We start from the raw sequence: 127643 nt of genomic DNA, 5'->3' as shown, positions 1-127643 counted from the left end.
TAACTCAATTGTAAAATGAATCACTGAAGAGCTCATTTATGAAACCTTACCACTAACATCTCTAGTTCTTCTTCTGTGCATGAAGCACTGCAAGTTTGGGGCTTTGGAAAATGCACAGAAGCCACAGCCAAGCACATCTATAGGTACTAGTACACTTTTTTACTAAAAACATTTTTGAAGATTTTGAAATATCCCTTTCTTTATTCTTCAGTGTTTTTAGGCCTCTTTTCATCTGCTTTCTTAGAGGCTGAGCTGTTTTGGTTTTCTTCCCCATTTCCCCTTTCCCACTTTCTTTGCAGTGAACTCCTCATTGCTCTAATCCTCCTCATCAAAAATCTGGTCACGCTCTGATGGGTGGTTTTATGGAAACAGATTTTGCCTAATCCTAGGCTAAATTGCACTTTTAAACTGGTCTAACTGAAATTGCATTTCTCAGACATGGTTTAAAATAGTCTCAGGCTTGCCCTAGTCTAGATTTAAAAAGTCTGATTTCCAGAAGGACGATTAGAGTTAATCTAGCTCTAAGTGAAGGCTTAAATGAAACCTGGCCAGAGGCAGGCTTAATTTCAGATTAATCGATGTTGGCCCCCAGGTTGACCTTGGCAATGGAGGAAAATGGATTACCTGGACTATTTCAATGATGATCAAAGAGCACCACCAAGGCCAGACAGAAGGGTGGTTATAGACAGGAGTAACCCACGGAAGGATTTTGATTAAATCAATTTCCGTGACCATTTCCGTATGTACAAAGAAATTGCAACTGACATTATTTGTTTGCTTGAGCCAAGGCTTTTAGCTGACTCTCTTCATGGGAGGTCCATCTCTCCTTCCCTACAAGTACTGATCACCTTGAGGTTTTTGGCATCTAGATTTTTGTGCTGTAAGTGAACCGACTGTTTGAAGAATAGTCCACAAAGTCTGCAATGCTATGTGTGAACTGAAAGACAGTTACATCAAGTTCCCTGATGCTGCTGCTCAAGACAACTACGTTCTATGAATATGGGAACTTCCCTGGAGTCATTGACTGTATAGATAAGATGTCATGTTCCCATCAAGTGTCCCTCTACAGCAGATGCTGAGGAGTACAGGAATCTTAAAAACTGGTTCTCAATAAATGTACAAAGTGTGTGCACTACCAATTTGCAGTTCTCCAACATTGTTGCACGTTTGAAAGGTGCAACTCATGACAAGGATTTTCCAAAACTCCTCTTCGTATGCTCAGCTTGAAGGCGCACAACATAGTGGAATCATACTTGGTGAAGGTGTGTATGCACAAACCAACTTCTTGTTCACCCCCCCATCTCCATGCAATAGGATCTGAGCAACAACGGTACAACCAAGCTCATATTCGCATAAGCGGTGTAGTGGAGCACATGTTTGTGTGTGGAAGAGTATTTCCAGTGTCTCAGAAACACATAGCGCTTTCAACCAAGATGCTGCATTCTCATAATTGCAACAGCAGTGCTACACTGAGGCAGACAATGACAGAAACGTACAAGACTGCAGAGATGCTTTTGCTACGCAGCACTTCTCACAACAAAGATAGCTCAAGTGGGGTAGCAGATAGTGGGGTGGCAGGTAGCCTAGTGGTTAGAGCGTTTGGCCAGTAACTGACAGTTTGCTGGATCGAATCCCCGAGATGACAAGGTAAAAATCTGTCGTTCTACCCCTGAACGAGGCTATATACAGGGGCTACCGGTACAGAGTCAATGTGCGGAGGCACCGTTTAGTCGAGGTAATTGAGGTAATATGTACATGTAGGTAGAGGTAAAGTGACTGTGCATGGATAATAAACAGAGAGTAGCAGCACTGTAGAAATGGGGGTGAGGGGGGGCAATGCAAATAGTCTGTGTAGCCATTTGATTAGCTGTTCAGGAGTCTTATGGATTGGGGGTAGAAGCTGTTAAGAAGCCTTTTGGACCTAGACTTGGAGCTCCGGTACTGCTTGCCATGCAGTAGCAGAGAGAACATTCTATGACTAGGGTGGCTGGAGTCTTTGGACATTTTTGGGCCTTCCTCTGGCACCGCCTGGTATAGAGGTCCTGGATGGCAGGAAGCTTGGCCCCAGTGATGTACTGGGCCGTACGCACTACTCTCTGTAGTGCCTTGTGGTCGGAGGCCGAGCAGTTGCCATACCAGGCGGGGATGCAACCAGTCAGGATGCTCTCGATGGTGCAGCTTAAGAACTTTTTGAGGATCTGAGGACCCATGCCAAATCTTTTCAATTTCATGAGGGGGGAAAAGGCGTTGTCATGCCCTCTTCACGACTGTCTTGGTGTGTCCTTGTTTCCATGATAGTTTTGTTGGTGATGTGGACATCAAGGAACTTGAAGCTCTCAACCTGCTCCACTACAGCCCGTCGATGTGAATGTGGGCATGCAAAGCCCCCCTTTTCCTGTAGTCCACAATCATCTCCTTTGTTTTGATCATGTTGAGGGAGAGGTTGTTATCCTGGCACCACACTGCCAGGTCTCTGACCTACCTATAGGTTGTCTCATTGTTGTCGGTGATCAGGCCTACCACTGTTGTGTCGTCGGCAAACTTAATGATGGTGTTGGAGTCGTGCTTGGCCATGCAGTCATGGGTGAACAGCAAGTACAGGAAGGGACTGAACACTTACCCCTGAGGGCGCCCCGCGTTGAGGATCAGCGTGGCAGATGTGTTGTTACCACCTGGGGGTGGCCCGTATGGAAGTTACAGGATCCAGTTGTAGAGGGAGGTGTTTAGTCCCAGGGTCCTTAGATTAGTGATGAGCTTTGAGGGCACTATGGTGTTGAACGCTGAGCTGTAGTCAATGAATAGCATTCTCACATAGGTGTTCGTTTTGCCCAGGTGTGAAAGGGCAGTGTGGAGTCAATAGAGATTGCATCATCTGTGGATCTGTTGGGGCGGAATGCAAATTGGAGTGGGTCTAGGGTTTCTGGGATAATGGTGTTGATGTGAGCCATGACTAGCCTTTCAAAGCACTTCGTGGCTACAGACATGAGTTCTAGGGGTCGGTTGCCATTTAGGCAGGTTACCTTGGTGTACTTGGGCACAGGGACTATGGTGGTCTGCTTGAAACATGTTGGTATTACAGACTCGGTCAGGGACAGGTTGAAAATGTCAGTGAAGACACTTGCCAGTTGGTCAGCGCATGCTCAGAGTACACGTCCTGATAATCCGCCTGGCCCTGCGGCCTTGTGAATGTTGAACTGTTTAAAGGTCTTACTCACATCGGCTACTGAGAGCGTGATCACACAGTCATCCGGAACAGCTGATCCTCTCATGTATGCTTCAGTGTTGCTTGCCTCGAAGCAAGCATAGAAGTTATTTAGCTCGTCTGGTAGGCTCGTGTCACTGGGCAGATCGCGGCTGTGCTTCCCTTTGTAGTGTTTAATAGTTTGCAAGCCCTGACACATCCGACAAGCTTCGGAGCCAGTATAGCATGATTCAATCTTAGTCTTGTATTGACGCTTTGCCTGTTTGATGGTTTGTCGAAGGGCATAGTGGGATTTCTTATAAGCGTCCGCGTTAGGATCCAGCTCCTTGAAGCGTCAGCTATTCATATCATGCTCCTCTTTTAAATACATTAGTTTGCGCTCATTAAATGCCATGGCCAGTTTCTCATGCATGCTCAGCCTCTGTTTTTGTCCTCTGGCCCAGGTTAGTGACATGTTCGCGTGCTGACCGTCATCCTGTTAAGACAAGTCCCCTCCAAGCTATGGTGATCATCTGCCTCTAGAAAATTATTACATTGCTGCATTAGAGAGCATTATGTCTTCAAGAGTTGCGTTCATTACATCATTTTTATTATGGGAGTGCAAGAGATGACTGACAACATCACATATTCCCTGCTGTCCGGGGATGGCATATGTTGAATGAATGTGTCCTACTAAATGAGGATTGGAACGGTCCCCAATCAGAATTGTCCAAATGGTCATCAACTGGGATACCTTCCAGGGGTTACTGGCTATCAATGATCCCGGTCAACAAGTCCCCCAGCTCATCTGTCTGATCTGTTTCACCTGTCTTTATGATTGTCTCCACCCCCCTCCAGGTGCCGCCCATCTTCCTCATTATCCCCTATGTATTTATACCTGTGTTCTCTGTTTGTCTGTTACCAGTTCGTTTTGTTTCGTCAAGCCTACCAGCAGTTTTTCCCCTCTGCTCCTGTCTCTAGATTGTTCCTGTTTCCTAGTTTCCCCAGTGTGGACCATTCTGCCTGCCCTGAGCCTGCCTGCACCTTTGCCCCACCTTTCTGGATTACTGACCTCTGCCTGCCCTGACCCTGAGCCTGCCTGCCGATGTAACGGTCGTCGTATGTAGTAGATCAAGGCGCAGCGGGTTGAGTGCTCATTTGAACTTTTATTGAACACTTAAATAACAAAACAAGAAAACGAACGAACGCACAGTATTGCAGGCTAAACACAGCAGTGCAAAAACAACTTCCCACAAACCACAGGTGAAAAAAGGGCTACCTAAGTATGACTCCCAATCAGCAACAACGATGTACAGTTGTTCCTGATTGAGAGCCATACCAGGCCAACAAAGAAATACACAACCTAGAAAATCCTAGAAATACAAAACCAGAACAATACCCAAAAACCCCGGAACACATAAAACAAACACCCCTCTTACATAAGTACATATCCCAACAAACCCCGAACCACATAAAACAAACATCCGCTGCCACGTCCTGACCAAACTACAATAACAAATAACCCCTTTACTGGTCAGGACGTGACAGTACCCCCCCAAGGTGCAGACCCCAGATGCACCTCACACAAAAAAACACAAAAATAACCCCAAAACAAAAATAATACCAAACTAAAGGGAGGGAAGGGAGGGTGGCCACCGTCACCGACGGTTCTTGTGCTACAACCCCCCCTCCCCAACCCACCTACTATGGAGGTGGCTCAGGCTCCCCCACCTAACCTGTCCACCCCCGCTAAATAAGTATTAAATGTTACCCTTCCCGAAGTCTCTGGGCTATGGAGCATCGCTGAAGATCTCGGGCTGATGTGTGTTGCTGGAGACCTCAGGCTGATGTGTGTCGCTGGAGACCTCAGGCTGAAGGGCGACTCTGGCTGCACCGATTCCGGACTGTAGGGCGTCTCTCTCGGCTCCGGACTGTGGGCCGTCTCTCTCGGCTCCGGACTGTGGGCCGTCTCTCTCGGCTCCGGACTGTGGGCCGTCTCTGCTGGCTCCGGACTGTGGGCCGTCTCTCTACGGGGCACTGTCGCCGGAAGCTCTGGACGGGGCACTGTCGCCGGACACTCTGGACGGGGCACTGTGGCCGGAAGCTCTGGACGAGGCACTGTGGCCGGAAGCTCTGGACGAGGCACTGTGGCCGGAAGCTCTGGACGAGGCACTGTGGCCGGAAGCTCTGGACGAGGCACTGTGGCCGGAAGCTCTGGACGAGGCACTGTCATCGGAAGCTCTGGACGAGGCACTGTCGTTGGAAGCTCTGGACGAGGCACTGTCGTCATAAGCTCTGGATGAGGCACTGTCGTCGGAAGCTCTGGATGGGGACTGTGCACTGAAGGCCTGATGCGTGGGGCTGGCTTAGGACACGCCAGACTAAGGACACGCACCACAGGGCTAGTGCAAGGAGCAGGAGCAGGACGAGCTGGACTGGGCTGACGCACTGGAGGCCTGGTGCGTGGGGCTGGTAGTGGAGGTACCAGACTGGTGACACGCACCCCAAGGCTAGTGCGAGGAGCGGGAACAGGACATCCTGGACTGGGCTGACGCACTGAAGGCCTGGTGCGTGGGACTGGTAGTGGAGGTACCAGACTGGAGACACGCACCTCAGGGCTAGTGCGAGGAGTGGGAACAGGATACACCGGGCCATGAGTAGGCACTGGAGGTCTGGAGCGTACCTCCTGCACAACCCGTCCTGGCTGGATGGTAATAGTAGCCCTGTACGAGCGGAGTGCTGGCACAGGGTGAACTGGGCTGTGCAGAGGCCTTATGGTTGCCGTGTGTAGAGCAGGCGTAGGGTAGCCTGGGCCTAGGAGGCGCACTGGTGGTCAGATGTGCTGCGCAGGCATCCTCCTTCCAGGCTGGGTGGCCACTCTAGCACGGCACTTGCAAGGGGCTGGGATCGCTCGCACCGGACTGTGCGTGCGCATAGGCGAGATCGTGCGCACTTCCGCATACTCCGGCGCTCTCCACTCCGTATGCTCCCCATAATAAGCACGGGGAGTTGGCTTAGGGCTCACCCTTGGCCCAGCCAAACTACCCGTGTGCCCCCCCCAAAAAATGTCTTGGGGGTGCTTCTCGTGCTTCCCAATCGGGCGCGTATAAAGCCTCATACCGGCGCCGCTCCGCCTTGGCTGCCTCTATCTCCTCCGGTGGGCGACGGTATTCACCAGCCTGGTGCCATGGTCCAGCCCCGTCCAGAATTTCCTCCCATGTCCATGATTCCTTGTAGTCCACATAGTTCCTCTGCTGCTCCTTCCCCCACTGCTTGGTCCGTTGGTGGTGGGAAGTTCTGTAACGGTCGTCGTATGTAGTAGACCAAGGCGCAGTGGGTTGAGTGCTCATTTTAACTTTTATTGAACACTTAAATAACAAAACAAGAAAACGAACGAACGCACAGTATTGCAGGCTAAACACAGCAGTGCAAAAACTACTTCCCACAAACCACAGGTGATAAAAGGGCTACCTAAGTATGACTCCCAATCAGCAACAACGATGTACAGCTGTTCCTGATTGAGAGCCATACCAGGCCAACAAAGAAATACACAACCTACAAAATCATAGAAATACAAAACCAGAACAATACCCAAAAACCCCGGAACACATAAAACAAACACCCCTCTTACATAAGTACATATCCCAACAAACCCCAAACCACATAAAACAAACATCCCCTGCCACGTCCTGACCAAACTACAATAACAAATAACCTCTTTACTGGTCAGGATGTGACAGCCGTCCTGTACCTTTGCCCCACCTATCTGAATTACTGACCCCTGCCTGCCCTTGACCCGTCTTTTGTCTGCCCCTTGTCGATTAATAAACGGTTGTTACTATGTGTCTGGGTCTTACCTGAAACGTGATACTGTCTGGTCCTACCAGTCTTGAAATGTTCCTTACGAGCAACAGCATGTCTTCTTTAAGTAGATTTTTTAGTTTTTTTCACAGGAACAGGAAGACAAGACAATACAGAAATTATATTAGTCATTATGTATGATATTGTTTGTTACATTTGCCACACAAATACATTTAGAGGCCACTGTGTGGTATTACACAAGAACATTTTCCCATTTTACATTAAGTTGTTGTCAAGTCCTTTAGTTTACTTTTTCAGTTGAGTTGAATTCATTACAAATGGTAGTCCAGGGATTCTTTTTCTTCTTTTCTGTTGTTGACTCATGCTTTTTGTTGTCGATAATTAGGTGGTTTGACACAATTCGCTTCAAGAGGTCACTGTAATTTTTGAATGTTTTCTTTCACCTCCATCCATTGTTTGGTTTATGTGACTTGCTCTAATTCCACACAATGCTTGCTGTTTTTTTAAGCATCCTCAGGTCCGTACCAGGCACACACTGTTAACCTCTATGGGCTAGGTGGGACGCTTGCGTCCCACCTACGTAACAGCCACTTGCAGCCTGTGGCGCGATTTTCAAAACCTTAAAAATCCTATTACTTCAATTTCTCAAACATATGACTATTTTACAGCTATTTAAAGACAAGACTCTCGTTAATCTAACCACACTGTCCGATTTCAAAAAGGCTTTACAACGAAAGCAAAACATTAGATTATGTCAGCAGAGTACCAAGCCAGAAATAATCAGACACCCATTTTTCAAGCCAGCATATAATGTCACCAAAACCCAGAAGACAGCTAAATGCAGCACTCACCTTTGATGATCTTCATCAGATGACAACCCTAGGACATTATGTTATACAATACATGCATGTTTTGTTCAATCAAGTTCATATTTATATCAAAAACCAGCTTTTTACATTAGCATGTGACGTTCAGAACTAGCATACCCCCGCAAACTTCCGGGAATTCGCTAACATTTTACTAAATTACTCACGATAAACGTTCACAAAAAGCATAACAATTATTTTAAGAATTATAGATACAGACCTCCTCTATGCACTCGATATGTCCGATTTTAAAATAGCTTTTTGGTGAAAGCACATTTTGCAATATTCTAAGTACATAGCCCAGGCATCACGGGCTCGCTATTTAGACACCCGGCAAGTTTAGCACTCACCATAATCATATTTACTATTATAAAAGTTTGATGACCTTTTGTTGTCTTCGTCAGAATGCACTCCCAGGGCTGCTACTTCAATAACAAATGTTGGTTTGGTCCAAAATAATCCATCGTTATATCCGAATAGCGGCGTTTTGTTCGTGCGTTCCAGACACTATCCGAAATGGTAAAGAAGTGTCGCGCGCATGGCGCAATTCGTGACAATAAAATTCTAAATATTCCATTACCGTACTTCGAAGCATGTCAACCGCTGTTTAAAATCAATTTTTACGCCATTTTTCTCGTAGAAAAGCGATAATATTCCGACAGGGAATCTCCTTTTCGGCAAACAGAGGAAAAAATCACAAAGGCGGGGCGGTCGGGTCACGCGCATAAGCCCAGAGTCCCTTGATCGGCCACTTGAGAAAGGCGATAATGTGTTTCAGCCTGGGGCTGGAATGACGACATTCTGTTTTTTCCCGGGCTCTGAGCGCCTATGGAAGACGTGGGAAGTGTCACGTTAGAGCAGAGATCCTTAGTAAAAGATAGAGATGGAAAAGAAGTTCAAGAAATGGTCAGACAGGCCACTTCCTGTAAAGGAATCTCTCAGGTTTTGACCTGCCATTTGAGTTCTGTTATACTCACAGACACCATTCAAACAGTTTTAGAAACTTTAGGGTGTTTTCTATCCATATGTAATAAGTATATGCATATTCTAGTTACTGGGTAGGAGTGGTAACCAGATTAAATCGGGTATGTTTTTTATCCAGCCGTGTCAATACTGCCCCCTAGCCCTAACAGGTTTTAATGTAATCAGGCTTCAAAGATGAACTGGTTAGTCCTTACTTACCTTAGTCTGGGACTCCCTTGTCTAGAACTAATTAATCTGAAATTAAGCAGTCTCAGAGTACCATTTTTTTAAATCTGGATTAATTTAAATAGAATTAGCCTAGTCCTGATTTAAACTCTGTCCACCCCGGAGTGTGTAAGAATGGCAGTAGTAGTAATTGCATTGTAATCCAGAATCGTGTTTTAGACATATGTTACTCACAGTTTGACACCACTAAATCAAATCAAATGTATTTATATAGCCCTCTTACATCAGCTAATATCTCAAAGTGCTGTACAGAAACCAAAACACTGCTATGCAGTCCAACAAAATGAACAATATATTCAGGGCATTAATACATTGTACATCAGTGTTTCCCAACTCCAGAACCCCCAAACAGTACACATTTTTTTATGTATCCCCAGACAAGCACACCTGATTCAACTTGTCAACTAATCATCAAGCTCTCAATGAGTTGAATCAGGTGAGTTTGTCTGGGGTGGGGCTACAACAAAATGTTTTGCTGTAATCCTTATTCTCCCCACCACCTTCAGTACGGATCTCTGTTGATCTGTAGCTTTGGCAACTGCCTGTCTCTGGCTGGAGGGGTTGACATTGGATCCCCTCTCATTTGTGACCTCACGAAGGCCTAAGAGAGAGAGAGAGAGAAACTCATTAGAACAAAGAGACTATAGGAAAGGTTTAACATTACAGTCATGATTTACAGTATGTTTAGCTTTGTCTGACATGTTATACAGCAGGTTTGACAAAGTACTATGTTTCTCTATATAATGAATGTTAATAAAGGCTTTATAAAAGGATCAATGAACATACTTATTCCGTTGGGTGCTTTCTCTTAGACAACTACAGCTCTTTGATCACAGAGAGAGAACAGTATGTTTGTGACTCCACTTCATTCTCTTTGTCATCCTAAAACAATCTGAAAATCACACACAGTGACTGTCTTCATCTGATTGAACAAAAAATAATAAGAATCCAGAACCTGGGGCTTTGACATTCTGTAACAGCTGGTATCATCATCATCCCCATACCATCATCAAGCTCCATCAAGTCTGAGTAATTTAATTGGTTCTTGGCTCTGTTGACAAGAGCAAATAGTCCTCATTCATCACACTCAAATGAAACAGTTATCATAGTCTTTGCAGCTGGGTCGTGCCATGTCATTTCAGCAAGACATGACACCCATCATCTCAGATTGTTCTGAAATCATTTCTGTAGTTAGAAACAGATACAATTAGTATTCCTGCTACATTATTATGTTGAAATATAATTTGATCTGAGAAATTAAGTTTATTGATTGCACCCCCCCCCCACCAATCCCAACCCAACAACGAGTATACGATATCAGTTCTCTATCTCTGACAAGTAGCCTAGTATAGAACTGCGGCTCAGAGTACTGTTCTCAGTGAATTTAGTGTTTTTTTCCCCCGTTCAGAGAAATTTGTGATTGACATTGTTAGGTTTATGTCCCATTCTACATCCTATTATAACCAGCTTCTGATCCCCCAATGTTAAAGGGATAGTTCACCCATACAAAATGACATTGTTTTTCTTACTCTGTAAGCAGTTTATGGACCAGGCATGACAGCAACCATGCTTTGGTTTAGTTAACCTGGTCCTTGTTTAAAATGCTAACTTTTTAGCATTTGTGGCACAAATCCAATGCAAGTCATTGGTACCGATATTAGCATTTTCACACTTCATATCCAAATAATCTATAAGTAGCATTATTGAGTTGCAATCAATTTCAGAAACTTTTGGATAATTCGAACATGAAGCGTGAAAATGCTAATATAGGCACCATTGACTTGCATGGTTGCTGTCATACCTGGTCCATAAACTGCTTACAGGGTAAGAAAAACAATGTCATTTTGTATGGGTGAACTATCCCTTTGTGGCTAACAAAAACAAAGCATGGGTTGCTGTCATACCTTGTCCATAGACTGCTTACAGGGTGAGGAAACAAATGTAATTTTGAAATTTGGGTGAACTATCCCTTTAACATTGAGGGGGATCTTTAAACTTGTTTTACCTAATGGCAGGAACAGCACCATCTAGTGGTCAGGATGTAGTATGGGACATTAACCTAACTTCAATGACTAATTTCTCTGAACAGGGGGGAAAGAAACATTAGCAATTTCACTGGGAATACATTACATAGGATGAAGAAACAATTCTCAGAACCGCAGCTCCATACTACTTGTCAGACACAGAGAACTGCGACCTGTATGCTCTTGTTGGCTGCCCTTCGCTTCATAATCGTCGCCAAACCCACTGGCTCCAGGTCATCTACAAGACCCTGCTAGGTAAAGTCCCCCCTTATCTCCGCTCACTGGTCACCATAGCAGCACCCACCTGTAGCACACGCTCCAGCAGGCATATCTCTCTGGTCACCCCCAAAGCCAATTCCTCCCTTGGCTGTCTCTCCTTCCAGTTCTCTGCTGCCAATGACTGGAACGAACTACAAAAATCTCTGAAACTGGAAACACTTATCTCCCTCACTAGCTTTAAGCACCAGCTGTCAGAGCAGCTCACAGATCACTGCACCTTTACATAGCCCATCTATAATTTAGCCCAAACAACTACCTCTTCCCCTACTGTATTTATTTATTTTGCTCCTTTGCACCCCATTATTTATTTCTACTTTGCACTTTCTTCTACTACAAATCTACCATTCCAGTGTTTTACTTGCTATATTGTATTTACTTTACCTCCCTTATCTCACCTCTTTTGCTCACATTGTATATAGACTTATTTTTCTACTGTATTATTGACTGTATGTTTGTTTTACTCCATGTGTAACTCTGTGTTGTTGTATGTGTCGAACTGCTTTGCTTTATCTTGGCCAGGTCGCAATTGTAAATGAGAACTTGTTCTCAACTTGCCTACCTGGTTAAATAAAGGTGAAATAAAAAATAAATAAAAAAAGAACTGTATAGCAACTAGCTAACGTTAGTTGCTAAATGACGTGTCCCAAGTCTCCTAACAGTGTACAAACTATAACAAATGAATACTGAATAACTTAGCTAAAAGACCAAATTGAAATAAGTACTTGATTACTTATTTCAAGCTATCCGGCGACAAACTGAATCTGGCACATCTATATTGTGTTTCTGTTTAGGTGATTCGTTTTTTTGTGTGTACATTGACAAAATGTTGAAATATATAACGTTACTGTTAATGACAATGGAAAACCATTATTCGACTAATAAGATATAAAACTCCATATGGTTCCACGTGTGTATCCTACATTTACAACAAACAAAAAAATATACAATACGACGAAAGTTATATTTCAAAAGCCCAGCTAGCTCAGTTGTGTCAGTCAGGTGATTGTCCAAACAAGGACACGGGCGTCAGTTTACATCCACAAAATACTCATGTACAGGTAAAACTAGACTTCTCCCATCTTTATTCTTCTGAAACAAATGTATCACGGCTGCAGTATGATTAATGTCAATATTGTTGCTATTGGTTGCACTAAGCTAGGCACCGACCACTGTTAGCTACTATTGCTAACTAGCGAAAACTTTAGTTACGTTAAGAGTGGGGGCATAATGACAATGTGACGCATAATGACAATATACAATACATGACCAAAAGTATGTGGACACCTGCTCGTCGAACATCTTAGTCCAAACATGGGCATTAATATGGAGTTGGTCCTCCTTTGCTGCTATAACAGCCCCCACTCTTCTGTGAAGGCTTTCCACTAGATATGGAACATTTCTGCGGGTACTTGCTTCCAGTATTCGTGAGTTTGGGGATTAGGCCTGGCTCGCAGTCAGCGTTCCAATTCATCCCAAAGGTGTTTGATGGGGTTGAGGTCAGGGCTCTGTGCAGGCCAGTCAAGTTCTTCCACACCGATCTCAACAAACCATTTCTGTATGGACCTCGCTTTGTCCACAGGGGCATTGTCATGCTGAAACAGGAAAGGGCCTTCCCAAATCTGTTCCCACAAAGTTGGAAGCACAGAATCGTCTAAAATGTCATTGTATGCTATAGCGTTAAGATTTCCCTTAACTGGAACTAAGGGGCCTAGCCCGAACCATGAAAAACAGCACCAGACCATTCCTCCACCAAACTTTACAGTTGGCACTATGCATTGGGGCAGTTAGCGTTCTTCTGGCATCAGCCAAACCCAGATTCATCCGTCGGACTGCCAGATGGTGAAGCGTGATTCATCACTCCAGAGAACGCGTTTCCACTGCTCCAGAGTCCAATGGCAGCGAGCTTTACACTACTCCAGGCGACGCTTGACATTGCACATGGTGATCTCAAGCTTGTGTGCGGTTGCTCGGCCATGGAAACCCATTTCATGAAGCTTCCGACAAACACGTCTTGTGCTGACGTTGCTTCCAGAGGCAGTTTGGAACTCGGTAGTGAGTGTTGCAACCGAGGACAGATGATTTTATGCGCTACACGCTTCAGCACTTGGTGGTCCCATTCTGTGAGCATGTGTGGCCTACCACTTCGCGGCTGAGCTGTTGTTGTTCATAGACATTTCCACTTTACAATAACAGCACTTACAGTTGACCAGGGCAGCTCTAGCAGGGCAGAAATTTGTTGGAAAGGTGGCATCCTATGACAGTGTCACGTTAAGTCACTGAACTCTTCTTTAAGGCCATTCTACTGTCAATGTTTCTCTATGGAGATTGCATGGCTGTGTGCTCGATTTTATACATCTGTCAGCAACGGGTTTGGCTGAAATAGCCAAATCCACTTAGGTGCCGTGTGGCTCAGTTGGTAGAGCATGGTGTTTGCAACGCCAGGGTTGTGGGTTTGATTCCCACGGGGGACCAGTACGGAGAAAAAATGTATGAAATGTATGCATTCACAACTGTAAGTCGCTCTGGGTAAGAGCGTCTGCTAAATGACTAAAATGTAAATGTAAAATGCACTCATTTGGTGTCCACATACTTTTGTATATAGTGTATTACCTAACGTTAGCTGAAGGGACCAATGGGGCTAACACGTTAATGCTTATTGTATTTACTAGCTAGCTAGGTATCTGTCAGCAATAATCTGAACCTTGCAAGCCTGGTAGTTAGCTAAATTATTCTATTTCCAATTGATACTAAATGGCCCCAGGCGTTAGCTATGAATATTATTTCTGTAGCCAGCAGATCCGACCCGGTTGCTTACAGCTGCTCTAGGGTCGGACAGGCTTCCAGTGTAGATTAACACACTGCAGAGCCGGCGCGAGATATGGCCTGGAAACGTACCTCACTTCAGGGATGAGAAATGCGTTGTACTCCGAATTGTCCCATTATCCAACTGTTACACCGAGAAGATTGAATGACTACTCGTTTACCAGTCATTCAATCTTCTCGGTGTAACAGTTGGGATAATGCAACAATTCGGAGTACAATTCATCCCTAGATTGAGTTATTTTTTCCAGGCCATAGCTTGCGCCGTCTCCACGGGGTCTTAATCTACACTGGAAGCCTTTCTGACCCTAGTGCAGTTGTTAGCAAGTGGGTCGGATCTGCTGCCTATAATTTCTATAGAAATTCAGAATGATAGCTTGCCTATTAAATCAGACTGTGATACTAGCTTTCTGGGTGCACAGTCTGAATTAATGCTCTGCAAAGACTTGGAAAGTTTCCTTACAAGCCAGAATGTTGAATAAAATAAAATGTCTAATTACTGTACTTGTTGACCCTGTTTGTCCTTATTAGGGTTGAAATTAAAGAAGAATTATCCAAAGAAAAGTATTATTAAACCGACTTTTCAAAACACTGGTACTGCCATTGAGGTTTCTACCACCAGGCACATGCGCAAAACCATGTAAACACCTGCAAGACTTTCATTTAGTATGCGTGCTGCACCTGCCATTGGTGATGAGCAATCAAACCATGATGGCCACACACAGAGACACTCGTGTTGAAGTCGCGTTAATAACACTTTCGTGTTGGTATTTTGTCTCATATTTCCATCCGAATAACGACAAAGTCAGCGGACAACATTCTTGCTAGTAAAAGGACTGTTTGGAATTTTTTGTTGTATACGTCCGAGAGGAAGGAAATTCCACACTGATTGGAAAGGGGCAAAATGATAGTCTGAGATGCTGGTATATCTGGTATACATGACACAGGATGTGATTGCATTCTTATTACTGTACATATACTCACTATTCTATTAATGTTAATTGGTTTATAACTTCTTTCAGCTGAGAAAATGAAGAAAAACAAGGGAAAGGTGAACACCACTGAGAAGGAGTTTGTGTTTCGGTTCAGGGCAGGGAGGAATGTCTGTGTCCTCAAAGTACCTCTGCAATTCCCTGTCCAAGAAAATGTCAATGACCTTCATGGACGACTTATGCTGCTGCACAAAATACCTTGCTTCGTTGAGAATGGTGAGATTTCCATTTAACTAAATATTCATCCACACATACCTTTTGGTACTAATAAATTAATGTATCTTGGTTTAGAACTGAAGAGCACACTGTCCACCTTTATTGAGAGTGAAACCATCCAGGACTATGACAGAGAAGCAGAGTTGGCCCTACAGAGACTGACAACAGGAGAGGTGGACGTCAACCAGCTTACAAACAAATGGGCAAAGGCCTACTCGGAGGTAAAAGCAGAACTCAAAACCAAAGACCATGTTTAGAAGCATATTTTCAGACAAACTTATTTGTCCCTAAAGCTTCTAACCCCGTCCCTGCTTCTGTCCTCTCGCTTCTTCTCCCTGATCCCTCGCTTCTGTCTGATAGTGTCGCACCTGCTGATTTAAAAAAAAAATAAATAATAATAATAATTATTCCCTCATGTTGTCCACCTCACATTACAGAAGTGGATGACACTGTTGGATGTATGAGACTACAGTGAAATCTGTATTCTTATGCTATTCTTTGTATGGAACAATCCAATTATCTGAAAGATGAGCTAGAGAAGTGTTTGCATACTGTGCCTCCTGATAATATGATTATCTCCCAGTGTCTGAGCTGTGGTCATAGATCATTATATTGATACAGAAAGTCAGTGAGTCACAGACAGTTGACAGCTCCTTAAGTTTCGGAAACAATGTATCAAATTAGATTGGAAAGATTTGCTAAAAGTTTTTGGGAGTTGCCAAGATGTAGTGTTTGTCTTTTGAGTTGCAGCTCATCAATTTTATACAAGCAAGACCTGCGTCATCTGTCTGACAGTCTGAAGGGGATTGTAAATCATTAAAACATCTGTGGTCTGATGAGAGAGATTACTAGACATGGTGGCTTTTACTTTAAATGGATGGAAGCGGAAACTGCCTTTGAAACAGAATATCTTCCCTATTTTTTTTAATTTTTTTTGTCTTTTAAAGTCAACAAGATCATCGGCTTCATGCACTTCAAAGTTCTGGACTTAAAATTATGCTGCCACTTGCTCAAGCACTTATAAAAATAAACAAGGCTGCCCCTCCAATAAAGCTTGGTTGCTCACTGCTGTGATGTGTACAGGGTAACCATTAACATTTTACTGCACTAGCACAGAAATACTCATGAACTCTGTCCAGTGTATTTGAAGGAACTGCGACGGTCTTTTTAATGTATATCATGTTTGTTGCGTAAAAGATCCCTGGACTTGTATTAATAGAGGAAGACTAAACTTTTCTATGCCCATTCTAAATATGGCACAAGTACAAGGTCCCTCTCGTAGCTTCCCCTCTATTACGTTCGTTAAGGAGAATCGCCTCTTGCTTTTCACACTGTCCACTCACAATTGTTGACCGGGTCTTTCGTACAGCACAGTCACTCACTTTTTCACTTCCTACACTTTCCTCTGATCTACTGAACAATGTTTTCCTGTGATTTTCCTTTACTCTCAAAAGGTTACTCCCACACGCCATTATCCTCTTTTCCTTGTTCCTATTTAGACCACGCTGGAACATGCTCATCCTGAGGAGCCCTGCTGGGATGAGGACTTTGCAGATGTTTACCACGAGCTCATCCATTCCCCGGCCTCTGACACCCTGCTCAACCTGGAACACAGCTACTTTGTCAGCGTCTCGGAGCTCATCAGTGAGAGAGACATGGAGCTGAAGAAGTTACAAGAGAGGTTGGTATGATCATAAAGATAAGTCCTCAATTGCAAAGGAGCCAATTAAGTCATCGTAGATTAAGTTAGTTTCATATAACAAATTCCTAATGCGTTTAGCATTGATCTGTTTTTTTCAACTGCCAGACAGGCAGCAGAGATGGACAAAGTCATGCAGGAGCTGGGAAAGACCATGACTGACCAGGATGTAAATGCATTTGCCTCTCAACACTTCGATGCCCAGCAGGTAAGACACAGAACCAGTCAGTTTGGCCGTTTGAGCTACAAGCATTGCAATGCTCTATGCACAGAGCTACACAGTCATGAATATTCACGATTGGGGATTCTTCTCTCTGGTCAGGTGCTGGAGAACAAGTGGGCCAATGAACTGAAACAGGTGACTCATATTCAGAAGCAGGAGTATCAGGAGTGGGTGATTAAACTACACCAGGACATGCAGAACCCCAATAACAGCACTATTAAGTAAGAGAGAGAGAGAGAGAGAGGGAGTGAGTGTGTGTGCGTATATGTGTGTTTGCGTGCTTGTGAATGCATATGTGCAGAAATGTATTCTCAAGTAGCTTTTTAGGGGGGTGCAATTCAGCAGGGGTTTTTTTTCCTGTTCCTTGAAATCCTACTAACACTTTCAAGGCTCACAGTGAAGCAACATTGGTTATATCAAGATAATGAGTAGTCGAGTCAGGTGGTTAAGTGCTTGGATGGGAAAGAAAGCCTGCAGACACAGTGGAATGACATCTGCACACACAGCAGCACTTTCAAATGCACGCTCAAGAGGCATTGAAAGAGCATCCTTGCTGAATTGATATATTGTTTTGTTATATACGGTTTACTCCTTTTTATGTGCAGTTTGTCAGTCCCAATGCACCTCATCCGGGGGTTGATTGATTGATTAAATCAATTTGACAATTTGAAAAATACATGCATAAGGGTGCTCCAGCTGGTGACACCTCCACATACAATTTAAGAACATCATCAAGGATAACACAATAAAGCTTAACAGCTTATTTTCATCGTGGTTCTTTTGAAGAGGGGAAGGGGGAATACAATAAGGTAAGGCGGCGATTGTAATGACAACAGACAATGACAGACACAACATCCGATAATTAATACAATTTCCGTTCCTAATAAACAACTATGGACAGATACATCTTCCTTGTCTCACCTACCCTTAATATATAAACAATCAATCCCTAACACACACACACACACACACACACACACACAAGACAGTCACAATATAATAAACAACAGGCACCAAAAAGGCGGACCATATGCTATCCCGGGCATTTCCCTCCCTGTTACCTACTTTAATCTTACCACTCACTTTTGAGACATGCTACTATTTAGCCATTTTTTTCAGTGAGAACTTGAAACTACCTATACAATTCTTCGGAAGATTATTCCAAAGAATGTCAGCCGAGTATAAACATTTTTTTCCCCCCCTCATACCACTTTTAAATCTAAAATGAACAACGTCAGATTTTTAAAATGTATTTTACCTTTATTTAACTAGGCAAGTCAGTTAAGAACAAATTCTTATTTTCAATGACGGCCTAGGAACAGTGGGTTAACTGCCTTGTTCAGGGGCAGAACGACAGATTTGTACCTTGTCAGCTCGGGGATTCGAACTTGCAACCTTTCGGTTACTAGCCCAACGTTCTAACTACCCTGCCGCCCCAATTTTCACTCCTTCTAGTTGAATAGTTATGGTTATCCCTTACTAAGTTAAAGTAGTTACATAAGTACCTGGGGACCATACTGTGGACAATCTTACGTACAAGACACAATTTTATCTGAGCGACTCTCCCCTCCACTTTAAGCCATCTAAGGCTTTCAAAGTGGGAGTAGTCAAGATGCATAAGTGCTGGAAGTTTTTCAGAGTAATCCTGACTAATTTGTTTTAATATTTTTTTTTTATATCTTGGGGGCATGATTGTACCAGGAAGAGCTTTCATAGTCAAAGTGGCACTGAACAAGAGCCCCTGCCAATGTCCCCATTGCATTCTTATCCAGATATTTGCAGGTTCTTGCCAGGAACCTAATTTTATGGTTCACTTTGGCGATAACATTTTGTGCCATGCTCTCCCGTCAGATGGTTATCTTTGTAGCCCTGTGTCCACTCATCTTCCAGCCTGGTCCCAGATCTGTTTGTGCTGTTTAGCCAACTTCTATGCTCATTGGCATGGGCAAGATGGCAGAAACAGGTCTGGGACAAGGCTAGTCATCTTGCCCTTTACAGTGTGAGGTTGTGTTTGTCAGTGAGGAGATCAAGGTGCAGCCCAGTCAGCTGACAGTGGAGTCTGAGCCTGGGGCCAGGCTGTACGAGGAGCAGCGACAGCTGGAGGAGAGCTTCACCATCCACTTAGGTACTATACTGTCTGTGTCCCCATGGAAACACTGATGCCTGGTCCAACAAGCCTATGATAAAAATGAACCCTGATGACAGCCACTGGATTTATACTTTACTTCCTGACATCGTAAAATATAAAGACGTCCCATACATGTTGAGTGTATATTTTTTTCTTTGTTTCTGATGTATTTTGACGGCGTCGTCCAGGTGCACAGCTGAAGACCATGCACAACCTGCGGCTGGTGCGGGCGGACGTGCTGGACTTCTGTAAGCACCGTCGGCATGGCAGCAGTGGGACCAAGCTGCGGCGGCTGCAGACTGCTCTGTCGCTCTACTCCTCGTCCCTGTGTGGCCTGGTGCTGCTGGTGGACAACCGGGTCAACTCCTATAGCGGCATCAAGAGAGGTGAGAGGTCAGGGGCCAAGGGTCAGTGGTCAACATTAAGAAGGGGACCACAGTGTTAGGCCCTGTTAGTGACATGAGAGGGTAAAACCCATTTATCATTACTGAATCAATTCAATCTTTCTTATTGCCATGACCACATGTGAAGATGTTTGGCTTGAGGACACCAGTGAGTTAGATGTTTGAGCATGAAGGTTTTGTCACAGTTAGAACATACGCCAACCCCTAACCCTTTATAACCATTGTATTGTGAGATTGTAAGAGTCCTCATCATGTGTTTGTGTTTGTTCCCCAGACTTTGCCACAGTATCTAAGGAGTGTACAGACTTCCACTTCCCTCGGCTGGAGGAGCAGCTGGAGGTGGTCCAGCAGGTGGCGCTTTACGCCCGGGCTCAGAGGAGCAGCAAGCACAAAGTCCAGCCGGGTGAGTCAGTCACACACACACCAACAGGGGTGAAAATGATTGGCACCCCTGTTTTCAATACCTTTCAATACATACACTTGCGAGGATAACGGCCTGAGCCTTTTTCTAACTGTTTTATGAGGAGAACACATTGGGAGGGATGTTAGACCATTCCTCCATACAGAATCTTTCCAGATCCATGATATCCTTCGTCTGCTCTTATGGACTTCCCTCTTCAATTCAAACCACTGGTTTTCAATGGGGTTCAAGTCTGGAAACTGAGATGTCGATAGTAAAATGTACATTTTTTTCGTGGTCAATTTCTTTTTGGATTTTGATGTGTGCTTGGGGATATTGTCTTCCTGGAAGATCCACTTACGGCCAAGTTTTAGCCTCCTGGCAGAGGCAAACAGGTTTTTTAGCTGAAATGTCCTGCTACTGGCTAAAGTTCATGATGGGGCTCCCAAGTGGTGCAGCGGTCTAAGGCACTGCATCTCAGTGCTAGAGGCGTCACTACAGAAACTGGTTCGATTCTAGGCTGTATCACAACCGGCCGTGATTGGGAGTCCCATAGGGCGGCGCACAATTGGCCAAGCATCGTTATGATTTGGCCGGGTTAGGCCGTCATTGTAAATAAGAATTTGTTCTTAACTGACTTGCCTAGTTAAATAAAGGTTGAATAATTTTTTTTTTTTTACCTTAAAGGTCCAATGCATCCGTTTTTATTTCAATCAAATCATTCCTGGGTAACAATTGAATTACCCTACTGTGATTATTTATTTTAATTTTAAATGAAAACAAACAAAAATAATTTCTTAGCAAATGGCAATTTCTCTAGCAAGAATTTTGCTAAAACTGGGAGTGGTCTGAGTGGGGAGGGTGAAAACTAAGAATTAGCTGTTATTGGCAGAGTGGTTTGGAATTCTCTTGCTTATTGGTCTATTAACTAATTTACAGCACTAAAAGGGCATTGTAAATTTCACAGTATTATTCCAAATAATACTGTGAAATACACTACATGATCAAAAGTTTGTGGACACCTTCTCGTTGAACATCTCATTCCAAAATCATGGGGATTAATATGGATTTGGTCCCCCCCTTGCTGCTATAACAGCCTCCACTCTTCTGGGAAGGCTTTACACTAGATGTTGGAACATTGCTGCGGGGACATGCTTCCATTCAGCCACGAGCATTTGTTGAGTTCGAACGATTAGGCCTGGCTCGCAGTCGGCGTTCCAATTCATCCCAAAGGTGTTCGATGGAGTTGAGGTCAGGGCTCTATGCAGGCCAGTCAAGTTCTTCCACACCGATCTCGACAAACCACTTCTATATGGACCTCGCTTTGCACGGGGAATTGCCATGCTGAAACATGAAAGGGCCTTCCCCAAACTGTTGCCACTAAGTTGGAAGCACAGAATTGTCTAGAATGTCATTGTATGCTGTAGCATTAAGATTTCCCTTCACTGGAACTAAAGGGCCTAGCCCGAACCATGAAAAACAGCCCCAGACCATTATTCCTCCTCCAAATTGGACAGTTGGCACAAAGCATTGGGGCATGTAGCGTTCTCCTGGCATTCACCAAACCCAGATTCCTCCCTTCAGACTGCCAGATGGTGAAGCGTGATTCATCACTCCAGAGAACGTGTTTCCCCTGCTCCGGAGTCCAATGGCTGCGACCTTACACCACTCAAATCAACACTTGGCATTGCGCATGGTGATCTTAGGCTTGTGTGTGGCTGCTCGGCCATGGAAACCCATTTCATGAAGCTCCCGATGAACAGTTATTGTGCTGACGTTGCGTCCAGAGGCAGTTTCGAACTCGGTAATGAGTTTTGCAACCAAGAACAGACGATTTTTACGTGCTTCAGCACTCGGCGGTCCCGTTCTGTCAGCTTGTGTGGACTACCACTTTGCGGCTGAGCCGTTGGTCCTCCTAGACATTTCCACTTCACAATAGCAGCACTTACAGTTGACCGGGGTAGCTCTAGCAGAGCAGAAATTTGACGAACTAACTTGTTGTAAAGGTGGCATCCTATGACGGTGCCACGTTGAAAGCCACTGAGCTCTTCAGTAAGGCCATTCTACTGCCAATGTTTGTCTATGGAGATTGCATGGCTGTGAGCTCGATTTTATACATCTGTCAGCAACGGGTGTGGCTGAAATGACAGAATCCACTAATTTGAAGGGGTGTCCACATACTTTTGTGTGTATATATATATATATATATTATAAGAAAATCACGTTCTTGACTGCACTGGTTCTTTAACAAGGGCCAATGACCAATGGAAGCAAAAATAACCCCGTAACGTCAAAGGTTATTTTCTGCATATGCATCCTTCTTTCGACGCCAAACCCACCACCGGTGTGCGTGGCCAAAGAGCTCTATTTTCATGTCATCTGACCATAGCACCGGTTCCAATCCAAGTGCCAATGCCCTTTAGCAAACTCCAGGTGTTTTCCATTTTGTTCAGATGACATGAAAATAGAATTCTTTGGTCAGGATGATTGAGTTATGATGTAACAATGGCATATATAAGGTCCAGTTAGAACAATGTTAAAGATCCTGGCCCAGTAAAGTCATGTTTGAGCAAGGGCACAGTAAAAGGCAAACTGGACATATGTGTTAGGGATTATCTCAGGGGGAAGGACAAGGCTCTTTTGACATCATTGCCAACGTGTGTTGTTGGAAACCTCTGTCAAGATCCGTATAACAATCCCCATTGAATGGCTATTTCAGTGGAGAGCCATCAGAGAGCTGAGTATGGAAACATTCTTCCTGACTTTCAGGCCTTATATGGATGGGCCTATGACCTCTGTTGCTATTGTCATTTACTTCCTGAAAGGTCATGTTTGCTCACCCGTTTTCCATACAGGAAATTCTGAACTCCTCTCTTGTTTTCTTTTTGACAGAGGTTCCTAGGAATGGAACTAATAGTGAAGATAAAAACAAAAATTTGGAAAGGAATCCCTCCAATATCTTACCAGGTAAAGTTGACTGAATACATGGTTTTGACTAATTCTTTAAGGGACGAATCCTGACTTTGTGCATTGTGAACATTTTACTTAAAGATGCACTATGCAGAAAATGCTCCGCCATTTCCTGGTTGCTAAAATTCTAATAGTTTGCCTTATTTCAGATTGTGACAAAACAAGCAAGTATAGTGTAGTGAATCATTGTACCATGATGGGGGTGGCAGGTAGCCTAGTGGTTAGAGTCGATCAAGTAACCGAAAGGTTACTAGATCGAATCCCCAAGCTGACAAGGTAAAAATCTGTCGTTCTGCCCCGGAACAAGACAGTTAACCCACTGTTCCTAGGCCGTCATTGTAAATAAGAATTTGTTCTTAACTCCTTGCCAAGTTTAGAAATACGCTTTCATAGGGCCTCCCGAGTGGCGCAGCGGTCTAAGGCACTGCAGTGCTTGAGGTGTCACTACAGATCCGGGTTCGATCCCGGGCTGTGTCGCAGCCGGCCCTGACCGGGAGACCCATGAGGCAACGCACAATTGGCCCAGCGGCGTCCGGGTTAGGAGAGGGCTTGGCCGGCCGAGATGTCCTTATCCCATCGCGCTCTGGAGACTCCTCTGGCGGGCCGGGCGCAGGCACATTGACACGGTCGCCAGGTGTACGGTGTTTCCTCCGACACATTGGTGCGGCTTGCTTCCGGGTTAAGCGAGCAGTGTGTCAAGAAGCAGTGCGGCTTGGCAGGGTCGTGTTTCGGAGAACACATGGCTCTCGACCTTTGCCTCTGCCGAGTCTGTACGGGAGTTGCAGCGATGGGACAAGACTGTAACTACCAATTTGGATATCACAAAAAGTGAGGAGGGAAAAGAAATACACAAAAGAACAAGTCATAGGCTGTCATTTCTAATATCTTACCGTAATTTCCGGACTATAAGCCGCTACTTTTTTTCCAGGCTTTGAACCTCGCGGCTTAAACAACGACGCGGCTAATATATGGATTTTTCCTGCTTTCAATATTTTTCTTTTTTTTTAAAACACATTCTGTGACGTGCTCAGTTTTTTTGGCGGCATGAAGATTTCATTAGACCAATGAAATTGCCGAACGGGTTAAGGTCAAACAACTGTTTTGTTTACTGTTTAGATTAAATCGAGCGCGCTCAAACTTCCCATCATTCTGATTACGGTAGTCATTTTGTCAACCTCATCATGGCAAAGACACAGAGAAATGCATATGATGCAGCTTTCAAGTTGAAGGCGATTGATCTGGCTGTTGGAAAAGGAAATAGAGCTGCTGCACGGGAGCTTGGTCTGGAGCAATGACTTTCTTGGTAGGCTACTGTTTACTGCAATTTTTTTATTTTTTGTTACAAGCCGTGTTTCGTTAAAGCCTATTTATTTTTGTTACAAGCCGTGTTTCGTTAAAGCCTATTTATTTTGGTTACAAGCCGTGTTTCGTTAAAGCCTGTGTACAGTTCATTTGTTTCAATGTACCGGTAGGCACCTGCAGCTTATAGATATGTGCGGCTTATTTATGTTCAAAATATATTTATTTTTTTAATTCAGTGGGTGCGGCTTATATTTAGGTGCGCTCAATAGTCCGGAAATTACGGTATCTTACTCCCTAAATTCTCTTCTGTCACGGTCTCAGGTGAATTCTACATCTCCCGCCACTCCAACCTGTCTGAGGTCCACATAGTGTTCCACCTGTGTGTGGATGACAACGTGCGCTCAGGCAACATCACGGCCCGGGACCCTGCCATCATGGGCCTTCGCAACATCCTCAAGGTCTGCTGCACTCACGACGTCACCACCATCACCATCCCTCTGCTACTGGTCCACGACATGTCAGAGGTGAGAGAGAGCCTCATTTTATGTGTGTAAAAGGAGAAGATCATTTACCTCGAGGTCCCAGAAGTCAGATGCATAATGCATGTACAGTGTAGTACATTATTTACAGGTGAGAGATGACAGTTATACATATGCTATGCATGCATAACTGGTGCGGTGTGACTTGAGTTTGTAAGTGCAGGTCACCAGCAGTTACCATTATGCTACATTTTGCATTGTTATGAACACCAATCAAAATAGTTTTTTGGGTTCCAGCATGTTGGTGATGTTTTATAGGAAAGGGTTGTGTGAAGAGCTTTGATAACTTATTAGTTAACTGTACAGTTATATATATATATTTTTTTTTTTTTGTGTGTAAACCCAGTGAACTGTACTGACCACTCCTAGTTCCTTGGTTAGATGATTAGTGGGGGGAAAGAGAAAAGGATGGAAAAATAGACTGAGAAAGAAGGAAAGGCGGAGTAATGATGGTCTTATTTCAGGCCTTAGGAACTGATTTGTCTTTAAGTTCTGCCATGCCCCTCCTGGCCTGCAGTTAAACAGTGCTGCATACCTGGGTTCAAATGCTATTTCAAATGTCTCAATTTCTTTCAGATACATTTCGAAGTAAGTATTCTGATATTTTTTTTAATCAAAAAGTCAGTTGAATATTGGAATCTATTTGTAAATACACTTAAAGTATTGGCATGTATTTTAAAATGCTCAAATACACTTCCATGCGTTTAACCCAGGTATTTGAAAATACATTCAAATAGTAGGTTTTTTTATAGGAAATTATTTGAAATTACTTTAAAATACTTCCAATATTAGTAGTTGATTTGGGCCACAAGATTTAAAAATACTCAAATACACAGAAAATAAGTATTTAAATAACAAATAATCAAATACACATGTATTTCAACCCAGGTCTGCAGTGCTGTGGGCTTCAGCCTGTTGTCTCCATTCCCAGTGTCATCCTGACATGTTCCTACCCTCCCCGATGGCACATTCACAAGCCTTTGATAATGTCTCTCATTTCTACTTCCTCCTCCACGCCTCTCTGCTTGTTTGTTCAGTGCAACCTCGGCAGTGTTCTGGCCTGTTCAGCTCTGGTTGTGAACTCTCCTTAGCATTTCCTCCATTCAGGAGTAGATGAGGGAAAAGCGGAGAGTCGTGAACAGTTTTTTTTCCTCAAACTGAGTATACAGCACTCTGTACACATAGAGGAGGGTAGCGATAGCATTGAAGGACAGCAGCACTCCTGAGTCCACATGGAGCAACCCAGAACCTGAGAACAGCCATTTCTCAACAAGCCCTCCTTATCGTGCCACAACATGCCTGATGAAACGTCTTCTCTCAAGTCAAAGCAAGAGTATTCTCACTTCCTAAGGTGCAGGAAGCAGTCTCTTTTTCAGTTGAAAGCATTTCTGTCGGGATTCTTCTTTTCCAGTGCTTTTTCCAACTGAAGAAATTGTACTTTTGCCCAGCTCAGTTTATATGTACAGTGGCATAATGACCAGCCATAGAAGGCAATGAGAAAATGTTTATTCTTTATAAAAATATGCGTTTTGACAACGTCAGGCAGGCAGACTAGAAGGGAACAGTGAGGGGATGACAGAGGATTAGTGTGTTCCACCATCCTGTGGCCTGACTGACTCCTCTTATTCTCTCACCTGCAGGAGATGACCATCCCATGGTGCCTGAAGCGGGCTGAGCTGGTCTTTAAATGTGTCAAAGGTGAGATAGTAAGATGCACCAGTGGCATTTTCCCCTCTTGTGTCTCCTCTGAGACCTCTCTGTCCTGACTTAAGATGTTTCCCTCCGCAGGTTTCATGATGGAGATGGCATCGTGGGATGGAGGGATCTCACGGACTGTCCAGTTTCTAGTTCCACAGGTATGAATAGGTCTGCTGGTAAACTGGCCAGAACCTTAATGACTCAGACCTAGCTTGCACTGTATTGCAGAATATATACAGTACCAGTTAAAAGTTTGGACACCTACTCATTCCAAGACATCAAAACTATGAAATAAGACATGGACTCATGTAGTAGCCAAAAAAGTGTTAAACAAATCCAAATATATTTTACGTAGCCACCCTTTGCCTTGATGACAGCTTTGCACACTTGTGGCATTCTCTCAACCAGCTTCATGAGGTAGTCACCTGGAATGCTTTTCAATAACAGGTGTGCCTTCTTAAAAGTTAATTTGTGGAATTTCTTTCCTTCTTAATACATTTGAGCCAATCAGTTGTGTTGTGACAAGGTAGGGGTGGTATACAGAAGATAGTCCTATTTAGTAAAAGACCAAGTGCATATTATGGCAAGAACAGCTCAAATAAGCAAAGAGAAACAGCAGTCCATCATTACTTTAAGACATGAAGGTCAGTCAATGAGGAAAATGTCAAGAACTTTGAAAGTTTCTTCAGGTGCAGTCGCAAAAACCATCAAGCACTATAATGAAACTGGCTCTCATGAGGACTGCCACAGGAAAGGAAGACCCAGAGTTACCTCTGCTGTAGAGGATAAGTTCATTAGAGTTAACTGCACCTCTGATTGCAGCCCAAATAAATGCTTCACAGAGTTCAAGTAACAGACGCATCTCAACATCAACTGTTCAGAGGAGACTGCATGAATCAGGCCATGGTCGAATTGCTGCAAAGAAACCACTACTAAAGGACACCAATAATAATAAGAAAGTTGCTTGGGCCAAGAAACATGAGCAATGAACATTAGACCGGTGCAAATCTGTCCTTTTGGTCTGACGAATCCAAATTTGATATTTTGGTTCCAACTGCTGTGTCTTTGTGAGACGCAGAGTAGGTGAACGGATAATCTCCACGTGTGGTTCCCACCGTGAAGCATGGAGGAGGAGGTGTGATTTATTTAGAATTCAAGGCACACTTAACCAGCATGGCTACCACATCATTCTGCAGCAATACACCATCCCATCTGGTTTGCACTTAGTGAGACTGTCATTTGTTGGCCTCCACAATCACCCGATCTCAACCCAATTGAGAGGGTTTGGGATGATGGAAAAGCCTTCCTCATGAAGCTGGATAAGTGAATGCCAAGGTGTCATCAAGGCAAAGGGTGGCTACTTTGAAGAATATCAAATATATTTTGATTTAACACTTTTTTTGGTTACTACATGATTCCATGTGTGTTATTTCATAGTTTTGATGTCTTCACTATTATTCTACAATGTAGAAAACAGTAAAAATAAAGAAAAACCCTTGAATGAGTAGGTGTCCTAACTTTTGACTGGTACTGTACTTTTAGTGATGTTATTGAGGTCTATAACTGTACTATTCGAGTTGAATGTACAAACCCAGACAGGTTAGATGTCTCTGTCCGGTCTGATGAAAAGAACATCAACGCAACCAGTCAGTATTTAGGGCTGATTACTCGGAGTTGATAAAGTGTTGCCCGCCAAATATGATTTAGTGAAGCCACAGAATGAACCCTACTTGAAGAGCAAACAAGTACTTGAGGAGAAAGTTATTGTCGTATGTTTCAGAGCAGGAATTTAGACCCACATTGGAGTTGGCGCTATTGCTTGACTCGGCCATTCAGCGTCCAACAATGGTACCCCTGTACAGTATGTCTCACAAAGGCACACCTGGTCGTGCATACTCTCCAAGTACACTCTGTAGTGTACACTGTGTACCTACATTCAATTTACCATTGCAAAAAAAGTATGTACTTTTAGGCTCAGTCAACAATGTCACTGTTTGATGAAGATGATTATGATGTATGTACAGTACCAGTCAAACGTTTGGGGACACCTACTCATTCAAGGGTTTTTCTTTATTTTCACTATTTTCTACAATGTACAATAATAGTGAAGACAAACTATGAAATAACACGTATGGAATCATGTAGTAACCAAAACATTGTTAAACTAATCAAAATACATTTTAGATTCTTCAAAGTAGCCACCATTTGCCTTGATGACAGCTTTGCACACTCTTGGCATTCTCTCAACCAACTTCACCTGGAATGCTTTTCCAACAGTCTTGAAAGAGTTCCCACATATGCTGAGAACTTGTTGGCTGCTTTTCCTTCACTCTGCGATCCAACTCATCCCAAACCATTTCAACTGGGTTGAGGTCAGGTGATTATGGAAGCCAGGTCATCCGATGCAGCACTCCATCACTCTCCTTCTTGGTCAAATAGCCCTTACACAGCCTGGAGGTGTGTTGGGTCATTGTCCTGTTGAAAAGCAAATGATAGTCCCACTAAGCGCAAACCAGATGGGATGGCGTATAACTGCAGAATGCTGTAGTAGCCATGCTGGTTAAGTGTGCCTTGAATTCTAAATAAATCACTGACAGTGTCACCAGCAAAGCACCATCACACCACCACCTCCATGCTTCACGGTGGGAACCACACATGCGGAGATCATCCGTTCACCTACTCTGCGTCTCACAAAGACACGGCGGTTAGAACCAAAAATATCAAATTTGGAGTCATCAGACAAGAGGACAAATTTCCACGGGTGAAATGTCCATTGCTTGTGTTTCTTGGCCCAAGCAAGTCTCTTCTTCTTATTGGTGTCCTTTAGTAGTGGTTTCTTTGTAGCAATTTGACCATATTTTGGGCTGCAATTTCTGAGGCTGGTCACTGTAATAAACTTATCCTCCGCAGCAGAGGTAACTCTGTCATTTCTCTTTCCTTATTTGAGCTGTTCTTGCCATAATATGGGCTTGGTCTTTTACCAAATAGGGCTATCTTCTGTATTCCACCCGTACCTTGGTCACAACAAAACTGATTGGCTCAAACACATTAAGAAGGAAAGAAATTCCACAAATTAACTTAATAAGGCACACCTGTTAATTGAAATGCATTCCAGGTGACTACCTCATGAAGCTGGTTGAGAGAGTGCCACAAGTGTGCAAAGCTGTAATCGAGGCAAAGGGTGGCTACTTTGAAGAATCTCAAATATAAAATATATTTTGATTTGTTTTACACTTTTTTTGGTTACTACATGATTCCTTCACTATTATTCTACAATGTATAAAATGTCATTAAGAAAAACCCTTAAATGAGTAGATGTGTCAACTTTTGACTGGTTGTGTGTGTGTGTATTTATACGTGTGTGTGTGTGTAGAATTATTTATATGACTTGTTTTGATGAGAGCTCTTATTTCTCTATAGAACCATTCCCTTTATTAATGTGGCTCTGTTACAGGTTAGTTATATAAGTCTATTGTTCTGAGGGAGGTTCCCTGTAGACTGGGTTGCCTATACTATGATTACATGTTGACAGGCTCAGGAGATAAAACCAGCATCAAGGGTTATAACAGCATTTACGTCTGCCAGCCTTACGCTCCGACAGCATTCAAAATAGAACTTCTAAAACATCATTTTCTACACCTCAAACGAGACACGTACTGTATGCTTAAAAATACAAGTGTTGTGAGTGGAGACATTAATACTTAAAATGCTTATTAGAAGGCCTGTTAGTGTTGTGACCTAACATGTTCCCTATGAGAGCCATAGCTGTCAGGGCACACATAATTACAGCATCTTGACTGGTCCCACAGGAAATGGGACACCGAGCTAAAGGTGGCGCTGAGCTAAAGGTCCCTGCTTAAGTTGTCGTTAACACTTGTACACAAACAAGCGACAACAACAAAAATGTTGTGAATTTGTATGTTAAGAATTTCCCCCAAGTTGATGTTGTATATGTAAGCCGTTTGTGTCCGTTTAGGTTACTCTGTTGGAAAGAGATCCGTTCCCTGCATGCCCACTGCTCACTAAGCATTGCTGTCTGTCTGTGTTTTATTGACAGAGTATATCGGAGGAGATGTTCTACCAGTTGAGCAACATGCTGCCTCAGATCTTCCGCGTCTCCTCCACCCTCACGCTCACCTCCAAACGCTGACGGAGACACCAATCACATTGGCTTGGCAACTGTCAACACTGAGTTCCAGCAAACATATTTAAATAGTTGCATTTCACAGGGGTTAGTGTGATGGATGACTTCAGAGCTTCCTGTCACAAGTGATTATCAACCCCTGCGTAATTAGCATCTTGAGGCAAGGCGACATCATCTCGGGGCGAGGCGACATCATCTTGCCAAAAAGATAGATTGTGTTGTTGTCCGACACGAGCATTATGCAGTTTTTGTGCATTGCAGTGAATTATAGTGAAGGCTCTGTCATTATTTCTCTCCACTCCAATAACAGCAGAGGGCACTGTTCTCAGAGACAAAGCCCCCAACTCTCTGATAGATGTTTAATCTACTTTGTGCCTAAACATGGACTTTATTATCTTTTATTATGAAACTGACAGTTGGCATTAAAGTTGCACCCTATTGAGCATACACAAGTTCAGCACTTAAACTTTTCAATGTGGCATTCCAATGAACTCATTCCAATTTACTCTGTGTTTGCACCTATATCGGCAGTAAAGGAGTATTGAAACTGTTTCAAGGAGAATGACAGGCTGTGTATATAGTCACAAACTTACATTACTGATCTAATGTGAATCTCATCTCTGTGAAATGTTTCTGATTTGACATAATTTTTTTTTAAATTACTGGGGCCTGAAGCACTGGAGTATAGCCTACACCATATTGCAGTTTCTGCACAATTTTATTTACTGTTTAGGAATAATCCACGATTGGCTAATCTCCCTGAAGCTAATATGACATAGTAATTGCATTCCATTTCTGCTTGGATTAAGCCATTTTAGATAGATTAAATAATTATTATTGTCAGGCACTCGGGCTCCCAAGTGGCGCAGTGGTCTAAGCTACTGAATCTCAGTGCTAGAGGCGTCACTGTAGTACCTGGCTCGAATCCAGGCTGCCTCACATCCGGCCGTGATTGGGAGTCCCATAGGGCGGCGCGCAATTGGCCCAGCATCGTCCGGGTTTGGCCGGGGTAGGCTGTCATTGTAAATAAGAATTTGTTCTTAACTGACTTGCCTAGATAAATTAAAAAAATAAAACATTTTCCTGCCCTGATTATCAGTGTCAGTATTTAGGTGATTAAACAGATCAAGTGCACTATTCAAAACAGTGTCTTTTTCAAGTGAAAAACAGATGGCTGTTGGCATTCTCCTCCGAGCTCTCAAGTCGGTGTTGTGTTAACTTGCCGCACTTTTTATACCGTACTGCAGTGGTGAGAACCCACAAAACGCTACGGAAATGTGTCACTGAATGCCTTGCATTCTTGCCATTGGTCTCGGTGGCCTTAAGTGTTGGGTTCCCTGGGGCAGAGGAACCATGGTGCCGACTCAGCAGCATCATGCACCGGCCGGGCCTAGTGTTTGTCCTCCTCCCTGGTGTTGTGTGCAGCCAGGCAGCCTGGACTTCAGAGCCTCACACATAGGCCCTCTGACGAGGACAGCAAATCCCTGGAACAATTGACCTCCTAGGGGGCTGATTGGTTCCTGGGTTCAGGTACACAACTAGCCCTATGTGGCACGTTCATGTCAGACTAATCTTGGTTTGACACGCTTTACTGACTTTATTGTCCCCATGGGGAAATGTTGTTGCAGCATCATGTACGTGTTTAAATACAGTAGACAACAAATAGACAATAAAAAATTAACAAGTTACATACAGTATATACCAATGAAAGAGACTAGCCTGCTGACCTTACTGGGTGGATAGGAACATTAGCCTGAGCTGTTTAGGAGGGATATCACACTTGGCACAAATTATTGTCTAGTTCTGTTTTTCCTGTGGGGGGTGCTCTGTTTACAGTACAGGGCCCTGGATTTAATCAAACCTGTAAATAATTGTTTCCACGGTAAGTCAAAGACATGAATGCTCTTGCACAGCAAGAAATAAATTAATTTGAGATGATTTTAGTTTCACACTGTTGATTGATGGGAAAGTGGGGCTTTTTCTCTGCCAAGGAGGGTTCAGAGATGAGTATTAACTTGTATCTTGCTGTTATCTGTTTTAGTAACACTTTAATAATAGCTTTGTTATTGTGTCAAATTGAGTATAGGGGTTATTGCTGCGACCCAAGTGGAATAAGGACCATTCGAAAAATGTGTTAATACAATATTATTACTATAGAAATACTACACCGGCATGGAGCTATGCTGAAGTTTTACACCTGTATAGCACAATACATCCTGTCCACATGATGCAGAAGAGACTCTTATTGGCTCCTGAGAAGCCAACAACAGTGTGCTGTTTTATGTTACCATGCCAATGTGGAGGATTGACACAAGCTTATGACTGTTATGCCTAGAAACCATAAGAAACTCAACAGATTATACAGTGAAAATTGATTTTAAAGGAACGTTCCCAACCTCACCAGTTTATAATTGAAGTCTAGGGAATGGCCTCCGGGGGGCTAGATGTCAATGCATTAAGCATGGAGGTGACCACAGGGCTATTAATCTCTGCCTACTTTGGCTTCATTAATGTTAAATAAAGACTAGGCTAGTCTATTATTAATATTGGTAGTAGCTAGTGTTATGTTGCCCAACTCCTTATACCACTGGGTAGGCAACATGATGGTCCTGACACCTGATTTCATTCGACGTGTCAACTGAAATTGTGTAACACTGAAGTATACTGATGGAGGTGAAGAAGACGGATATGGAGGTCCTGGGTTGGCGTAGTTACACATGATCTGCGGTTGGACGTACTGCCAAATTCTCTAGAACGGCGTTGGAGGCAGCTTATGGTAGAGAAATGAACATTCAATTCCCTGACAACAGCTCTGGTGGACATTCCTGCAGTAAGCATGGCAATTGCCGCTCCCTTAACTCGAGACATCTGTGGCATTGTGTTGTGTGACAAAACTGCACATTTTGAAGTGGCCTTTTATTGTCCACAGCACAAGGTGCACCTGTGTAATGATCATTCTGTTTAATCGGCTTCTTGATATGCCACACCTGTCAGGTGGATGGAATATCTTGGCATAGGAGAAATGCTCACGAACAGAGATGAATTTGTGCACAACATTTGAGAGAAATACGATTTTTGTGCCTACGGAACATTTCTGGGATTTTTTATTTCAGCTCATAAAAAATGGGAATAACACTGCATGTTGCGTTTATATTTTTGTTCAGTGTTGATGTAATGTAAACATAGCTTTGTAATATTGTAGTTTTGACATGTGTCCCATCTCTTTCTGTTTGAGTCAGTATTTAGAAATAAAAACAATTTCTTCAAATGCCCTATTGAGTTCACCATCAAAATAAAGCGATTCAACTGTTCGTGTTACATCGAGTATCTGATACATTGTATAATTGATAGCGGATACATTGTGTCAATCGTATTATTACAGGTGGGTGTAAAATAAAGGAGATCAAAAAATGTTCGGCTTCACTAGAGTTCAGCATGAAGTCTACCACTGAGCCTCCCCGCACTCCTCAGGAAAACAGTCGCCTCCATCCTCCCATAATCTCTCTCCTCTCTCTCCCCGCTCCTTAGAATCCTTCAACGTCACAGTAGTCCTTCCTACAAGTTGGGTAACGACGGAACATCGTGAAAAGTGTACAAGTTGCTGCATGGATTTACGGGAGTTGCGTCGACAAGGTACAGTATTTCGCAATTATATCTAAGAATTGGCCATTCTTATACCGGGTTTGTTGTGGTATGCAACATACTTTCCGTGTTTCAGTTATCGCAGCTCGCGATAACTGAACTACTAACATGTAAAACTTAGTAAATGTATGTTTATAACTTCCGCTTTATACAATGCGCCCACTGCAGTTTTATTGGTTTTGCTTTTGAAAAATATAATACTTTGCTTTGAAGTCCTCTTGCGGTTATGGTCTATCTATCGAACGTAAAGCAATGTGATGTTTCATTCAAAATGAGCGCATGTGTCTTCGACGTTGTGGTTTTTGAGGACCTTAAATTGTTTCTTACTGTCTTAGTTGCCATATACTTTGCTCTCTATAAATTGATATTGTGCCAAGTGCCATGGTGGCAACGAGTGTATACCGATTGCAATGGCAATCAGTGGCTTTCTTTCTCCTCGAAAGCATTTTATCTTTGCTCTAAACATTTGGCGCTGTTGGGGTGACCCCTGCTGTTTTGACACATGGATGTGGGGGAGGAACCGTTTGCAAGTATTTTGAGGTCATAGAGATAAACCTTTTTAAAATTAACTAATTGGCAAAGTGGAAAACGGTGTACTAACAGAGTAGTAGATCTTCTATTATAGTATGTTCCAATTAACATGAACCAGGAATAGAGAAAAAAAAAACGTTTCATATAGGGTTAGGTCTAATACAATAAAAAAATCATTCAACAGGGAAGTAAATTGTTTTCACATACAGTGCGACATGACAAAACTGTCCCAAACAACTTCCACCTCATAAATCTGGAGATGACTTCACATGTTATGCTTGCTTATGCAACAAATGTTTTCTTTTTTTTAGAGTAGACCACAACAGCTGACATTTCAATAACTTGACATTTTCATACTGTTGCCCTTATATTTTCAAAAGTAATTTAGGCCAATTTCATACATTCCTGGAGATCAAACATCATGATGTTTCGGGGTCCTGAATGGCGTAGCGGTCTAAGACATTGCAGCTCATTGCTAGAGACGTCACTACAGACCCTGGTTTGATTCCAGGCTGTATCATAACCGGCCGTGATTGGGAGTCCCATAGGGCGGCGCACAATTGGCCCAGCATCGTCCGGGTTTGGCCGGGTTAGGTTGTCATTGTAAATAAGAATTTGTTCTTAACTGACTTTCCTAGTTAAATAAAGGTTAAATTAAAAAATATATATATTTTGAAGATGGATCCTAGACATTCAATCTGCCAAGAGTTTCAATGTAGTGGTTGGAGTGACACCTTTTCTCTGTTTTAGATTTAAAAGAACTGCTCCCAATGCTAGACGAATGACTGTAGAGCCATTAGTCAAATGGTCTGTGTTTCTTTCTCTGTTTCTATTTAAACTTCCCTGGCTGGAGAACAAAATAACAGGAACTAGGTAATGCACATTTTCCATGAGACTCATTCTGTAAACAATTCTGGCAATTACAACTAAAAGTTTCCAATGTTTTTAAATAGCCTATATATGGTGCTTTGGTTTTACCAGGAACTGAATGGCCAAACCCAGGGTACTTACAAAGAGGATCAAAAGGTTAAACAGCTTCAACTCAGAGGGACTTTTATTGTCTCTGTGGCCATGACTCACGCTACCTCCGTACAAAGGCCACTTGAGTGTGTTATTCATGTATTTCAGCGAAATTCAGACTTCCTTTCAGTTCTATTGCCTGAGTCGATCTCTCCTCTTCCATCCATATCAGGTTCTGCTCTGTTCTCAGCTAGTTACTGTGCAGTCCAGTTAAAACGTCAGCAAATTAACATCTCACTTCCCAACCTATTCTTCCAGCCTAGGACTGATCATTACTTTAAATAGACTAGGGTTGTTTTATGATCCTGTTAATAATGTGTATTAGGCAAACATTAACATCCAATAACCACTTAGCCTGCTAAGTAATAAGCTGATTATCCCTTGGTAATAACACACTTATTTCTTTAAAAAAAATACATTTGAATATGAAGAAAAATCTTATTCAGAATATACAATTAGGGACTGTGGGCAGACAAACACAGTATGTACAGTATGTTGGGCCATGGTTTTTCACCAGAGCCTGTTGTCGCCAATTGAGAGGGCCTTGGGTTGATCTCCTTAGGCCACATCTACTCCATCCTGAAGAAATGTCCTTCACCCCGAATGCTCCTGCCTGACCAGCTGCACTGCTCCCTAATGCTGTAGCGAGCAGGATAATCACACACCAGCCGGCAAGCTACTTAAAGCTACTCAAGACCTTTAAACACACATTGATAGATAGGCCTAGGCCAATATCTCCTGCTACTCCTTGTTGTTAACCTCATTGTAGAAGCATGTATTAGTGAAGTGTTGTTCCTAAGAAATAAGTGTAGCATGACCACTGTCAGTGAAATTAGCTCAATGCCTTTCACTGAGCTGAAAAACTTGCGTTTCAGTGGGCTTAGAGGGTATTCACTCCTCTAAGCTCTTCCTCCTGTTTAAAGCATTGTATGCTATACTGGTATCATATGATGCCATGAACAATCAGTGGTATGCAATCTACACAATGGTTGTCTAGCTTCTGAGAACTGCGTAGGCGGCTTGCATTGAAATCTTTGAGAGCACTCTCTGCCTGTTCATGGAATTGGATTTCATAGATTTTTTTGTTGTTGAGACTTTTACTTGCTGTCCAGTCAGAAAATATGTATTATTAGGGCCACCAGTATCAGTTTTTTTAGCATTTCGTTGGCTAATATTACTGTTTATTGGAACATTTTCTTTCATTTGATCCATAAAATCTAGTTGCCTTTGTTGATTTTCTGTCCATATGAGACCTTATCTTTGACCACACTTGAATATTAACAATGGCTTTGGGTTGGAAGAAATCTGAGCCACTGGGCCTATTGACTGGGTCCAAGCAGCTAAGACCGTTTTTACATTGACAATAGCAAAGGGATATTTTCGAGAGGTTCTCGAGAGACAATACTGTTGTGTAAACTTGCGAAATGATCACGTCTCCAGCACTACCTGCGGAGGTCGTGCATGAGACTTGCCCAACAGTTGCCCCCTCCAAGCAAGGCAGTGTAAACAGAATTGTCTTGTTGAGCTCAACACTCCTACGGTATAAATGGTAATATCAGAGCAGTGTTTTTTGAAACAGCTGAAATGTATAGAAATGTCCTTATATTTGAGACTTGTTTTATTGAGTTTTTACCTGAAATTGCAGTAACAGAATGTTTCATTCAGAAATTGTCACACCTGACAGCTGCACTGAGCCATGTAAAACTATGGAAGCCATTCCTGCCACAATTTTTTTTTAATGTCGATACTGTCTAAACATTTTGAGATATGTAAGTCAACATTTTGAGATAGTAAATCATACAAATAGAATATATTTTTTCATTTGTAACATTCATGGAAGAACGACTGACCCCTGTCTGTAACGGGCGTCGTAAGGATTGGACCAAGGTGCAGCGGGAACCTGTATACTCATCATCTTTATTAAATCAAAAGAAGGAAAAAACAAACAAATCACGTATACAAAACATACGAACGACACTAAACAGTCCTGTCAGGTGCACAGACACAAAACAGGAAACAACTACCCACAAATCCCATAGAAAAAACACCCCTCTTAAATAAGACCTTCAATTAGAAGCAACGAGGAGCAGCTGCTTGAAATTGAAGGTCAACCCCATAAACTAAACATAGAAATAGAAAGACTAGAACTAACATAGCCTATCAAACCCCAAAACACTCTAAACAAACACTCCTCTTACATAGTAACATAGCCCAACAAACCCTGAACCACATAAAACAAACACTCCCTGCCACGTCCTGACCAAACTGCAATAACAAATAACCCCTTATACTGGTCAGGACGTGACACTGTCATTGAAGCCACGGAAGTACAAGGACGAACGCAGCCCTGTAGTCATTGTTAGCAGAAAACACGATCCCCCATTATCGTGAATGGAAAAATGGCAATCTTCGTGGTCAATAAAAACATTTTGGAAAACAATCATGGTACCAGTAATTGGTTCTAATACACCAGATGTATGTCCTTGAACAGATTATTTAAAAATTGCACACAGAAGAAGTTATAAGGATAATTTAGTTGCTAACGGCATTCTGCAGTACCCCGGTCGGCCTTCAACTTGATATACTCAATGAGAGGGGGCAGTACTGAGCTAGCCTGCAACGTCACTTACTGGAATAGCTCAAACTGCGCATGTTATGCCTCCATGAGACACCATCTAAACCAAATGAATTTGGCTTCAATGCGCTATTGATTCTTCACTTTGAAATCAATGGTGTCACGTGATTGATGGCTTTGTCCATTTATATATACAGTCATTGGTAACATTGTGTGGTGATTTTAGAGGTGGCACCGCGCAGATCCCGGGGGGGGGGGGGGGAATTGTTTTCCTGGGGCCCAGAGTCTTTCCTGATCTGGTAGGCTAACCTTACCAGGTAAAACTCTACGTATGACATAGTAATAAATCGGCTGTAAAAAACGGTTTTATACATTTGACATTTTAGTCATTTAGCAGAAACTTATCCAGAGTGTCTTACAGTTAGTGCGTTCATCTTAATATAGCTCAGAGAGACAACCACATATCACAGTCATAGCAAGTACATTTCTCCTCAAAGTAGCTATCAGCAAAGTCAGAGCTAGTAAGTGGGGAAAAAAGTCAAGTGCAAGTGTCAATTCACGAAAGGCTATTTTTATTTTAAATGTTTTTGGGGTGAGGAAGGGGTGCGAGGGGGGGGGGGGGGGGGGGTGAAATGATAGGAGAGACCATGTGAGGATATGATGGAGCCAAGTGACTTGGTGTATAGAGAGAAGAAGAGAGAGCATAGAACCGAGCCCTGGGGGACACCAGTAGTGAGAGTACGTGGTGCAGACACGATTCCTCTCCACATCACCTGGTAGGAGCGGCCTGCCAGGTAGGATGCAATCCAAGAGTGTGCAGAGCCTGAGAATCCCAGCCCAAAGAGGGTGGAGAGGAGGATCTGATGGTTCACGGTGTCAATGGCAGCGGATAGATATAGGAGAATGAGAACAGAGGAGAGAGAGTCAGCTTTGGCAGGGTGGCAGAGCCTTTATGACACAGAGAAGAGCAGTCTCGATTGAGTGACCCGTCTTGAAGCCTGACTGGTTAGGGTCAAGAAGATCGTTCTGACAGAGATAGCGAGAGTGAGAACAAACTGTTGCATTTTGTCTTTCTTTTTGGGGGGTGGGGGATAGATCAGCTATGAAACTAGCAGACAGATTAGTCTATCAAATAACATTACTTCATTTCTAATCCCCTTTTTATTTATTTTTTTGACCAACCCCTCACCTAGTTGGAGGACCTGGTTGAAAACATTAAAATACAATATAGCGTCTTCCTTTTGTACTGGACTCCAAGTGCATCGTCAAATCAACCAATCCCTCTCATTTGGTTGTCCTTCTGGAAGGTTCTCCCATCTCCACAGAGGAACTCTGGAGCTCTGTCAGAGAGATCATCGGGTTCTTGGTCACCTCCCTGACCAAGGCCCTACTCCCCCGATTGTTCTGTTTGGCCAGGCGACCAGCTCTAGGAGAAGTCTTGGTGGTTCCAAACATCTTCCATTTAAGAATGATGGAGGCCACTGTGTTCTTGGGGACCTTCAATGCCGCATACTTTTTTTGGTACCCTTGCCCAGATCTGTGCCTCAACACAATGGCTTGGTTTTTGCACTGACATGCATTGGACCTTATATAGACAGGTGTGTGCCTTTCCAAATCACCAATTGAACATACCACAGGTGGACTCCAATCAAGTTGTAGAAACATCTCAAGGATGATCAATGGAAAGAGGATGCACCTGAGCTCAATTTCGAGTCTCATAGCAAAGGGTCTGAATACTTATCCTCTCTGGGCTAGGCGGGACGAATTCGTCCCACCTACGTAACAGCCAGTTGAATCCTGTGGCGCGACTTTCAAAACCTTTGAAATGCTATTACTTCAATTTCTCAAACATATGACTATTTTACAGCTATTTAAAGACAAGACTCTCGTTAATCTAACCACATTGTCCGATTTCAAAAAGGCTTTACAACGAAAGCAAAACATTAGATTATGTCAGCAGAGTACCAAGCCAGAAATAATCAGACACCCATTTTTCAAGCTAGCATATAATGTCACAAAAACCCAGAAGACAGCTAAATGCAGCACTAACCTTTGATGATCTTCATCAGATGACAACCCTAGGACATTATGTTATACAATACATGCATGTTTTGTTCAATCAAGTTCATATTTATATCAAAAACCAGCTTTTTACATTAGCATGTGACGTTCAGAACTAGCATACCCCCCGCAAACTTCCGGCGAATTCACTGACAATTTACTAAATTACTCACGATAAACGTTCACAAAAAGCAATTATTTTAAGAATTATAGATACAGAACTCCTCTATGCACTCGATATGTCCGATTTTAAAATAGCTTTTTGGTGAAAGCACATTTTGCAATATTCTAAGTACATAGCCCAGGCATCACGGGCTAGCTATTTAGACACCCGGCAAGTTTAGCACTCACCAATATCAGGTTTACTATTATAAAAGTTTGATTACCTTTTGTTGTCTTCGTCAGAATGCACTCCCAGGACTGCTACTTCAATAACAAATGTTGGTTTGGTCCAAAATAATCCATCGTTATATCCAAATAGCGGCGTTTTGTTCGTGCGTCCCAGACACTATCTGAAATGGTAAATCAGGGTCGCGAGCATGGCGCAATTCGTGACAAAAAATCGAAATATTCCATTACCGTACTTCGAAGCATGTCAACCGCTGTTTAAAATCCATTTTTATGCCATTTTTCTCATAAAAAAGCGATAATATTCCGACCGGGAATGTCCATTTAGCTAAACAGAGGAAAGTAAACAAAGCTTTCGGTCGACGCGGGCACGAGCCTGAGTCTCACAGTACTGTAACCAACCACTACCCAAACGCGCTACTTTTTTTCAGCCAGAGCCTGCAAAGCCACGATTCAGCTTTTTACCGCCTTCTGAGACCCTATGGTAGCCGTAGGAAGTGTCACGGGACAGCTAAGATCCTCACTCTTCAATAAACAGAGACAAGAAGAACGACACCTTGTCAGACAGGCCACTTCCCGCATGAAACCTTCTCAGTTTTTTGCCTGCCAAATGAGTTCTGTTATACTCACAGACACCATTCAAACAGTTTTAGAAACTTTAGGGTGTTTCTATCCATATGTAATAAGTATATGCATATTCTAGTTACTGGGTAGGAGTGGTAACCAGATTAAATCGGGTACGTTTTTTATCCGGCGGTGTAAATACTGCCCCCTAGCCCTAACAGGTTATGTAAATAAGGTATTTCTGTTTTTTACTGCACCGTTATTTGTCTGTTTGTGGCCCGCCTTTTAATTTGCACAATTCTTACCATTCTCCTTCGACCGCTCTCATCAACGAGCTGTTTTTGCTCCTAAGACTGCCGCTGACTGGATGTTTTTTGTTTGTCCCACCATTCTCGGGAAACCCTAGACACTGCCGTGCGTGAAAAGCCCAGGAGGGCGGCCATTTCTGAGATAATGGATCCGGCGTTCCTGGCACCGACGATCATACCACGCCCAAATTTGCTTAGGTCACTTGTTTTGCCCATTCTAACGACCAATCGAATAGTAACTGCATGCTTCGATGCCTGTCTGCATGCTTTATATACCAAGTCACAGCCACGTGACTCACTGTAGGAGCGATCCATTTTCGTGAACGGGGTGTATGTTTAAGTTGTTTTCTCTGCATTTTTTCTTTTTTTGGACATCTATACTGAGGGATGCTGAAACGTAATACAGACAGCTTGTTTAGACCATTCCCTTGCTATGCCCTTAGGGTAGATATGCTTCATGGTGGACATTAATGATTACTGAATGTGCTCATCTGTGTTATAGCTAAGCTAAAGAGTGCACTGTACATATTGACTTAACTTTGGCATCCGAAGGATGGGCTGTGATGCGCATGGGTGTATGACCTCTGACTCCTTGTATGATGGCTAATCCTAATTGGTTGGAGACACTATCATTTTAATCTGATTGATCCTCTATGCTTTTTCTCTCCCAATCCAATTTACCTCCTCATCAAACCCTTCTCGACTTCCTCAATGGCAAGAATAAACCCCCTCCATGCCAATCTGAGTGGGAACATTGGCACCAGTTCAGTACTGCACTAGCTCTACCAACTGCTTACCTCTTCCATCTTTATTTGTATTTTTAATTACTTTGTAGTTTCAATTTAATTACATGTGTTAATCCAGTGTCGTCTTTTTAAGTAGATATTTTAAAGGGAAAAGATGGTAGCAGATTGGCAAATAAATAACACATCCATGACCATTATGTTTGAAGGCAATCTATAAAAATAGCTATATTTTATTGAGGGAACATTTGAATCGCTTTCAATTGGACTGGCAGACAAATCCAATTATTAAGGCCATGCTTGTTGTCCTTGTGCTTGTGTATGCTTAGTCTCTGCCTAGTCCCCAACAAAAAGAGAGCCTGTGACACGACTTCTGCTTTTGGACGTTAACAAGGCAACATTCCATCTGAATTATTCCTCCACATTTACTGGATTGGTTGAACAGTGCAGAAGAGAACCTCCCCCGACAGTTTTTTCTTCTTCTCGTCAAGACCCGTATGTAGGGGTTCTAGTTTCATGCATTTTTTTTTTACTCGTGCTATGTCAGGTTAGTGTATGCTTGGGTGTTAAAAATAACCACCCCCCATACGTAATTAATCTAACTTTTTAGTGGTTGGTAGCTAGACAAGATTTTCTTTATTACACAGTGGTAAATGCTATCGTTCTTCGCTAATGTTATAAACGTACATAAGCAGAGCCTTAAAGTAAAGATTCACCCATTGTTTATGTTATTGTTTTTGTGCATCTCTTGAGTGATGTTCAATCGATTCCCGGGGTCATTTCTGCCTAAATGACTACCGCCCGTACCACTCACGTCGGTAGCCATGAAGTGCTTTGAAAGGCTGGTCATGACTCACATCAACACCATCATCCCGGAAACCCTAGACCCACCCTAATTCGCATACCGCCCCAACAGATCCACAGATGACGCAATCTCAATCGCACTCCACACTGCCCTTTCCCACCTGGACAAAAGGAACACCTGTGTGAGAATGTTGTTCATTGACTACAGCTTAGTGTTTAACACCATAGTGCCCACAATGCTCATCACTAAGCTAAGGACCATGGGACTAAACACCTCCCTCTGCAACTGGATCCTGGACTTCCTGACAGGCAGCCCCCTGGTGGTAAGGGTAGGCAACAACACAGCTGCCACAATGAATACTCAACATTGGGGCCCCACAGGGGTGCATGCCTAGTCCCCTCTTGTACTACCTGTTCACCCATGACTGCGTGGCTAAGCATGACTCCAACACCATCATTAAATTTGATGAGACAGCCTATAGGGAGGTCAGAGACACTGCCAGGACAACATCCTCTCCCTCAATGTCAGCAAGACAAAGGAGCTGATTGTGGACTATGGGAAAAGGAGGGCCGAACAGGCCCCCATTAACATCGATGGGGCTGTAGTGGTGCAGGTTGAGAGTTTGAAGTTCCTTGGTATCCACATCACCAACAAACTATCATGGTCCAAACACACCAAGACAGTTGTGAAGAGGGCACGACAACAGCTTTTCCCCCTCAGGAGATTGAAAAGATTTGGCATGGGTCCCCAGATCCTCAAAAAGTTCTACATCTGCACCATCGAGAGCATCCTGACCGGTTGCATCACCGCCTGGTGTGGCAACTGCTCGGCATCCGACCATAAGGTGCTACAGAGGGTAGTGCGTAGGGCCCTTTACATCACTGGGGCCAAGCTTCCTGACATCCAGGACCTATATACTAGGCGGTGTCAGTAAATTGTCAGAGACTCCAGTCACCCAAGTCATTGACTGTTCTGTCTGCTGCTGCACGGCAAGGGGCACAGGAGCGCCAAGTCTAGTTCCAAAAGGCTCCTTATCAGCTTCTACCCCCAAGCCATAAGACTGCTGAACAATTAAACAATTAATCAAATGCCCCCCCCCCCTTTGTTTTTACACTGCTGCTACTCGCTGTTTATTATCTATGCATAGTCACTTTACCCCAATCTACATGTACAAATTACCTCAACTAACCTGTACCCCAGCACATTGAATCGGTACCAGTACCCCCTGTATATAGCCTTGTTATTATATTGTTACTTTTTATTACATTTTTTACTTCAGTTTATTTTGTAAATATTTTCTTAACTCTATTTCTTGAACTGCATTGTTGGTTATTAAGAGCTTGTAAGTAAGAATTTCCCGGTAAGGTCTACACTTGTTGTATTCGGTATATGTGACAAATCAAATTTGATTTGATTTCATGTTTTTGTGTGTATCTGAGCTATTGCCGTTCAAGCAGGCAGTAATTCGGCCGGCATGACGTAGCATTGTGATAAAGTCACTCTCAGTACACTGGAAGTTAATTGAAATACCACTTTTAGATAAGAAAACATGTCAGATTTCAATACTCTCGAATGAGCCATTGATCATATTTTTGCAATATTCGTACCTCGAGAAGTGTAATTTAACAGAGGGTCCGTGGCATTTCTCCTATTTGTCTGCCTCTTCAGTCTAGGGAGCATTGCATGGTGCCGTTGCATGAATGTTGCGCATGTCAGACTCCACTCTGCGAGGCACATCGATCTGCAGGTTGAACATGGTGAGATTGTAGACTCCTAAATATATAGTGCAATTTGTTTAGGCGATTTTACAGCTAACTAGCTACTTCACATGCTGATATTGACTTTGGTATTATTCTGTGTACTTACGTTTGCTAGCTAGCCAGCCAGCCCATGGAGAGAGCATTGCATTGTGGGTTTTGTAGTTGACTTGAGCTGCAACAGATTTCCACAATGATTTTCACATGTTGCTACCAAACTTTTTATAACGATAAAATGAAGCATTTGTTCACCAAAAATATTGTTCTCACATATTAGTGTTATTTATCACTGTAAATGATAAGAATTTGTGGTTTTGGGTGGATTTTTCCTTTCAGGCATATGTATCCATTGAAAAGCTCTTTGTCTCTCCCTTATTCCCCCAATGCTTTTGAGAGTAGGCTAACTAAGTTACTCACACAACAATGCTCACTTCCTGGTTGAAAGAGAAATCAACAACTTACCCAACTGTTCCTTGTGCCTCATTGCTGTCTGACACCCCCTCCCTAGACATAATTGAATTGAGCAACTTTACTCAGTTCCGCCTAATTTGGTAATGTGTTTTCGTGGGAACTTGGCGTCTGAGGAGAATGCTGCAGAGCCAACTCTCACGAAAGCAGGGAGTGGAGGGCACAAGGCCCATCGCCTCAGCTAATTCTCCTCTAATGAGAAGCACGTCTTCAGTCTGATGCTGTTCAAAATAAAACCCCACACCACACTAATGGCAGACATTTGTGCCAGACTGAGACTGGGCCCTGCAGCTTGGATAACACAGAGGCTTGTCCTCCAACATTTTCCCATGGTGATAAGGACTTGGCCAGATGTTTTGCAATACACCCAAAGCACCAGCCATTGAGTGAAGTGTGGTAGAGGGGGCTTTAATTGTACCAAGTATGGATGTCATTGCTGCTACGCTCTTAGAAAAAAAGGTGTTATCTAGAACCTAAAAGAAGAACCCTTTTTGGTTCTATGTAGAACCCGTTTGGTTCTAGATAGTATGAGAGAAACCACCATATTCTCTTTTATGTTGTGAGCTGAAAAGGATTAAAGGCCAATGTTTGAGGGAAGTGGGTGAGACCTTTGATGTCTGAGAACAACATATAATCTGAAATGATCAAGCCCATGATTTAAATCAATATAGGCGCATTCACACTGCACCTTATTCCAGTCTCCTTAGCCCTGGGCTAACGGAGATTTTAGCCGGGACTAAGCGAGTGTTCACACTTGCACATTCGAAAGTGGGATAGCACCAACCTTAGCCCAGGGCTATCTGGCCCTGCTCCGGAGCAGGATTAGCACAGACTTTTCGGGGTTAGCCTCAGAAACATGGTGCCAAAGTAGCCATCCTTCCATTTGAGGACAAAATTTCAAAATACTTTCAACCATGCAAAAACATTGGTTGCGATCTCTAACAAAAATGGTTGCTATGCTAACGTCTTCTCACTTAGCCAACTAAAGCTAGGGGGGAACGACTCCCAGATTTTTGGAGTCGACTTCAACTGTGGTTGAAGTCGAAGGAGTCGACTCTTGCTTGACTCCCAAAAGACGCTTAAATGCCTGCTTGTGCATGCATGTACACACACCACCTCATTATTGGGGCGGCAGTGTAGCCTAGTGGTTAGAGTGTTGGACTAGTAACCGAAAGGTTGCAAGTTCAAATCCCTGAGCTGACAGGGTACAAAATCTGTCATTCTGAACAAGGCAGTTAACCCACTTTTCCTAGGCCGTCATTGAAAATAAGAATTTGTTCTTAACTGACTTGCCTAGTAAAATAAAAATTAAAGACATAGTCCTAACAGGATGACTAATTTTGCATTCTTGGGAGGACTGGCATGAGCATGATGCTGCCCATTTGCTTATCAATTTATTTTGTTTGAATATAGGTGGAGATGTATAGGAACTAGGGTTGCAAAGGGTCGGAAACTTTTCCGGACATTTTCCATGGGAAGTTAAACCCAGAAATGTGGGGAATTCTGCTTAAATTCATCAAAAAAGTTAGCTTATAACAGTGAACCTTTTTTGTGGCATACACATACGGAAATTCTAGGTCTTTGGGCATATTTTGGTTAAACTATCCCCAATTCAATGGAATTGCAACCCTCTGCATGCACAGTGCATTCTTCCATCACAGGTGCAGTGCACTCTTCCATGTATAGCTGATTCTCAAGATCTTTCACACTAATTAGATGCTATTGAGCTCACATTACTACACTGTCTGAGCCAAGGACTACATGCTTTCTGGTAAGTTTTGATTACAATACTGGGTGGGGTGAATATATTTTAAATGACTTACATGATTTTTTGTTACATAGTAGCCTACAGCAAAGTGTGTTTAAATCATTTCTAACTTGTTAACAATTTCTGCTAGTTCGTTTTTGCTACCATGTGGGTTTTAGTTTGCCTGAGCCTGCTGAGGAGTGTTAATTCATACATGTTTCATTTTAAACATCTATCTTACAAAGGAGCTGTTTAATCTAACTGCTTAACTATTTATCTGTACATGGAATTGTATTTGGGTTTTTTTTACTCATTTTTTATAATCTTTACAGGAAAATGCCACAGGCACTATCTGATGTGTGGAGACATTTCACTGCAGCTAATGTAGAAGGAAAAGCTGCGTACATTTGCAAATACTGTGCCAAATCATATGTGAAGAATGCAACAAAGAAGCAGAATCATCTGGCCAAGTGCATAAAGTTCCCTCAGCGCTCACAACATGCAACCTCTGACTAAAGTCCCTCTACTTCTATTCGAGGTGAAAATTATGAATCAGACACCTTATCGATAGCAACAGCTCATGGTCCATTGACTCAATGGAGGAACGTAGTCAGAGAAATGCTGATGAATGTCTTGCTCGAGCTGTGTATGCAACTGGTTCACCTCTGATGCTCACAGGCATTGTGTATTGGAAGAGATTTCTGAATGTTCTTCGCCCAGCATACACCCCTCCAACCAGACATGCTTCATCTACTCATTTGCTGGATGCAGAGTTCAAGTGAAGATCAAGCAAATCATAGAGAAAGCAGACTGTGTTGCAATCATCTCTGATGGGTGGTCGAATGTTCTTGGGCAAGGAATAATTAACTATATCATCTCCACTCCTCAACCAGTATTCTACAAGAGCACAGACACAAGGGACAACAGACACACCGGTCTCTACATTGCAGATGAGCTGAAGGCAGTCATCAATGACCTTGGACCACAGAAGGTATTTTCACTGTTGTCAGACAATGCTTTGAACATGAAGGCTGCTTGGTCTAAAGTGGAGGAGTACTACATTCACATCACACCCATTGGCTGTGCTGCTCATGCATTGAATCTGCTCCTCAAGGACATCATGGCACTGAAAACAATTGATACACTCTACAAGAGAGCCAAGGAAATGGTTAGGTATGTGAAGGGTCATCAAGTTATAGAAGCAATCTACCTCACCAAGCAAAGTGAGAAGAATAAGAGCAACACCCATTAGGGTGGTGTTGACATCATGTTTGACAGTATCCGTGGAGGGGAAGGAGTCTCTCCAAGAAATGGCCATAGCACAGTCTGCCGATATGGACAGCCCCATCAAGAGGATCCTCCTGGATTATGTATTTTGGGAGAGAGTGGTAAGCAGCCTGAAACTCCTGAAAGCTATAGCAGTAGCCATTGCACGAATTGAGGGAGAAAATGCCATCTTTTCTGATGTTCAGACTCTGCTTGCTGCTTCCTGCCTGCCCACTTCACTCTGCTTGCAGACTCTGCTTGCTGCTTCCTGCCCTGCCCACTTCACTGTTGCTCCAAGCAGAGGAAACTGCAGTTCCAAAATACATCAAAAAGCATGAAGACTTCTGCCTGAAGCCCATACACGCCGCAGGGTACATGTTGGACCCCAAGTATGCTGGCAAGAGCATCCTGTCTGGTGCAGAGATCAACAAGGCCTATGGTGTCATCGTTACCATGTCTCGCCACCTTGGTCTGGATGGGGGCAAGGCTCTTGGCAGTCTGGTGAAGTACACTTCAATGCAAGAACTTTGAGATGGAGATGCAAAATGGCAGTTGTGCCAACATATCTCATCAGCCACCTGGTGGAAGGGACTTTGTGTATCCGAGGCTCTTTCCCCTGTTGCCTCCATCATCTTCCAAATCCAACCAACATCAGCCGCCTCAGAGCGCAACTGGTACTTGTTTAGGACCACACACACCAAAGCACGCAACAGGCTGACCAATACAAGGGTTGAAAAATTGGGCATCCGGGCAAATTTTTGGCTTTTTGAGCCTGACAACAAACCCTCCTCAACAAGGTTGGAAAGTGACAGTGAAGATGAGGCCTCAGAGTCTGATGTTCAAGAGGTGGACATTGAGAAGGTCCAGGGAGAAGACATGGAAGCCTGAGAGGAAGACAACCAAAGCTTTAGTTTCTAGACTATAATTTTACGGATGTATGTTGAAAAAGTTTTTGGGAGATGCGATGGATCATTGGGGATCATTCAATATTCCCTATCTTTTGTTGTTCAGTGAAATCATCCCATGTGAAGAGTCAATTTATTTAACCTCTCTGGGCTAGGTGGGACGCTTGCGTCCCACCTACTCAACAGCCAGTTGAATCCTGTGGCGCGTTATTCAAATCCTTAGATATGCTATTACTTCAATTTTTCAAAAATATGACTATTTTACACCATTTTAAAGATAACTCTCGTTAATCTAACCACACTGTCCGATTTCAAAAAGGCTTTACAACGAAAGCAAAACATTAGATTATGTCAGCAGAGTACCGAGCCATAAATAATCAGACACCCATTTTTCAAGCTAGCATATAATGTCACATAAACCCAAACCACAGCTAAATGTAGCACTAACCTTTGGTGATCTTCATCAGATGACAACCCTAGGACATTATGTTATACAATACATGCATGTTTTGTTCAATCAAGTTCATATTTATATCAAAAAACAGCTTTTTACATTAGCATGTGACTAGCATGTGACTAGCATTCCCACCGAACACTGCCGGTGAATTTACTAAATTACTCACGATAAACGTTCACAAAAAGCATAACAATTATTTTAAGAATTATAGATACAGAACTCCTCTATGCACTCGATATGTCTGATTTTAAAATAGCTTTTCGGTGAAAGCACATTTTGCAATATTCTCAGTAGATAGCCCGGCATCACAGGGCTAGCTATTTAGACACCCAGCAGGTTTAGCACTCATCAAAGTCAGATTTACTATAACAAAAATGTTCTTACCTTTGTTGTCTTCGTCAGAATGCACTCCCAGGACTTCTACTTCAATAACAAATGTTGGTTTGGTCCAAAATAATCCATCGTTATATCCAAACAGCGGCATTTTGTTCGTGCGTTCTAGACACTATCCTAAAGGCTAAAATCAGGGTTACGAGCATGGCGCAATTCGTGACAAAAGAATTCTAAATATTCCATTACCGTACTTCGAAGCATGTCAACCGCTGTTTAAAATCAATTTTTATGCCATTTTTCTCATAAAAAAGCGATAATATTCCGACCGGGAATCTGCGTTTAGATAAACAGACAAAGGAAAACAAAGCATTCGGTCGAAGCGGGCACGCGCCTAAGCCCATAGTACTCTGAGTGGCCACTTGCCAAAAGCGATAAAGTGTTTCAGCCAGAGCCTGCCTCGATATCGTTCAACGTTTTCCCGGGCTCTGAGACCCTATGGACGACGTAGGAAGTGTCACGTTATTGCACAGATCCTGAGTCTTCAATAAAAAGAGCCAAGATGAAACACTACTTCTCAGACAGGCCACTTCCTGCTTGAAATCTTCTCAGGTTTTGGCCTGCCATAGGAGTTCTGTTATACTCACAGACACCATTCAAACAGTTTTAGAAACTTTAGGGTGTTTTCTATCCAAAGCCAATAATTATATGCATATTCTAGTTACTGGGCAGAAGTAGTAACCAGATTAAATCGGGTATGTTTTTTATCCAGCCGTGTCAATACTGCCACCTATCCCCAACAGGTTTTAATTAAAGTTCAATTCATAAACAATCGTTTTTTTTATTTCTATTGGAAGGATTTAATCATTTGCAATTGTGTCTACTTATGATAAGGTAAAAGGTTTATGTTTCTGTCTCCATATATTCCCGTGAATTCCCACAGAAAGTTTCCACCTATGAATATTCCTCAAAATGTGCAACCTTAGTAGGAACTAGAGTATTTCAGTGATATTTCTGCTGTGCGGATCCCGTGGGATGATGCGGTGCACTCTCTACGCCGATAAGTCTATTCTTTGCCGTGTTATAGCTACTGAGGGTTATAGCTATAGCCTATTCAGACTGGACTATTAGGCCTATTACTAGAGACGTTGGTTATGTAATTATTACCCAAGCATGTGCGTTAATCCAGAGGACAATCCGCATGGGATTAGACAAACTGCCCCCTGTAATTCATTCTTTTTTTTCTTTCCATTTTGGTGAATTTACGAGGCATTGCAAGACAAAACATTGCGAGATTCAGATGACCAAGCTATAGCCTATGTGTACGGTTCTGACTCTGTCTGCTTGCCTGCCCCTCATCTTTCTCCCCCTCTTGGTCACCGGCTCTTTCCCTTCACTATGAAAGATGCGAGTGTGTGTTCAGTTCGGAATATAGCTTTTGATTACCAATGCCCGGTTCTGACTGTCTGTCTGGTGGCTGATTTGCCTACCTATGTCTGGCTGTGCCCCTCCCCTCTCTCCCTAGCTACCTCGCTCTTTCTTTGCTGTGAAAGATGTGAGAGTTTGTGTTCTCGGAAGAAGCCTACGGAACTACTCAGTCTCCTATGTTGCAAAAATACTAAATCTTATAATTCGAGAAGTCGATTCCGAGCTAAATCTAAGTTTGACACCCAGAAATAGAAGTCGACACCGGGAGTCGACGGGCAAGGAATCGAAGAATCGATTATTTTGGAGTTGACTCTCCATCATTAACCAAAGCTAGAAACTCTACCGCATTCCCTGTACAGGGGAAAGTTTGAATTTCAAAAGTGAAACATTTCCCCCAGATCAGACAGCAAGGTTTATACAAACCATCGCTGTTGGAAATCAAATGCTAGGCTAGAAGCAAGATCAAATAATGTGTCGATAATTATTGCTTACAACATTGGTCGTATCAGAGCTAGAATGTTGGTGGCATGTTGTTTGTCCGTTAGCCAAGGGCTTTAGAATACAAGTGTGAATCCTTAGCCAAGGGCTAAAGCTTAGTCCAGGGTTAACAAATGCTTGTGTGAACACAGGTTAAGATAGCCCACGGGCCAGTCTAGCTTGGGGCTAACATACCCCGGGGCTAAGAACAATGCAGTGTGAAAAGGCCTTATGTGTGACTGCTTTGATGCCCGTTTCAGCTGGACCATTGTCAGAAATGGTTTCCAACAGCAGGCTTATGGGTTCTGCCCTGAATCCGATGATGGGTCAGTAAATGTCTGGCTAGTGAATCACCAACATGCATGTGTCAGTCAAAATGTATCAACGACACATGCACACTAGGGATTAACATTGGTAACCAGGATCCCGGGAACACTCTTCATATTTCCCCCCAACATTAAAAGAACTGGGAAATTAAAAATAAATTCCCCAATGTCGGCACTAATACTGTTCCACAAAATACACATGTAATAGAACATTATCCAAGCAGGTTGTCGTATGGAAGCCTTTAGCCTAGAGTATTTAGTCACCACAACCGGACTGCACACGCGACCCGAATGTCATTAATAAACCCTACTGGAAACCCCTACAATATAGCCTATAAAATAAAGTGTTTCTCCTTGAGCTTTCATTGTGACTCTTCAGACAGTCAGGCATTTGATAGGCCAATGTACAATTCACTACATGGGTATCTCTGTCACAGACATGAAGTCTGTTAACAATTCAGAGAGGCATCAGGGAAAAGTATATGTTGTCCTGTCCTAAAGCCTAGGCTATTTTCCTATCCAGTCCCAATCCCACTGAAACCCAAAATCTTGACTCCTGTCTCACATAAAAATGTGTAACTTTATTCTGTAATCCATAGGTTGCATTATCGCCTATGCATGTCAAAATACCGCTATAACATTTCATCCGCTTCCCTGCGCTGTCCCATACTTGCTGCCCATATGAGGGCTTTGGTAGAAAATGTGTGATCAACAAATGGTATGAGAGTAGATATGGATTTTTTTATATCTCCTTACGAAACCTTGATATTTAAACTATTTCCACTCTTCATCTCGTTATTCATGAGCTGATCTGCTATCTGCATCAACTTGATTTAGCCAAATTTAGGAGATATTCTGTAATTCGTTGAAGGTTATCTAGCAAGTTTAGCAACTTGGGTCATTTCACTCTTGTTTGACTGCCATTACAAAGTTTGTATGATTCAACAACGCTATACTTGGGGTGCGCTCTGTGCGTCATGAGTGCGCTCTGTCGAGATGAAATGCGCTGAATTAATTGACGAACATTCGCAAATCACTACAATGTCATTGACGATCAAAGATAGTTACTCTTTCATTACTAAATATCAGTTTTGTTTGCTCTGAAGTCTTTACAAAGTGGCGCAGCCAAGCCAAAAAGGTGTCGTAGGGCCATCTTATTTGGGGATATCCCTGGCATAGTGACCATATCTTGGTTTTAAATGCTTTAAATGGGCACTTCAGATTTTTGGGGTATTTCCCAGGACTCTCTGGATAAATATAAATTATTCCTGATATTGAAACTTAGTATATTTTCAGGAAAATATTAATCCCTAATGTACACACCAGGATGTTTTGTTACTCTCACACACAGAAACTTGTATTACTACGATATAATTTATTATTATTTTTTATGAAAAAAATATATTTTACCTTTATTTAAGTAGGCAAGTCAGTTAAGAACAAATTCTTATTTACAATGACGGCCTACCCCGGCCAAACCCGGACGACGCTGGGCCAATTGTGCACCACCCTGTGGGACTCCCAATCACAGCCGGATGTGATACAGCCTGGATATAAATTATTAATACTCACCATTGAATGTGTCTGAAAAACCCCTTTGACTCACCATCACACAGTTGAGTGACAGGGGTAAAGAGTGGCATGTAAAGAGTGGCATGCAAAGGAATTATAATCATTTGGTTCTTGTTACACTTTATCAGATAGACCTACAGTATGTGCTGTGCTGGATTGAATGTCATAGATCTAAAGAAATACCAGCAAACGGGATGTCCTGAGGACATTCAGCGACGTTCCCATTAGGTCCCTTAATAGTTTTCAGTGCGACGTTATCCCATTTACGTTCTGAGAATGTTCTAAGAACGTTGGGTTGATGGTCCCAAGGGAATGTTCTCTGGGGGACCTTTGTCTATCCCTGTAAGTTCCCAAGACATCACTGAGGACCATGTCAGGACCTTTATAGGACGTTCTCAGAACTTTAATTTTACTAGTCATTAGGTCATCGCATGATTATAGTTCCCGGTTTCACCCGGGGATGTTTTTAGGACGTTCTTGGGATGTTGTGTCATGGTCCCCTGGAGGTTTTGTCTAGTTCCCGGATGGACCCAGGGATGTCCCCGAGGATGTTTTTATGACACTTGTTGGATGTTGGGTCATGGTCCCCTGGTGGTTTTGTTTAGTTCCCAGGGACATACCCAAGGACGTTTTTAGGACATTCTTGGGATGTTGTGTCATGGTCCCATGGAGGCTTTTGTCACATGATGGTCCCAGATGTCCCAAACCATTATAAGTCAAGTCATGAAATGGTATGGGGTGGTTTAAGGTAAGTGGTAAGCTGTACAGCTAAAATTGTGTAACAAATATTTAATCAACGGCAATATGATAACATTTGACATGATCACTTAGTACTGACTTTTCAATAAAGTGCATTTGGGAAAGTATTCAGACCCCTTGACTTTTCCCACATTTTGTTATGTTACAGCCTTATTCTAAAATAAACATTTTATTAAATAAAACAATTCTTAAATAAAACAATTATCATCAATCTACACACAATACCCCATAATGACAAAGTGAAAACAGGTTTTTAGAAATGTTTGCAAATGTATTTTAAGTAAAAAACAGAAATACCTTATTTACATAAGTATTCAGACCCTTTGCTATGAGCCTCAAAATTGAGCTCAGGTGCACCCTGTTTCCATTGATCATCCTTGAGATGTTTCTACAACTTGATTGGAGTCCACCTGTGGTAAATTCAATTGATTGGACATGATTTGGAAAGGCACACACCTGTCTATATAAGGTTCCACATTTGTCAGAGCAAAAACCAAGCCATGAGGTCGAAGGAATTGTCCGAAGAGCTCCAAGACAGGATTGTGTCGAGGCACAGATCTGGGGAAGGGTACCAAAAAATGCCTACCGCATTGAAGGTCCCCAAGAATACAGTGGCCTTCATTATTCTTAAATGGAAGAAGATTGGAACCACCAAGACTTTTCCAAGAGCTGGCTGTCTGGCCAAACTGAGCAATTGGGGGAGAAAGTCCTTGGTCAGGGAGGTGACCAAGAACCCGATGTTCACTCTGACAGAGCTCCAGAGTTCCTCTGTGGAGATGGGAGAAGCTCCCCAAATACAGTTGTGCCAAGCTTGTAGAATCATACCCAAGAAGACTCAAGGCTGTAATCACTACCAAATATGCTTCAACAAAGTACTGAGTGAAGGGTCTACTTATAGTTGAAGTCTGAAGTTTACATACACTTAGGTTGGAGTCATTAAAACTAGTTTTTCAACCACTCCACAAATTTCTTGTTCACAAACAATAGTTTTGGCAGCAAGTTGGTTAGGACATCTACTTTGTGCATGACACAAGTAATTTTTCCAACAATTGTTTACAGACAGATTATTTCACTTATAATTCACTGTATCACAATTCCAGTGGGTTAGAAGTTTACATGTACTAAGTTGACTGTGCCTTTAAACAGCTTGGAAAATTCCAGAAAATTATGTCATGGCTTTAGAAGCTTCTGATAGGCTAATTGACATAATTTGAGTCAATTGGAGGTGTACATGTGGATATATTTGAAGGCCTACCTTCAAACTCAGTGCCTCTTTGCTTGACATCATGGGAAAATCAAAATAAATCAGCCAAGACCTCAGAAAAACAATTGTAGACTTCTACAAGTCTGGTTCATCCTTGGGAGCAATTTCCAAATGCCTGAAGGTACCACGTTCATCTGTACAAACAATAGTACGCAAGTATAAACACCATGGGACCACGCAGCCGTCATACCACTCAGGAAATGCAAATCAATCCCAGAACAACAACAAAGGACCTTGTGAAGATGCTGGAGGAAACAGGTACAAATATATCTATATCCACAGTAAACGAGTCCTATATCGTCATAACCTGAAAGGCCGCTCAGCAAGGAAGAAGCCACTGCTCCAAAACTGTCATAAAAAAGCCATTCTACGGTTTGCAACTGCACATGGGGACAAAGATCGTACTTTTTGGAGAAATGTCCTCTGGTCTGATGAAACAAAAATATAACTGTTTGGAGGAAAAAGGGGGAGGCTTGCAAGCCGAAGAACACCATCCCAACCGTGAAGCACGGGGGTGGCAGCATCATGTTGTGGGGTTACTTTGCTGCAGGAGGGACTGGTGCACTTCACAAAGTAGATGGCATCATGAGGAAGTAAAATTATGTGGATATATTGAAGCAACATCTCAAGACATCAGACAGAAAGTTAAAGCTTGGTCGCAAATGGGTCTTCCAAATGGACAATGACCCCAAGCATACTTCCAACGTTGTGGCAAAATGGCGTAAGGACAACAAAGTCAAGGTATTGGAGTGGCCATCACAAAGCCCTGACCTCATCCTATAGAACATTTGTGGGCAGAACTGAAAAAGTGTGTGCGAGCAAGGAGGCCTACAAACCTGACTCAGTTACACCAGCTCTGTCAGGAGGAATGGGCCAAAATTCACCCAACTTATTGTGGGAAGCTTGTGGAAGGCTACCCGAAACGTTTGACCCAAGTTAAATAATTTAAATGCAATGCTACCAAATACTAATTGAGTGTATGTAAACATCTGACCCACTGGGAATGTGATGAAAGAAATAAAAGCTGAAATAAATCATTTACTATTATTCTGACATTTCACATTCTTAAAATAAAGTGGTGATCCTAACTGACCTAAGATAGGGAATTGTTACTAGGATTAAATGTCAGGAATTGTGAAAAACTGAGTTTAAATGTATTAGGCTAAGGTGTATGTAAACTTCCAACTTCAACTGTATGTAAATGTGATATTTCCGTTTTTGTTTTTAATAAATATGCAAACATTTCTAAAAACCTGTTTTTGCTTTGTCAATATGGGGTATTGTGTGTAGATAGATGAGTATTTATTTTAATACATTTTAGAATACGTCTGTAATGTAACAAAATGTGGGAAAAGTCAAAGGGTCTGAATGCACTGTATGACCCCACCTGGGATTTGAACTCATAACCTCTGGATTTGGTGGTATGCTGATATTTTTGCTGCGCTACAAAGTCTGAAGAATTTCAGAAGTCCTTTACAGATTCATTACCTATTATACTGCCCTTAGCAAAAGAGTGTAATCTGCACTGGATCAGGTTCACCAATCAGGGCCTTGATGGGCTTGGGGGGGAGAACGTTTCTTTGCGACCATCAGGTGACCAGGAACTAGGCAAAAACCTCCAAGGTACCATGACACAACGACCCAAGAACGTTCAGGGAACATCCCCGGGACCAACCAGAATCTAGACAAAACCTCTACTGGACCATGACGCAACGTCTCAAGAACATCATAAAAACATCCTCGGGAACATCTCTGTGATCATCTGGGAACTAGACAAAACCTTCAGGGGACCATGACATCCTGACGACTTTAGGCAACCATTTTGTGACGTCATGGGGACGTGCTAACGACTCATTATTGTTTGCAGGGATGTTCTTGCTCCAGTGTTCCTGACATGTTATTCTCCTGTAATATACCTGGAATTCCCCTTCAGAAACTGTATGAATGGCCATTGTGCTCCTGTGACACATGGCTTCTGCTCCATCTCACACACATGTACCTAGAACAGAAAGGAATTTCTGTGGGTTGATAAACGCCGAGAACCATGAGAGAGACCTATTTTGTGAGGGGATTTTTGAGGTCTTTATTTAGGTTAGTAATGGGATTTCTGCCAATCCCAGCAATAAACAATTTGCTATAGACCATTTGATGTCTAGTGTAGTGTCTATGTTTGAGAGTGTTTGAGAGGTTAATCAACGTAAAGGAAGGAAATCTTGGTTCTAGCCATTCACAGCCTTTTGTGTGTTAGAGCTGACGATTGACATGTCTTCTGTCCCAGCCGACTTTGACTTCCCTGCTGTGCCTCTGTAATGATTTGGGCTCAGCATGAGAGTTATGTTTTAAAAGCTCTTTTATGTTTTGATTTTGTGTTTTAATTACTTTGTCTGTATGTCTGTGAGGGAGTGGTTGTGTGATGTGAACGCTGCTGCTAAGCAACACACAAAGCGATTTTGTGTGTGTTTGTGTGTGTGAGTGTGTGTGTGTGTGTGTGTGTGTGTGTGTGTGTGTGTGTGTGTGTGTGTGTGTGTGTGTGTGTGTGTGTGTGTGTGTGTGTGTGTGTGTGTGTGTGTGTGTGTGTGTGTGTGTGTGTGTGTGTGTGCAAGTTAAAGTTGTCAGTATAGTATGGGGGCAGAGGAGCCCTTCCTGCCTTGTCGTCCCTCACTTCACCATCTGGTTTGTGTAGAGTTTGACTGAGGCGTTAATCATTGGGCCCTGAGGCTCGCTGCAGTCTGACAACAGCTGGAGACATGGACCTTGTTGATGTCCCACCAATACCGAGCAACAGCCAGCCAAGCTCCGGCACCCTCTCTCTCTGAGGACAGATGTGTGTTAGGTCGAGACTCTATGCCTCCAGCTTCCCTAACAAAACAGCTGGAAGGGTTACACATGTGTCATGACTCCCAAGCCCAGAAACTTCACACAGAGGCCGACAAACACAGGTTTAAGTGTTCCCCAACCCATCAGAGATATACAGATTTAATTTGGCAGTGGACTCCTATAAATGCATCTCTTGTTATAGGCCCATAAGTGCGGTCGGTGCTGTCTGTAATGGGCTGTGTGTTTATTATAATGTTGGCCAGTTTTCCCAGCAGCTTAACTCATGTCCTGCAGTGAGGCTCCTTTTCACCAAGAAATCACACTGATAAGGCCCAACCTTACTCCTTCATTGTCATCGTCTCTCGAGCGCTCTCCCCAACTAATAAGCAATCTATTTAGAGCAAGCAGAGAACAATATAACTGTATGGTTACTTGCAAGGCAACCTCTAAGGATGGAAGCCAGTACTTAAGCTAATGAAGGTGCAGATCTGCGTATTAGCAACAGCATCACGTATTTTTATTTAAAGGTTAATTTGCTATGGGAACACACAATGACTGATTGAACCTTCCTCCGTCCACCGACTCATATGTGATGTGGGTGACATTTATGTTTTATTGGGTCCTTCCTCTCGATGCCAAGAGCAGTAGCATTTCTGGTATATTTCTGACATGGTGGCTTTCATCTCCTTCTCAGTTAAGTGCAGAGAAGTCTGTCATAGCTTATTATGGACTCTGGGTTTGGCTTGTAGTCCTGGAGCAGGGTTTGTGGAATATTCAAACCAACATCTGAAATGTAAAACTTAGCCTGCTGATATGTTTTCAGCCAAGACCGGCTGTCATTTATTTATTTTGTCTTTTTTATTTAACCTTTATTTAACTAGGCAAGTCAGTTAAGAACAAATTATTATTTACAATGACGGCCTACCCTGGCCAAACCCCTAACCTGGACGACGCTGGGCCAATTGTGTGCCGCCCTATGGGACTCCCAATCAAGGTCGGTTGTGATACAGCCTGGAATCTAACCAGAGTCTGTAGTGACGCCTCCAGCACTGAGTGGGCAGTGCCTTAGACCGCTGCACCACTCGGGAGCCCAAATTAAGCGTAATGAACCGTGAACAACTTCAATTAAACTTAACATCTTATGTTCACTGGAATAGTGCTTCTAGGAAATTCCAGATTTACTGACTCTTTGCAGGTACAATCTGGATATTGTGATCTAAGTCTAGAGCTGTATCTATAGTCTTAAAGTGTGTCCTATGTGTACTTGTCATATGCTCCTATTTTAGTCATTTGGGCCGGCTGGATATAGAAATGAGACTGGGTGGCGCTCTAGTTCCTTGGCGGTTTGACTTAAGTAAATTTACTCAGCACCAACCCCATTATTCTTCCTTTGTTAAAGGCCCATATGTCTCCTTTAACTCTGTCACATACTGAAATGCTTTTACATGCTGCTTTTACTCTGTTAATGAAAAGCAAAAGGGGTATGTCTAGACTCGTGTTTAGACTCTTGTTCAAGAACATCCAGTTGTATAATTATCTCACATTCACACTTATGACTGGGGACTAGACATGGCTACCTTTTTAAGAAAAGATAGCCTAGTTATGAGAAAGGATCATTCAGAGACAGCCTCATTTCATTTGCCTATGGTACGTTTTAAAGCAGAATCATTTCTGTTCAGTTATGCCGGGTCAATGTATCTGGATGGAGAAACAAAAGTGGAGCAAAGGCTTTTGTTAGTCAGGAGGATATGGTCTTCTAACAAACTCGGATCATTCCCTAAGCTGTGAGCTCTCTAAAGCTTATCTAATGCAATGCAAGCCACTCTTGTGTGCAAGGGACGTGTTACCAGCGGCCATTTGCTGCACTCATATTGATCTGCCCCTGGGCTCCAGGCTGCAGGAATGAAGATTCCTTAAACTACAGGCCATGCTCTAATGACTTACTCACTCTGATTCCTCTCCACGCCGCTCCACTTCTCCTGTCGGTTCTCAAATTGAAAGGTTCTCCGTAGAGGGCTGGGCCTGCTTGGAGAAGTGAGGAGCAGCCGTGGAGTTAGTGGCATTAGTGTGTGTGAATGGGCCTGTGACTGAGGCTCTGATCCCAGGAACGGGAGTACATACAGGGGTATGGCTTAAGGCTGGGAGGAGGTGAGAGGGCTGTCCCTGATAGGCAGTTTAACATCATACCGGGTCAGGGGCTTTTATACAAACTTTTTGGGGAGGAGGAGTGATACACTGGGAGATGGGAGGAGGAGTGATACACTGGGAGATGGGAGGAGGAGTGATACACTGGGAGATGGTAGGAGGAGTGATAGACTGGGAGATGGGAGGAGGAAGGGGAGCTCTGAGGTGGAACTGATATGAATTCACTCTTTGTTTCAGAACAGCCTGTTGTGCTCGGGCCAATCGCATATGTGTGTGTGTTTTAGGAAGAGGTTTGAGCCAGCGTGCCACATCTTTTCCTCCAGGAGAAGATTCCTGATGTGCTCAGGTTTTTTTCCCCCGACTTTACAGGATGGGAAGCGTGAGAATATAGGGAGGGCTAGAAAGGAGGAGGAGGGTTCATTCAGAGAGGAGGAGACAAAGAGGGGGAGAGCATAAATGATATGAGTTTGGCCAGGTAGTAAGAAGAGGGATCTGTGTAGCTGTCCTCTAGCCAGTGGAGTGTTGATTGGATAAGGTGTGCATTCAAATATCCAGTGGTCAGTGTGTGAGTGGTTAGTAGACAAAACTGTGTGGTAGTCAGATATGCACTTCTGCAATTCTCTCGGACATCAGCTGTACTTCTCTACTTTACATACTAAGTATTTTGCTAAATTATACTACCCATTACTTTGAATTATTATAAAGTCCTAATTGAATGCACAAACTGGTCGGAACCATTAGACTGTGAATTCACAGATGCAAACACTGTTCTTATAGGATCCTTTTGTTACGTGCGACGGTTATCTGACTGCAGACAGACAGTCACTCAGTTGTGTATGTTCATTGACAGTTAGGATTTGAAATATTGTCAGCCATGCATGATGCAAGTCCACGCCATGCTCATTGTAGTTGATGATGCTTGACTACACCGATTATTTGCTCGCATGAGGGAACTGTGCCAACACTGCCAAGAAGGAGGCGTGTATTGACCCTTTGAGGGCAGACGGTTTGAACACTCTGTTTTTACTTAATACTATAAATATGAGCGAGATCAATTCTGCACAGGATGAAAACCATTTTATTTCAGGTTTTGGCCTCTCAATTAACTTAGTGCAAATAACTCTATTAGGAGGCTATTTACTCATAGTAGTCGTTTGACCTTTACATAATAGGGTTTGAGGCAGTGAAAAGAAGCGTTCCTCGGGTACGTTATCAGGCATTGATTCATTAGAGGCTACATGACTGGAATCTGGATCTCCATTGTTGTGCTATTTGTGTGCCGGGTGTGATAACGGTCACCTCCCAGATCTGTTACTGGCTCCATTCAACAGTTTGAAAGGCCTGGGAGGGGTGCTGGATCTTCCTCTCCTCCACTCTCAGATCAGTCACCCCCAGCTTGCATTCCTCTGCTCTGTGTCCACCTGATAACGGTCTGTGTGTGTGGATCCCCTATCCGTCTGTCCCTCTGTCTGTCAGAAAGGCTAACCGGCACTGTCCCCACCACCCCTGAAAGGGGAGCTGATTGGGTTTATAGTTCCACACCTGTGCGGCAGTGGACTGTGGCCCGGGGTGCAGGGATGGAGTGATGCGTGCGTGGGGGGGGCAGGGTCAAAAGTGTAATGGACAATTGAATCTTGATTATATAGGCTACATGTATAGATAAATGAAGTTATTCAAAACAATGAATAACAAAAATGAATTGCCTATAACTTTAAATTAAAGTCTGCTTCATATTCAACTTACTTCTAAGATGTATTCTGAGTCATTGGCCTAATTATGTAGCAGAGTGTGACACGGCCAAATGTATTATTAGACTCTCCAGAAATAAGACAAGGACGTCTTTCCTCCTCAGCCCAGACAGAGTTCTTTTAGTCAACTGGTCGACAGCCAGCACTGTAATGTTCACTAAATTCATGTGCCAATGTCTCGCAAGAAGATGGTCATACCAGACTGAGGCTGTCACTCGCACTTCGAGCTGTTCTGTTGGTCACATGATTGACCAAAGCCGGGGGTCATGTGTGACAGCTATGGGGGGGAAGATTATGGGTCTGGAGGGCAGTGGGGTCAGGCAAGCCTCTCTCATGTGATGAGAGTCTGAGGCTCCAAAGAGAAGGCCTCTCAAGTGCGAGATCCTCCCCAGCCCAGTCCCCAGCCTGCTCAACCTCAACTGGAATCCATCTGGAATTCACTGTCTGGAAGACTGGAGGCTAAAGCCACGCAGGCGGCCTGCTGTTGTTGGACACAGCTCTGTTCCTCTGTCTCCTGCCAGCGGTGCCTGAACAGGAACATAGAGGGGGAGAACTAGTGTGCTGTATCCCTGCAGCCATTCAGAGGGAGCCAGAACACCACAAGAGTCTCCTTGAGGTTTCTTCATCCACTGCCGAAGCAGCACTTGTGGTTGTAATGTCATGTCGCAGCAATCCTCCTCCTGTCTCAGACTCAAAGACACACACTCTTCAGTTGCTGGTTTTTTTGTACCGTTTTATGAAACCCTGCACCAATAAAAGCCCAGTTGAATGGGCCTGGTACCTCACTATATCAAGTTACTCAGACTGGCACAATGTATACAAAGCCTGTTTTGTATTGTAATAATACCCCTCAGAGCCATTAAGACTGATTTGGGGGGGCTGGGCCTGAATGGGCCTGGTAATGGGGTGAAGGGAGTGCAGGGCTGACAAGACAAAAGCACCTCTTCCCCCTTCTCCTCCTCTCTCGTCCCCCCTCAGCCCCATCTCTCGCTCTACAGTAGCTGGCTCTGGCTGCCCCTGTGCCTAGGCCCTGTGTGTGTAATCACTCCAGAAGACTAAGGGCTGATGCTCTGATTAAGTACAGCTGGGGTTATAGCCAGACGATCTATGGGCTTGACTGGAATATATTGTGGTGCCAGAAGTGTCATTGAACTTGTGTGGAATGGTTGTTGTGTGGGTTGTTTGTGTGTGTCTCGGCTACCTTGCTCTGCTCCGTCCAGGCAGGAGTTGACCCCCGAGAGCTCTGCTCCGTCCAGGCAGGAGTTGACCCCCGAGAGCTCTGCTCCATCCAGGCAGGAGTTGACCCCCGAGAGCTCTGCTCCATCCAGGCAGGAGTTGACCCCCGAGAGCTCTGCTCTGTGCCATGTTGATGTTATTTGTGAGGAGTGCCAGGTTTAAACCAAACACGTGGGTTTTATTCTACACATAATACACATCATTCGGGGTTCGCTAAACGTGCTGATAAATCCTCTGCACAGTAGTCTGACTAGTCTCTCCTCCCTCACATCCCTCCCCACCTCATCCCTGACTCATCCCTGACTCCCCACCAATGCTTAGGTCAATACCTCTGCAGCCATTCCATTTTCAGCACTGGGCCCATTTCAGGGTGTTTGAGGCGGGTAGGAATGAGATTTGACGGGTGTGAAAGTCCCCTCTCTCCTCCATAGGAGTGACCCAGGCCCCCTGCTGGTTCCTGGCTGCTAAAGCATCTGCTTTCTCCCGTTTCTACGCTCACGTTGCTCACTGACACTATGACGATGCGATCGTTAATGGTATCCAATGCTGGGTTGAATGACCTGCTATTCGATTTAAAGACATGTTTTTCAACATTTATGTAACATTTGAATTAACTAGATTTCCCACTCTACTAACAGCCCAATGCGGTGGTTTTTCTGTTTCTTCTCCACCTCTCGTTGTTGAACCAAATTATCACTAATCAAACTTTCCTGAAGGACACAGACTCAATTCCTTCCATGCACCTGAACAGTATTTATTTACTGTGCTGGGTTTCTCGTGACTAACTGAGTCTGTTATTGAAAATGACATATCCATTTGATTTGCTAGGGATGAACAGATGGACCACACTGGCGGAGGAATTTCACACCAAATATGAATTTAGCACCTTGTTGTTTTTGCGTCTGCGACTGTCCTCAGTGTTCTCACACATCTCTTGCTCAGATGGCACCTTGGCAGTAGGATGATCCTTTTCTTTTAGGAGGCTGGAACATGGCAAGACTCCCTTTTCTGTCTGACTCTGAATCAGTCTGGTACCTAGGCTGAGGAAATCGGATCCGGTATCAGCTGGGGTTTCTCCCAATCCATTTTTCCTGAGTGACCGACTTGAGGAACACTCGATCCATGCTCTTTGGAATGGTCTTTCATCGTTCCTATACGTGATATTGCATCACCTCAGTGGATGAGCTCAGTTGAGGGTTAGAGTACGCCGCTGTTGCTCCCTCAGTCATTTCTACCTCGCTTTGTGCTTTTCCTCTTCAATTTCCTTCAGGCATAAATCGAGCTTTGCTCTCATGAGAAAATAATATATATGAATAAAGAGGGGTATTTGTGTAGAAAGGACAGTGTGCAGGAAGCAAGGCATGAAATGGAGAATGGCACTTCTTGTCATCGTTGGGGGGTAGAGGTCCGTCAGTAGAGATTGACATGCCAGGCACAGGAGGATTGTGAGAGGAAACGATCTGGGAGATTGAGGGTGTACACTGGTGTTCTGTTACGCATGGGATGGAGCTGGGTCGAGCACTGTCTGCGCGCGTGTGTGCTTGCGTGTGTGCTTGCGTCTGTCTGTCTGTCTGTCTGTCTGTCTGTCTGTCTGTCTGTCTGTCTGTCTGTCTGTGCGTGCGTGCGTGCGTGTGTGTGAGAGAGAGAGATGGGGCAGACGTTTGAGGAACTGTGAGACCAGAATCAGTAAATTATGTAGGCCTAGATCTGTTTAGGCGTTCACTTGCATCTTTGAAGCAGGATCATCAGATCAGGGTGTACTTTCCTTCTGTCTACTGGAGCGGAACTAAAGCTAAGGCCACCTCGCTCATATTTTGTTGGAAGACCAGGAAATGTTATTTTGCTCTTGGGACCATTGACCCTCATCTAGACAACGTCTCATTATGCGCACTATGCCTTTTACTCCAACTTTAATTGATGACGTTGCTGCCTGGAGTCGGGTCGTTATCAATCGGCGTAATGTAATCTTGCCTAAAAGAACCCTGTGTATCGTCATGTCCCCTTTCTGAGCTTAGCAGAAAATTACACATAATTAGTATCACCTTCGGTCTGAGTTGATCAGCCAATGTTACTGTTCGTTGTGTGTGAGGTCTTGGTCCTCTCAAAGGAGGAAGTGGTAGAAACGGGCTCATTAGCAGCGATTCAGGTGAACAATGGGTGGAAATGAGAGCGAGGTGCTCCGTGTTAGGAGCGTCTTGACTCGGCATGGTGTAATCAGCCCTGGATCGGATAGTTTAATGACAGAGCAGAGAGAAGTGGAGGGCCGGCTCCCAGACACCACCTGCTGCTGCTGCCTTGCAGACAGGAAAGAGAGAAAGCTTCTCCGGAATGTCTCTCTTTCTTTCCCTTTGTCAACCACCACTTTTGTCATGCCCTCCCTCCTTCCCTCTCCCCGCCTTAAGAAAACAGAGAGGGAATGATAGTGCCAAATGGGTGCATTTGCCACGTTGCCACATCGGGCTGACTCATCTCTCTGTTGTTCAAGCTGCCCTGAAGCTGAGCAGTCTAGTTGATGTATCAATCCCTTGTGTCTGGTTGTGGCTTTCTAACAGTCCCTGTCTCTGCGTGTTGGAGTCCTGCTCTTTGTCTTGTGAGAAAGCCTCTCCGCGGCAGCAGCAATCAAGCAATTTGGGTGCCTGAGGCGTCTGACAACCAGGTGCCTTAGCCTGAGAGTGACCTATCCGGTCTTAGCTCTCAGCCTTCATGCTTTGAAAGTGAGTAAATCAGTTTTTCTGTTTTTGTCAACACCTGTTTCTCTCTCCTCTGTTCTGTTCTTTCAGATCCAGAATGCTGAAACCAGAATGGATCCTCCAGGTCATCTGAGACGGTGTCAGTGTGTCCTCCCTGCTCTCCCTCCGCAGTGGTCCTCTCGTCCCCGAGCCTCGTCCCACGGGGAACCGTCTGCCTCCTCCTCTCCTGGCAGCAGCCCCCCTGTAACGGCATAGCGGTGGAAAAGCGACCCTGTAAATATGCCTGGATGGAGGTCTCAGTGCCGGCTCGTCCTGTTGAACTCCCTGACCTGCGGCCTGGAGATCTGCGTGGCAGCTGGGATCACATACGTGCCTCCCCTGCTTCTGGAGGCTGGGGTAGAGGAGCAGTACATGACCATGGTGCTAGGTAAGCCAGCTCTGGGGGGGTACATTCATTACACATGAAAGAGTCTTCATCTAGAGGGGTCCTGTCCTGAAGGGTGTGGAGGGACAGGGCTGTGACCCAACAGCCCGTTGGATACAGTTTCTAAAGCAACCTGCTGTCTCTTTTGGGTGCTGGCCTGATGGTACAGTACCTCATTTACAAAAAACTAAAAAACATACACACTGTCCCCCTGATGGAACAGACTAATTTTAGATCCCCATAGTTGAGTTTCTAATCTGGTTCTGGACTGTGGCTTTGGATTTGTTTTACATTAACAACAGCAGAACAAATCTAAAGATGTGGAGCAGAGGCCTACTCTTCCTGATAGATACAAAGATGGGTTACTGTTGTTGTTATTAGACCTCATTGCTTGCAAATCAGTGACATGCTGTTGTGTTTGACCTAACCTTAATGCTATATTAGAAGTTCAGGTTTAAAAAAAAAAACACCTTGTGTATATATAGCCACCGTGCAGCAGTGCATTTTTTGTGTAGGCGATGGGAATAGCTGTATTATCCTCTCACGCGCAAATGGCTATCACATGGTTTGCTTTAAAAGCATTTCTTCTCTCTCTCTCAGATGACCTTGTAGACCAAACGGATCGAGATTGCCACTCCGAAACGTGCATGTGGCAATTACAGCTCCAATAGAGAGATACAGTAATATTATGTGTGTTAACGTACACTCCACTATCCCTCTCTTTAAATAGCTGCATGCGAATGGGATAAAAATTGAATTTGTGTCATTCCCACACAGCCCGTAAACCTCATCTGGAAATGGCACAAAATAAATGCTTTACCCCCCCACCCCCACCCCCCCTTAGTTTCGTCTAATGGAACGGCAGAGTGTTTAGTAATGGAGATGGATATTGTGTCCTGGGGTCTTGAGGCTAATTTCCCCAGGAGTAGTGTCAGATTCTCAGATGCAGGCCATCTACTTGATGTAATGGCCACTTCTGGATTAATACTGCCAGTTGCCACTCTTTAATTGTTTAATCAACTCTTCTCTGTCTGTCAGGAGGAAGCAAGATTTCTGGATAGGGGCCCAGGGGCATGTCTTATGTTAGAAATTCACACTGTAGACTTTGTTCTGTATATGACTTGGAAAGCACATGGTGTTGTGTGTATACTGCATATGAGTTAGAGATAGGCTTGGGCGGTATACTGTACATACCGTATAACTGGGTATTTGGAAATAGCCACGGGATGGTTTTTCAATACCGTTTATAATAGGGCTGGGCGATATGGCCAAATATCATATCACGGTATAAAAAAATGACGGTATTTTATGTTTTTTCATAATAAAAGTTCTACATTTGCTTTCTGAGTAGTGCGTGACCCTAGGGTGGCAACACATACATTATAAGCGATTTTAATGGGTCTTTCTCCATTCTGATTGGAGCAAAGTGAAAACAGCATCGCTGTCATCAACATTGTTGCATGTGCTGCATTAACCATGCAAACTGAACGCAATTGTCTCGTAGTCGAGGAACAACAAATGCGCTCCTTGAGTGACAGGGGGCGGGAATAGGTACAGTGCATTCGGAAAGTATTCAGACCCCTGATTTCGTCCACATTTTATTACGTTACAGCCTTATTCTAAAATGTATTAAATAGTTTTTTCCACCGTATGTCTTTGGTCATTACTTCACAGGAGAGCCTTGAACTTAAATGTTTTTTTTTAATCAAAATGCATTTTTTTGGCAGAAATGCCTTCTGGAACATGTGAACTTTCATGTGCCTTAATAACAAACTTGTATGCCATCTGTAAATACGAATACAATTGTTAAATTACGAGCCTAGTTGGTTTAGCAACAGAAAAAATCAGAAACCTTCCCGCTAGCCATGATTGGCTGAGATAATGAGTGGGCTGGAGATGCTGAAAAATGAGTTTGGATTGGTCTGGCATATAGCACGCTTCTGTCTATTTGAGCTGGTCAGTATGTATTGGTAATCCTGTCTAACCCGTCTTTTAAAAAATATATATTGCGTTGTAGATCTGCTTAAGTGTTGCTCTCCACTTTCTGGAGGACCGAGTTTTGAAATCAGTGGAATTCGAGTATGATAGCAAAGGAGATGGAGAAAACACGTGTCTCTGGATTACATCTTCAAACTAAGGGCAACCATGGTATCCGTGACATGGAGAAGCGTCCATTCCATGTATACGGGTAAGATAGTCTAGCTAGCTACATTTTCAGATATTAAATGTTTCTAATTTTGACAGAAAGTAGTTTTCATTTCAAGTTAACGTGTACTGTTAGCTAGCTAGCTAACGTTAGTTGGCTTGCTTGCTAATGTTACGTGTATAATTGTGTTATTCGTATTTCAGAGCCATTTGCTTTGCTAGTTATAGCCTAATGTTAACTAGCTATTCATGCAGAATAGTAACGTCATGAGTTGGGATTATGATTAATTGTTTAGCTAGCTAGCTAGCTAGCTAGCTACATGTCTTAACAAAAGACTCCACTATGCAAGTATCCATTTCAATAGAATGTCACTGCAACTGTTGATAGACATAACTGGTAAATTCGCTCTGGCTGTCTACTTCGATTTCAGAGCGCTTTCGTCTGAGTGTGCCAGAGCGCAGAATAAGTGACGAATTTACGAACGCTCAACACCCTTTGAATATGGTCGGTGTCAGTAAACGTTGGCAGAAAAATAACAAATTGTTGCCAGCAGCACAGTTGCAGTCACCAACGCTCTGGATAACATAAAAACAGCCTAACCAGCTCTGCTAGGGCAAGGAAAATGGTCAGTGAGCTGTTCTCTCATTTGTGTCTGGAAGTAGCTAGCAAATTAGCCAGTTAGCTTGGGTGCTTGACTGCTGTTAGGGCAGAACACTCAGATCAACCCTTAAAGATATGGGTGGGGCTAAAGCTTAAGAGGGTGTGAACGATGCTGAATGGGTGTAGACAAAGAAGAGCTCTCAAGTAGGTACCAAAACATTCAAAGGCCATTTTCTCAAAAGTTAGGTTACAAGTTTATCAACTGTCAAAGCAGAATTACTTTCCCATTGTTCCTCAAATGCAGTGTATGATATACCATTTTGTAGCTCTGTGTCCCTGCTTTTATCCAATGTAAAAAAAACACATTTTCAAATTTTGCTACATAAGACTGAATCAAGGCAGTCAGTCACATTTACATAAGTATTCAGACTCTTTACGTGGCACTTTGAAGCATCCTTGGCAGCGATTACAGTCTTGACTCTTCTTGGGTATGACGCTACAAGCTTGGCACACCTGTGTTTGGGGAGTTTCTCCCATTCTTCTCTGCAGATCCTCTCAAACTCTGTCAGGTTGGATGGGGAGTGTGGTTGCACAGCTATTTTCAGGTCTCTCCAGAGATGTTCGATCGGGTTCAAGTCCGGGCTCTGGCTGGGCCACTCAAGGACATTCAGAGACTTGTCCCGAAGCCACTCCTGCGTTGTCTTGGCTGTGTGCTTAGGGTCATTGTCCTGTTGGAAGGTGAACCTTCACCCCAGTCTGAGGTTCTGAGCGCTCTGGATTTGGTTTTCATCAAGGATCTCTCTGTACTTTGCTCCATTCATATTTCCCTCGATCCTGACTAGTCTCCCAGTCCCTGCCGCCGAAAAACATCCCCACAGCATGATGCTCCCATCACCATGCTTCACTGTAGGGATGGTGCCAGGTTTCCTCCAGACGCGACACTTAGTATTCAGGCCAAATAGTTCAATCTTGGTTTCATCAGACCAGAGAATCTTGTTTTCTCATGGTCTGAGAGTCCTTTAGGTGCCTTTTGGCAAACTCCAAGTGGGCTGTCATGCGCCTTTTACTGAGGAGTGGCATCCGTCTGGCCACTCTACCATAAAGACCTGATTGGTGGAGTGCTGCAGAGATGGTTGTTCTTCTGGATGGTTCCCCCATCTCCACAGAGGAACTCTGGAGCTCTGTCAGAGTGTACATCGGGTTCTTGGTCACCTCCCTGACCAAGGCCCTTCTCCCCCTATTGCTCATTTTGGCCGGGCGGCCAGCTCTAGGAAAAGTCTTGGTGGTTCCAAACTTCTTCCATTTAAAAGTGATGGAGGCTACTGTGTTCTTGGGGACCTTCAATGTTGCAGACATTTTTTTTGTACCCTTCCCCAGATCTGTGCCTCAACGCAATTCTGTCTCTGAGCTTTATGGACAATTCCTTCCACCTCATGCCTTGGTTTTTGCTCTGACATGCACTATCAACTATGGGACATTGTATAGACAGGTGTGTGCCTTTCCAAATCATGTCCAATCAATTGAATTTACCACAGGTGGACTCCAATCAAGTTGTAGAAACATCTCAAAGATGATCAATGGAGACAGGATGCACCTGAGCTCAATTTCGAGTCTCATAGCAAAGGGTCTGAATACTAATCTAAATAAGGTATTTCTGTTATTTTTTCTATACATTTGGGGGAAGAAATGATAAAAACCTGTTTTTGCATTGTCATAATGGGGTATTGTGTTTAGATTGATGAGGGAAAAATATATATTTGATCGATTTTAGAATAAGGCTGTAATGTAACAAAATGTGGAAAAGGGGATACTTTCTGAATGCACTGTAGATGTAAAAAGCGGCATGGAAAGAGGGAGAGCAGAGAGAGATGACTCAAGTAGCGAAGTAAACTATAAAAATGGACGTTACACACAGTGCATCACATTTAACAAACCAAACATTCCAATACTGTTTTAGAAGGTAAAGTAAAAACGCAAACCGGTCCGCACATCAATACCGTTATATTGTAAAACACAGTATATCGCCCAACTCTACATTTTAATATTTGTGGCTACTTTTTAAGTAAATACCTGCAGTCAACTTGTGCAATACTTTAGGAGATTAAGCAGATTGCATTCTTCATTTCACCTGTCACATTATTTTATATTGTGTTTTGTTTATAAATAGCGCAACGGGAGAAAGTAGCCAGAAGTTGTATTGACAGGGTTTGCATTTTAAAATGAATGTAAACAATGTTTTTTTGCTTCAATAGAGTGATCAGGGACGTGTTAGTATATTTTTCGTTCACAGAAAATACATTAGTGTGACACATTTGGCAGAAAAAATTGCAACGCTAATTGGCTGGCAGCTTCAGAAGTAAATGAGCTGTCAATGAAATAGCAAGGGCTTTTTTGCAAAATCGATGCATGGCTATCATATTTCTAATGTTTATCGTAAAAAGTGTTTTGCTTAAAGTTAATCTTGCATTTTACCAGGTGTCTGGCAACACTGAGAAAAGTACCGGAGAAAAGTAGCTATACATCAGTCAGAGCGCTGTCAGCTGATAGAATGCCAGTTCATGAATTCTCATCTCAGTGGAGAAGTGCAACTGAAGCATGAAATGAGTCTAATGCCGAGCAGAAATTACAATAACTAGCATTTTACATCTGCTTTTACAAAACCCAGCAAGATAATTCTTATGCGTTTTATCATTTTTTTCCTGCGTGAAAAACGCAAAATTCTGCATGAACACAACCCCTAAATTGAATTTGCTAATTCGTTTAAGTAAGTGGCTGAATTAACAAGGTGACGGGGCATCATATTGTGAAAGCTTTCTGGATGAGTTATTTGTACAGCTTCCACTATCTTGAATTCCTTACGTTTTTCCTCCTCTCAGCCTGTCTGCTCCTCCCTCGTCTTCTCAGAGCAGGCAGGCCCATTGCGATTCCAGACAGACACAACTTGTAGCCTACACATGCAGCTCCAGAGCCAGTACTGTTCTTCCTTCAGACAAGAATGCGTCCAAACTTTGTTAATTTGCACAATGTCTCTCGCTCACATTCGCATGTAAATGTCCAAACTCACCAAAAATTACATTTGGTAGCTCCTACCTATATACAGTATGTATAACTTTATGAGCTGGATTGCCTGTCTTTGCAATTAGTTTATTTTTGTTTGCTCTCGTTAGCATACTTAGCTAGCAGCCTCCATTGAAATGTGTTATTACTTGTGCTCATTTTGGTAGCATTCTGTTAATAGACACCCAATTGGCTTTTTTTCAAATTTTTTTGGCGACCCCTTGTCTGCTAAGCCGGTAATACCGTATATCCAAGTATGAGAGAAGGACAATATGACGATAAGAAAATCTGGATAACGCCCAATCCTAGTTAGAGAGCACATCATGTTTGTAATGGGAATATTTAAGATGAATAAAGTGTATATTCAGTTAAGAGTGATGAATGCAACGTTCTGTTGAATGTTGTGGATTTTTCTCATATCAGTTGATAGTGTTTGATATCAGATAGGACCGAGGACACACTGATAATTTGTATTGGTGACAATCACTGTGTGACTCTGTAGCAGCTGACAAAGTCACTGCCTGGTATTGTATGTGGTGTGTGGTGAGGTAAGGATAGCTTATATTAAGCAGTGTAGGGTAGTGTGTGAGATAGAGTTCAAGCTGTACACGCTGGATAGCCAGGCAAATATGTGACTGAGGGTTGGACTGTAGTGATCCACTCTGTCCGTCCGTCTGTCCATCTGACGCACACAGTGTGCCCCTTCCTGTCTACTCTACATAACGTTGTCTTTTTTACCTCAAGAAATGCGAGACATTTTTTCCTGGGAACGACTAAATCCCGACTACATTTCTTTCATTTAATTGTGTAACAGTTTCAACAATATGTTGTTAGCAGATATCCATCAAGGTAGATTATCCCATACTTACAGTGCCTTGCGAAAGTATTCGGCCCCCTTGAACTTTTTGACCTTTTGCCACATTTCAGGCTTCAAACAATAAGATATAAAACTGTATTTTTTTGTGAAGAATCAACAACAAGTGGGAAACAATCATGAAGTGGAACGAAATTTATTGGATATTTCAAACTTTTTTAACAAATAAAAAACGGAAAAATTGGGCGTGCAAAATTATTCAGCCCCCTTAAGTTAATACTTTGTAGCTCACCTTTTGCTGCGATTACAGCTGTAAGTCGCTTGGGGTATGTCTCTATCAGTTTTGCACATCGAGAGACTGACATTTTTGCCCATACCTCCTTGCAAAACAGCTCGAGCTCAGTGAGGTTGGATGGAGAGCGTTTGTGAACAGCAGTTTTCAGTTTTTTCCACAGATTCTCGATTGGATTCAGGTCTGGACTTTGACTTGGCCATTCTAACACCTGGATATGTTTATTTGTGAACCATTCCATTGTAGATTTTGCTTTATGTTTTGGATCATTGTCTTGTTGGAAGACAAATCTCCGTCCCAGTCTCAGGTCTTTTGCAGACTCCATCAGGTTTTCTTCCAGAATGGTCCTGTATTTGGCTCCATCCATCTTCCCATCAATTTTAACCATCTTCCCTGCCCCTGCTGAAGAAAAGCAGGCCCAAACCATGAGGCTGCCACCACCATGTTTGACAGTGGGGATGGTGTGTTCAGGGTGATGAGCTGTGTTGCTTTTACGCCAAACATAACGTTTTGCATTGTTGCCAAAAAGTTCGATTTTGGTTTCATCTGACCAGAGCACCTTCTTCCACATGTTTGGTGTGTCTCCCAGGTGGCTAGTGGCAAACTTTAAACAACACTTTTTATGGATATCTTTAAGAAATGGCTTTCTTCTTGCCACTCTTCCATAAAGGCCAGATTTGTGCAGTATACGACTGATTGTTGTCCTATGGACAGAGTCTCCCACCTCAGCTGTAGATCTCTGCAGTTCATCCAGAGTGATCATGGGCCTCTTGGCTGCATCTCTGATCAGTCTTCTCCTTGTATGAGCTGAAAGTTTAGAGGGACGGCGGGTCTTCGTAGATTTGCAGTGGTCTGATACTCCTTCCATTTCAATATTATCGCTTGCACAGTGCTCCTTGGGATGTTTAAAGCTTGGGAAATCTTTTTGTATCCAAATCCGGCTTTAAACTTCTCCACAACAGTATCTCGGACCTGCCTGGTGTGTTCCTTGTTCTTCATGATGCTCTCTGCGCTTTAAACGGACCTCTGAGACTATCACAGAGCAGGTGCATTTATACGGAGATTTGATTACACACAGGTGGATTCTATTTATCATCATTAGTCATTTAGGTCAACATTGGATCATTCAGAGATCCTCACTGAACTTCTGGAGAGAGTTTGCTGCACTGAAAGTAAAGGGGCTGAATAATTTTGCACGGCCAATTTTTCAGTTTTTTATTTGTTAAAAAAGTTTGAAATATCCAATCAATTTCGTTCCACTTCATAATTGTGTCCCACTTGTTGTTGATTCTTCACAAAAAATTACAGTTTTATATCTTTATGTTTGAAGCCTGAAATGTGGCAAAAGGTCGAAAAGTTCAAGGGGGCCGAATAATTTCGCAAGGCACTGTATACCATGGAACTGTTGAACACTCGTTTCTGATTGGCATTCTAGAGCATGCATTATTTAAGTAATAATGCCAGAGAAGCCGGTGTTTGAAATATATATTGGCACGGATGTTGTTGGCAAACCATGCCAATATATCCTCTAAACAGCAGCTTCAAGAGCATTATCACTTTTATATAAGGGGTTACCAACATGTTCAAAAAATGATTTACATATTCTCATTAAAAACATTATTTGGATTATTTTATTCATACTATTTCATCCTTCCACAAGATATAGTCCTGACGCAAATCTGGGGTTGCTACCCAAGCCGGCTGGTTCTTCGTTCTATCGGTTCGGTTGCCAGAGACGCGACTCGGTTGTTCAGTCTTTTTGTTCTGTATTTATGGACGTGACCCAGTCGTTCGTTTTAAATGTTCCGTTGCCATACTGGCTGGCAACGTTCTTATCCCTTGCTTGCTAGCTAGCCAACTACTGCTAACTCACAGTCACGTCAAACAGTGGAGCCAGAATAACAACAAAGTAGCTGCATTTGCATTTCTTTAAGCTGTTTTCTAGTGCTATTTATTTGGATACATTCATAACAATGAGCTAATGAGGCACGATTTCGCCTGCCATAGAAAATGTGCTCTCTCGTCAGGACACTGTTGTTCAGAGGAGCTAGCCAACAGCACAGCTAACACAATCACTTCAAACTGAAGCTGGAAAGACTGGAAACTAGCTGCACTTCGTTTCTTTTTACCTGTTTTCTATTGATAGTTCTTTGTATATATCCATAAAAATAATGCTAATTCACGATTTCGACAGGCTAAAAAAAGCTGCCTCCCGATACGTTAATTTCCATGCGACAGCTGGAGATCGTATTTGAATATTGAAACAATGTTTCAAATATCGGAGAGACAGACAGCAAGGTTTATACAAATCTCCCCTGTTGAAAACTAAATGTTAGTCTAAAAGAAATGTGAGATAATGTCTAGATGCTTTTTATTAAAGTGGAGATTAAGTTTGTAAATTGCTTGGCTGGGCTGATGAGACAGTCAGATGGAACAGAGTAAATCGGCATTTTAACTCATAGATTTAGCTGGTGGTAACTTGTGGAATAGACACCGTCTGGATTGCAGTTTTAACCAATCAGCATTCAGGATTAGACCCACCCGTTGTATAATTCCCTATAACGCACCATATAGTTTAATCTTACATGTTCTATGTTTGAGCTGCTTTTGAAATAAAAAAAGTAAAATTGAAAACATTATTGGCATTATTTCATTTCATTTTCACAATAGCAAGCTAGGACTGATGGTTTGGTTAGCTAAACAAGCAAGTCTGATTGTTTGGTTACCAAGGCAGCTACTGTACAGTTGAAGTCAGAAGTTTACATACTCTTAGGTTGGAGTCATTGAAACTTGTTTTTCAACCACTCCACAAATTTCTTGTTAACAAACTATAGTTTTGGCAAGTCGGTTAGGCCATCTACTTTGTGCATGACACAAGTAATTTTCCCAACAAGTGTTTACAGACAGATTATTTCACTTATAATTCACTGTATCACAATTCCAGTGGGTTAGAAGTTTACATACACTAAGTTGACTGTGCCTTTAAACAGCTTGGAAAATTCCCCAAAATTATGTCATGGCTTTAGAAGCTTCTGATAGGCTAATTAACATAATTTGAGTCAATTGGAGGTGTACCTGTGGATGTATTTCAAGGCCTACCTTCAAACTCAGTGCCTCTTTGCTCGACATCATGGGAAAATCAAAAGAAATCAGCTAAGACCTCAGGAAAATAATTGTAGACCTCCACAAGTCTGGTTCATCCTTGGGAACAATTTCCAAACGCCTGAAGGTACAACGTTCATCTGTACAAACAATAGTACGCAAGTATAAACACCATGGGACCATGCAGCCGTCATACCGCTCAGAAAGGAGACACGTTCTGTCTCCTAGAGATGAACGTACTTTGGTGCGAAAAGTGCAAATCAATCCCAGAACAACAGTAAAGGACCTTGTGAAGATGCTGGAGGAAACAGGTACAAAAGTATCTATATCCACAGTAAAACGAGTCCTACTGCTCTAAAACGACCATAAAAAAGCAAGACTCTGGTTTGCAACTGCACATGGGGACAAAAATTTAACTTTTTGGAGAAATGTCCTCTGGTCCGATGAAACAAAAATAGAACTGCTTGGCCATAATGACCATCGTTATGTTTGAAGGAAAAAGGTGGAGGCTTGCAGGCCAAAGAACACTATCCCAACCGTGAAGCACGGGGGTGGCAGCATCATGTTGTGGGGGTGCTTTGCTGCAGGAGGGACTGGTGCACTTCACAAAATAGATGGCATCATGAGGAAGTAAAATTATGTGGATATATTGTAGCAACATCTCAAGACATCAGTCAGGAAGTTAAAGCTTGGTTGCAAATGGGTCTTCCAAATGGTCAATGACCCCAAGCATACTTCCAAATTTGTGGCAAAATGACTTAAGGACAACAAAGTCAAGGTATTGGAGTGGCCATCACAAAGCCCTGACCTCAATCCTATAGAAAATGTGTGGGCATAACTGAAAAAGTGTGTGCGAGCAAGGAGGCCTACAAACCTGACTCAGTTACACCAGCTCTGTCAGGAGGAATGGGCCAAAATTCACCCAACTTACTGTGGGAAGCTTGTGGAAGGCTACCCGAAACGTTTGACCCAAGTTAAACAATTTAAAGGCAATGCTACCAAATACTAATTGAGTGTATGTAAACGCCTGACCCACTGGGAATGTGATGAAAGAAATACAAGCTGAAATAAATAATTCTCTCTACTATTATTCTGACATTTCACATTCTTAAAATAAAGTGGTGTTCCTAACTGATCTAAGACAAGGAATTTTTACTTTGATTAAATGTCAGGAATTGTGAAAACTGAGTTTAAATGTATTTGGCTAAGGTGTATGTAAATTTCTGACTTCAAATGTAGCTATCTAGTAAACTTGCTAGCTACTTCAATGGAAGTTGAGCACATTCCTTCTTGCAAATGAACACATTTCTAGCATCAAATGTGTTCAATTATAGCCATGATATAAAAGGGATAATCAACTCTGGAAAATAATGCAACTCCATGGAAGGTTAGTTCCACTCGGCTAGCACGTCATGGAACACACCTTCCACGTCGTTCATTATTTTCCATAGATCGTTGATTATCCCTTACATAAAAGGTCATTGTCTGGGAATGGAAAAATGGAATGTACCTATTCATACAGTACTCCAGAATGACACTCATGGCGTCCCTCATGTGGATCCAATTAATGTTATATTTTTCTTCTCTATGGAATTTTAAACCATGTTTTCAAAACAAGCATCCCATGCATGCTCCCATTGTGAAACCAGAGACATACATCTGGCCATTGTGGGGAATGTAAGTTGAATGTAAGTTGTGTTGCTCCACAAGCATCCTTTGTCATGGGGTGTTTTAATTAGCCCAAGCCATCAGTGGGGAGGAGAGGGAGGCTTATGGTGGGTTAGCTTGGGGCACAGAACCATCTGTAGGCAGCCTTCACTAGCACTCAGAGAGATGGATGGAGCAGTGATGGGGCCAGTGGGCCACAGACCCCTGGAGATCCTGCCTCCAAGCCCTATCAGCATGGGGAAGATAGTAAGCTGGAAGATACCAGACAGCATTAGATGCAGCCAGGACATTTGTGGATTAGAGTTTACAGGGAAATACTGTGGAAAAACTCAAATCCAATAACTATTATGTTGGCTTATAACTCACACAATTGTTCTTGAAGGGAATTTCAATCAGCGTTTACCGACTGAACTATTTTATGTGTTTATGACTATTGCTTTGATACTGATAACTAAACTAACTGGTTTTACACACCAACCTAGAAACCCTTTGACTTTGTAACTGACAACCAATGAATCAACATCACTGATGCCCTCCTATCTCTCTCTCTCTCTCTCTCTCTCTCTCTCTCTCTTTCTCTGTCTCCTCCCCCAGGTATTGGCCCAGTGTTAGGTCTCATCTTCATCCCTGTGATTGGCTCAGCCAGTGACCACTGCAACAGCAGCTATGGCCGTCGTCGCCCCTTCATCTGGCTGCTGTCCCTGGGTGTCCTCCTAGCCCTCCTCATCATCCCCCATGCCGACCTGCTGGCTGCCTACTTCACCTGGGGCGGACGCACCCTAGAAGTGGCCTTCCTCATCCTCGGGGTGGGCCTGCTCGACTTCTGTGGCCAGGTGTGCTTCACGCCGCTAGAGGCGCTCCTCTCGGACCTGTACCGCGACGAGGAGGACTGCAACCAGGCCTTCGCCATGTTCTCCTTTATGGTCAGCCTCGGAGGCTGCGTGGGCTACCTGCTGCCTGCGCTGGACTGGAGCCGGGGCCTGCTGTCCGTCTACCTGGGTGGCCAGGCAGAGTGCCTCTTCTTCATGCTCATCCTCATCTTTGTGACCAGCGTGCTGATCACCATGAAGGTGTCGGAGGAGCCGCCGTGTGCTGGTGTCGCGGCCCTGGAGCCAGCTCCTCTCCTGGAGGCCGGCCGCTGCAGCATGCCACGCTCCTGCTGCTACCTGCTCAAATGCAAGCTGCGGCTGCTCAAGTCGGGCCCGCTGCTGTGCCTGCTGAGGACGTTCTGGTCCATGACGCCAGCCATCTACCACAGCTACTGCCACGTGCCCTGGGTAATGAGGCAGCTGTGCGTGGCCCAGCTTTGCAGCTGGATGGCTGTCATGTCCTTTATGCTCTTCTACACAGACTTTGTGGGGGAGGGGCTGTACGAGGGCGTGCCCAGTGCCGCTCCCGGGACCGCCTCCAGGCAGCGCTACGACGACGGTGAGTTGGCTTTCTTCTCTATGGATATACTGTGTGATCTATCACTTACTTTGGCGGAATGCCTCTTTCATCTCTCATGTAGACACTATTTGATATTATCACATACATACTTTGGCTGGGCAAGCTCTGCTTCATTATATCCTTGATCTTTGATGTATTCACAATCAGAGAACCCAAAGTTCTCAAACGGCCACGTCCAATAGAGTGATTTTGTATAGAGAAAGTTAGAATCCTCCCCCAACCTACTAGTGAGGCCTCAAAGTGCAGACAGCCCCAGTCCAGTTCACCCTGCCACTCCTGTCCTCAGTCCGCACCTTCACCACCTGGCCACTCAGCTGCTTTGCCGGCTTGGACAGCTCCCTCCGCCACAGCTGGGCCGGATGCGTGCACATTCCAATGGCACAGGTGGGAGGTAGTCGGGCAGAGGAGCAAGCTTCGGTGTTGCCATAATATTACCTAGAGTTTCCAGTCACTGTACCTTTCTCCCTGGTAATAAAGTGTGCATTAAGAGTCTGGTTCCTAATCCCCTATAATATTGCATAGCTTTATTGGATGAGGAGATGATGATCAGTGTAAAAGAAGACCTTCAAACTTCAAACTGCGTTGAATCTGACTGACATAATACCCCAGACTCGCAGCAGAAAAACAGAGATGAGAGAGACAAAGTGAGAGAAAAACTAATGGTGAGAGGGACAAAAAGAAAGAAACCTTCTCCCACACTGAGAAGTTTCCCAGGTCTGTTCTCTGTGTGTAGTGGAGCTCTGCAAGGCTTCCTGCTTCTCCCCCACCCCCAACCCTCCCTCCCACCCACCCCCATCCCTCCCTCCCATGCCTGCAGGACAAGGAGGAATGTCACACTCACAGTGCATTAATGTCAAACAATCAGTGTACAAAGAGCATGTTCATTCAGGTACAGGGCAGAGGCCAAGCACAAAAGTCTGAAGCCTGACATATTTATTTAAGTTATTTGAATTGTATTTATTGTATTTAAACTTTATTTAACTAGGCAAGTCAGTTAAGAACAAATTCTTATTTACAATGACGGCCTACCCTGCGGGGGCGGGGGCTGGGATTAAAAATATAAATAAATTAAATACAAATATAGGACAAAACACACATCACGACAAGAGAGACACCACACACTACATAAAGAGAGATCTAAGACGACAACATAGCATGGCAGCAACACATGACAACACAGCATGGTAGCAACACAACATGACAACAATATGGTAGCAACACAACGTGGCAGCAGCACAACATGGTAGCAGCACAAAACAGGCTACAAACATGATTGGGCACAGGCAACAGCACAAAGGGCAAGAAGGTAGAGACAACAGTACATCACGCAAAGCAGCCATAACACAGTATTTACTACAACACCCCATAATTGAGATTACCTTTTTCACCACAATGTGGTTTATCCTCAGTGCAAATTTGATTGTATACCCTGAACTTCCAATGCTGGTTAAAGCTAGTCCACTATCTCATGCAGTGTTTGTAATGTGGTCTTGGTCCTTTGCTTTCAAACAGCTAGTCGATCCACATCCTTTTCCCATGTAATATTAGCTGCCATGTTGCTGAACTTGTGTCCTATGCACTTAGGGGGGAATTCAAACCTGAGTTATGTGTGCATAAATGAAACTTAATTCCCTTTTTATGCACTTTTCTCTCTACGCATATTATTTTCTGTGAACAATTGTTTTTTATTGGGTCAAAAGGGCAATCCAACCATAAAACTACAATGACACTTTTCCCCCAATTTTTTAATATAAATATATTGTTTTACTTACATACCCTCCCACCCATTCCAAACATACCCCTTTTTTTAATCAAATTAAAATAAACAACACGTACTACACTAGAATATACACAGCAAAGTCAATTTGCTAATACAACGCCATCAAGTAAGCATTTTACATCACATCCAACAGTTTAGAGATTTCTGAGGCGGCTACTTTGCATGTTTCCAGAGTGCTAGGTCTGGCTTTATTCATACAAGCAGTGGATAACTCCAACATAATTACGTCCTGAAAGTATGCTAGCCATTTCCTTATATTAAGGTCATGTGGTGACAACTAGCGCTGAACAACACGTTTTTTGGCAGCAGTCAACCCAGCCAGCCAAACTTTTAGCTGTTTCTCATTCAGCTGCATACCTGTGTCATCGTTAAGCAACAGCGTAATTGGTTCAAGGGGTACAGTTTTATCAATCATGTCAGAGAGAATATACAACACCTTCCTCAAACTCATAAACCTCAGGACAATTCCATATCATATGTTTGTATGTGCCAAGTGTATTGAGGTTACATAGGTCACAGGATGGGTCTGTTTTGCATAAAATCTTACAAGTGGTGTCCAGTACGATCTATGACAAAGTTTAAAATGAATGAATTGATGGTTCGGGTTCTTTGATGAGTGAAATATATTCTCCCAGACATTCTCCCAATCAATAGCCTCATCATCGACAGCCGAATTATCTACCCATGCTTTAACCATTGAGAGATCTTTCTGCTTTAATCGTTGTAAGATGAGAAGAAATAGCAGACACAAAACCTCTGGACTGGAACACTCTGTCACCGGGTGCCTTCCCACACTTGTACCCCATGGAACCCCACAGGCACAAAGCTCTGACTGTAGTCTTAAGAATATAGAAAGAATGACGACCCTTGCAAATCAAAACGAAGACGAAGTTCCTGGAAACTAAGAAGACCCTTTGAGTTGCCTAGTTAAATAAAGGTTAAATAAATCAAATAAATCCAAATATATCCCCTAGATTGTTGACCCCTTTTGCAGACCAGGCTCTAGACTCTAACGGTTTATTACAGGAAGTGATAGCCTTGTTATGCCATAGAGGGGTATGGAGATGTCATTTCCAGTTAACACCTACACACTTCTCAACCTTCCTAAAATTCTCTATTGTGTTAGAAATGATAGGACCAAAATACAGCATGCATTTCCTATTAGATATACCAGACAATAACACATCCTGCAATCTAGTAGGTGAAACAAGTTCTTCCTCAATAGTTCTCCAAGAGACTGATGTAGACTGATCAAGATTGGTGGTAAATACAAACATTTGGTAATGCAAGTCCACCATTACACTTCTGTCGTTGTAACACCTCAAACCTAATCTTCGGATGTTTGCCATTCCAAAGGTATGTACGTATATGTTTATCAATCATTACCCAATAGCCTACTGGGGGAGGCAGTGGGATCATCATGCTCAGGAAACTAATACGTGGCAAAACATTCATCTTTATGGAAGCGATCCTAGTTTGTAAAGAAGCAGGCAACTTCTCCCAAACTGTTTAAATCTCGTTCAACCTCCTTGTAAATTTTCTCATAATTACACTTCACCAGACCATGCAGAGATGTCTCTATTCATATTCTGACTATTAATTTAAACATGGGCAAACGCCAGTATCAGCCAGTGGCGGTCAGTGCCGTTTATGATTTGGCAGGACAATTTATTTTTTTCATGAGCATGGCCTTATTTCTATTATTGTCATTCATATTCCATTCACCCAGTTTAATGTAACATCAATAGGTTTAGGCTACTACATGATACTCAAATGTTCCCTTTACCCATCATGAGGTTGCTACAACCTAGCCTTTAAATTAAAGTTTACAACATAGGTGCACACAGATCGAGAGAAGTGACACATTCAATACCGCCTTGCACACTCTTGCCTGCATCTAGCTGATATAGGGTGTAATCATTAGTTCAACAGTTGCAAACAAGAGTTTCTATTGGACAAAGTCAGGTATTTTTATCCCCGTTTCATTTGCTTCCGTTCAAGAAATGTTTTTCCACAGAATCGGCGGAATGAATACCCCCTGATCACGCGTAAACACAGTTTGCTTTCATAGCAGCCACATTGTATTCCTTCTCACATCTATGCGCTCACCTCCTCTCACCTTTCCCCTTCACTTGTGGACTTCAATGTACAACACATCAGCTGTATGTGACCAGGCGAAAAAACCTTTCTAAGCCAAACCGCTACACACAGCCTACATCGTTGTCACCATATTAGCCATAGTAACGTCCTAGTCAATGTAGCTAATACAATCATGCAGTAACATTAGTGTATAGTCAGTAAGCAATTTAGCAGTTCACCAGCAGGCCCTGGTTGAAATAAATTTATAAAACCAAAGGTTCCCTTGACTTGGAAGAGTTCCAGTGTTGTGTTGGATAGTCATAACCTGTTCAACTTTTGTCTTTCTCTCTCTTTGAGTCAACTACTCACTACATTTTAGCTGTAGCTAATGCTTTCAGTAATATATTAATTCTCTGACAACATGACAGTTCATGCTCCAAGAGTTCTGATAGGTTGGAGGACGTCCTCCGGAAGTTGTCATAATTACTGTGTAAGTCTATGGAAGGGGGTGAGGACCAAGAGCCTCCTAGGTTTTGTATTGAAGTCAATGTACCAAGAGGAGGACTGAAGCTAGCTGTCCTCCGGCTACACCATGGTGCTACCTTACAGTGTGCTGTTGAGGCTACTTTGTAGACCTTCATTGCAAAGCAGTGTGTTTTAATAAATGATTTGGTAACGTGAATATATTTAGTATAGTTGTATCTAAAAAGTATATTTTTAAATGTTTTAAACATTTTATTTTTATGAAATTCATTGAGAAGGATGGTCCTCCCCTTCCTCCTCTGAAGAGCCTCCACCAGTGTCAGCTATTGATAAGACCTAGGTAAATTAGTAATCTGTTTGGAGAAAGGGATTGTAAATACATTTAGCGATTGTTTTAGATAATTTTTCCTTATGATCCCTGAGAACGAATGTGAAACCAGTCATATGGAAGCAAACTGAAAATCAAATCAACAGGTCATGTATTACAGCCTCTATTCCACAGTGAAGTAAGCTATAAATAGCTGTGCCGTTGTTCAGAATTTTAATTGTATGCCCTCATAATTTGCCGGGATGAAATTTGGAGACCCAAGCAGTGCCGAACCTGCCGAGTTGATTTATGTGCTTTAGAATGTTTAATTATATGCCTGGGCTTTTCTCAGTTTTATCTTACAATTTGTATCATGTTAAATATTAACCACTATCGGGAGTCACCGTCAGTAACCACATTTCATCCACAGCTTTTATGCGAGTAAAGTCATACAGTAAAAAAAAAAATACAGACAGCTGTGATGGAAACAGGAAGTCTCGGTAAAATGTTATAGATGCCAATTTGTTCATTCAACATTATTAGGCTACAGATTAAATAAATTATGATAAATTTCACAGAGTGGTGAAAGGGCACAGTGATGAGCTTGATGCTGCTTTCCAATAAATATCTAGGGTCTTATTCTGGTGACATGATGATCAATGATTGACTGCCGTTTGACAAATAAAAATATCCATAATAATATCCATAATAATCTCATCATGTAGACTAGCGTACCCACACAGACTACCTGCACTGTATCTGTGAGCTGTTGGCTAGAGAGCAAGTGCCAAGACCAGAGTAGGCACATTTGTTATTTAAAGAAACATTTTTATGTAACAAGTTTAAAATGCTTTGAACTTTCGATTTTTATTCGGAACATGAAAACTTGCGTGAAAATTTACATTTTGTGTGCACTACCTCATCACGCACTTATTTTTATCCGCAACAAGTTCGTTTGGTGGAAACACACCACTGGCAGGAAAATGTGCATATTTTCTTTATGCAGATAGTTTTATATCCACATAAAAATCTGTTGCCAATTGGATGGAAACCTAGCTCAATTTGTATCCTACATTTTGGATCATTCCATTCCACTCCGTTTAGCTTTATTTCCTGTTCCTGAGGGTCGCTAGCATTAGTGGATCATATTAGGCTAATGTTGTGAACATTTGGGACATGTAGCCTATTTGAATCATTATGGAACTCAGACCACACGTAGCAGCTTAAACCTGGAGCCCGGTACACGTTCATGACGACTGGACCGTTGTCATACAGTTCCATGATTAGTGAGAATTAGGGTAGATTTATAGGATTATTGTTCAACCCCTATTGTACACTTTTGTCCACCTTCCAATATGTCATGGATTGAACTTGAATATGGCAACTTTCAGGATGAATCAAAGCACTGTATTTTTGATTCATCAATATAGGCAATTTTTTGTACATACTTTCTTAACCCTAACATTTGCCTAAATAATCTACAAGATCAAAGTATTTTTCAATCTATCAGTTGGTGCTGAAACAGAGACAAATATACATATATTTAGATGGCTGTCTTTCATTGGACTATGCCAGTTTCAAGGACTATGCCAGTTCTGGACTTCTGGATCTATGTCAAGTAATGCAAGGGGAAGAAATGGCACAGCAGCCATTTTGGGAGGGGGTGTGGATGACCACACACCATAGCAGTCATCTTTGGTACAACATTAAAAAGTAGCTTAGGCACTCTTTACAAGGTTCAAAAGTTCCCTTTGAGGAAGACCACGTACATTCTCTCAATGTATTTTAGTCAGTCTGTCAACAAAATTCTAATTAAAGGTACACCGTATTTAAGGGGATGGCTAAATAAGATAAATGTACTGAAAACCCATTCGAATGAAATGCCACGAGAAAATCTGTTGGCCAGCAAGTCGGAGGGTGTTCAGCGGTTGAATTAAATGTATTCAGTATGTGAAAGGTAGCCACATCTGTAGAGCGCATTACGCGACTGCATTAGGTGTCTGAATACCAACTACTGAGAAGTGTGTAGGAAAGGTGTGCGTATGAAGGTGTACATTTCCTAAGTCTAAATCGGCCCCTTACAGCTAACAGTAATATCAAACCGCTTTAAATACTACAAATAAAGTTGGCTCAGGCAGCCGCCTTTCCATACTAGTTGTAGGCCACCCTCCCTGTGATGCCATATAGACTAGGGAAGGTAGAACAAACTGAGTTTCAGACATACAGTATTTGTGCTGAGGAGTCTGCACCTCTTCTTTCAAATACTTGGAGTGTTTGCTCTAGCTTACCTGAAGTGCAATATGGGTGGGGTTTGCAGTTTGGGGACTATTCTATTGGTCCATTAAGCCAGGCATACTCAATCAAGCACAGATGAACTATTTGAAAGAATATCATATAGTATTTGAACCCAGGTCTGGTGAGACCGGAGCAAGAGACACCGCCTCACAAACACGGGCCTCCTCCTGTCTCACCCGCAGAGCTCTCACTCAGGATTTATTTAAGGTTAATTTGGTCTGTGATGGTTTCTGATAAAGTCCGGTCAAACTTTTTTCTGACTCAACTGTTTGCTGACAAACCAATTGTTTTCTGGTCTTTAAAATCCTCACAGACCTGAGTGGTACAATATACTTAAGCAATAAGGCACGAGTGGGTGTGGTATATGGCCAATATACCATGGCTATGGGCTGTTCTTCAGCACGATGCAACGCGGAGTGCCTGGATACAGCCCTTAGTCATGGTTTATTGGCCATATACCACAAACCCCTAAAATGGCTTATTGCTATTATAAACTGGTTACCAATGTAATTAGAGCAGTAAAAATAAATGTTTTGTCATACCCGTGGTATAGTCTGATATACCACGGCTGTCAGGCAATCAGCATTCAGCGCTTGAACAACCCAATTTATAATACGAAGTAAGCTCCAAAAGTATTGGGACCAATGTTCCCTCTAAGATGTGTGTGTGCGCAGTAGCCCCGAAACGGCCGTTCAGAAGAAATACAGTAGCAGCACATGGAGAGAAGCACGAGATTGAACTTCACTCAACTTTCTAGAGTTTTCCATGTTAGTTAACACTATCAACGTTTCCCTTTACTGTGACAATTGTGATCGAATCAACACAATATTAGAACTTTCAATGCAACATACCGAAACAAAATGAGCTATGCAAGACTTAGTATGCAAAACTAGCTACGCAAGAGATTTTGTTGTAGGCAGCACGCATCGGAGTAGGATTCTATTGCATTAACACACAACTCAGCCCATTCTTTACACAGACCGGTGCGGCATAACCAATCAGAGATGCAGTAGGCTTATATGCAAATAGACCACTGCCATGAATGGATCTGTGCCATTTACTTTGAACTAGACTGTGATGGTAGGCCTACATAATGATCCAATAGCCAAGTGGATCTATACCATTTACTTTGAACTAGACTGTGATGGTAGGCCTACATTATGATCCAATAGCCAAGTGGATCTATACCATTTACTTTGAACTAGACTGTGATGGTAGGCCTACATTATGATCCAATAGCCAAGTGGATCTATACCATTTACTTTGAACTAGACTGTGATGGTAGGCCTACATTATGATCCAATAGCCAAGTGGATCTATACCATTTACTTTGAACTAGACTGTGATGGTAGGCCTACATTATGATCCAATAGCCACAGCAGCTTGCATGGCCGCTGTTAAAACGGTAACTTAAAGCGGGTACAGCCTCAGTGTTCACAGTAAACGCGCACTGGAAGTTGCGCAGGATTTTCACAACGTTCAAGTTTGCGCGGAGCAGACATGACATTTGCTCACAGCCGCATTTTTTTTGAGGGATCATTGATTAGGACATTGACACATTTTTGTTGTTTTGGCTCTGTACTCCAGCACTTTGGATTTGAAATGATGCATGACCATGAGGTCGAAGTGCAGACTGTCACCTTTAATTACAGCACTTTTTGTACATAGACCCTCCATTTTGGGGAACCAAAAGTATTGGTAAAAATGTAGTTATGTGTATTAAAGTAGTAAAGGTTCCATATTCCTAGCACACAATGACTACATTAAGCTTGTGACTGGATGCGTTAGCTTTTTTTTGTGTGCGTTTCAGATTATTTTGTGCCCAATAGAAACTAATGGTAAATAATATATTCTGTCATTTTGGAGTCACTGTTATTGTAAATAAGAATATAATCTGTTTCTAAACACTTCTACATGTGGTGAAGTGTTCTGCATCTTTAAACACGATTGAAGTATCATGTGTTGTCGAGACTGTGAAATGGAACACCCCCACTAATAACTTCAATCATAAAGCCGGCTCCTACAGGGGTAATTTTTAATAGTAAGTGTCCGGGTGAGGTTACTGGTCGTATTTTGCATTTGCAACCACAACCTGTTGTGGTGTTATAGTACTGTATGTTTGACCTTGTTCTTGGGTTGTGTCTGTTTGTCTATGCATGAATCTAGGACGATTAGCTAGTTAACTAACTAGAATTATAATCATGTAGAATTATTGTACCCATAAATGTTAGGGACATAATTGATATTACATAATCTTGTATCTTCATTTGTTACCACAACTTCAATCCTGTCTTGCAGGCATCCGAATGGGCAGCCTGGGCCTGTTCCTGCAGTGTGCTACCTCTACTGTCTTCTCCCTGCTCATGAGCCGACTGGTCCGCCATTTTGGCTCGCGCCGGGTCTACCTGAGCAGCATGGTGAGCTTCACCATCTCTGCCCTGGTCATCTGTATGTCCAAGAGTGTGGTCCTGGTCACTGTGATGTCGGCTCTGACCGGCTTTGCCTATGCCACGCTGCAGACGCTGCCGTACACCCTCACCTGCCACTACCACAAGGAAATGGAGGTAAGGACAGAAAGGCACACATACATACAGTACTCTGTGGGCCCTGTACTTCCTGAGCATAGTGTACATATGAAATCATATTTTAACTGTGATACAATTCTGTTGACTCCTTTAGATGCCGTAGGAGTCAACAGCCATGTATCAGGGCTGAGTAAACAGCCATGTATGTTCCAATACAAACAAACGCTCACATCGTGGTCATAGTCATATCATTTTTCTCCCTCCCTCTGTACACATACCCAGTCCAGCCCTACACAAACAGACTCCCTTGCACACACTGCCTAACCCTAGACTGTGTATTGAATTTACTTATCTCTCTTTGCATTTCAGGTTTACATGCCAAAAAAGAAAACAAAAAACTTGCTTAAGTACGGGATTGTGATCAAGCAGGACTCGATCACCCATTTGACAGCTGTGGCCGAGGAGGGGGGGCTGGCCCACAAACTGGGGGGCACCAACGGGCATGCCTTCTTCAGCCAAGACGGCTCAGACTACTACCCCCCTCCCCACGACCAGGATGGGTCGTCCCATAAAGCCACGGGCCCCGAGCAGGATGAGCCAGAGGGCTACGAGAAGCGTGGCGTAGGGTTGGACTTTGCCATCCTGGATAGCACCTTCCTCCTCTCTCAGGTCTTTCCCACTCTCTTCATGGGCATGATCGTTCAGTTCACAAAATCCGTCACTGCCTATATGGCCTCCTCCGCCATCTTCGGCATCATCGCCATCTATCTGGCCAACAACATCATCTTTGACCAAAAGGACCTCAAGAGCTGAAAGAATCAGGAACCAAGGGTGAAGGAATGCACCCCTGGCTGCACTACCACTCCCTGCGCTTGCAACGCTCCAGTGTCTTCGCTGACCGTTGCCATGGCATTACCAATGGATTGCAATGAGGCAGCCCGTTTATACGTTTGTGTGTATGTGTGCGGCAGGAATGAAAGAAAAATGTATACCCATGACAATTGTTCCCTCCAGAATTTACTGCAGCTAGTTACTGTGTCTACGAGAGAGACTGTGTCTGTGTATTTAGAGTGTCTCTCACCTTGTTCCTATCAGACACGTAGATGGCCTCTCAGAAGGGTCATTTCTCCTTCTCCTCAGGTACAGCTAGCTTCACAGCATGATCGGACTCCATCAGCCCTTAGACAACTGGAATACAGATTTATTACCATTTCACTCTCATCTATGTGAGGAGTGTGTCAATGCTATATCTTTAAAACAGTCTGCTGTTAGGGCTGGATTCAATCCGTACTACGGAAGATCTGTGTTAAAATGTAAAGGTAATTTCCGATTAAGCCAACAGCGTTTACCGTGAATGCGGAATGCGGGAACATTGCCTATAATGTGGATCTTCCGCGATACTTCTGCAATATGGATCGAATCCAGCCCTTAGTCAAAGTCAACAGGAGATTATTGCCCACTTCTCATGCAGACTGGCCAAGAGAGAAAAATACCCAATCTGGAGAGCCCATCACCTGCTTGGGAAAGGTTCTGGGCTCACATAGCTCCATGCTGCTAATGTATGGGCATTTCTGTCTGTTTGTTATTCTCAGCCAGGTTGTGCTTGCAGTCACAATGGGTGGATTATGCATTGCTTACCGAAACATACATGTTATCACACACGTGATAAGTCAAATGAGACCATTGGACTTGTTCGTCAAGAAACTGCGAATAGAAAAATTGGGAATGTTAAGGGTAACTGGCCCCTAGATTTGGATGGTTTTTGGTAATAAACAGGTTTACTGTATATATTTTGTATACAAATTCATATATTTATATTCCTATGGGAATTTCTTATGCAACCTGTTTGGGTGAGGTCATCTGTGTAACTGTGGTGTTGTTAGAATGAAGTGGCTCAATGGCATCATTGCATTTTTGTTTGAAGTCTGTCATCTCAGGATAGTCACCTCTTTTCTAGAAATTTCAGACAGTGCCATATTGTGCTATTTATTACATCATTTCTACTGCCATTATCACGTTCAATCTGAAATGACACTAGGAAAGTAAATGAGGTGAATTAACCAATGCTGTAAAAAATTCAGGTACACTTCTTTTTGGAAACTCCATTAATATTCCCATGAGCAAAATACCAAAAAGTCATACTAGCAACACTGCAGCATTACAGTGAACTGGGTTACTGAAAATAGTTTTGGTATGCAAGATGACAGTTTTTTGTGTTCTGTCATATTTGTTATGCTTTTCACTGTGTATCGTACATCTCTTTTGAAGGTCAACATGGCTCTGTGAAAAGGTGTGTGTGTGTTTTTTGTTGTTGTTTGTTTTACTATCCTTGTGGGGACCAGAAGTCCTCACAAGGATAGTAAAACAAGGAAAATTCGGACAAGTGGCGACATTTCACCGGTCCCCACAAGGGAAAAGGCTGATTTAGAGGTTAGGGTTAGAATTAGGGTTAGGAGTAAGGGTTAGGTTTAGAGTTAATGTTAAGGTTTAGGGAATCAATTGTTTGGTCCCCACAAGGATAGTAAAACAAACTTGTGTGTGTGAATTTCATAGTGCAGTGGAGAGAGCAGGGCAACATGACATGACTCCTGGGGTTCCAGTCACCTAACAGAATACTGCACACAAATAATAGCTATAATCTACAGACTTTCTGTATCTCATCTGCTGCTGTACACTGTGGCCAGTTTATTAGGTACAACCATTTAGTACTGGGTCAGACACCCCTTTGCCTCTAGAACAGCCTGAATTCTTCGGGGCATGGAAACTTTGCTCAACTGTTACCGTTGACACCAAGCAGGATTGGGCCATGGACTCATGCTGTTTACGCCAAATCCTGACACAACAGGAACTGTGATTCGTCAGACCAGGCTATGTTTCTCCGCTCCTCAATTGTCCAGTGTTGGTGATCGCGTGCCCACTGGAGACGCTTCTTCATGTTTTTAGCTGATAGGAGTGGAATCCAGTGTGGTGGTCTGCTGCAATAGCCCATCCGTGACAAGGACTGACAAGTTGTACTGCGCCGTTATTTGCCTGTTTGTGACCCGCATGTTAATTTGCATGATTCTTGTCATTCTCCTTCGACCTTTCATCAACGAGCTGTATTCACCCATATGACTGCTGCTAACTGGAGGTTTTTTGTTTGTCGCAACATTCTCGGTAAACCCTAGACACTGGCCGGCCGTTTCTGAGATACTGGAACCGGTGCACCTGGCACCAACGATCATACCACGCTCAAAGTCGCTTAGGTCACTCGTTTTGCCAATTCGAACGTTCAATCGAACAGTAACTGAATGCCTGGATGCCTGTCTCCCTGCTTTATATAGCAAGCCACGGCCACATGACTCACTGTCTGTAGGAGCGAACCATTTTCATGAACGGGGTGGTGTACCTAATACACTGGCCACTGAGTGTATATTTAAATAGTAATCAAAATATATTGTGGCCTTAAGTTATTCTTCAAAATTGGGGTTTTGTTAGTAAAACGCTTGTGTTACAATCAATATGTTATGTTATATGCATTCTGTGTATGATTTGCCTACTCTTTCTGACTTTCAATCAGAAATATGGCTGTATAATAACCAAACATAATGTAATAGCTCATTTATGCAATGATGAGATTGGCTAAATACAGTTGGCCCTATTGGATATATACTCTCATTTTGAGAATTGGGTCAAAATCAACTTGTTTTTTGTAATATTTCATTGGCAGTTAATGAAAGATAATACCACGTCACTCATCGTTGACAACCAATTACTAAACAGACATGGTAACTTTTTGGGGGAAAAAACAGATGACTTTGAGAAAATTCCCCCTGCACACAGACAAATAAATACTTATCTGACGTACTGTAGAGCATATGGACATACTGCCAAGCCCCTTGGGAAAATAGCAACATTTTGCAAGTGCCTCTAGAAATGTTTTTATTTTTTGGACATAACTATTTATTTATTGTTCTTTTAAAAATCATAAGCACATATTAAAGTATTTAGCATTATTTTTGTTGCATCTGTCAAAAGTGTAAAGGGCAAAAGCTATTTCTTTGAAAAAATAATAAATTATTATTTTGTATAGATGAGGTAAAAGACATCTTGACTTCAGCGCTATAATTTATTTGAAAATTCTTCCATCCCACTCGTTCATCGTGGGTTGCTTACTCTCATATAGCATATTGATCTCGACTGCTGTCAATTTGTCCCTATAGGATGGCAAAGTTATACTACGTATCATTATTTCACTGCGGCACTGTAAGTTGTCAGGAATCCAACTCAACTCACAAAGTTGATGATTTCCTGGTTTACCTTGCAGAATAGTACATTAATATTTAAACACATGGTTTTGTTTCACTTTTAAGTTGTTGGTTTCATCCTGACCATTTCCTCTATGAGTTCTGGTTGTAAAGGAGCAACTTTGCTGGATGTGCCTGTCTTCATGATGACTAATACCTTTGCAGAGTATGGTAAACAACCTTCTGTATCATTATTTATTAGTAAACAGGAAGTAGTCAATACTGTTGCATCAGGATCATTTATAACCACTGTATTGTTTCTCTGTTTTGAGTTTCCCCTATATTTACTTTTGTTGATATTTGTTAGACATACACTATATATACAAAAGTATGTGGACACCCCTTCAAATTAGTGGATTTCGGCTATTTCAGCCACACTCGTTGCTGACAGGTGTATAAAATCGAGCACACAGCCATTCAATCTCCATATACAAACATTGGCAGTAGAATGGCCTTACTGAAGAGCTTAGTGACTTTCAACGTGGCACCGTCATAGGATGCCACCTTTCCAAGAAGTCAGTTTGTCAAATTTCGGCACTGCTAGAGGTGCCCCAGTCAACTGTAAGTGCTGTTATTGTGGAGTGGAAACGTCTAGGAGCAACTACAGCTCAGCTGCGAAGTGGTAGGCCACACAAGCTCACAGAAAGTTGCCACCCGTTGCTGAAGAACGTAACGCATAAAAATCATCTGTCCTCGGTTGCAACACTCATTACCGAGTTCCAAACTGCCTCTGGAAGCAACGTCAACACAATAACTGTTCATTGGATGCTTCATGAAATGGGTTTCCATGGCTGAGCAGCCGCACACAAGCCCAAGATCACCATGTGCAATGTGTCCGCTGGTGTGGTGTAAAGCTCACTGCCATTGGATTCTGGATCAGTAGAAACGCGTTCTCTGGAGTGCTGAATCACGCTTCACCATCTGGCAGTCCAACGGACGAATCTGGGTTTGGCGTATGCCAGGAGAATGCTACCTGCCCGAATGCATAGAGCCAACTGTAAAGTTTGGTGGAGGAGGAATAATGGTCTGGAGCTGTTTTTCATAGTTCGGGCTAGACCCCTTAGTTCCAGTTAAGGGAAATCTTAACGCTACAGCATACAATGACATTCTAGACGATTATGTGCTTACAACTTTGTTGCAACAGTTTGGGGAAGGCCCTTTCCTGTTTCAGCATGGCAATGCCCCTGTGCAGAAAGCAAGGTCCATACAGAAATGGTTTGTTGAGATCGGTGTGGAAGAACTTGACTGGCCTGCACAGAGCCCTGACCTCAACCCCATTGAACACCTTTGGGATGAATTGGAACGCCGACTGCGAGCCAGGCCTAATCGCCCAACATCAGTGCCCGACCTCACTAATGCTCTTGTGGCTGAATGGAAGCAAGTCCCTGCAGCAATGTTCCAACATCTAGTGGAAAGCCTTCCCAGAAGAGTGGAGGCTGTCATAGCAACAAAGGGGGGGGCCAACTCCATATTAATGCCAATGATTTTGGAATGAGATGTTAGACAAGCAGGTGTCCACATACTTTTGGTCATGTAGTGTAAGTAACCATTGAATTTCAATAACTTAGCTACAGTGTTGTGGTCCTTTAATTATGTGTCCAAATGCCCAGTGTTTAGGTTAGTTGGGTTTCAAGATAGCAAGTGCCAAGGGTCACATTTAAGAAGATGGCTTTGGTTAATTGACAAAACAGTTTTGTAAATATGCTGGGGTGTATAAGACTTAATCAGGGATCTATTCACATTGGTCCTATTTGCTGAGGACTGTATAATTATGAATCTGCTATTATGTCCTCAGTTTTAATTGATGCTCCAAATGTGTTGTTCTTTGTGTTTTCAGCCTTCAGAAATATCATATAATTGTATTTGGAATAGAAATGCCTCAGCTTGGGTATTGTGCAGTCACCAAATAGATTTTTTTAAATACAAAATAAATGTACTGCATTGTAAAATGCTTGTCTGAGATTGTGTATGTCACTGAGAACAACTTTGTAGTCTGTCGAAATGATTTGAACTATGGTCAATGATGGTTGCGCATGAAGCACAGTTAAAACCTTGGAAATAGCGCCATCTATTGGAATTCCCAACCAACTGGATGACATTGAGGGGACCGGTGGAAGCGCGCCACTGACGTATAGGCATATGCTCCACGGTGTCATCATTACAAAGAAAATATGATATGCATTTATGTTTCAGGGGAAGGAATAGTCTAGGAGAGACGTTTCGGGTAGCTAAATTACGCACCACTGTGCTCATGAATGCATCTTACTTTAATTGTAAGCCTATTCAAGTGTTTTAAGATAAGAATTGGTTGGGAAAGTTCTTGAACCAAGGGTGCCATTGCTCTCCGGTGACAAGTGGACTGTTTTTACACCTTCCTTCTAAATAAGGAAGCAGCCTGTCAGACATATGACCACCGACCCAATTTGGGAGCTGCCAAAGTGTCCATCATGTTCCGCAGTTGCTTAACGCCACCCAATGAGATCTCTCCCTTCCTCGGTTTCACGGGCGCTGTGACAGTGTTCCGTTGAACTCTCCACAGACTTGGCACTGCAGTTCAGCGCCTCTTTTCTTGCTTGCTTGCAACTTCACTCTCCCCATCCTCCGCCCTTGTATTATTCGAAGGGGCAGCAGTGAACTCACCATGATGTAATCTGGAGATGCGATAGCCTGGCAAGGTGAAACAGGGTTTTGGTGAGTTGTGTTCTCCACGGCCTGAGTTGCCCACAGAGAGAGGGAGGCGCGGAGCTGCAAAACATGGTAATCATCACCGCCACCATTTCAAGCACTGCCACGCGCACTCCCATTTCTACTCCTCTGCATTGGGGCTGTCGTCTCATGCCCAGACCCCTGATCCGCGTTCCAAAAAGAATCCTCTGCCAGCATGCCGAAGGAAGAAAAACAAGAAGAGTGGTATTTTTAGGGCCATTCATTTTGACCACGTGCCCCGAAGGTAAACCGGATGGCCATTGCGCAAAGGTTCCTCATCAGTATGTCCTACGAGGCCAGCACGCACTGGACGTTGACTGCGATTGTTCTCTTGGGGTTCATAGTGGGGATTGTGTCATCATATCCTATTCCAAGCAGGACAAATGCAACGTTATTGGAGAAAAGATGGGAGACCCTCTTCTCCCGCTCCATTCTGGGCATCTCGGGGGAGAGATCGGACCTGAACTGGGAGAGTGACTATTTGCTAGGTATCAAAAGAGTCCGGAGGCTCTACTGCAACGTGGGTATTGGGTTTCACCTTCAGGTCCTCCCAGACGGCAGGATAAATGGTGTACATAATGAAAACCAGTACAGTGAGTTGCTTCCAAAGATGTAACGCAATATACATCACATGAAGGGGCCGTCGGCAATAATTATGGATCTAACAGCATCTATAGCCCATTTTGCATGATATGTCATCAGCCGCGAAGGGAGCACTGAATGTCTTCTAGAGCAAAGACAAATCTATTAAAAACAGTATCCATCAGTGCTAACTATCTCCTTAATCTCAAACATGACATGAATGTATGGACGTATTTAGACAACAACCTATTTTTACACTGGCTCCTACAGCGGCCCAGAAACTAACAGTCACCGTGTACGTCCAAAGGGGCAATTATTAAGCCTACATGATAGCCTAAACCTATACATTTCTGAGCATATATCGACAATTGAACGTGGGAATTTATATAGAACAAAGACTCGGCATCCTGCGTAGCAATCTGCAAGGTTACACCCACAGACGCACAGCATATGCTATAACCATTATGAACCATATTTTGTACCTATCTGATCGGATGTATTTTCCCAATATCTAATATCTGGTATTTTGTTCAATTAGGTCTAATAGAGATCTCAACGGTAGAGCGAGGAGTGGTTAGCTTGTATGGGGTAAGGAGTGAGCTGTTTGTCGCAATGAATAGCCGAGGAAGGTTATACGGAACGGTAGGTGTGCACAGTTGGCTATTCCATTTATTTTCCTGCAATATTTGTTAATGGCTCCGAGAATAGTGGTCTTTGCACTTACGCTATGACTGGTCGGGTTTTATTTGCATGTCATATAAACTATTGGGTGTGCCTATTTTAATGAACGTGTGCTGTGAATTATGTGAGAAGAAATATGATAATGGAATGGTAGGCTATTTGGTACTGTTAACGAGATGTTCCCCCAATCTTATTATGCATTCTTTTGAAATGATAGGCAGTAAATGAGCTAAGGGCCTGTTCATGGTCGATTTGCCTTCGGCTATAATGATGAGGTTAACAGACGCATAATTGTGTCACGCGCTGTAATATGGCCCTGCGTGCGAGGGAAAGCCCCCCGATACTCCAGAACCTGTCATCGGGACCTGGGACTGTATGCAATTAGTCCTTTAAAGATGAATATTAGGCCTATTTACATGTTAGGTTACACTTATAGGCTATGGCTATCACTGATTGAAGTGCATCCTTTGATTATGGACATTGAACCAAGAGTCAGGAATGATGGTTTCAAAAGTGATTCCATTAGGGTATCTCTGACGGACGTCATCAGGCAGTCTTGTTGGAAGTCCCAGCACATCCCGTCTTTTCACAACGTATTATTGCAGAACATTTTCAAACATGTCTATCCAACAAATACTCTGAAAAATATTGTCAGAGAATTGTTTAGACAATTAAACAAACACGATTAGCAATTAACAAAGTGCAAGGTGCGCACAAGAAGGCCCACAGCTGTCCAATTGCGCACAGTCACCAAGAAAATACACTTACAAAGTGTATGCAATTCAAAACATTTTGACATCAATAATTTCACAAATAACACATCGGTTAATATGCTAATTAATTACCCATATGGGTGAGAAATATGTGGCACAGCAGTGCTATCTGTGCTTAATACCCCAGTTATTGATGTTTAAAGGGATTGTTCACATTTGCGTCATCTTATTAATACACAAAAATAAGTCAATAGACCCAGGGAGTAAGCAAACCAACATTTGTTTTTGTTCAGTAAGCTGCAGTTTAGCCTTGTCTTTATCAAGCACAAAGTATGGGAGTGGTAGGGCCTCTGTTAGCATGTTCCCAATAGCACAAATGACTCCAAAACAGCACCATTCACATTGTAATTTCCTTTGAAATTGAATGAATATGATATTTCAAGATGATCTCAGTTGATTTAAAGTTTTCTATTCCAGTTTTCAAAAAATATGTGGTAAATGTAATTTTCGTTAGATATCGCCTCAAGTACATACGTTTTACGGTCTTATAAACACTTTTGTTTCTTATGAATTTTAGATTGAGCAAGAGATGTGCTAGCCTTCAGAGACAAAGGTTTGCAGGTTCATGGCCTGCTATCAGCCCCAAATGTCCTCCAATATATTAGTGCATGGCTCCCCTAGTTTACATGTGAACCAATCCCGGATGAGGATGAAATGATTGCATGGCAAGTATTTATCTGTGCATCCTGTACAACCATATCAAACTGCTAACTGGGAAACTACACCTGGCCACGCATTTTCTTAGGCTTTTTCTCCTTTGCTATTTTCAGACAGTCTTCCATGATGAGTGCAAGTTCAGAGAGAGCATGCTGCCAAACAACTACAACGCCTATGAGTCCTCCGTTTACAGAGGCTCCTACATTGCTCTCAGCAAGCATGGCCGTCTGAAGAGAGGCAAAAAGGCCACCACTGCCATGACTGTCACACACTTCCTTCCCCGAATATGAGAAAAACTGGCAATAACTCACTTATTTGCACATGTGGATTGTTTTTCAGGTAACATTATACTGTATACATGCATACACCAATACAAATGGACTGCAAAAGAAAGAAATACCACTATATATGATGGTATTTATTCAGTCTTTTGTATGTACATTTCGGTAGCTTACTTTGTTTTACAACTTATGGATATGCCATTATTTGCTGCTTATTTTTTGTTATTTTAATTCGTATTATATAAGGGGTGGAGAAGCTTCGTCTGTCCCCTTCACTTTATATGGGTGCTTGCAATAACTGGTGGAGACCTTGCCCTGTCAGTGGATGCCAGCTCAGCCTCTAGAAGTGGAATGGATACTTTTTATTACCTCAAAGCGCCACGTCCCCGAATGAAAAAAATGTGTGCATGAAATTTCTACTGAGAAGAATGCCTGTTTACTTTGAACTTTTGTCGTTATCAATCAAGGACTAGACATTTTCCATCCTCTGTGTCAACATTATACCATTGTATGGTAAGGGTAACTAGAGCACCTGTTTGTTTCCTTGCTTTGTGATGAGATGGTGTGTGCCTTTGATTCCTACTTGCCGGCCCCTTCCCTTGCATGTGAGAAATGCGCCCCTCAGTCAGAAATAGGGACAACACGCAGGTCATCACTAACCTCATACACTCCAGAGGGCATTAGCCCAAGTATCTTCAGTTTCTTTTCTTTTCAGAATAACATCAATCAAGTAATTGAGAGACTAATTGAGACTGTGTCCGAGCTCATAGCCGTTGATGTGCGAAGCTAGAACTGGAGACCCACCATCCTAGGGGGCTTGACAATCCTGGCTTTTATGAGGCTAGATGGTCAGACCAGATTGAAATGTGTGTATGTGCCTGGTCTTGGACTAAAGGGAGGCTGCTGTAGAAATCAAACAGATTGATTCCTTTTGAAACTGGTGAGGGTTGAAACCTTAACTTGTGCGCTGGTTCGATTTCTGTTGTTGCACTTACAGTATCTCAATTTCTGCAGTAAATGTTGCGCTGTTCAACAATGGCCATGAGATTCCAGAAGTATCCTTCCTCTCCCATCCGGAGCCATTTTAGTCCAAGGTCAGAGTCATAGACTTCTTTCACTGTGTCTAGGCACGTGATGTTCAGGTTGACCCGGATCTCTTTTCCCTTTTGACCTATGTTCACTCTGTTATTCCTTCATTTATTCATGGTTGATATGTAGCTCGAAGAAAACCTTGCATGAATGACATACAGTGATTTTTAGGTGTAAGTGGTTTGATGATTCTGTACCTCTCTTTGACTGGTGGGCAATGAGCATGGACTTATTGGGAATAGAGTGGCATAATCTGATTTAAAGACGGTTTATCTTTGGTTATTACAGTGCTATAGGTATGTTTGGTGCGTCAGAGTAAAATCCATAAGAAATGTTGTCATCTTTTACCTCTTTTACATTTACACCTGTTCAGTTCTTATTCCAACACAGCATTCATTGGTAGCCAACTGTAAAATGGATTTGAGCTAGTACTTACCTTCACCCAAGTACTTGTAGTAGGAAGAGACAGGCTGCAGGCTCGATGCAGTGTCTAGTTGAGATGGAACACAGAAAGCATCCACGTGTACACCCATCATACTCTATATCTGCCACAGCAAAAGAGAAAGCAGAGGTGTTATCAGATCAATTCACCTTGAGTCAGGAATAAAATGGAATTGTCTTGCTGTGCAGTGCTAGCAAAGCACTACTTCCAAGGAAGATGGTATACATGGAGGATGGCAAACAAAGAGGATGGCAGGCAATGAAAATATGTAACACAAAGGCTGTTTTGGATGTGGGCCGTCATGAAGTTTTGTTCAGTCTTCCAAATAGAGTTATCTCTACAGATAGCACCAGATCAAGCCTACCTATATTGTCACAATGTAACTGAAAAATGTCTTGATAATGATCTATTCAGGATTGTGGAATGAATGAAAACGAGCTTTTCTACTGTTTTGCATGTGTCTTTCTGGGATGACGTAGCAGGATTCATGGTTTCATTTCATCTGGGTGGTGCAACAACATCCTATTGTATTTATCATGCATGTTTTTTTTTGCCGGTCCATATGGACAACAGGACACTATCTGGACAACCTTGAGATTTTGTATGAAAAGCGCTATATAAAATAAATCTATTATTATTATTAACAAGCAAATACATGAACTGAAATAGAGATGTGTGAGAATTGTGCCTCAGTCAAAATGGTTTCTTATGTCAGTAAGGGCACCTAGTTCAGTGTACACCTGTTAGACCTACACACAAGTCTTTGTACTAAATGCATTAAAGCTGCACAAAGAGTGTTAGATACTCAAATGGTGTTCAAGCCTACAGTAACTTACAATGCAATCCATTGCGGGCTCTCCAACTTGTGCGAAGGTGCCAGTAGTGAGTCTGTGTGTACCCTGTGTGTCGGCAGCCTTAGTTTGTGTTCTCGCTCAGTTTTATATTCCTGCACTGAGGGGAGTGTGCATCCTCTAAATCCCCTCGTCTTTTTTAACATATACCTTACCTTCTGCCTTAGTTCCGATTTATTGAAATGATTGTAAATTAGTTTGGAAAAACAGACTTCTCCAATCATTTGTTTCTGAGAGAAAAAATATGTTGACGAGTAAGAATACTAATATATAAAAAATGTTTTTCCTTTTATTTTTGTACGTATGTGCTGTGCACAACAGTCAACTGTATTCCTGCAATAATAATAAAACATGTTTTATATGGGTTGTTGTTATGCCTATGGTTCATGTCAATTGTGAACTGGATTTAGCATATGATGGAACCTCCTATGTATTGATTTTGTCAAGGCCACCCTGAGTATTTTAGATTGAGAAGTATATTATACACTATTCAAAATAAAATATGCCAGCGAGTGTTTCTTTGTGGCAATTGATAAGTAAACTGAACTCTTTCAAGGATTATACTGCAATTTTTAGCACACTCCTATTACCTTGATGTGTGTGTGCAGCTGGGGCTCCCCCCTCTGGCAAAAATAAATATCGCCACGTTTTGGGAAGAATATGGTTCCATTTGGTCCCCTACACTCCAGATGTGTTCAGGGATAGGAGGATAAGCCAGGGGACAAAAACTGGACAGAAGTTTTGTGTGTGTGTGTGTGTGTGTGTGTGTGTGTGTGTGTGTGTGTGTGTGTGTGTGTGTGTGTGTGTGTGTGTGTGTGTGTGTGTGTGTGTGTGTGTGTGTGTGTGTGTGTGTGTGTGTGTGTGTGTGTGTGTGTGTGTGTGTGTGTGTGTGTGTGTGTGTGTGTGTGTGTGTGTGTGTGTGTGTGTGTGTGTGTGTGTGTGTGTGTGTGTGTGTGTGTGTGTGTGTGTGTGTGTGTGTGTGTGTGTGTGTGTGAGAGAGTGTGAGTGAGCAAGCGAGAGAGAGAGAGATTTAACCTGTCCAGTACTTTAAAAACGTCCCTAACTGGGAAGAGGCTAGGGGGCAAAAACAAAAGAGAGCCCAGACACTCAGGTAGGCAACCTCTACTTGCAGGTAAAATGAAAATAAACTGTACCAACCAATAGAAATGCAGACCACTGTGAAGGCGATTGCTCAAGCAGAGAGCAGGAATGGCACATGGGCCAGTTACCTGAGGTGAGGGTGGTGAAGTTTCCTACTAATGTAGGATTTTAAACGATTCCATACATAATTTCCCGCACATATAAACTACATAATTCTGTTGACCATGAGAGTTTTTAACGCGTTTTTTAGGTAAAAGCGAGCATAATGTACTGTTAGCCGTGTTATATAATGAGTTTTTGAAACTCAAACTAACATCCGGTCAGACAAAAACACATCGACAGGATTGGGCCAGTCACAGAGCTGTCAATCTTCAAATATAATTTTTGGCCTCTTTTCCCGTCAATTGTGGTCAACACTGCGGCTAGAGCACCTCGCGGATTAGCGTGTGAACCCGCACATTTCCCCAACATGCACCCGGCTTTCTTCGCGATCTGGCTGGCCGCTCTACACCAATCAATGCCGGTAAACTGTTTCCCTGTGCACCTAGACCCATCGCAGCCGCGCAAAACAATGAAAGTAACAGGTAAACGCTCAGCGTCTGTCGATTTAGGAGATTATTTATTGAAGGTGGATTTGAATGGACATGTAAATAAAGCCATCTCCATAAACTCTCTGGGTAAGTTTAGTTTTCTGTAATAAACCATTTTCACACTATGCTTTATTTTAAAGTTATCTATTTGTGAAATGTAAGTTTTATTTTCAAGTTTTTATTTTACACACAAACTAAAAGTGAGTGTTCTATTTACACTACCATTTATAAATGAGGACATGTTCTTTTTCTGGAGTTGGACAGCTGTGTAGGCATCGCTTAGGACATCTGAGCTGAAGTTTTGTATTCAAGGATTTACAGAACCTGTCCCATTTCAGATTTCTAAATAAGTCCATCATTTTTCTTAAGAGTTTTGTACTTGTTTAATGAATGTATTTTACAGGTGTTTCGTTTCTCAGTAGTTTCATTCTGTTGCAGTGTTTATATCAGGAGTTATCAAAATTGCTGTTGACGAGCCACAGCGTTATGCAGGCTTTTCTGTTCAAGCCCAGTGCTACTCAGCGGTTCATCAAGACCATGAATAGTAGAATCAGGTGTAATATGGAGTTTTCCCACCTTTGCTGCTATAACAGCTTCCAGTCTTCTGGGAAGACTTTCCACTAGATGTTGGAACATTGCTGCAGGGATTTGCTTCCATTCAGCTGCAAGAGCATTAGTGAGTTTGGGCACTGATGTTCGGCTATTTGGCCTGGCTCGCAGTCGGTGTTCCAATTCATCCCAAAGATGTTTGATGGGGTTGAGATCAGGGCTCTGTGCAGACCAGTCAAGTTCTTCCACACCGATCTCAACAAACCATTTCTGTATGGACCTCACTTTGTGTACGGGGGCATTGTCCAAACTGTTGCCACAAAGTTGGAAGCACAGAATCGTCTAGAATGTCATTGTATGCTGTAGCGTTAAGATTTCCCTACACTGGAACTAAGGGGCCTAGCTCGAACAATGAAAAACAGCCCAAGACCATTATTCCTCCTCCACCAAACTTTACAGTTGGCACTATTCATTTGGGCAGGTAGTGTCCTCCTGGCATCCACCAAACCCAGATTCGTCTGTCGGACTACCAGATGGTGAAGCGGGATTCATCACTCCAGAGAACGCGTTTCCACTGCTCCAGAGTCCAATGGCAGCGAGCTTTACACCACTCCAGCCAATGCTTGGCATTATGCATGGTGATCTTAGGCTTGTGTGCGGCTGCTCGGCCGTGGAAACCCATTTCATGATGCTCCCAACAAACAGTTTTTTTGGGGTATTTTATTAGGATCTCCATTAGCTGTTGCAAAAGCAGCAGCTACTCTTCCTGGGGTCCACACAAAACATGAAACATAATACAGAATGACAATACAGAACATCATTAGACAAGAACAGCTCAAGGACAGAACTACATACATTTTTAAAAAAGGTACACATAGCCTACATATTAATGCATACACACAAACTATCTAGGTCAAATATGGGACAGGCGTTGTGCCGCGAGGTGTTGCTTTATCTGTTTTTTGAAACCAGGTTTGCTGTTTATTTGAGCAATATGAGATGGAAGGAAGTTCCATGCAATAAGGGCTCTATATAATATTGTACGCTTTCTTGAATTTGTTCTGGATTTGGGGACTGTGAAAAGACCCCTGGTGGCATGTCTAGTGGGATAAGTGTGTGTGTAAGTTGACTATGCAAACAATTTGGGATTTTCAACACATTAATGTTTCTTATAAAAATAAGTGATGTGCTGATGTTGCTTCCAGAGGCAGTTTGGAACTCGGTAGTGAGTGTTGCAACCTTCAGCATTCGGCAGTCCCATTCTGTGAGCTTGTGTGGCCTACCACTTCGCGGCTGAGACATTGTTGCTCCTAGACGTTTCCACTTCACAATAACAGCACTTACAGTTGACTGGGGCAAATGTGAACTACTGTTGCATCACCATCTTTATTGCAAAAAAAGAAATACAACTACAAACCTAACTTTAAGCTACACATTATTTTAACAGAAGTAATGAACTGTATATTGATCAGCACAGCGATTGATAAAACAGGACCATGTTTGAAACACAAGTGGTTCTGAGCTTAATTCAATATTACACAGGTGAGCTAATAGTTACAGAAATCAGGAATGCAGACAGGCTATATCTAGCTGAGCTACTGTGTCTAACACACCTGTTGTTATGTTGGGCACCTACTGACCAAAAAAGGATGTTATTATGATAAATGTTAAATGACATGTATTGCTAAAATAAAGGTTTAAGGAAATACAGGCATGTCCCACATTACTACAAGACAAAACCGCTTAATCAAGCCTGATGGTCTTGTACATATAAAAGCAAAGTTAGCTTTCATTTAGCTTGAAAAGTAGCATAATGGGATAATGTCTTACTGTGGTGTGTGAATAATCCAATGCTTTATCTTGCATGTGATACAAACCACATTATCATGGAAGCACCTCCTCAAAGAGTATGAATTAGTCTGTTTGAGAAGGTTTGAATCCTAAGCAACCTGCCTACACATAGCTGGAAGTACAATACCATCATAGCTACTGTAGTAGGTCAAAGCTGTGTGCTGGAAAACCTTGGTAGAGCATGGGTGGAATAGGCATTGTGGTGCTCATGTGAATTTCCTTTATTTTCCAGCTTCAGACCAATGCCTAGTCTCACTTAGTTTTTTGGGGTTTTTAATAGATGATTTTGACATGCATTGATTGCCCCAAACATACTCACTTGAAATGTTACTACTTAATTAAAAAACAATAAAAAATGTTCTCTCTTACCAAGTGGATTATTTATCTTTAGGCTCCCCTACTGGTTTATTTTTTGTAAAAAAGTTTATAGATCTAATTTCATTAGATTATTTATATATACAGTGCATTCGGAAAGTATTCAGATCCCTTGACTTTTTCCACACTTTGTTACGTTACAGCCTTATTCTAAAACTGATGAGGAAAAAAAAATATTAATCAGTCTACTCACAATACCCCATAATGTCGAAGTGAAAACAGGTTTTTAGACATTTTTGCAAATTTATACAAAAAACTGAAATACCTTATTTTCATAGGTATTCAGCTATGACACTCTCGAAATTGAGCTCAGGTGCATCCTGTTTCCATTGATCATCCTTGAGATGTTTCTACAACTTGATTGGAGTCCACCTGTGGTAAATTAAATTGATTGGACATGATTTTGAAAGGCACACACCTGTCTATGTAGGGTCTCACAGTTGACAGTGCATGTCAGAGCAAAAACCAAGCCATGAGGTCGAAGGAATTGTTCGTAGAACTCCAAGACAGGATTTTGTCGAGGCACAGATCTGGGGAGGGTACCAAAACATTTCTCCAGCATTGATGGTCCCCAAGAACACAGTGGCCTCCATCATTCTTAAATGGAAGAAGTTTGGAACCACCAAGACTCTTCCTAGAGCTGGCCGACCGGCTAAACGGAACAATCGGGGGAGATGGGCCTTGGTCAGGGAGGTGACCAAGAACCCGATGGTCACTCTGACAGAGCTCCAGAGTTCCTCTGTAGAGATGGGAGAACCTTCCAGAAGGACAACCATCTCTGCAGCACTTTATGGTAGAGTGGCCAGATGGAAGCCACTCCTCAGTAAAAGGCACATGACAGCCTGCTTGGAGTTTGCCAAAAGGCCCCTAAAGGACTCTCAGACTATGAGAAACAAGATTCTCTGGTCTGATGAAACCAACATTGAACCCTTTGGCCAGAATGCCAAGCATCATGTCTGGAGGAAACCTGGCACCATCCCCACGGTGAAGCATGGTGGTGGCAGCATCATGCTATGGGGATGTTTTTCAGGGACTGGGAGACTAGTCGGGATCGAGGGAAAGATGAACGGAGCAAAGTACAGAGAGATCCTTGATGAAACCCTGCTCCAGAGCGCTCAGGACCTCAGACTGGGGCGACGGTTCACCTTCCAACAGGACAATGACCCTAAGCACACAGCCAAGACAACACAGGAGTGGCTTCAGGACATGTCTCTGAATGTCCTTGAGTGGGCCTGAACCCAATAGTTTTTAAATGTTTCTAAATAGGACATTCACCAGCACAAAATGCACACTCTTCCATGGACACTGTGAGGCTGGTTAGGCTCCGCTTCAGCTCTCAAAATCCATTCCATTATCAACTGCGCTATCGTTAACTAGCTTATGTGGGTCTTAACTTCCCATTAGCGCTGCATGAAATTGTCAGTTTTGCACTTTTGCACACCTCAACTATTACCACCCCTCCCACTCAGCAAGCGAGCTGTTGTTAGACAGGTAGGCGTTAGGGCTGTAAAATGCCAGTGCGCCAGTTTTTTTACATGAAGAAATCGCAAAAACAAATGCATTTGACAGTTAATGCCAGCTGTAAATAGAGCCCAAGTGTCCTGACCATGTCCAAATGAACTAATTCAACAAAGTGCCTTATTTTGTGGGATTGTTAAATCATTCGCCTAAAGGAATAAATTGTCTGTCTCCATACTTACAGCATGAAATGTGTTTTTTTTATTTTCCCGTAGTTGTCCTCCCAATAAGAAGAGAAACAAGTGTCGGTGCGCCAATATTGGACTTTAAAAGTAAACACTTCTTATGTGTGGACATCGAGGGAAAGTTGTTCAGTTCTGTAAGTATTGCATGGCAATGTCATCCATGAATGGCCGCCCTGGGAACAATCAAATCTGCTCTCCCAAATCACTATTCACATTCATTGTACCATATGATTTTGTAGATTTAATATAACCTATTCATGTAAAATTCAAGTGTGTTTCTGTTGTCACTCCCCACCAGATGATGGACAGCAGGAAAGACTGCCTTTTCCAGCACCTGCAGATGGAGAACCATGTTGACCTGTTCTATTCATCTAGCAACGGATTGTTGCTCCACCTGGAAAGGGCTAAGATCCATGTTAAAAGGCATGACTTGTTAAAGAGACACCTGGTTTACAGAAAGAAGAGGAGCCAACAGGTCAAAGCAGAGAACCCAGAAGCAGAGTCCATCATGTCTGATCAGGATATGCAACAGGACCAAGAACGAGCTGGTGCTGTTTCCAAGGAGACCATCACTTCTTGTGACGACCCTTTGCGGGTGTTGCATTCCAATAGCCCAGGCAGTCCTATCAAAACGGCTGTGGAAAAGACAGCGAAAGAGTGAAGTACTGACCAAGAACTTGACTAGGAAGGCCAGAGAAATGGGCTTTGAGTTTGAAGCAACCTTTTGCGAGATAACATTAAGGGAGATCTCTCCATGCACCAGTGCCTCAGTCCTTGTGAGTTTGTGATTTGGCATTGTCTGGATGGAGTGTTCACAAGACAATTTGAGTAAGAGCATGTTAGATTGAGACAAGGAGGTGAATTAGAAAGATGATCTGTGCCCATCACTAGAAAGAGTGTTACAGTATATGTTGAGGTAGTTCTTCCTAAAGTCAGGAATGAGTTGATGAGGATAGGTGGATGAGACCATGTGTATAGCACAGTGAGATACCAACATTTTGGTTATGCAAGGACATGATGCACTTCTACATATTTACATTGCATAAGGCAGGGTACGGTGGGAGTACGTTGAACGTTTCAAACAGTTGGGTTTTCTCTGAGTCAGGGATGAAAGTCCGATTAAATCATGATGATTCAGGCTGATCCTGAAAATGTGCAGGCTCATTTTAAACCAGGCATTTCTTGTTTTTATTACAGCCTATAAACAATTCAGGCAGGTCACCCATCATTTCCTTATCTACATTCCAAAGTATCTTATTTTAATTAATACAGAAATACATGTTTGAGTAGCAGTTCATGAGGAGTCGGCCAGTTTGGCAACATTCAAGGTAATTCTTCTCTTTAATGGTGTGACAGGGTTGAAACAGTGTCGATGCCCTTTTACAAAGTTAAATTTTAAACTGGTTTGGCATTGAGCCTGATGATGTTGCAATATTTTAGTTGCATTAGATTTTCCTATGTAGGCCTATGTCAAAATGGACCAAAATTGCTGTCTTAATTATTGTCATTATTATTTTATACAAGATTGCGTTGTAACTTCTATTAATTGCAGGCCATTTTTCAATAGATATGTTATGGAATTACTATATTTCGTCAATATAAAGGATGTGGATGTTAACTATGTTTTTAAATATGGTAAATATACTGTACATGTATCAAGGTTGTTTCACTGTCATTATGCAGTACAGACATGTGGCTGAATGATGTTACTTCAACACCCAGACCAAATTGTAGCTGGTGCAAGACACCATTAGGAAAAAGCAATGAGCCATAACAATATAATGTTTATTTATTCAAATGTATTCACATCTTGTTATTTATAATGTTCGTTTTGTATGGATGCTTATTGTCTTATCATAAAATATACATATTGAAACATTTCTAAAATATAACAGATTCTGACAATGTAATCATTACTGTACATATCATTTGAAATAATGTTCATTTTATTAGGTTAATAACCTTAAATGTTTGTTAAATATATCAATAAAGTTTATTTTCTTCAGCATTTTAGAATTAAAAACGTGACGTCCTTTTCACACTCTAGGTTCAGGAATTACACCTTGTTCACACTGTTTTCACTGCAGCTCTCGGTAACACTTTACATTAGTAGCCTGCTTTTAGATAGGCAGCCCAATTCTGTTATGTTTTTCACTAATTGGCTCTGAAAAAGATCTGATGTGAAAAGATCTGATGTGATTAGTCAAAAGACCAATTAGTGGGGGAAAAGTATACTTTTTTTAATTTAGCCTTTATTTAACTAGGCAAGTCAGTTAAGAACAAATTCTTATTTACAATGTCGGCCTACATAAAATATCAGAATTGGGCTGCCTGTGTGAACGCAGCTGTAGTAATGCTGTAATTCAAATCAAATTTGATTTGTCACATACTTCGTTAACAAGTGTAGACGTCTTGCTCCCAGACAAACTAAACACGTTCTTTGCCCGCTTTGAGGATAATACAGTGCCACCGACGCGGCCCGTTACCAAGGACTGTGGGCTGTCCATCTCCATGGCTGACACGAGTAAAACATTTAAACGTGTTAACCCTCGCAAGGCTGCCGGCCCAGACGACATCTCTAGCTGTGTCCTCAGAGCATGCAGACCAGCTGGCTGGTGTGTTTACGGACATATTCAATCTCTCCCTATCCCAGTCTGTTGTCCCCACATGCTTCAAGATGGCCACCATTGTTCCTGTACCCAAGAATGCAAAGGTAACTGAACTAAATGACTATCGCCCCGTGGCACTCACTTCTGTCAGTGCTTTGACTAGTCAAAGATCATATCACCTCCACCTTACCTGTCACCCTAGACCCACTTCAATTTGCTTACCGCCTCAATAGGTCCACAGACAATGCAATCGCCATCACACTGCACACAGCCCTATCCCATCTGGACAAGAGGAATACCTATGTAAGAATGCTGTTCATTGACTAGAGCTCAGCATTCAACACCATAGTACCCTCCAAGCTCATCATTAAGCTTGAGGCCCTGTGCAATTGGGTCCTGAACTTCTTGACGTGCTGCCCCCAGGTGGTGAAGGTAGGAAACACCTACACTTTGCTGTTCCTCAACACTGGGGCCCCACAAGGGTGCATGCTCAGCCCCCTCCTGTACTCCCTGTTCACCCACGATTGTGTGGCCATGCACACCTCCAACTCAATCATCAAGTTTGCAGACGACACAACAGTAATAGGCTTGATTACCAACAATGACGAGACAGCCTACAGGGAGGAGGTGAAGGCTTTCAGAGTGCGGTGTCAGGAAAATAACCTCTCAATGTCAACAAAACAAAGGTGATGATCGTGGACTTCAGGAAACAGCAGAGGGAGCACCCCTCTATTCACATCGATGGGACAGCAGTGGAGAAGGTGGAAAGTTTTAAGTTCCTCGGCGTACACATCACGGACAAACTGAAATGGTCCACTCACACAGACAGTGTGGTGAAGAAGGCACAACAGTGCCTCTTCAACCTCAGAAGGCTGAATAAATTTGGCTTGTCACCTAAAACCCTCACCTACTTTTACAGATGCACAATTGAGAGTATCCTGTCGGGCTGTATCACCGCCTGGTACAGTAACTGCACCACTCACAACCGCAGGGCTCTCCAGAGGGTGGTGCGGTCTGCACAACGCATCACCGTGGGCAAACTACCTTCCCTCCAGGACACCTACAGCACCTGATGTCACAGGAAGGCCAAAAAGATCATCAAGGTTGGGGTCGCTAGGGGCGCAATGTGCGACTGACGTGTTTTCCATTTGCTGCTACAGTATTCTTAAAGTTTATGTGAATTTTGCAGCAAAACTGTATTTATTTTCAAATATTAGTTTGGTGATCCCTTTTCATAATACCCAAGACTACTTGGCTTTCGAATGTCAGCATGTCGACAAAACACAAGGCCAAAAACATGACTTTGAGAAAACCTGGCCTACAAGACCACTCTTATCAACACCCTCTCCTGAGTCTGAGGGCCCGGAGACTCATACTTTACCCGGGGGTGCGGCTTTGCCTGGCGTCGCTGAAATGAACATTCTCGAGGTCATCAAACTACTATGCTCTGAGATAGTTGAAATGAAAACGGAGGTAGTTGCTACGATTGGGCCCGAATACAGGAGGTTTCTGATACTTTAAAAGCAGATCTAACTATCCTGCGGAATGAGACAGTGCCAGCAATCACATCACTCAAAACAACAACAGAGTTGCATACTACAACGATTGCAGCACTGGAGACCTCCGCTACCACTGTCTCCGACCTAACTACCTCCCTGGAGGCTGATGTGAAACACCTGGCTGTGGATCTGAAAAAGGTACATGAGAGTTGTGTGAGTTCAGAGGGATTCTCTCGCCGCAATAACCTGAGACTGGTATCGGTCCCAGAGTTAGCGGAAATGCCTCACGCCACGGTTTTCGTTTCTGGGCTGCTGAAGGATGTTCTTACCATGGATGAGAAGCCCCTGATTGATCGTGCCCACTGGTCACTGCGCCCAAAGCCCCGGGATGGTGGAAGGCCCCGTGACATCATTCTTTGAGTGCACCTTTTCCATGAGAAGATGGAGATTTTCAGACGAGCCCGCAATATCACTCTGAGCTTTCAAGGACAGAGCTTCTCTATCTACCAGGACTACTCCCCCACTGTGTCCAGGCAGCCACAGCTTTGGGGCAGGTCAAACGACTACTGCGGGACCATCCAGGTGTGAAGTATGGACTGCGACTCAGGCTTATTTGATGTGATCTAATGTTTTGATCATCTAGTGTGCTTGCCTTACAAGCATTCAGTAATTTTAATTTAATTGTATTAAGGGTTTACGTAACTCCTTTGTTTCCATGCTGTCTCATTCACCTATTCAGTTTGTTTACATAGTGTCTCACTGACTCAAAATATTTTTGGTTATTTGTTTACTGCATCTGTTTGTACCGACCCAGTAAACAGTAAATGTTCCGAGGCTACACGTTTTTGGAGGTCTTCACTTCAATGTTAAAGGTTTTGAATGTCATTTATGCCCAGCAAACTTTCAACGTTGCACATACATCGCTTTTTGTCCTATCATCCAACTAAACAATTATTATTTGTATATTTTTTATTTTTTGGTCGTCTTACTACGATTTGCTTATGTAACAGTGTAGGTTCCGTCCCTCTCTTCGCCCCAACCTGGGCTCGAACCAGGGACCCTTGCACACATCAACAACTGACACCCCACGAAGCATCGTTACCCATCGCGCCACAAAAGCCGCGGCCCTTGCAACGCAAGGGGAAACCCTACTTCAAGTCTCAGAGCGAGTGACGTCACCGATTGAAACGCTATTAGCGCGCACCACCGCTAACTAACTAGCCATTTCACATCGGTTACACTCAACCCCCCTTTGACCTCCTCCTTTTTCCGCAGCAACCAATGATCCGGGTCAACAGCATCAATGTAACAGTGTAGGTTCCATCCCTCTCTTCGCCTCAACCCGGGCTCGAACCAGGGACCCTTGCACACATCAACAACTGACACCCACCGAAGCATCGTTACCCATCGCGCCACAAAAGCCGCGGCCCTTGCAACGCAAGGGGAAACCCTACTTCAAGTCTCAGAGCGAGTGACGTCACCGATTGAAACGCTATTAGCACGCACCCCCGCTAACTAACTAGCCATTTCACATCGGTTACACTTACTTCAAATTAGGTTTTTGGTTGAGAGCCTTGATACATTTTATTTATTTTCTCTCTCAATGCCTGTTATAAGACTGGGAATATAATTATATACATCTACAAGAGTTGCTTTTCTAATTTCAATTGTACACGGGATTCACTTTTTATTTTTTCTCTCTTTTTGATGCTTGATCCACTAACACAAAACGCGACTTTAAAGAGCGGGACTGAGGGTTTGGGTTTAACACCACACTCTTACAGACTGTGCGAAGAGAACATGTTCTATTTAGGCTTATACCTCGTTTGGGGAGGTATTGTTTGGGATGGAGGAGGCTGTTGGGGGGAGGAAGGAGGTTGAATTGTTCAGTTCTAATGTTGTCATTCTGTCTTCTTTTTAGTTTTTTTTCCTGTACTTTTTCCAAGTATCTTACACCATACATTATTACTCTGAGACAAGTTATTCTGTGGTTTTTGGGTATCCATTGCTTTTCCACTCTGTGCTCTAATGACAGGGTTGTATACCGGGAGGGATTGTATACGATCAAGTACATTTCATGGAACATCAAAGGGGCTAACAACCCTGTGAATCGTAAGAAAGTGCTGACACACTTAAAGGGTTTGAATGCAAATTTAGCTTTTCTATAAGAGAATTACTTGAGGACGGGTGAGCACTTTAGGATGCGTAGGGACTGGCTTGGTCAACTTTTCCACTCTAACTTTCATAGTAAATCAAGAGGTGCTGCCATTTTGGTTGATAAATCTACTCCCTTTGTAGCTTCTGAGGTTATTGCTGATCTTAAGGGACGATACGTCATAGTAACCGGTAAACTGTTTTCTACCCCTCTTGTTTTGGCTAGTGTTTATGCTCCCAATTGGGATGACAAGTTTCATTTCTACCTTTTTATCTGCTATACCCAATTTAGATTCCCATTCGTTGATTTTAGGGGGGGATTTCAACTATACAATGTCCCCAGTTCTTGACAAGTCCTCACGAAGAACTACAGGCCCATCTAAATGTGCCCTGCTTATTCAATGTTTTCTTCAGAAATATGCTATGTGTGAGGCCTGGCGTTTCCTACACCGTACAGATAGACAGTATTCATTTTTTTCTCATATTCATCAAACATTCTCCCGCATTGATGACTTCTTTTTGGACAAAAAACTTCTGCCTAACCTTTGGAGGTCTACTTATTGTCACGCCCTGATCTGTTTCACCTGTCCTTGTGCTTGTCTCCACCCCCTTCCAGGTGTCGCCCATTTCCCCATTATCCCCTGTGTATTTATACCTATGTTTTCTGTCTGTCTGTTGCCAGTTCGTCTTGTTTATGCAAGCCTACCAGCATTTTGGCTCAGCGCCTGGTTTGCCCTAGTCTCTCTTTCTCGTCCTCCCAGATTTTGCCTTTCCTGACCCTGTACCCGCCCACCTGACCACTGCCTGTCCCTGAGTCTGCCTGCCGTCCTGTACCTTTGCTCCACCTCTGGATTACCGACCTCTGCCTGACCTGACCCTGACTCTGAGCCTGCCTGTCGTCCTGTACCTTGGCCTCTGCTCTGGATTATTGACCCCTGCCTGCCTTGACCTGTCGTTTGCCTGCCACTGTGGTTACAATAAACATTGTTACTTCACACAGTCTGCACTTGGGTCTTACCTTGATTCATGATACTTATGAGAGTATTGTTATTTCTGACCATTCACCATTAGTGCTTGAGCTAGAGTTTCCCCAGCAACCTCCTATGTGTTATCAATGACGTCCTAACCCCATTTTACTCTCAGAAAAGGAGTTTGTCAATTTAATTTCTTCTGAAATCACCTTATTCCTAGAAATGAATTCAATGCCAGGTACAGTTGAAGTCAGAAGTGTACATACACCTTAGCCAAATACATTTAAACTCAGATTTCACAATTCCTGACATTTAATCTGAGTAAAAATTCCCTGTCTTATGTCAGTTAGTATCACCACTTTATTTTAAGAATGTGAAATGTCAGAATAATAGTAGAGAGAATGATTTATTTCAGCTTTTATTTCTTTCATCGCATTCCCAGTGGGTCAGAAGTTTACATACACTCAATTAGTATTTGGTAGCGTTACCTTTAAATTGTTTAACCTGGGTGAAACGTTTCGGGTAGCCTTCCACAAGCTTCCCACAATAAGTTGGGTGAATTTTGGCCCATTCCTCTTGACAGAGCTGGTGTAACTGAGTCAGGTTTGTAGGCCTTCTTGCTCGCACACGTTTTTTCAGTTCTGCCCACACATTTTCTATGGGATTGAGGTCAGGGCTTTGTGATGGCCACTCCAATACCTTGACTTTGTTGTCCTTAAGCCATTTTGCCACAACTTTGGAAGTATGCTTGGGGTCATTGTCCATTTGGAAGACCCATTTGCGACCAAGCTTTAATTTCCTGACTGATGTCTTGAGATGTTGCTTCAATATATCCACATCATTTTCCTCCCTCATGATGCCATCTATTTTGTGAAGTGCACAAGTCCCTCCTGCAGCAAAGCACCCCCACAACATGATGCTGCCACCCCTGTGTTTCACGGTTGGGATGGTGTTCTTCGGCTTGCAAGCCTCCCCCTTTTTCCTCCAAATGTTATGACCAAACAGTTCTATTTTTGTTTCATCAGACCAGAGGACATTTCTCCAAAAAGTACAATCTTTGTCCCCATGTGCACTTGCTTTACCGTAGTCTGGTTTTTTTATGGCGGTTTTGGAGCAGTGGCTTCTTCCTTGCTGAGCGGCCTTTCAGGTTATTTTGATATAGGACTCATTTTACTGTGGATATAGATACTTTTGCACCTGTTTCCTTCAGCATCTTCACAAGGTCCTTTGCTGTTGTTTTGGGATTGATTTGCACTTTTCGCACCAAAGTACATTCATCTCTAGGAGACAGAACGCGTCTCCTTCCTGAGTTGTATGACAGCTGCGTGGTCCCATGGTGTTTATACTTGTGTACTATTGTTTGTACAGATGAACGTGGTTCCTTCAGGCGTTTGGAAAATGCTCCCAACGATGAACCAGACTTGTGGAGGTCTACAATTTTGCTTCTGAAATCTTGGCTGATTTCTTTTGATTTTCCCATGATGTCGAGCAAAGAGGCACTGAGTTTGAAGGTAGGCCTTGAAATTCATCCACAGGTACACCTCCAATTGATTCAAATTATGTCAATTATCCTTTCAGAAGCTTCTAAAGCCATGACATCATTTCCTGGAATTTTCCAAGCTGTTTAAAGGCACAGTCAACTTAGTGACCCACTGGAATTGTGAAATAATCGGTCTGTAAACAATTGTTGGAAAAATTACTTGTGTCATGCACCAAGTAGGTGTCTTAACCGACTTGCCAAAACTATAGTTTGATAACAAGAAATGTGTGGAGTGGTTGAAAAACGAGTTTTAATGACTCCAACCTAAGTGTATGTAAACTTCCGACTTCAACTATATGTCCTGCTCTACCATATGGGAGTCTCTCAAAGCATACCTATGCGGCTAAATGATTTCTTATACAGCCAACAAAAACAAAGCTCACTCTCAGCGGCTTCGAGACCTGAGCGATAGCCATAGCTACATTAGATGAGAAGTATGCTACAGATCCTTCCTCTGATCTACATAAAGAACACCAGCTACTCCAATCTGAATTTGATGAGCTCTCTACCGGAGGACCCGGAGGTGGTGGTCTCGCTCGATGCGGAAAAAGCTTTTGACCAGTGAGTGGGACTACCTAACAGCTGCCCTTTATAGATTTGGCTTTGGCCCCAAATTCATTGCGTGAATAAAGATTCTTTATTTTTCTCCCATTGCTTCAGTACAGACTAACAACTTGTCCTTTGACTATTTTCCCTTGCACCGCGGATCCAGACAGGGTTGTCCACTCTCCCCCTTATTGTTTGCTTTGGCAATCGAGCCCCTCGCCGTCACACTGCGCTCTAATGATGCCGTTCAAGGTATAATCAGGACGAGCTTAGAGCAGAAAGTCTCGCTATATGCTGACGACCTCGTTTTGTTTATCTCCAACCCTGATACCTCATTACCTTATCTATTCTAGCTATAATATACATGATCTATTCTTAACATGATCTATTCTTAAAAAGTTTGGATCAATCTCAGGGTACAAGCTGAATCTAGGCAAGAGTGAACTTTTTCCTGTAAATAAGGCTGCTTTAAAGTGCTCTTTTACAAGCTTTCAGTTTAGGATTGTCCGGGATCAATTAACCTACTTGGGAATTAAAGTGACAAGTAAATATTCAAATTTGTTTAAGGAAAACATTGTTGCTCTAGCAGACAGTTTGAAACAATTTTTTACTTTTTGGAAGTCTCTACCTCTTTCTCTTATTGGAAGGATTCATGTCATTAAAATTAATGTGTTGCCCAAATGTTTATATTTATTTCAATGTTTACACATTTCTATCCCAAAATCTTTTTTTAATTCACTATATCAAACATTCCTGTATTTTATTTGGGATGGCAAGGTACCACAGATTGGTAGAAAACATTTACAGAAGCCTAAGGAATTGGGTGGTTTAGTTTTCAAACATACTATTGGGCTGCACATTTCAGAGCCCTTCTGTACTGACTGCAGACTTATCCTACTGACCCAAGACCACTCTGGGTCCAGATGGAGTCTGAATCGTGTAAACCTGCTGCACTTTCTTCTGTGTTGTGCTTGTCTCTCCCAGTGCCCCTAGGCAAAAGGTGTGTCAACCCAATTGTCTCTTCAAATTTGGAATCAGTTCTGTTCAGCCTTTAGGCTTCGCGGCTTTAAATTATGGGGCTTTTGGCATCTGGCACTCACTGGGCCTCTCCTCACTAGCCTAATTATTCTTTGATTATACAGGAAAAGTTCAACCTCCCCAATCCCACTTCTTCCGCTATTTCCAGACTAGGAACTTTGTCAGAGCTAAAACACCTGAATTTCCCCATAGGCCAGCGAATACAGCTACAGAGAGCATATTTGAGCCAAACTAGCTTCCTAGGGGTACAATTTCAGATGTATATGCCAAACTTGGAAGAATATTCTCTGAATTTGATCCTACCTGTGTCCGATGTAAAAGAGAACAAGCCACACTGTATCATATGTTTTGGGGCTGTCACAAACTGTCAGGTTTCTGGGAATTAATATTTAAATGTTTATCTGATATATATGGCACTGTTATAGATTTGTCTCCCCTTGCAGCCCTTTTTGGAATACTGCCCATAGGTACCCCCCAGTTAAGAATTCAGTCGGACACTGTTGCTTATACAACTCTTTTAGCTAGACAGCTAATACTCCAGAACTGGAATATGGCAGTTCCCCCATCTTATAAATATTGGGTGGGAGATGTGTTCTGCTCTCTGAAATTAGAAAAAAATGTAATTCAATACACGTGGGAACCCCAAACTGTTTTATGAGGCTTGGGCTCCATTACGGTCTTACTTTAAACAGTCCATCCTCTGATGGCATTCATATTAAAACAAAAATAAGTCTGTATTTGACTCCCCTGTGACTTAAGGGTTGGATGAGCATTTCTTTGTGGTTTTTTGGGGGGACATTAAGGTTGATGATGTGTATATTGATTCTTATTGAATTTGACTTGCGGATGCCTTGTTCATCTTGCCCTGTAAGAGGCTAAAATGTGAGCTTGTTTTGCCCTGTTTTTTATTTCGTTCACACTTACATAAAAAAAGAAGAAGAAAAAGCATTTTAAACTTTATATTTGGTCCAGTGGATGGTCGGTCTGTGGCCATGACTTTCTGTGAGTGTGAGTGGTTGCATTTCTCCACCCGTCATTTCTCCACCCGTGCATTTCTCCACCCGTCATTTGTCTGTTTACAGGAACAATGGTGAGGTGTCCGCTCTCTCCCTGTACTACAGTTGCCCTTCAACCTTTGTAGCCTTCTGCCCGGTGTGTTTAACTTGTCTAAAGTACAGTATCTTTATAGCTATTCAGTATTTTTATAGCTATTATTTTTTCAAGTTGAATATATTATTTATATTGTTTTGTGTTATCTGATGTGTGTAAAACAGAATAAACAGAGTTTTCAAAAAGATCATCAAGGACAACAAACACCTCAGCCACTGCCTGTTCACCCGGCTACCATCCTGAAGGTGAGGTCAGTACAGGTGCATCAAAGCTGGGACCGAGAGACTGAAAAACAGCTTTTATCTCAAGGCCATCAGACTGTTAAACAGGAATCACTAGCACAGAGAGGCTGCTGCCTACATACAGACTTGAAATCATTGGCCACTTTAATAATGCCACTTTAATAATGTTTGCATATCTGCATTACTCATCTCATATATATATATATATATATATATATATATATATATACACTGTATTCTATACTATCTATTGCATCTTGCCTATGCTGCTCTGTCATTGCTTATCCATATATTTATATTTATATATTCTTATTCCATTCCTTTACTTTAGATGTGTGTGTATTAGGTATCTGTTGTGGAATTGTTAGATATTACTTGTTAGATATTGCTGCACTGTCGGAAGTAGAAGCACAAGCATTTCATTACACTCGCAATAACATCTGCTAACCACGTGTATGTGACCAATACAATTTGATTTGATTTAGACTAACAGTGAAATGCTTACTTAAGGGTCCTTTTCCAACAATGCAGGGTTAAAGAAAAAGAATAGGAGTACCAGTACCGAGTCGATGTAATTGAGATAGCTACGTACATATAGGTAGGGGTAAAGAGACTAGGCAGCAGGATAAATAATAGACAGTAGCAGCAGAGTGTGTGAAAATGTGAGTGTGTGTGTGGTGTCAGTATGCATGTGTGCATGTGTTATGTGTGTGTGTGGGCGTATGTAGTGTATGTGAGTGTTGGGGTGTCAGTGTAAGTATGTGTGAGTGGAGTCCTACATAGAGGCAGTGCAAAAGAGTTAGTGCAAAAAAAGGGTCAATGCAGGTAGTCCGTGTAACTAGCTATTTTGACTAGCTATTTAGCAAGCTTGTTTAGCAGTCTTATGACTTGGGGGTAGAAGCTGTTCAGGGTCCTATTGTTTCCAGACTTGGAGCACTGGTACCACTTGCCATGCGGTAGCAGAGAAAACAGTCTATGACTTGGGTGGCTGGGGTATTTGACCATTTTTGGGGCCTTCCGCTGACACCGCCTGGTATATAGGTCCTGGATGGCAGGGAGATCAGCCCCAGTGATGTACTGAGCCGTACTCACCACCCTCTGTAGCGCCTTGTGGTTGGATGCCTTGCATTGCCGTACCAAGCTGTGATGCAGCCAGTCAAGATGTTCTAAATGGTGCAGCTGTAGAGCGAGATCAAACCAGCATCTGGAACAGCATACATGGTCAAGTGTTGCTTGCCTCAAAGCAAGCTTAGATGGCATTTAGTTTGTCTGGTAGGCTCGGGTCATTGGGCAGCTCGCGGCTGGGTTTAACTTTGTAATCCGTGATAGTTTGCAAGCCCTACCACATTCGTCGTGCATCAGAGCTGGCGTAGTAGGATTTGATCTTAGTCCTGTATTGATGCTTTGCCTGTTTGATGGCTCATTGGAGGTCGTAGCGGGATTTCTTTTAAGCATCCAGAATTACTTCCTATTTGAGTTTTTGCTTGTAAGCAGGAAGCAGGAGGATAGAGTTACGGTCAGATTTGCCAAAGTGAGGACGAGGGAGGGCCTTGCATGCGTTTCTCTGTGAGGAGTAAAAGTGATTTAGAGTTGCACAGGTGACATGCCAGTAAAAATGTGGTAAAACGGATTTCAGTGTCCCTGCATTAATATCACAGGCCATTAGAAACGCTGCCTCTGTATGTGCATTTTATTGTTTGTTTATGATCCTATACAACTCGTTAAGTGCGGTCTTAGTGCCAGCATCGGTTTGTGGTGGTAAATACCCATGGACACAGACGTCAATTCAACATCTATTCCACATTGGTTCAACTTAATTTTATTGAAATGATGTGGAAACAATGTTGATTCAACCAGTGTGTGCCCCGTTGGTAGACAGCTACAACAAATATAGATGAAAACTCTCTTGGTAAATAGTATGGTCTGCAGCTTATCATGATGTATTCTAACTTAGGCAAGCAACAATTCTAGACTTCCTTAACATTAGAGATTGTGCACCAGATGTTGTTCATAAAGACTATCCATGTCATTCAGCCACGACTCTGGGAAACAGCTCTTCAGGTCCCGTTGATAGGATAGTCTCGAACGGAGCTAAACCAGTTTGATCGCCAGTGACTGCACGTTCGCCAATAAAACAGAGGGCAATGGCAGTCGATTTACTCAATGACATAGTCTCGTCAGGATGCTGCCTTGCCTGCCTCTCTTTCGCTGCCACTTCCTCTCTCGAGTCCCGGGGATTAGGGCCCGGTCCGGAGTAAGCAGAACATCCAGAACTGCCAACTCGTTGAAGTAGAAATGTACATCCAAATCGAGGTTAGTGATCGCTGTACTGATGTCCAGAAGCTGTTTAGTGTCATAGGAAATGATGGCGGAGACATTATGCACACAAAAAGTTAAGATCAGCGTAACACAAACAATAGCAGAATTAGTCAGGAGCCCATAAGACGGAAACCATCCACTGCAGCGCTATCTTGTTACTACAGTCGTGGCCAGAAGTTTTGAGAATGACACAAATATTAATTTTCACAAAGTCTGCTGCCTCAGTTTGTATGATGGCAATTTGCATATACTCCAGAATGTTATGAAGAGTGATCAGATGAATTGCAATTAATTGCAAATTCCCTATTTGCCATGCAAATGAACTGAATCCCCAAAAACATTTCCACTGCATTTCAGCCCTGCCACAAAAGGACCAGATGACATCATGTCAGTGATTCTCTCGTTAACACAGGTGTGAGTGTTGATGAGGACAAGGCTGGAGATCACTCTGTCATGCTGATTGAGTTCGAATAACAGACTGGAAGCTTCAAAAGGAGGGTGGTGCTAGGAATCATTGTTCTTCCTCTGTCAAACATGGTTACCTGCATGGAAACACGTGCCGTCATCATTGCTTTGCACAAAAAGGGCTTCACAGGCAAGGATATTGCTGCCAGTAAGATTGCACCTAAATCAATCATTTATCGGATCATCAAGAACTTCAAGGAGAGCGGTTCAATTGTTGTGAAGAAGGCTTCAGGGCGCCCTAGAAAGTCCAGCAAGCACCAGGACCATCTCCTAAAGTTGATTCAGCTGCGGGATCAGGGCACCACCAGTACAGAGCTTGCTCAGAAATGGCAGCAGGCAGGTGTGAGTGCATCTGCACGCACAGTGAGGCGAAGACTATTGGAGGATGGCCTGGTGTCAAGAAGGGCAGCAAAGAAGCCACTTCTCTCCAGGAAAAACATCAGGGACAGACTGATATTCTGCAAAAGGTACAGGGTTTTTGCTTCTCAGCCAAGGGAGTGGCCTTACTCACAATTTTGCCTAAGAACACAGCCATGAATAAAGAATGGTACCAACACATCCCCCGAGAGCAACTTCTCCCAACCATCCAGGAACAGTTTGGTGACGAACAATGCCTTTTCCAGCATGATGGAGCACCTTGCCATAAGGCAAAAGTGATAACTAAGTGGCTCGGGGAACAAAACATCAATATTTTGGGTCCATGGCCAGGAAACTCCCCAGACCTTAATCCCATTGAGAACTTGTGGTCAATCCTCAAGAGGCAGGTGGACAAACAAAAACTCACAAATTCTGACAAACTCCAAGCATTGATTATGCAAGAATGGGCTGCCATCAGTTAGGATGTGGCCCAGAAGTTAATTGACAGCATGCCAGGGCAGATTGCAGAGGTCTTGAAAAAGAAGGGTCAACACTGCAAATATTGACTCTTTGCATCAACTTCATGTAATTGTCAATAAAAGCCTTTGACACGTATGAAATGCTTGTAATTATACTTCAGTATTCCATAGTAACATCTGACAAAAATATCTAAAGACACTGAAGCAGCAAACTTTGTGAAAATTAATATTTCTGTAATTCTCAAAACTTTTGGCCAGGACTGTACAGTCACAACATTGTTGTTACATAAGTATTTTCTAATAGCATAGTAATGGGGTTGAGTGGTTGAAGTTATTATGGTAGTGGAATAAGGAAAAGTCCCTATTCCTTTTTTGTAAAGGCAAAAACTCCATTACTATGCAATTAAAATGCAATTAGCTACAGTGGTTCTTCCTTACAAGTTGCGACTTATTGCAGCACAGCTTGTGGGGTGCCGCAGAATTCTATGGCACATTATTTAAGTATCTGCCATTGTTACCAGAATGATGCAATTTACCACAATCTGCCACCATCTACTACAAGCGGTTGCGTCATAAGCTCAAAACTTTTAAAGGAAGAACCACTGTACAGTACTGAGTACTATGTATTACCGGCAGTGGCGATTTTAGCATGTAAATCTTGGTGGGGCAAATGTTTTTAGATTTTTTTATTATGCATGCCAGCAAAGCCACAACACAACACTCACTAAACAATACATTCATTGCACTTTAAAACCTCTTTGTCACGCTTGTCGTCGGTAATGGAGGACCAAAACGCAGCAGGTATGTGAATGCTCATCTTGAGATTTATTAACTTCCAAAATGAACGTACAAAATAACAAAACAAATGACCGAACGAAATACAGACAGTCTGGTAAGGCACAAGGCTAAACTCAGAACAATCACCCACAAATCACACACACAAACACACCCTAATATATGGGACTCTCAATCAAAGGCAGATAGACAACACCTGCCTTCAACTGAGAGTCCCAACCCCAATTAACCAAACATAGAAACACACACACCAGACTAACCATAGAATACAAACACATAGACCATCAACCAAAAACCCAGAAATACTAAATCAAACACCCTTTACACAAACACACCACCCCGAACCACATAAAACAAATACCCTCTGCCACGTCCTGACCAAACTACAAAAACAATTAACCTTATACTGGCCAGGACGTGACAGTACTCTCTTAAAGGTGCTACCCCAGAAGCACCTTAACAAAAAAATAACCCCAAGCAACACCAAAAAAATTCCCCTTTTCTAAAGGGAGGGAAGGGAGGGTGGCTGCCGTCAACGACGGCACTGTGCTACACCCCCCCTCCCCAACCCACCTATTTCTGGAGGTGGCTCCGGCTCAGGCCGTTCCAGGCTGTCGGGGCAGTCGGGCCACTCTGGCATCGCCGGGGGGCAGTCGGGCCAGTCTGGCATCGCCGGGGGGCAGTCGGGCCAGTCTGGCAGTTCGGGACAGTCTGGCAACTCGGGACAGTCTGGGCAGTCTGGCCACTCGGGCAGTTCAGGGCAGTCTGGCCACTCGGGCAGTTCAGGGCAGTCTGGCCACTCGGGCAGTTCAGGGCAGTCTGGCCACTCGGGCAGTTCAGGGCAGTCTGGCCACTCGGGCAGTTCAGGGCAGTCTGGCCACTCGGGCAGTTCAGGGCAGTCTGGCCACTCCGGCAGTTCAGGGCAGTCTGGCCACTCCGGCAGTTCAGCGCAGTCTGGCCACTCCGGCAGTTCAGCGCAGTCTGGCCACTCCGGCAGTTCAGCGCAGTCTGGCCACTCCGGCAGTTCAGCGCAGTCTGGCCACTCCGGCAGTTCAGCGCAGTCTGGCCACTCCGGCAGTTCAGCGCAGTCTGGCCACTCCGGCAGTTCAGCGCAGTCTGGCCACTCCGGCAGTTCAGCGCAGTCTGGCCACTCCGGCAGTTCAGCGCAGTCTGACCTCTCTGGCGACTGTTGACTGGCGGGCAGCTCTGACGACTGTTGACTGGCGGGCAGCTCTGACGACTGTTGACTGGCGGGCAGCTCTGATGACTGTTGACTGGCGGGCAGCTCTGACGACTGTTGACTGGCGGGCAGCTCTGACGACTGTTGACTGGCGGGCAGCTCTGACGACTGTTGACTGGCGGGCAGCTCTGGTGACTGTTGACTGGCGTGGCTGGGTTGACGCACTTGTAGCCTGGTGCGTGGTGCTGGTACTGGGCTTACCAGATTATGAACACGCACCTCCAGGCTAGTGCGGGAGCGGGAACAGGACGAGTCGGACTGGGTTGACGCACTTCCGGGTCCGCACGAGAGACAGGAGCTGGAAACCCAGGGCTATGGAGGCGCACAGTCGGTCTCGATCTTACCTCCTGCACAACCCGTCTTGGCTGGATGGAACTAGTAGCCCTGTACGAGCGGGGTGCTCGTACAGGGCAGACTGGGCTGTGCAGGGGCCTGATGGTAGCCGTGCGTGAGCGGGAGTTGGGTAGCCTGGTCCTTGGAGGCGTACCGGCGACCAGATGCGCTGCGCAGGCATCCTCCTACCAGGCTGGATGCCCGCTCTAGCACGGCACCTGCGAGGGGCTGGAATAACGCGCACTGGACTGTGCGTGCGTATGGGTGAAATAGTGCGCTCCTCAGCGAAACATAGCGCTCTCCACCCCATACGCTCCTCCATATAACCACGGGTAGCTGGCTTCCGGCTCTTCTTACGCCTAGCCAAACTACCCGTGTGCCCCCCCCAAAAAAATTCTTGGGGGTGCCTCTCGTGCTTCTCCCTCAGCGCGTACTTGGCCTCGTACCTCCGCCTCTCTGCCTTGGCTGCCTCAATTTCCCACTGCGGGCGGCGATAATCCTCAGCCTGGTGCCAAGGTCCGGCCCCATCCAGAACTTCCTCCCAGGTCCACTTCTCCCGCCAGTCCAACTCGAAGTCCCTCTGCTCCTTCTTCTGCTGCTTGGTCCATAGTTGGTGGGTGATTCTGTCATAAAATAAGTCGTACTCATCCTTGAAAATGTCGTACTGGAGAGAAGAGGACCAAAACACAGCAGGTATGTGTATGCTCATCTTGAGATTTATTAACTTCCAAAATGAACTTCCAAAATAACAAAACAAATGACCGAACGAAATACAGACAGTCTGGTAAGGCACAAGGCTAAACTCAGAACAATCATCCACAAATCACACACACTAACACACCCTAATATATGGGACTCTCAATCAAAGGCAGATAGACAACACCTGCCTTCAACTGAGAGTCCCAACCCCAATTAACCAAACATAGAAACACACACACCAGACTAACCATAGAATACAAACACATAGACCATCATCCAAAAACCCAGAAATACTAAATCAAACACCCTTTACACAAACACACCACCCCGAACCACATAAAACAAATATCCTCTGCCACGTCCTGACCAAACTACAAAAACAATTAACCTTATACTGGCCAGGACGTGACACTCTTAGAGCGGAGATCCCGCTAGCGGGATCAAATTCGACAACATCCGGTGAAATCGGAGCACGCCAAATTAAATATACAAAATCGCAAGGATATTGCGCTGTCAGATTTCAAAAAGACTTTACGGCGAAAGCATAGCTTTCGATTGTCTGAGGACAGCGCCCCACAACAACATCCTTTTCAAACCAGCACAGACGACACAAAATCACAAAACAGCGATAAAATACATCACTTACTTTTGAAGATCTTCCTCTGTTTGCAATCCCAAGGGTCCCAGCTACACAATGAATGGTCATTTTGTTCGATAAAGTCTTTCTTTATATCCTAAAAATGCCGTTTAGTTGGCGCCATTGAATTCAATAATCCAGTCCTTCAACAGGGTTACAAAGGATTC

The 127643-nt window shown here is 43.0% G+C and overlaps 4 protein-coding genes across 6 annotated transcripts; all 4 read left to right on the top strand.

Moving 5' to 3' along the window:
* Window positions 1–12355: 12355 nt before the first annotated feature.
* LOC106573194 (protein C12orf4 homolog) lies at window positions 12356–32854 on the top strand. Of its 2 annotated transcripts, XM_014147979.2 has the most exons (14): window positions 12356–12439; window positions 15224–15409; window positions 15485–15630; window positions 16909–17090; window positions 17217–17316; window positions 17431–17552; window positions 19350–19456; window positions 19648–19845; window positions 20138–20266; window positions 23156–23230; window positions 24857–25059; window positions 26715–26772; window positions 26863–26930; window positions 30830–32854. In XM_014147979.2, exons 2-14 carry the CDS (start codon window positions 15232–15234, stop codon window positions 30920–30922), a joined length of 1659 nt encoding a protein of 552 aa, XP_014003454.2. In that variant the 5' UTR covers window positions 12356–12439; window positions 15224–15231; the 3' UTR covers window positions 30923–32854. The 2 variants fall into 2 exon arrangements, with proteins under 2 accessions (XP_014003454.2, XP_045552947.1); XM_045696991.1 differs by lacking the exon at window positions 23156–23230.
* A 1485-nt stretch (window positions 32855–34339) lies between these two features.
* On the top strand, window positions 34340–93997 carry LOC106573195 (solute carrier family 45 member 3). 2 transcript variants are annotated; one of them, XM_014147980.2, is made up of 5 exons: window positions 34340–34549; window positions 66996–67332; window positions 79603–80436; window positions 89700–89965; window positions 90296–93997. In XM_014147980.2, exons 2-5 carry the CDS (start codon window positions 67185–67187, stop codon window positions 90737–90739), a joined length of 1692 nt encoding a protein of 563 aa, XP_014003455.1. In that variant the 5' UTR covers window positions 34340–34549; window positions 66996–67184; the 3' UTR covers window positions 90740–93997. The 2 variants fall into 2 exon arrangements, with proteins under 2 accessions (XP_014003455.1, XP_045552946.1); XM_045696990.1 differs by lacking the exon at window positions 34340–34549 and adding an exon at window positions 66661–66871.
* A 2325-nt stretch (window positions 93998–96322) lies between these two features.
* Window positions 96323–102640, top strand: LOC106573196 (fibroblast growth factor 6). The gene is made up of 3 exons (XM_014147981.2): window positions 96323–97511; window positions 98039–98142; window positions 99725–102640. Exons 1-3 carry the CDS (start codon window positions 97172–97174, stop codon window positions 99899–99901), a joined length of 621 nt encoding a protein of 206 aa, XP_014003456.1. The 5' UTR covers window positions 96323–97171; the 3' UTR covers window positions 99902–102640.
* A 915-nt stretch (window positions 102641–103555) lies between these two features.
* Window positions 103556–110451, top strand: LOC106573277 (fibroblast growth factor 23). Its single transcript, XM_014148185.2, has 3 exons — window positions 103556–104052; window positions 108474–108577; window positions 108742–110451. Exons 1-3 carry the CDS (start codon window positions 103845–103847, stop codon window positions 109102–109104), a joined length of 675 nt encoding a protein of 224 aa, XP_014003660.1. The 5' UTR covers window positions 103556–103844; the 3' UTR covers window positions 109105–110451.
* The last annotated feature ends 17192 nt before the right edge of the window (window positions 110452–127643 follow it).

The sequence above is a fragment of the Salmo salar genome, chromosome ssa16 (assembly GCF_905237065.1).
Source record: "Salmo salar chromosome ssa16, Ssal_v3.1, whole genome shotgun sequence".
Classification (NCBI taxonomy): domain Eukaryota; kingdom Metazoa; phylum Chordata; class Actinopteri; order Salmoniformes; family Salmonidae; genus Salmo; species Salmo salar.
Note: the sequence above shows the minus strand (reverse complement) of the source record. Positions and strands in the feature narration are given on the sequence as shown.

Excerpts from the sequence above, each read along its gene's own strand:
- LOC106573195 (XM_014147980.2), top strand. The coding sequence starts at position 67,185 with ATGCCTGGATGGAGGTCTCAGTGCCGGCTCGTCCTGTTGAACTCCCTG. Across the intron at positions 67,333-79,602 it reads GTACATGACCATGGTGCTAG|GTATTGGCCCAGTGTTAGGT; the intron begins GTAAGCCAGCTC and ends CTCCTCCCCCAG. Across the intron at positions 89,966-90,295 it reads ACTACCACAAGGAAATGGAG|GTTTACATGCCAAAAAAGAA; the intron begins GTAAGGACAGAA and ends TTTGCATTTCAG.
- LOC106573196 (XM_014147981.2), top strand. The coding sequence starts at position 97,172 with ATGGCCATTGCGCAAAGGTTCCTCATCAGTATGTCCTACGAGGCCAGC. Across the intron at positions 97,512-98,038 it reads ACATAATGAAAACCAGTACA|GTCTAATAGAGATCTCAACG; the intron begins GTGAGTTGCTTC and ends TTGTTCAATTAG. Across the intron at positions 98,143-99,724 it reads GAGGAAGGTTATACGGAACG|ACAGTCTTCCATGATGAGTG; the intron begins GTAGGTGTGCAC and ends TGCTATTTTCAG.
- LOC106573194 (XM_014147979.2), top strand. The coding sequence starts at position 15,232 with ATGAAGAAAAACAAGGGAAAGGTGAACACCACTGAGAAGGAGTTTGTG. Across the intron at positions 17,091-17,216 it reads CTGAAGAAGTTACAAGAGAG|ACAGGCAGCAGAGATGGACA; the intron begins GTTGGTATGATC and ends TTCAACTGCCAG. Across the intron at positions 19,457-19,647 it reads GAGCTTCACCATCCACTTAG|GTGCACAGCTGAAGACCATG; the intron begins GTACTATACTGT and ends GGCGTCGTCCAG.
- LOC106573277 (XM_014148185.2), top strand. The coding sequence starts at position 103,845 with ATGCACCCGGCTTTCTTCGCGATCTGGCTGGCCGCTCTACACCAATCA. Across the intron at positions 104,053-108,473 it reads CATCTCCATAAACTCTCTGG|TTGTCCTCCCAATAAGAAGA; the intron begins GTAAGTTTAGTT and ends ATTTTCCCGTAG. Across the intron at positions 108,578-108,741 it reads AGGGAAAGTTGTTCAGTTCT|ATGATGGACAGCAGGAAAGA; the intron begins GTAAGTATTGCA and ends ACTCCCCACCAG.